At 43.5% G+C, this 122,155-nt stretch overlaps 3 protein-coding genes and 1 long non-coding RNA gene across 10 annotated transcripts in view; 3 read left to right on the plus strand and 1 right to left on the minus strand.

Moving 5' to 3' along the window:
• Positions 1–5,043, plus strand: part of LOC118218227 (exportin-5) — an 18,035-nt gene extending 12,992 nt beyond the window's left edge. For 2 of the 4 annotated variants that reach the window (XM_035400752.1, XM_035400754.1), the window contains 10 exons: positions 1–109; positions 396–493; positions 1,204–1,250; positions 1,526–1,629; positions 1,908–1,967; positions 2,287–2,390; positions 2,602–2,709; positions 2,918–3,055; positions 3,715–3,879; positions 4,261–5,043. The exon at positions 1–109 is cut by the window's left edge and continues 28 nt beyond it. In XM_035400752.1, coding sequence (XP_035256643.1) covers positions 1–109; positions 396–493; positions 1,204–1,250; positions 1,526–1,629; positions 1,908–1,967; positions 2,287–2,390; positions 2,602–2,709; positions 2,918–3,055; positions 3,715–3,879; positions 4,261–4,413 — 1,086 coding nt within the window. In that variant the 3' untranslated portion in view covers positions 4,414–5,043. The remainder of the gene's footprint in view (positions 110–395; positions 494–1,203; positions 1,251–1,525; positions 1,630–1,907; positions 1,968–2,286; positions 2,391–2,601; positions 2,710–2,917; positions 3,056–3,714; positions 3,880–4,260) is intronic. The other 2 variants (XM_035400753.1, XM_035400755.1) reach the window with 1 other exon arrangement.
• Positions 5,044–6,458: 1,415 nt separating this feature from the next.
• LOC118218229 lies at positions 6,459–8,925 on the plus strand. The gene is made up of 3 exons (XR_004763385.1): positions 6,459–6,958; positions 7,124–7,231; positions 7,859–8,925. It is a non-coding gene; the product is annotated as an uncharacterized LOC118218229 (long non-coding RNA).
• Positions 8,926–31,512: 22,587 nt separating this feature from the next.
• efemp1 (EGF containing fibulin extracellular matrix protein 1) lies at positions 31,513–62,342 on the plus strand. Of its 2 annotated transcripts, none has more exons than XM_035399924.1 (11): positions 31,513–33,501; positions 34,168–34,258; positions 36,007–36,052; positions 36,600–36,854; positions 52,853–52,975; positions 53,379–53,498; positions 55,238–55,357; positions 55,653–55,772; positions 58,249–58,372; positions 58,992–59,187; positions 59,523–62,342. In XM_035399924.1, exons 2-11 carry the CDS (start codon positions 34,178–34,180, stop codon positions 59,682–59,684), a joined length of 1,347 nt encoding a protein of 448 aa, XP_035255815.1. In that variant the 5' UTR covers positions 31,513–33,501; positions 34,168–34,177; the 3' UTR covers positions 59,685–62,342. The 2 variants fall into 2 exon arrangements, with proteins under 2 accessions (XP_035255815.1, XP_035255816.1); XM_035399925.1 differs by having other exon boundaries at positions 31,513–33,432.
• Positions 62,343–62,606: 264 nt separating this feature from the next.
• On the minus strand, positions 62,607–110,271 carry LOC118217841 (myoferlin-like). Of its 3 annotated transcripts, none has more exons than XM_035399922.1 (54): positions 110,077–110,271; positions 109,324–109,379; positions 108,884–108,975; positions 97,656–97,764; positions 97,214–97,313; positions 94,237–94,403; positions 92,678–92,806; positions 92,422–92,484; positions 92,035–92,085; positions 91,773–91,803; positions 90,882–90,997; positions 90,404–90,530; positions 89,782–89,885; positions 89,335–89,403; positions 89,107–89,150; positions 88,566–88,648; positions 88,357–88,395; positions 86,688–86,812; positions 85,987–86,100; positions 85,367–85,544; positions 85,087–85,211; positions 84,732–84,841; positions 83,892–84,084; positions 82,707–82,862; positions 82,073–82,204; positions 81,277–81,440; positions 79,100–79,214; positions 78,576–78,678; positions 78,323–78,462; positions 77,261–77,425; positions 76,899–76,986; positions 76,230–76,307; positions 75,812–75,993; positions 75,317–75,475; positions 75,104–75,205; positions 74,299–74,460; positions 73,759–73,924; positions 73,122–73,198; positions 72,938–72,949; positions 72,360–72,458; positions 71,925–72,053; positions 71,632–71,787; positions 71,278–71,369; positions 71,021–71,191; positions 70,595–70,743; positions 70,182–70,321; positions 68,614–68,702; positions 67,954–68,049; positions 67,248–67,389; positions 66,897–66,996; positions 66,463–66,656; positions 65,893–66,002; positions 64,979–65,126; positions 62,607–64,121 (listed from the first exon to the last, which is right to left on the minus strand). In XM_035399922.1, the coding sequence occupies exons 1-54, from the start codon at positions 110,162–110,164 to the stop codon at positions 64,083–64,085; spliced, it is 6,168 nt and encodes a 2,055-aa protein (XP_035255813.1). In that variant the 5' UTR covers positions 110,165–110,271; the 3' UTR covers positions 62,607–64,082. The 3 variants fall into 3 exon arrangements, with proteins under 3 accessions (XP_035255813.1, XP_035255812.1, XP_035255814.1); XM_035399921.1 differs by having other exon boundaries at positions 77,261–77,428; XM_035399923.1 differs by having other exon boundaries at positions 77,261–77,428; positions 109,324–109,376; positions 110,073–110,143.
• Positions 110,272–122,155: the final 11,884 nt, after the last annotated feature.

Here is a 122,155-nt window from a genome sequence, read left to right on the forward strand (position 1 = left end):
TCCCTACAGCAGGACTTTTACACCATTGAGGGCCTGGCAGAGAAGATCGTAAACTCCGCCCTGGTCAACCTGGACAACGTCCCCGACCACCGCCTGCGGCCCTTGCTCCATATCCTTCCCACCATGATGTCATTTCCTGTTTAGGAAAGTGCAGTTTGGTGGTGCTGCAGTAACGTTCAGTTGTGTATTGAGGCTAACATATGGCCTTGTGAATTCGTGGATTGGAGGATTTATAAGCATAAAATTCGGGGATGGAGCCTTGACTAAAGCACCATGGTTACTGGACACCCCTGTGTCCATTTGATTAACTGCGGTTCACTGAGCGTTCTGTTTGTGAGTCATCTTCCGGTGTTACAGCCGTAGTGGTGCGGTTTCCTTAACGTAGCCGCGCTCACGGGTCTTCATCAAGCAGCTGGTGGTGTCCTGCCCTCAGGAGTATTACGAGGGCCTGCTCTGTCCGCTGCTCGGACCGCTCTTCGCCTACATGCTCCAGGTGAGGCGTCCTGAAGCTACCACAAGCTTTGACTTAACACCCGGGCCAGCCAGGTTGAACGGCACTGTGGGATACTCCACCTGGCCGGGGAGGGGGTCATGGGTTTGAATCCAGGGCGGGATTTCTCTTTTCCTACCCTTAAGCGAAAAAAAGTGCTCTTGGGTTTGAGTAATGTGCATTGTGAGTCAAAACAGGATTATCATAGCGGGCTAGCCTCTGCTGTAAGATCACTGATTTACAAGAGCTAGTGAGGTCTTCAGATGTTGTGCATTAGAAATACTACAAGAGCAGTGGATATTGATACAGTGCAGATGGCTAATGTGCGTTTTATTATGAGCTTTATGTTAATCTGATGTCTTTCTGTTAATAGTAAAGATGTTGAGGGCGGAACCCTGAACGAGCACATCCACTGAATGAACTGATGCAGTAACACCATTATTAGGATTGGGATGGAAAACGAGAGTAAAGCTCCCTCTAATGGGATTGATTTTGGTGGCCCTTATGTGGGTTCAAGGTCGGCATAATTAGGCAGAATTTAGTGCTTTAAGGATGTTGCCTGTGACTCGGTGGCTTTTGAGTGCTGTTAGCGCCCGGTCTGTTGCTCATAGAACCCATGTGGACACGCTGTTAGCGGGCGTGTTAAATGAATGTAATGTGCATAACACTATAACTGTGATGTGCTGTAATGGTGCTTTCCCTCTCTTCTGCAGAGGCTGAGTCAGAGGTGGCAGTTCATTAACCAGAAAGGCATTCTGTGGTAAGGGCTCCTTCGCCGCTGTTCTCTCCTCTGCTTACCGGCTGCACGTGTGGAGATGTAGCAGTGGTGTGGGCTGTAGAGAGTGTGTGTGTGTGTGTGTGTGTGGAGATGTAGCAGTGGTGTGGGCTGTAGAGAGAGTGTGCGTGTGTGTGTGTGTGGAGATGTAGCAGTGGAGTGAGCTATTGTATGTGTGTAGCAGTGTGTTTGTGTGTGTGAGAGAGTACTGGCTCATTATAGTCTCTCTCTGTCTCTCTCTCTCTCTCGCTCTCTGCCAGCAGCTCAGATGATGACGAGGTCTGTGAGGAGAAGCAGGTGACCCAGGAGATGCTGGAGGAGCAGCTGGTGCGACTGGTGACCCGGGAGGTGATGGACCTCATCTGTACGTCCCGCCCACCAGCAAACCCCGCCCCCCCCACCACATTTACAAAACTACTCACCCCAGTGTCCACTGCCAAACCCCTCCACCACATTTACAGAACAACTCACCCCAGTGTCCAACAAGAAGCTTCCCTCACCACATTTACAAAACAACTCACCCCAGTGTCCACCGACAAACACCTCCACCATGGACTTTTTGGACAGTGGATTGAGTGGGGCCATGCGCTGTGTTAAAGTGAAGGAACATCAGTGCCAGATGTTTGCCCTCCTCTCTTGCAGCTGTGACCTGCATATTGAAAAAGGCTCCCGAACCTGCGGGAAATAAAGAAGACGTGGATGGTGAGCATTCCTTCTGTACGCCACAAACCCTGTCTCAAATGGGGGGGGGGGGGCACACAGTCAAAGTAACCCAACAGCAAACATATTGCACTACATAGCTTATACTCAAGCCCCTTACTGTTTCCATGGTGGTTCTAATTGTGGACTTTCCTGTGTGAGTCTGTTCTGAATGTGTGGTTTCCATAGTAGTTCTGAATGTGTCGTTTCCATGGTTGTTGTGATTGTGGACTTTCCTGTGGGAGTCTGTTCTGTGGTGGTTCTGAGTGTGTCGTTTCCATGGTGGTTCTGAATGTGACCCGTTCCACTGGTTCGCTTCCAGAGGAGGAGATGATGGCGACTGACTCATCGCAGGCCACCCAAGGGACGCCCACCTACCCCACCGACGAGCTGACCGAGCTGGGGAAGTGCCTACTGCAGCACGAGGTGTCAATCTGTCTGCCTGTTTGTGTCTGTCTGTCTGTCTGCCTGTTTGTCTGTCTGTGTCTATCATTTTCTCTGCTCCTTTGATGAACTGTTGCTCTTTTTTTCAGTCACTTTATATTTAAATAGAATAGTTCTTAAATGCTGATGCTTAGATAGTTCAAGGAAGATGATTGACGTGTGTGTGTGTGTGTGTGCATTTGATCCCCACAAGGACATCTACATGACTCTGCTGACCTTATCCTTCAACTCGCTGTCCTGGAGGGACACGGGAAATTGCCACCGCATGGCCTCCTTAGTGTGCTGGACTCTGCTCCGCCAGGTATATGTCCCTGGACTTCACGCTCCAAATCACTCTTTCACTCAGGCATACCTGCTTTCTGAAAGGCAGGTTTTAAACTTGAGATGGGTCACAGGATTTACAAGCATCAGCACAACTTCCACTACAACTGCTGTACACTTAAGACTTTCCTCTCCCGTATAACTGGAATTTTTGTTTTTAAATACGACCGCTGTGTGTCCGGGTGCAGGTCGTCGGGGGCAGCCTGCTGCCGGAGGCGGTGACGTGGCTGTACACCAGCGTGCTGAAGGGGCTGCAGATGCACGGGCAGCACGAGGGCTGCTGTGCCGCTCTGATGCAGCTGGCCTTCACCATCTACGAGACCCTGGTGAGGAGGAACCACCCCTGCGCCGCCACACGTACCCGGGGGGACGCTTTATCGCGTCGCACCTCTGCTAGTCTATAGCACTGGTTCTTAAACTTCTTTATATTGGGACCCAAGTTAGGAATACGCTTTAATATCGGGACCCAAATTAGGGTCCTAAATTTAGTACCATCACTCAGGGACCCATCAAATGCACATACTAGCATAGCCTAGTGGACTACAGACCTGTTCCGGGACCCACCTCATACACTCCTGCAACCCATTTTGGGTCCCAACCCATAGTTTAAGAAACACTGGACTATAGTAATATCTGTGGTTGCTGTATTCCGTTCCAAATTAGCAAGCCAGTGGACCAGCCTTCCCCCATTCCGGTATTTGTCAGCACTGAAACGTTACAGTTCAGTTCTTGCTTGCTGGCGAGTCAGCCTGTTCTGCCAGCAAGGCCATATGTATAACATTAGCGCAGTAGCTACCAACCTACAAGGAAGTCATTAGTGCTGTAATATGAAGCTAAACTGGAGCTGTCTTCCTATCCCTTGGGTGTTCTGCCCAACTGAACCTCACTAGCAAGCTCCACAGGATGTGGCGCTGCTCCACAGAACATGGTCGTTAATCACACCTGCCCCCCAACAAGTGCAAACTTTTGGCCCCCCCCGCCACAGAGGCCGCGGTACTCGGAGCTCCGGACCATCATGGGCCAGATCCCCAACATCCAGGTGGAGGCGCTGAACCAGTACGACCTGAAGCTGCTGAACCCGCCCCCTCAGAAGGTGGGGGAGAAGAAGAAGAAGGACCAGTTTAAGAGGCTCCTGGCCGGCATTGTAGGGGTGAGTGGCCCGTTGGCGCCCTCCAGAGGACAGGAGGCGCTGTTATAAACATGTTTCACCTTCTGGTTGGGTACTGAAATTATCAGAGAAAAAGATGAAACAGCCTGGTGAAACCTGCTTTATTCCGTTCAAGTTAAAAAAGAACAAAAAAACATGATTCATCCTATAAAATACCAGGAGCTGGATGAGCCTTTTTATTTTCTTTTTTTTTCCCAAAAAATTGAATTGGCCTGAGGCGCCCCCTAGGTACAGCAGAGTGTCACAGCACTTAACTCTGCCAGATTTGGAAGCCCAGTGTAAAGAAATGTGTGATTGTGTGGTTTTTAATCATGTGCGATTCTCTCCCGTGCCCCCCCCCCCCTCCCCTGCCCCCCCTGACAGAAACCCCTGGGGCAGCAGTTTAAGAAGGAAGTCCACATCCGGAACCTTCCCTCCCTCTTTAAGGTGAAGCCGGACGCGATGAGGGACGTTCTGGAAAGCAGCGAGGACACGGCGCTGACCTCCCTCTTCACGCCGTCGCAGGAGGGCATCTAACCGGGACGGCGGCCCATAGGGGGCGCAGTGACTCCACCCGGAAATCCCCGGCCCCTTGTCCCCTCAGCTCAGCCCCACCCCACCCGTTCCAGGGCATAAAAGGGCCTTTTTTATTTTTTAAAAGGTAGAATATTAATACGCAAGTCCGCCTTTAGATACGGTTTCCAAAAACTGTGTTATCCTTGAGATTCCTCGGGACGTACGGGCTGGGGGGCAGGGGGGCTGTCGTCACCCTCGGAACGTAGTCGGGGCGCAGACGACGACACGCGTAGACGAGCGGCAGACTTAAAAGCGTGTGTCTTTTTTTTAAACGACAAAAAAAAAAAAAAAACCTTGACGCTAATATGATACTTTATGCGTTACGGTCTGTGGTTGAACCTGAGAAAGTCCGCTCAGCCTTCAGGAGTCACGGTTCGGTTCTCCACCGAAACAACACCGGTCTACATTCCTCATTTCCTGTTTCCTGTTTTTTTCAGTGCACATTCATCTGTTGCCTTTGTTTTGTTTTTAAAACTGGTTAACTCAACACTAAGAATTTTTTGTGTACATGAAACAGAGTATTCCAGGTGACATTGTCTTTATATATTTTGCCGTTTTTAATAAATGGTAGACGTGAGCGTCTGGAAAGTGTGGAGCAGTGGATTTGTAGATGGATTTTTGCATCATATTCTTCTAGAACACAATTTGCATTTAAAGGTAGGATTTTCCTTCCTTTTACACTTCCCTATCAGAAGAATTGACAGTTCTGGGTGAGGGGGGGGAGGGGGGGGTACAGTCTGGCATCATGTAGCATACAGCAGGGGTGTTCAGTCTTATCCAAAAAGGGCCAGTGTGGGTGCAGGTTCCTACTTTAGCCCAGCACTATGACACTTGATTCAACTGATTAACTAATTGTGGTCTTCAATATAGACATCAATAAGTAGAATCAAGTGTATTCGTGTTGAGTTAAAATTAAAAACCTGCACTCACATTTACCCTTTTCGGATAAGACACACCTGATATACAGTCTCAAGGTGGAAATAGTACCTGAGTCCTGTCACAGACCCAAACCATATAGAAATGAAACTCTTCTCCTGGCTTCTCACCTTTAGTCCTTCAGTAAAAACACATAAATAAGTACAACCCAGAGTGGGCTCGCCTTTTATGAACCATTTGAGTGTTCTGCCTGTGCATAAACTTATGAATAAACGCGCCCAACCACATTAATTCAGTATAACGTTTATATAACGCTTCCTCCCTGCTATCTGGGTGGTTTCATAGGAAGTAAACCCAACTTTATTGACTGGCGAGAAGTTTAAGCAGTATTTTGTTTTAACACCCTTCATCGATTACATTTCTGCTCTGAAACTTGTACAATATAAAAATTTTTGAAGTGTGCACTGATGTATGTGCAGTAAAATGCCTGATCTTGTTCAAATTGTCATTTAGTCAGTCCTTTTCCCAAATATAAAACTTTTTTTCTACCATCATATTGGTATAAGGAGTATTTTTTCCAATTGAAGCCAAACTAAATTCCCCTTAACACTCTTAAGTACAATAGTGCAAATATGTAAACGTTTGTGAATTGAGAGGGAATGTAAGATTGATCATTTCTTCAAGAAAAAAGTTGATAACACCCCAAATACATAGCGAATCTCGCTTCAAGTGAGCGTTTGCAACAGAGGGCGTCAAAACGTACATTATATATTAAGTAGTAGGTGGCATTTAAACGACCAGGAATGCTGCTCAGACTTGAGGTTTCGTGTGCAAATAACAATCTTGGATCGCGTGTTGCACATCAGTAGGCGTATGGTAACGGATTTTGGTCACACTTCATTGCTAAAGGAATCACGGAAGATCGGTTCCGTAGTTGAATTTTATGATCTTTGACACGTGACCAGTTTCATTAAGTGCATTCTGATTCTGGGGCGCACACCTTAGTCTAATTGCAATCGCAATAACTCAGTTATACTTTTAAAACTAGGCCGACACACAGGTGAAAACGGGGCATCATCATCAGCATGTGACGGTGCTCTGACACGACACACCTTTCGTCTGAACAGCAGGCTGATAATTCGATCTTTGACCACGAGTAGTCTGGGTGTAAAATGGCCAAAACATGGTCCTGATCTGAATGACGCCCCGCATTAGATGAATAACACTGCGTATTTAGGAATGGATTCAATTTCCCAATTTCGTCACGTGCGTGACGATCAAATATTAGGCTACTTTTGTAAAAGTATTGATATTGTCCTGTCGCGAGAGACATTGATGAAGCAACTGACATCATACGAAAAGATTAGGCTATTTCATGGATGCATTTGCCCTAGACAGTCTTTCTTGAAAGATGGCGTCATCTTTATGGCCAGTAGTGTTGGCTGTGTTCTTTGGGGCCGCTCAACTCACCGTTTGTGTGCCAGTGATGACAGGGGCACCCGTCGATGTTCCCTCCAACCGGAGTGATGTGCTGAGAGCAGCTCGGTTCGCTGTGGTCGAATACAACAAAGAATTTTCCGATGAAGAGTACGCTTACAAAGCCACATCAATCGCCTCGTCCAAAATTCAGGTATGACCGAAGCCAAAAAGTGACCGAACAATTAAGCCTAGGGAGTCACTTCAAAATGTTTTTGTGTTTTTTGCCGAACAAGAATATCAATGCTGTAACCCTCTATATCCTGAAAATTCTTGGAATTATGTATATATTTTTAAACGCTTTGTTTTGTTTTTGCAGGTGGTTGCTGGGCTTAACTTTATCCTAGAAGTTAATCTGGGCCTCACTCAATGCAAGAAAGAACAGACATTCGATGTAGAAAACTGTCCTTTACAAACAAACGGAAAGGTGCAAGCTTTGCTAATTTAAAACAAATTATTTTATAAATGTTTCAATACCAACCTAAAGTAGTTAACTCGTGTTCTCAAATGCAGGTAAAATTGCGTACGAAAAATAGTAAAGGTGCTCTTATTACAATGTTGCCAAATGTATTTAAATATTAAATACGCGTGCCTATAACAGAACAACTATTTGCGCCGTACAGAAAACTGCAGTTTATAGGCCTAGTTTTTGGTCACTTGTAATGATCGAATAAGAAGGCGATTCGCTGTTTTTTAAAGTTTGATTGACAGTATTAACCGATACACTTTAGAAGGAAACAAACAAAACGAAATCAAACAAAATCCATCGTACTTTTATCTTATACATCCTCTCTGATCTTTGTTTCAGATCAGAGAGGAAATCAAAATCGGATCTTTATCCGATGTAGGCTACTCATTTGCAGAGTAGACGTATCCAGGGGGAGAGAATCCTAGATGTGTCTTTTGGTTTGGTTGCAGTTAAGCAGTTATTGCGGCCCTGATTCTTTCTTGTCTGTGAAGAGGGGCCTGAAAACTTAACTCTGTCACTGCTGCCGCCGTCTCTAGGGAGCTGCTCTTTAGCCGGTCGTTAAGGAGCTGCTGTTCTCTATTCTAGAAGCTGCATTGCCATTTTGTGGTGATGGACGTCCCGTGGGAGAACATTACGGAGTTGACACAGAGAAGATGCGCTGCCAACCTGCAAGCGAAGGTGCACCAAAAAGCACCGTCCACTTTAGTTTCTCTGACACATCGGATTTTCTCGAGTTTTGTCTCTAGGTGTTGTAATTTTTATAATTTAACACTAGCCTGGATACAAAGGCACAATGTCCTGTGAATCAACAAATATTTGGACCAAATAAAAATAAAAGGAGCAATACATTTAAGTAGCTACATGATGGCTTGGGTCAAAATCTTTGCCAAGGCTAAAGTAGGCTATGGATCTGTTATGGACTGTACTTTTTCGCGATTAATTGTTGCACGTTTGAGTGTAGAGGGTTTAACTTCTTGCAGTATCAAAATTTATATTGGCTGGGTAAATGTACTGTTGACAAGAGGTGGCATGTTAATTCGTAGTGCTCGGTTACTGTAAATGAGTTGCCAACGGGCTACAACAGAGATAGTCAAATCTGGCATTTAGGGCCTTTAGTAGGCTACTGCTGTTTTTTTTCATTCTTCCCCTCCAATCAGGGACTGATTTAGACCTGGGACACCAGGCAAGACGAATCTCTGGTAAAAGAAAAAGCGGCGGTACTACGGATTTAGGCGAACAGATTTGTGTAGGCTACCACGTGCTACGAAATTTCGCACTTCTCCGGGGCCCTGTTCTTAAGTGAACTTTGACTTTTCTGGCCACTAGATGGAGCTAAATATTGGCAACCGACGAGAGGACCGGAGAGCGTTCAGTTTCAAGCATGGACCGTACTTACAATATTGTCTTATGACCAGACCATACTAAAGTTTAACTGTCTGTTTTACTGTTTTAAAATGTGTGGTTGAATCCTGAGAGTATAGGTTAATTTTCACCATTCTTAGTTTATTTTGTCCAGTTAAAACAGAAGGTTTTAATTGGCTCATCTATGGGAATCCCTGCCACCTAGTGCACTGTATCCCACTTTTCCTTTCTCGTTCTCAGTCTTTCCCCACTCCCTCACTCTTCTTTTTCTGTCCACCTCTTCCTCTCATCCTTTTCTCACTCTCCCTCTTTCTCATTCCATCTCCCCATTCTCTCCCTCTCCTCCTCTCTTCCCCTATCCTTCTATCCCTGATGACACATTAAAAATCCCTTCTTTTGGAGGTGTTCTGAATTGACAAAGAAAATGGCTGCACAGATTTAACTTCAAAATGCTGGAGATTCTGTAAATTCCTATGACAGTTATGGGCCATGAAAACAGTAAACTGAATAAAGGTAAGGAATGAGATGAAGTTATGAATTGGTGTAAACTGTAAGGGCAGGCTGGCAGTCTTAACTCATTGAGGTGTGAAATCATAAATATGATTCTGTAACACTTTAAAATAAGGTCACATGAATTGGCATTAACTAATGTAGTTGTTACCATGAATTCATGGGTGATTGAAAACAAATGGGGTTCTAGAACACAGACTTAAAATAAAATAAAAAACAATGAAAAAAAAAAAAAAAACCATTCCAAAAACCTACTCTTCAAATGGTTAATGATGGTGGATCATTTTGAGATGCTGTAAAGGCCATCTCCAGACAGAGAGGGTAGATATATATGTCACTTAATCTCTCCAGTCACTAATTTCTTTAATCACTCATTGTGGAAATCAAACATAGGGTAACGAGGAGTTGGCCAGCAGTGTTCTCTTGGATGTTTAGGTGTTGTCTGATTTTGGGGTATCTGTAATGTGGGTGCACTAGTTTAGCTGACCACCCCCCTCCCTCGCTGGACTGGGTAGCAGATGGTGGGGCTTGGATCTCTGTCCTTTGTACTCTGATACCGTGACACGCACAAGCCAAGAGCACTGCTCGGCTGAACACCCGCCCCCATCCTCCATTTTGGGGTGGGGAGGTGGTGTCGGGTCTCGGGGATGGGGAGGGAGGGGGAGCCAGCAGGTGTCAAAGGCCACTGGTGGGTCATTTCTGACCCCCATCTCCAATTCGCTCTTTCCCCAAAAAAAAAAAAAAACGAAATGGATGCGTGCGCGCACACACATTTGAGCTGGTGCTACTGCATTTGCTGAAGTAGAATAATATGATATGACTGAACCCCTGTCTACTCCTGCCCCCCCCCCCCCCCCAATCTGCTCTCCTGCTTGCTCTGACCACCATAACAGGGGCATCCCTTTCTTGCTAAAGGTCCATCACCACAAGCCACACAAACACACACACACACACACACACACACACGTGCCACTGCAGCTGTCCTGACCTTTGCTCCCTATATCGCTCTTTCTTTCTCTATCGCTCTCCCTCCTGTGGTCCTGCGGGCAGAATGCCCTGCAGTTCGTCAGAAGGTGGGTGTTATGTTGATTAGGAGAGCTCAGCCAATGACACTGCCATCATTATTTATTTATTTTTTTTTGGAAGGGGTGGCCATTGGTTAACCGATGCCCTGTGCAGTCTCCACCAGGTTTTGGGAGTACCCGTCTTCCGCCTAGCCCAGAGGAAAGTACCGTGGATTCCATTTCCTCTTCCTGTTCAGCTTGATTTGTGTGTGTGTCTGTGTGCGCGCGTCCATGTGTGTGTCTGTGTGCACGTCCGTGCGTGTGTGTGTCTGTGTGCGCTTGCCTGCGTGCGTGCATGCATGCATGTGCGTCTGTGCGTGTGAGTGTGTGTCACTTCCCCTCCCACTGAAACCAAGAGTTTCCCTGGCAATGAGAGGGGAGAGAAGGGAAAAAATCAATACTTGCAATAGCGTGTAGCCAATGAAATAAGAGAATGATTTATGTAGGGGTGGATACAGTGTGAATCAGATGGGGCTGTTGCGGTGGTGTTGGTGCGTAGAGTGAGGGAACAAAACTGCAGCGATTATCCCCAATGGCCAGACTTACAACACCCCCCCCCCCCCCCCCCCCCGGTTTCATCCCAGCTGTGGCTATTATGAGATGGTAAGCGAACTGCACACGTGTACTCACATGCACACACTCACCCATATTCGCACGCTCTCACACGCACACACTCACCCACATTCGCACGCTCTCTCTCTCACACACACACTCACGACTCGAGGAGCCGAGCGGGTTGTGGACTGGGAGCCTGTATCAGCGCACGTCTGTCCGCTGCAGATTAACGAGAGCATGTTCATTAACCTGAACGTGCAGCGCGAGAGCGAGATTTGGGGCAGGGGGGTCCAAAAGAGAGGTGGAAAAGGTGGAGGGAGAGAGCGGGAGAGCAAGAATGAGAGAGGAGGAGGAGGAAAAGAGGGAGGGAGCTTGATCTATGCGCTGCGGTCACTCCACCCCCACCCCCCACCCCCCACCCCCCCATCCATGTGTCGACCAGTCAGAGAGACGAGGAGTGGCGAGGACCTCTCTCTCTCCCTCTCTCTCTCTCTCTCTCTCCCCCTCTCCCTCTCCCTCCCTCCCTCCCCTCCCTTTCCCTCCCTCTCTCTCCAGACGGACGGGGGGACAGCAGTGGCAGGATCTAGCCGGACGCCCCGTCTCTGTGACAGTGCTGCGGAGGACTAGCGGACTGCCACACCTCTCCCAGGTGACCGAGTCTCCCCCCCCCCCCCGTCCCTCGCTGCCGCCTCCCCCCTCCAGCCCGGGACGCTCCTCACCAGAGGTACAGCCCTGCTGCACGCACTCTCTTCTGGCCGAAAGGGAGACCCAGAGAGATCCGTTTCATCTACATTTACACGCACATGGACGCACACGTACACACACACATGCACGTGTACACGCACACATGCATGCGTACACACACACACACACGTGTACACAAGCCGAGTGGTCCATCTTGCCTTTCTCCGTACTAGCTTTCCTGCAACTCCCCACAACTTTGCAGAAACGGGGACGTGCGATGGTAGCCTTTAAATCGTGCTGGGCTTGTCCGTGTGTGCGCTCTGCTGCAGCTGTGGTTACATGTTTTTTGTTTTTCTTGTGCTGGTTTTATGAGATTCATTTCATTGTTCATTGATTATGGACTTCTTTCTGCTTTGTTTTCACTGTATGTGGGAATGAACAGGACTTTGGTGATGCCGAAGTTAGATGACAGGCTGTTGAAATGGGCTGATGCGAAAGTTGGAATTTTCCAAGGCAAGTCGCAATGTTATATTTCTAAATTATTCCACAACACACCCACGTGTTCCAACTGTGTTCAGTAGCAGTCCCGCTGTGCTTAAGCTGTCACTGGCCAAATAACAGACTAAAGGTTTCATCGGCTAATTCTGTGATGTTGGTCCTTTTTTTTTTTTTTGAAATTGTGCAGTGCTGCTTTTACTCCGTTAAAAACAGTGACGTATAATTGATCGAATACATTCTCTCCTCCTATCGTACTCCTGAGTCAGCCAGGGCTGTAGGCCAAGTCGTCAATTAATTTCCGCGCAACACGTTACAGGTTTATTTCATACGCGCGACGCGCTTTTGCGAGATATTTGTGAGAGCTGCTCGCGGCGTTAGCCGAGCCCCGGGCTCCGGCCGTTTAGCGTTTTATCGGATGTCCTCAGCCTTGATTGGAGATGGTGTTCCTGTGGTCTGATTAGGAATGGAAGCCCAGAGCGTGACGCCGGGCCTTGCGCACCACTCACAGTGGAAGGGAAGAGGCGACGCGGCCCAGCCGTCTGAAACAAACAGCAAGCAGGTGCTCTGCCTGGCTTCACACTGTGCTTCCTGTTCAGGGCAACAGATTAAAGCGGAGATTTAACGGTGAGGGGGGAATGATTTTCACTGGTTTGCATTTGCAAGTTTTATTTATTAATTTATTTTTCCATTAAGTGCTGCTGTGTCAAGAGTTTGCATCTGAGTTGTGTCTTAATTTAGGCCAGTCCAAAAGAAACTGTCAAAATCCCTTGCTGCTTGCATGGTACAAGTTATGCCCAAATTTGCACAAAGTCTATGTTCTTCTGCACCTTTTATGTGTTTCAAGGGCTTATAATGCATTTACATTTTGTTGAACAAAGGAATAGGCGTTTCTTGTGAATATAAAAGCGGATCTGATGTTTGCTTCAGACATCTGAAATTAGTGTGGACATGTGCTGTAGTGTGTGTCAGTATTGGGCAGGTGCTGTTATGCTATACTGTATATGTCAGTATTGGGCAGGTGGTGTAAAGTATGTCAGTATTTGGTCTGTGCTGTGATATGTAAGTACTGGGTGGATACTGGCAACGAACATGCAGAATGACAAAGCAAGATTGTGCTTCAGCTTGAACGCGGTTGATAAATTCAATGGCTTATTCTGGAACATTTTTTTTACGGTCATTTTCTTTTTACCACGAAATACATTTACTTTTTTCATAATTCACGCACGCTTTTACTGTATTTGAAAATAGTGATATTGACGTAATATAAATTAGATTGACATTGTTTAGTTGTTTTTCTTTTTTTTTAACACTAAGCCATTTTTTATTCTGTCACTTATAAGGCAAGCGCATGGCCTTAGTTTATTGGTGGTAGATGAGGTTTGCTCGTGGCTCATGCCCTACTATGAAAACAAAACCCTGCACATGTGACTCACATTTGCTCAGATGGAAGACCAAACGGCACTAAATCCTGGCTTTTAGGGTACGGTGCCTCCCCCCTCCTCCCCTCCTTCCCCCCCCCCTTTTTTTTGGGTATTGATTTAGTAATAGCATTATCCCTGGAGCGTGTGGCTGGCTTTGGGTTATTGTCCTGCGGAGTCGCGGTGGTCAGTTCCTCGGACTCCAGCGGTCATGTGACAGAAGGCCAGGGCTGCGGTCATCGCTCAATTTAATGCCGTTCGTACCCGGGGGTCACCGGGGGTCACCGGGAGCAGAGGCTAATTAGTTTAACCCAGCAAAGGGCAAGATCGCCCTGAACGCTATTGGAATAGGGTCTCCCCCCCCCTGCCCCAATCAATCACCCCGACCCCTGGTTATTCTTCAGCTCACAACGGGCACGTGCTGCGGCCTTTTTCAGATTCATATAATTAGCGGATCTTGTCACAGCTGCATATTATCTTTCCCTCTGTTAGCCCTGTGATCTGCAAGCTGTGTGGTTTTTTTGTGTGAAAAAGATGTGCAGGGCCTTTGATATTGTGTGATAATATTGTATGTGTGTATGTGTGTGCGTGTGTGTGTGTGAACCAAAAAAGTTTTTACAGTTCATTCAAATAGTTATTTTTGTATGAGGCTTAACAGATTGGCATTATCATTCCTGACAAAGTTGAAATCAATTTAAAAGAGACTGTAATAAACGTTTGATTCCCTCAGATTTAATAAAATATCAATTTTGAAAATAAATTCTGTTCAGCACATGTGCAAGTTTCAGCACATATGTGCAAGAAACTTTTCAATAATTTTTAAGCAAACAGTTGAAGCACAGCAATATTACTGCACTGGTTTACAGTTAGGCATTTATTAGATACTTGGAGCAATATTGATATTGATATTAATATTAATATATTAATATAGTATATTAAACAGCAGATGATGCTAACTTACCAGTCAAAGCTGCAGCATCAAATTTTAAATGCCTTAATTTGTCAAAATTAGTGGGCACATATTTTAACTTCTGCAAAGTGAGTATTTTCAGCTAGAAAGTCAGTTCCTTGAAAGTGTTAACTTAATAGATTCACCATGTACTCCCGTCAAAAACATCCGTACATTGCTATCAAAGTGCTTTGATATATGTTCTTGAAATGTTCATAAAAATCGTTGAAAATTCCATGACTTTATCCATATATCATCATGCAAAGACTCGAATGGTCAATAATCAACTAAGGATTGATGAACGCAGTTACATTTCTGTGCTGCAATCCCTGACATTTGCTGTGCATTTACAACTTTTTGTTTTCCAAGACCTGCACAATTAGCACGTATGCAATGTGTTTTCGTGAGATGTACGTTTGATATGTCATTGTATATATTCCTCACACTAAACATGCATTAGATGACATTAATCCCATTTATGTGCCAGTGGTGATATATCCCTATCAATCTCTCAGTGAAGTAAGGGTCTGAACATACAGAAGTGACCGGTGAAATCATCACTGCACTTTGTCTTCATATTACTGTAATGCAGCTTCTGCTCATATTAATACAAACCCACTGCTGTATTTATGCAACAGGAAACACTATTGCTAACCTTTTCATCTGATTGATGCATGCGTTTTACAGAACGTATTATGATTTGGACGCGTTACATTTTCATTCTGGTGTTGTCGCCTATAAATCTTTCCAGACCGGTGCATTCAGAGCGTTAAATTTTAAGGTTTACGGCCCTTTTCGTGTGCAAATCCCCAGGAAAGCTGAAATAAAAATTTAAATATTAAAATATTAAGTATTGAGAATATTAATATTAAGAAAAGTATGGTTTAATTTCATAGTATTTTTTCATAGTATTGCAATCTACACAGTTAATGTTGCAGCTATAAACCTTGGAATATGAGAACCTGCTTCTCATCTGTGTTCCAGCCTGAATGTCTGTAAAAATACAGGTCAGTCACAGAGACCATCTAGATAACAGCCTCTCTGCCACATCCTCTGCCACTCTCAGTTTTAAACGCATGATGAAATATGTTTGTGTTTTTTAGGAGAGGATCCTAACCTGTCTACAGGCCTTTGCTTTAGCTGTGCCTGCCTTCTTCTGCTAGACAGGTGTTTTGCTGCAGATTTTTGTTCTTTTCCCTTAATGAGGCTGTCTGACATTTTAGCTTGGACCAGCTTGTGAAATATTAATAAACACTGAAATTTTTATGAAATTTGGACAGACAATGAGATGCTCATTAATGAATCAGTGGTCATCCGAACATCTGTATTCTTTGACCCATCTGAATACAAGCTCTCTATGTAGCGATGGACTCAGCTCTCTATGTAGCGATGGACTCATTTGAAAGTTGATATAATTACTTTATAAAGTTTCTGCATAATTTTTGAAATAATAATAATAATAATAATAATAATAATATAACGATCATAATTTCAGAACTTTATCTTATTATTGTTAAGATGTAGTACGCGCTGGGGTTGTGTATCGCTCACGTGTGCTGTTGACTGATTTAGATACTCTTAAACACCTCAAGCTTGGCTGATGAAAGCAACCAAACGGGTGGGGAGACTTCATCAGGCCAGTTTGCCCCAAAACAGTGTAAGGTGAGGGTGAATGGGAACAGACTCCATGTGCAAATTGGGGGTGTGGGGGTTGAATTTTAAAAGCTGACTTCCTCCGAAATTCTTAAATTATTTCTGCAAAAAACATCCTGTGTTTTTAGACATGACCTCAAACATATTATTTTGCATTTGTATTATTGAATTCATGATATTAACTTTTAGGGTTCAGCAAGGGTTAGGGTTAGGAGACCGGTAAGTCTGAGAAAAACATGGGGGTCCCGGTTGGGCAGCGTCGCTCCCATCAGGACCAGTTCCGCGGCTTTTTCGTTTTGTGTCAGAGGTGCTGAGGCATCACTGTTGTAGCAGTGCATTATGGGAGTCTGTCTACTGAGTGAAATGAGGATAAATGACTGAAAAACTGCAATAAACTTCACTTCTAATGGCTGCCCTATAGTGAGCCTACTGTCCTATTGCCGTGTGACCTCTTTTCTGACAGATGATTGGCCGAAGGGAAGGCAATGTGTGAGCACAGTGTTACTGCAGGAAAAATAAAGATGCTCCGCAGTGTTACACAGTTTACACTCTGTAAATGCAAAACAAACTAAACTGAAAACACATATATAATTGGCTATGGATAATTGAGAATTGGACCTTATCTGACCTGTGTTCTGTAGTTGTTCCAAGAACCTTTGGTATAAACTTATTTTACCTCAAGTGTCTGCCAAATAAAGTGTAATGTAATTTCAGTGGTTGAAAAGAGGGTATGGCAGTGCCTGTTCTAACTGTTCTAAGCAATGTTATAATATTATAACTCTTATAATAGTACCTGTTAACTGTTCTAATTTTGCCTGTCTGTTCTGTTAGAACAATACCTGTTCTAACCATTCCATCGACCATATATTTATAGGTTTTTCAGTGCTTCTCGTATACCGATATTGTAGGTGTAAATGATGTTTTGGGAATGTTTGTAGGTGTAAATGATGTTTTGGGAATGTTTGTAGGTGTAAATGATGTTTTGGGGATGTTTGTAGGTGTAAATGATGTTTTGGGAATGTTTGTAGGTGTAAATGATGTTTTGGGAATGTTTGTAGGTGTAAATGATGTTTTGGGGATGTTTGTAGGTGTAAATGATGTTTTGGGAATGTTTGTAGGTGTAAATGATGTTTTGGGAATGTTTGTAGGTGTAAATGATGTTTTGGGGATGTTTGTAGGTGTAAATGATGTTTTGGGAATGTCTGTAGGTGTAAATGATGTTTTGGGAATGTCTGTAGGTGTAAATGATGTTTTGGGAATGTCTGTAGGTGTAAATGATGTTTTGGGGATGTTTGTAGGTGTAAATTATGTTTTGGGAATGTCTGTAGGTGTAAATTATGTTTCCGGAATGTTTTTCCTGTTGACCCTATAGCTCCTTATTTCCAGTGCGGTCTTGTGACCGAGGCTCTGTTTGCTTAGTGCAGTGTATAGTAGAGTCAGCAGCACTGCTGCTTACTGGCCGGATGGGGAGGGCTGGTATTGAGCTCCTGTGTGGCCGCAGGGCCTGGCTGGTTGCTAGCCAACTCAGACAAGTCCAGATAAAGGGAGAGGGAGAAAGAGAGAGTGAGAGACAGAGGGGGGGAGAGAGAGTGAGAGTGTATTTCATGTTGTTTGTATTCCTATTTCTGTGTGTACGCTTTGGCAATATGTACAAATGTATTTGATGCCAATAAAGCATTTTGAATTTGAATTCGAGAGAGGGAGAGAAAGAGAGAGGGAGAGACACTGTGACAGAGGGAGAGAGAGAGAGAGATGCATATGTTGCTCACTCAGCTTATTGGGAGACACAGGCCATCAGTCACAACATGGGCAAACACTGCAAAGGCTGCCCACCCCCGGGGCTGTCAGGTCCAGGCCATTGAAGGCCACGCCCATTTCACCTGCGACGGGGCTGTCCATTGCAGGCTGCACCCATGAGTCCCTGACCTCTGGGACCTGTGAAACGCCTGACAGCTGTGAGAGTCCCACGTTTACGCAGTTTAAACATTACTGCTGTTTTTACTTTGCGGAGTTGCATCGCATTACACTCTAAGATAGAGGGACTCTTTTTCCCCACAGTCAGAATAGTCCTCCGGCTCTTATTTCACTGATTAGTAGTGATCGCAATTATTTCTGCGCTGATGCAAGATCATCAGCTGTCTGTGGTGAAAAATAATGACATGAAAATAATTTGTAAGTACTTTTGAGTTACCGTAATCTCATTTTTCAGGCTCGTAATCTTGCTGCACTGTGAGTCTGCACTGGCTGATAAATCGTCAGTTACAAATCATTACCCAATGTAGGCAGGGTTTAAATTGGAGAGCCATTCCAGCAAACTGAACCACTTGCCTATTTATAGCAAGACTCTGGTTAAAACTTATTAGAACCAATCAGATTGCAGGGAACTATTGCCACAAACTTTAGCTTCCCATTCCAGAACTACCTAGTACATTAATTAAGGGGGCTACTGTAGCGAAAAATAACACTTTGTCTGAACATTAGCTTAACGCAGATTCTGTACATTACTCTGCACTCTGTGCATTCTGGACAGTGCTGAAAACTCATGGCGGAAGTCTCGTAAGTCAAGCACTGCAACCTTAATGTGAAGCTGCAGTCTGTGCGGTACGGACACAAATCGCCACACTGTGGGACTAAATGGCATGTGGGCTGTGGCTATTGGACCCTGAGGCATATTACGTCTTCCCCGTGGCTTTTTATTAATGAAACTGGCTGTTTAGATTGGCCAGAAAACATGAACGCAGGAAATGGACGAGGACAGGCAGCTCAGCAAAATGCCTGATTGCATTTTTTGCATGTTTCAATGAAGACGCTGTTGAGTATTTCTCATCAGATATGCCATAATAACAAAAGTCTGCGGTCTCAAGCTCCAGTGCTTTCATTTGCTGGTGAACGTAGGCTTTTGAGACAAGGTCCGTTGCGTCTTACCCAATCAATCATTAACTGGCATTAAGCACCCAAGTGCTGGAACACACAACCGTGAGATAATGCGGCCGTCCAGGATTTGGGTTTGAGGTGCCTGACATAGAGGATATTTGAGACCGAGAGAGAGAGAGAGAAAGTAAGAGAGAAGAAGCAAATGAGAGGGAGAGATGGTAAGTCTCATTGAGGGTGACACCTGTGCATGCTCAGGTGCGGTCCTGTCAGTGGAGTTCTCTGTATTCTGCACTGGCTAGGGGAAAATGGTGGGACGTGGATGAGAGAGCGATCCAGACCGAGCCTCTGCCATAACCCTAAACCAGGGCTGCCCAACCCTGTTCCTGGAGCTCTAGTGTCCTAACCGACGATCCTGTAGGTTTTCACTCCAACTCTAACTCTAAGTGCACATCACGCAACAGCTAGAGATCTTGTCGAGCTGCAAATTAGCACAGTTAGGTGTGCCAAGTTCGGGCTGAAATGAAAACCTAGAGGACGGTATATCTCCAGGAGCAGGGTTTGGGAGGCCCTGCCCTATGGCCTTGAGGCAGGGGGTCGAGGGCAGGCTGGTCCCCTGTGTGGGAAGGACACCAGCTGGCCAGAGCTTGATGATAAGGAGGCTTAAACAGGCCAGCATCCCACCCAGGGCCACTTTAAACTGCCAATAAACACACGCTAACATCCCCTCTGTTCGCACCATGTGACGATCAGAATAACCGCAATAAGAGAATAATGTGGATATTCTGTACATATGAATGATGGCGCTTATGATAAATTGACAATTATTGGGGCAGCTCTATGTGTGTGTGTGTGTGTATATATGCAAGTGTGTGCATGTATGCATGCAGTATATGCGATATGAGATTGGTCACATGGAAAGGAATAAGGAATTCACTCATTAAGTGGGTCACAGTATAGGGTCTTTGGAGGAAAAAAATTTGGCCGGAAGTATTCAGACCATAACAGTGTCATTGTCCTTGCGTGTGTTGCTATATCTGGCTAAACGTTCGGTGGGATTCATTTTGACCTCTGCTTGTTTTTGAGAGAACGGTCCTGGGTACTCTTTATGCAGTAAACTTTATATTCAGCACTACGCTCACCCATGTGCAAAGGGGAGGACCTTTTCAGTTGAGGTTTATGAAGTGCTAACAGAAGAAAAGTACTGATTTTAACTGAAACACAGACTAGCTATGCACTTATTGTACATCGCTTTGGATAATGTAATGTAATGCCCTGCGTGTTGGCAATGGGAATGCCACAAACAGCTTCTCACATTTATGTACAATATGGGGTTTGGATGGCCCCATGAGAACATTGTGGTAGAAGAGTGCATCGAGATTTAATATTAACGCAGACTCTATCTTTTGGTTTTTTACTGTGGAGTGTGGAGATGTTCAATCCCTCAGAAATATTATGTATAGACCATTTCTGTAACTTCTGTGAAGTAGTGAAAATACCAGCATATGTGGCCAGACTTAGCTGGATTTGCTCTTCTGAGCCTTTCCTGATTGTGACTGTATGACGTGCGTACCACGGAAGAGGTGATGTTAAAACGATGGCGGTAGCTTCACTGCTGTCTGCGACGGTGACTTCATTTCCCCGTTCCCCCAGAGCCCGGTGACCCAGAGGACACACGGACGGGTTTGGCCTGACTCACAGCGTCTCGCATCAGAGCAGTTCTGGTGTGGTAAATGATAAATGGACTGCATTTATCCAAAGCACTTTACAATTGATGCCTCTCATTCACCAGAGCAGTTAGGGTTTAGGTGTCTTGCTCAGGGACACTTCGACACGCCCAGGGCTGGGATCGAACCGGCAACCCTCCGACTGCCAGAAAAACGCTCTTACCTCCTGAGCTATGTCGCCCCTATGTGTGTGTGTGGGGTGTGTGGGGAAGAACGTCTTAAACAAACTGACCCCACTGGAGCTCCTGACCCTATAAACCAGGGTAGAAAAGGGTCAGTGTGGGTGCAGGCTCATGTTTTAAGCCCAGTACTAGGGCACCTTATTCTACTTAACAAGGTCATAATTGAAAATCATGGTTCATTAATTAGCGGATTCGTTAAATAGTAGAGTCCAGTACTGGGCCAAAACAACAATCTAGACCCGCATTGGCCCTTTTTGGATAAGATGGGACACCCCTGCAATGAATCCCGTACCCACTGCAGTATGTAACAAATTCTTATAATCCAGCCTGGTAGTCAGGCTCTTCTACAGTCACTGATCCTCGATCAGTATACATCAGTTATCGGGTGCAATTAGGATGTACATTAGGGTTAGGGATCATAAAATTGAAGTTGAATCAGTTGTTTCAGTGAATATATCCTAGCTAAAAGATGGAGCAGAAGGCTTTTCTCAAGTTGTTTGGCAGCGCTGTTATGTGTGGATGTTATTGAAGTGATTTTTAGGGCTGGCCCAGTAAATAATTTGATCACTGGTTTGGTAGAAGTTTGACTTCCTGCAGGAGGAAAAGCAACTGCGTTATGGCCTAGATTTAAGAGGTATTTAGCCTCAGAGTGGTTAGGCCTTAGGAAATGTGGTGTGTAGCACAAGAGTGTATACAAAGATACTGTTGTACATTTAAAATGGGGTCATTGTAAATAGCTTAAGTACTCATCAGGGAGTGTACAATATCGAAGAGTGAAAAGACAGGTGAATTCCTCTTGAGTTTCTGAATTTCAGTGGTAATCATTGTCTTAAAATTTGTTTAACTAGTTGATAAATTATTGTGAAATGTAAGATGCATATTTATTTTCTTAAACTGGGTGAGTATCAAATTTTTAAGGGAGCGAGATATTACAATTTTTCCATTTTCATATATAGCTAACAAGGAACGCTTCAATAATATAGGGGGTATTCTTTTAATAGACATCCTTATAATTGAATTTTTTTATTGTTCCAAAAAGTATTAATCCAAAAGATGATGATAATTTTAGTCATTAAAAAGATCATCAGGATATATGTCAATGACATTTTACAAATATTACAAATGCATCGAAATATTCAGATCTTTAATAAATATAAGATTTATTGAACATTATAAGGCAAAGTTTCAGATGAAATTGACATGAATGACCATGCAGTATTGAAATTGTTTTCAGACATAAAATAATACAATTCAATAGCTGACATAAAATAATACAATTCAATAGCGGTGTAAGACTTCATTCTATGCGACTCAACGAGCATCCGAGAAGTCGGAAAAACGTATGTAGGTCCTACTACTGGGAATGCTTATAATAGAATTTCAGGAACATTCAGGGAACCAAAAATAACTGTTTACAACGTAGGTTTGGATTTAAGTAAAATGCAAGAGGATTTTAAAATTGTATTTATTTTTATTTTATTTTTTGGGCGGGGGTATTGAGCGGAAGCGAGAACCACTTTAATAGTCATAGCATAACTCAATTATGGCAATAAAACTGCTGCAATGAGGTGATTTGTATCGATCGTCAGGACAGCACATACAGCAGACCCATCACAAAGGTCAGCGTTCCAACAGGATTCAAATTGCTTCCTCCATATTTGCATGTCGCATAAATACAGTTTTAAATGGGTCCAAATTGTTTCTGTGATGTATGCCAGCCTTTCGGCTCGTAATGATGCACCCACTCCGCCCCAATCGGCTCTGTCTGCCAGTGGACACGGAAGTCTCGAGAAATTATGTATCCAATAAAAGGGAGTGGATATAAATATTAGCAGGCGGAGATTGGAGTCTGCTGTTCCAGCGGCCGTTTCATTTTCCGTTTAAATAACGGACAGCGACGCTGCAGACTGATTACTAGTTTTTCCTTAAACTGCCTCCTAGCCTACTGCCCGATATCATTGAAAATCAAAACGCTAGTGAAAAACATGCTCGAATGCTTGTAACGAATAGTCCCCATAAGATTCATTGCAAACAATTTTAATCTCCCCGAATAAAACAGTTCCAGTTTAACTGAAACATTGTATATATTTGCATCTTAAAATAGCAGCAATATTTTATTTAAAATGATAGTGTTCTAGTGGGATGACTCCACACAAATACTAAGGCATTGGCTACTGATATCACACCGTTGTTAAACCTACATGTATTCAGCTTTAATATTTGATAAGACAAAAGACTATTTTAAAATTATGGTATTGGATGTGCAGAATTACCTATTATCTCGGTTTTAGAATATGCGCTATCTACCTTTCTGTTTTACCCACATCTGTCAACGTCCATGCCTTCAAGAATGATTAGCCTACCCATGGCCCGTTCTGTGCTACATAGCTATCTGTTCAATTCCTAAAAATGTGATGTAATAAACAAAAAGAAAGTATTTCGTATCTCCTTGTTCCTGGAGGTAAAGTCAAGGATCAATAAATCTAATATTCTGATGAAGTGAACTATAGAATTGGCTGTAAAATATGGAGGAATCGTCATTGCGTTTAATAGGCTGAACATTGGTGATAAACTACGTGCGTGCGCGAACGTGACGGGAAGCCCGCAGGTTTGGTCGTGTTCCGCACCGACCTTCTCCGCCCTCAGTCAGTTTTTACGGCCGAAGCTTGTACATTGAAGTGGTTTATATCTTTTATTTTTTATATAGGGTAGGCCTACATTTTATTTGCCTGCTTGCAACAAGGGGAAAGAAGAGGTGGCTGTTTGTTTGGTTCCAGGTTCCAGTCTTCATTCCACAACCCCCCACCCCCCCAAACACTCATTTTCCAGTTTGGGCTATTCAAAGCTGCGTTGCTGAAACGAATAATAACGTCAGTCCTGCTCACGAAGATTTCAATTGTTCGCAGGCAATCTGCGCCCCCCAGGGTCCCGGTGGACGGGCCCTCTGGGGCGTTTGGAGGATCTCCTGCAGGTCCTACCCACCCCCTCGCCCCTTTTCCTACGCTCAAACTGTCTAATTCCTCACCCATCAGGGCCTCTATCAAACAGTACAATAACCCTCTCTGGGACGCCTCCCTGGCCCAAACTTCTTCATAATTCGGATGACAGGGCTATTGTATGGGGAACTCTTTGAAAATGGCTTCCAGCTGACAAGTTACATCTTATTTTCGTGGGAGGGAAAGGAAAAAGAATACAACTGTACAGTTGCGTGTGGGGGGGTGGGGCTGGGGAGAAGGGAGAAGGGGGTCGCTGTTAGGGCAGGGGTGCGGGGTGCAACAGTGCGTACAAACTGTAGCACATTTGAAACGCCGCAGTGCAATTGTTCGCCTAACCTCTCATCTCTCTTCTCATTGTGGCCATGAACTAGACATTAACTGATTGTCTTGTTTTTTGGTCGTTCATTTAAATCACAGTGGTTGGATTAACATTTTTTTTTTTTTTACAAAATTTTTTCATTGAACACAGCAGCTGAACTTAGAAATGGTTATGGTAAATACTCAGCAATTAACCAACATGAGGCAGGGTACAGGGGCCAGATATGTTAATTTAAGTTGTTTGGTAAGACGTTTAACAATGAACGCAGTTGGGTGCGCTGCTGAGTCTAGCGACATCTGCAAGCGGCACCAACTAAACTGCCACATTCGTCGCCTGCCTGAAGTGATTAGGCAGCCTGACGGTGACCGTCTCAGCTCCTCGCGACAGCGGTATAAAACAAGTAAAATCAGCGGGAATGCGGCCGCGGGGTGGCTGCTCCGATGCCGCCCTGCTTCTCGCCTAGAATCAGGCTACTCGGAAAGATGACTTTCTGTGTGTGTTGACCCTAGCAACCAGGTAGTGTTGTTTTCATTGTATTTTAGTGTTATATATTTGTGCACGCAAGCAACAGTTAACAGAAGGCCTATTGTAGGCCAAAGCGAATAAGAGTTGTGTTGTGTAGGCTTGTAGGCTATTTACTGAAGCAGGGCTGTTGTAGAATTTGAAGGAGACCAATTACAGCTTTCCAATGTGCACTTAGGTAAATGATACGGCTTAAGCATTTGGTGTATAAGTCTGTTCATGGCATGATTTAAGAGTAGACTATAAAACTGTTTATTAGCAACGTTCATGTACAAGGGAATGAAGAGGCGTGTTCTTGCTTCTCGCTTGTGAAACATGGGACTGAAATGACTTGCATGCTTTAGTTAATTTTAATTAAGTGTGTTTTTTAGTTTACGGATGTAGGCTTTTCAGATCAAATCCTGAGTAGAAACTGGCGTTCAGACAGATGGCATTAGCTTTTTGAGCCGTACTGCGCTCAGCGGGACCCACAGGTTGGGAGGTTAGGGCTGTCAAAATGACTCAAGCTGCGGACTGTCGGACAGTTCCATGTGCTGAACTTAAAAATGTTCTTTGTCAGACCTGAACCAGCATTTCAGAATTGCTTTGCTATGGCCTGAACTCACTGGATCCCACGTGGAATCAAAACACTTTGCGAATTATACTTTAGTAAACAAAGTTGAAGTATTGGAGGTAGGCTATTCCATACTTCTGAATATGTGCCATAGGCTACAGTGTAAAATATAAACTGAAATAATTAGATGTTAAAAAATTAGCCTCTGGAATAAATGGAATATTTTAGCATTTCCCCCCTCGTTTTATGTTTTGTCCCGCAAGTTGTGCTGTACGTTGGCTGATTTGTTGATTTTGAAAATTTGCGGTCAAGCGGGCCAACACTTATGCCAGCACAAAAATATATTGTTTCAATATAGTCATGTCAATTTGATTTACGTACAGTGAAGAATTATTGCATGTTCGCCCTCAATATAATACAGTTGTATTGGAAACTTCGATATCGGTGTTGGCTATTTTAAAATGCTTGTTAAATTCCTAGTGCACATAAATTGTTTGCATGCTGTGTGAGCAGAATTGCGTAATATTAACAGGTGCAGTGTAGCAATATTTCTATTCACTTTCCATTTTAAAAGCAAATGGATGGTACATTGGATTAACTTGATATTCAGCGCAACGAATCCCGTATAATGAATGATACGTGACGATACCTATAGAGGGTAGGCCTACATAAAAATAAATCTTCCAGTGTCGTGGCAGAATTAACTATAACGGAGAAGCAGTCAATTTAATTTCCCGTACTGTTTTCTTAATCCAAGAGCGCATCAATTGTTTGCGATATGATACGGGAACAAAGAATTCGTCAGCGAAACATTTGGTTGGAAATCTTTTTTGTTTTAATAACAAAATAGATGATTTGTTAGTTTCAGAATCCCCACAGATAAATAATAAAAAACAGGGACAAACATAATGCATTTGCTTTGGAAATATCTGAGCAAAAGTAAGCTTGTTCAAAAGTGTCGGTTGATGGTATTTTTTATTGCGTTCTGTGTTATTTAGCCAGATTGTGAAAGAGGGCTCTTCTGTTTTTGCTCCAAAACTTGACTGAACCAGGAGAGGGAGCCAAGAGCTTGCAACATTGCAATCCCGTACCTTTTCAAATTGGAGGCAATCGCGTTATTACATACATAGACAGGCTAAGTATTGGGTTTGACCCCAAATAGAATTGATAAAATGTCGAAATGTTTCCGACGGAATCAACACGGTGCGTTAAAGCTTCTAAGCAATGCTTGTTTCTTACTTTCCTATCACGTTAATTCAGGAAAAAAATGTTAAATTTAATAATGCTTATAAAATGTTCCACTCAGGCTGTAAATTCTTATCTGAACTTATGAACCTGAAAGAAATTAGATGTACTTTATTGCTGTCCTGGCTATGTATCTGTTGTTGGGTCCTAAGATACACACTCAAAATACTTGTATGTTTTCCTGTAGACTTTCAGTCCAGTCTTGGGTTAGTTTGGCCTATCGATGAAAAGAGTTAAAATGGAACATCAAAAATTCAAATGTCATCTTTAATAATTTACAAATGCCAGTGAACACACAGGTTTGAGACTCATGGAGCAGAGCAGAGTTTCGAAGATCTATGCTCCCTGTGTGCAGCACAAAGCCCACGAGAGAGAGAGAGAGAGTGTGTGAGAGATATGGAGGGAGGGAAGGAGAAGAGGGAGAACGAGAGAGAAAAGAAAGAGGGTATGAGAGAGAGACGGAGATAGTGACAGTGAGAGAGGACCGATAGAGGGTGTGTGAGAGAAAGAGAGAGAGAGAGGGTGATAGAGGAAGACCGAGCTGGTGACAGAGAGAGAAGACAGAGGGTATGGGGGGGGGGGGGGGGGGGGGGGGGGGGGGGGGGGGGGGGGGGGGGGGGGGGGGAGGTCTAATGTACGACCGAGGGATTAAAATAAAAAATAAAAAAATAAAACCAATTTGAAAATTGTTTTCCCTTCATCACCCCCCTGCCCCCCAAACTTTCCTTTTACTGTCTTCCTCTCAATTTGTTTCAGGATTCGGAGGGGGTGAAAAGGCCAGGACCTCAGTGTGAAGGTGCAGCCCCTTCTCGCCCCCCTCCGGCCCCCCAGGGGCTCTAACTGACCCAGGAGAAAAGGCCCTGACAACAAGGCACGTGCTTGTGCACCATTTCCATGGCAACCATCGGACCTTGCCTGTAGGATATCGACTCCCTTGAGAATGGGGGGGGGGGGGGGGGGGGGGGGGGGGGGGGGGGGTTTCAAAACTTGGCCCAGCTGCTACCGGGAAATCCCTGTTACACAGCACCAGATCCTTACACCGCTTGTACAGCAGATGGCGCCACAGCCTCTCCCAGCTGTGCCAGAGATGGACCCGTCAGTCCCCCACCAGGTCAGCCAATCACGGGTGGATCACCGTGTGGAGTAACTCCTATCCCAGGACTTCTCTTCAATCAGGTCAACAAATGCTTTTGTTCACCGTGACCCGGACACCGAGGTCAAATCAGCGAGCCAGACCTTCGTGCAATTAAGATAAGTTAATCAAAGAGAACACGCTTGAGAAATAACTTAAAACACCTGTTTTTCAGTGACATTATCTGATGGAGAGATTGGCTATAAGAAAGACCAGCATACACAGGGCTTCCCCCAGGACTGTGTGTGACCATAATGCTACACCCACAACGCTAACAGGTAGAAGAAGTTAAAAAAACAATCACAAAGAGAAAAAACATTAAATAATTAAATAGGATACATGTAAACCAGCAGGCAGAGGATTCTGATTATCAGTGGCGTGTTAGCAGACATCCACAGGTTGTGACATGGATTGTGAGTGTTTTTCATAAACCCCCTACTGTGACAGTTAATCTACTGCCCTTTTCCTCAAGCCAACAACAAAATTCAGGGAAACTGGATGCTGCTCGTGTTGGCAGTGTGCACTGGTGTCTTGGTGTACGTTGTAAAGTGTCAATATGTGGTTAAGGAGCAAGACTAGCTGTGTGACACGTGGCCCCAGTGAATATTTTTGTGGTAAAAAGTTGGTGAAACGCCATCTCGGTGTTCAGGTGTGAAAACTCATGGTTACATTTGGTTAAAAAGTGAAAGTTTTCTAACCGCCTAGGATGTAGCCAGGTTACGTCTGAGCTTTATTGTGGCTAACCTAGTTCGTCTATGTCAAAGTGTCTCTCAGCCTGGATTTCCACTCCTCTAGATTGGGGCTTTTGCTTTTTACTGGGGGAGGCCAGGGACGGACTGGGTAATCTCTGCAGGCAACTGTGATGTGGAGCTTTATCTCACATTAACCAGCAGAGATTCTGCGGTCTGTCCGCGCTGTGCCTTCAAGCGAAGCTGCTGCCCGTTGAAACCGCTGCCTGGGAACTGCGTGGAGTTGCTATGGGAACAGCCGTGTGCAAGTGGGCTGGGGACTGGACGTCGGTCTGGAGAGTTGCAGTGGGACATTATTAGCCAGTTATTCGACACGAAGTTGCTTTGGTGTCCCTCTATCCACATTGTAATTAATGGCCAAGGTGACAAAAAAAAAACGTATACATAAGTCGTTTCAAGTCACCTGGTCAATATGAAATAACTGTTCAGGGCTGTAACAAATTTGGAAGTTAAACCAAGGAATGTGCTTTGCCTTCTTTTGCGTTGATAAGTAATACCATGCTCTGCTGAATTGATTCTTCGACTGTGGGTTCACTTTATTGAACATTTGAATGCACATAAGATGTGCCAGATTTAGCCGGGGCCTTTGCCCTACGGGGTATCTCTCACTCAGGGAAAAATTTCCAATTTGATGCTACTCATGATTATTTGGAAAGGGGCGTGATTAAGCAAAAAATGCTGTCGCAGTGGATTTTCTTCTCTGTATTGTAGCACCAGAAACTCCTGTAGTTCAGAGACTCCTGCATGCTAGCCTCCGTCCTTCTCAGCGATTGGAACAGGACATTTATAGCGATGGTTACATTTATCAAAAGGAGACATCAGACAGAATGCCCCTGAAAGGCTATTTCTGTTTTTTAAATTTTTTTAAATTTTATTTTAAAAATTTTTGTCCTTATTTGTGGTTATTCTTCAGTGTGCGAGTGTGTGAATTGCCCTATAGGTGCGGCAACAGGCAGCGGTATTCGGATGCAGCGTGCTACGGCCGACGCCGCGATGTTGCCCGTGGGCGCTACGGCAACGCGACGCGACGCGACGGTCGCTCGCGGCGTCATGGCGACGCGCGCTCTGCCCTGGAGTTCTCTGTGCGCGCCCACAGCCGCCATCTGGCCAAATCTCAGCAGGCAACTGTGAGTGTTTTTGCCCCTCTCACAGTTGCCATTGGGGTTGTGCTAAATGTGGGATTTTTCCTCTGGAGAACCTGGTTTCGTGGTCATTAAGATGTTTATTAACTGTAAAAATATGTGCGTAGTTAGTCTAATGATCGTGTATAATTAGTACAAATATCCGTATTATAGTAAAATATTTTATTTGGATGGACTGCCTGAGTTGTACAACCCTGTGCCATGAATAATTTTAAGAGTTATATTTAACGAACCAAAGAAAATAAATTATGTGATGTGACCTCAATTCATTTCAGGTTTTACCTTTTTTTTTTTTTTTTAATCCTGAAAGCTAGTTCTTGTACAGCCCACTAGAGGAGAATTTGGTGCTGTAATTGTGATTTACATTTTAACCAATCAACAGTGCATTTGGCCTGCCAATCAGGGTAGTGAAGTGGCTATCTATACAGAATAGACAGTGCCAGCTTTTGTGCTCACAAGTGAAATGCTTTACATCAAAAGGAAATCTTGCAATTTTTCATTTTGTACATTTGGAAACAGTAATTGCAGAACATAATCTTAAATTTCTTAACTTAAATGTAAGAGGGAAAAACATGACCAGACAGGGCCTTTTAAAGCTCTGTTTGTTGCAATAGTCCTATCAGCCTTGCCTTCTGTTGTATTCTTTCATTCCATTTCTCTGGACATTCGTTGTGTTGTTGTGGTAGTTGTTTTTTATTTTCTTGCCTGGTCTCTCTCATATAAAGTATTGTTTGGTACTCTGGTGACTTAGAGAGCACTTGGACTCTGAGCAAAGAGCTGTCTGATGTTGATGACATTGCATCAGGAACTGATTGGATGATATTGAGGCTTTCTGATGTTGATGACATTGCATCAGGAACTGATTGGATGATATTGAGGCTTTCTGATGTTGATGATTCTGCATCAGGAACTGATTGGATGATACTGAGGCTTTCTGGTGTTGATGATACTGCATCAGGAACTGATTTGATGATGTTGAGGCTTTCTGATGTTATGATTCTGCATCAGGAACTGATTGGATGATATTGAGGCTTTCTGGTGTTGATGATACTGCATCAGGAACTGATTGGATGACATTCAGGCGCCATCAGTACCGGTTGCATTGCCTTCAGCATCGAAAGAAACGACGGAAATTGTCATGAGAAATTCCTTTATAACATATGCCATTTTTTGCTTGTGCGTGGTTGTAAGAATATCATTTTTCCATTTTTAAATGTCAAAATAATTTTTATTGATTGTGTCAGCAAATATTAAGTTTTATGTTAATAGGCTGAAGGGACAATATTTTCAGAATATAATGCCCGGGGATACAAAAGTGGTATTACTGAGGGTTATGATCAACCTGAAAACAGATGAAAAAAATTAATTGGATTTGTGTCCTGGCATTGAAATGCACAAGACAGTAAATTCTCAGATGTCGTGCTAAATGATGTCTTCTTCTTTGTTACAACATGTTGAAGTTTTATTCTTGACATCTGAACAATTTTTTTTTTTTTACTTTCAAAAGAAAAAAGTAGTTGGTCTCTTGCTAGATTCTTCCATGCTTTTCACAGTATAGCTGGGGGCAAAGGAAACCTTATTAAATTACAGGGACATTGCATAGTCAGGAATGCCAAGTATAAATTCTTGCCTCCCCACCTCTTGAATCCCATATTCAAACAGCCGCTGGACGCTTGTACCATAGTTCCTGTCCGAGTTCAGCTTTAAGAAAAACATTTGGCCAAAATAAACTTACCAAAAAAAAATTAGCTAATTTGTTATTTAAATACGTTTAAAACGAACCATTTCTTTATAACGGAATTGCCTCATACATGGCATGCATAAATCGGTAATTAATATAAATCAGTTTTCGTGTAACTTCTGTGTAACCACAGATGTTTAGAATAAAACAACATACATCATTGCCGAGCACTGTAAAAAGTATACTACGTGTCTGTGAATTGGCTTGGTGTACAAGTGCTTTCTCTGTGTTCTCCAGACAGTCTCTGACATGCTCAGACTTTTCTGTGTGTGTTACAATCAGCGCGGAGCCTTCTAACCGGACGGTTTTAATAGGCTGACTTTGCCCACAGTGACTCCCCCCCCCCCCCCCCCCCCCGAAAAAAAAAGAAATAGGCGCAGTTTGTTTTTTGTTTTTTCTTGCTACCGCTATATAAAGTGGCATTCACACTACCCTAGGAGAAACGCAAATTCAGTAGTTTACGGAGGGCTGTCATCCATCACGCCTGACTTGCACGAGCAGAGGTATTTTTCATAGTTACCATAGCAAACAACAAACTGCAGACTGCAGAACAACGTGCTCTACTCAGAGGGCTCCACAGTCACCAAGCGAACATTTTAATATGTCTGACTAGTATTTGCTGTGGAGTTCTCATTTGTATATAAACCCTGCAATTGGGAGAATGGTGAATTACTGCACTGTCTCTGTGGCACCCTGAAATGAGCCCTTTCACGCATAGTGTTCCAGGGACGTTTAACGGGACTCGTAGGCTATATTCTGAACTCCCCTGATTAATCGGAAAATATTTTAAAATGATGTTTTAGTATTTGTAGACTGAAATAATTGGCGATTTGAATTTTTAGTAACACGACAGTGTTTCAATATTCTTTCGTGCGACCTTGCACAGACAAAACGCGGACATTGATTTGATTCCCTCATTATATTCAGTACTCTAGCGTTTGGCGCCATCTATTGCTTAGCTCTTGATGTTCTGCAATAGGCTTTTCGACGTATTTCAAGTGATAGTTTTCCTCGGCATTATCAGACAACGGAGTAGTTTTTCCTAACCTTCAACAAACATATGAAGAATGAGAACTAATTATTGTAATTCCCTTGGAGTTTGATCCTTATCAGACCCAGGTTATTTTAAATATTTGAAATGAAAGTTTTTGTGAAATATCTAACCGCCGAGACACCGGCGACGTTCCAACAGATTATTGGCAATTTTAAAGAAACACAGAACAGAACAAAACTCTTCTTTCATGTGCTTGCACATTTTGGTTAGTAACGTGTTTCCTAGAACATATTCGGTGTCTTGATGATAGACTATCTAATTGCGAGGCGTAATAGACCGACATTCGTTGCACATACGAAACAGTTGCGTAAAAACAAAACTGGCCTGCTATTCCCACTGAAATGAGAATTAAGTTTGAATGCCTATATTGATCTACAGGATGCAAAATAATGTAGCCTATATTTTATGACCGCTGCACCTCCAATTTACGAAGTATAGTCATGACGAATAGACCACTATTTTCTTTGTGATATGTTTTTTCTCAAATCGCCACATTTAGAAAAGGTCACGGCAATATATTGCTATAGGGTGTGTGCTTGCTTTTTCAAGTTTAGTAAGTTTAGCAACGTCTCTCGAGGCAAAGGCTGAGCTCGAAAGCTGCAAGAAACGCCTGACAAAATGTGGGTATTGATGGAATATAATCAGCCGTAAAACACGATTTTATTTAAAACAGAAAACAAATTTTCTCTTCATGTTATTATTTTCGAGTTGTTGTATTTATTTATTTTTATTATAGAATACAATGACAGTGTAGAACGAACATTTTTAATGCGCACGGGTAAGATGTAGGCTAACACTGGACGTTTGGAACATTTTATTCATCAATCAATCAATCAAAACTTTATTTCGGACTCAAGGTCCATATAAAAGGCCGAACATTACATAGATAAAATTACTCATTACTTATCGCCAAGGTTGTATTGCAGCCTGTAGAGGGAGCCACATCCTACCTAGATAGCACTACAATCTTAAAGTTGGAATCGGATGAAGGAGAAGTCCGTGATACAGTGGTGGTGTGCAACCTGCACGGAACGGAGCACCGCCCCTACATTCCACGCGCACCGCATGTTCACAGCGATTGTTGTTAATAATAAACCGTCCGATTAAGCCAGAGGTTACTCCTCCGTCAAGCGGGTAGAGAACGCCAGGTCCGACGCTGCAAGTGCGGAACAATCAAAGGGATTGATCTTAAGTGCCGAAGCCGTTTGTTAAGAGAGGGAGCATATTTTACAGGTATCGTTAATGTGCGCATGCATGTACAGTGCATTGGCATAAGGACGCGTTTATTCAAGGTTGCTTCAGGTGAGCGGCACTATTTTGTGTTTATAAAATAGCGCTGTATTACACTCAAGTTACTTGAAGAATTAAGTTTCCATATTGTAAGGAATGCACATGTGTTCTGTAATCTTATGTTAAATGTTTTAATCATTTTTTTTGAAAGGATGTGTGTGTTTTAAAATGAAAATGTGTGCAAATGTTATGAAAATACACCTGCAGATCTATCTGTGTGTGTGTGTGAGGGAGAGAGAGAATGAGAATATAGACAGCATTCTGCATTTGGTCATTATGGGCTCATTTTTGTCCCCCTGTTTTTGTTGCTGTTTTAAAATGAACTGTAAGCGTATAGACTCATCAAACAGTATGATGAAAAATGCTGGAATGTTCTTTACAGAGCCGTGTGGTGGGATGTACCAGTGCACTGATATGTTTTTAAGTAATTTTGTAAAAAATTACACCGGCGCTCGTGACCTATGCGGATAAGTGACGTGAAATTCTCAGCACTCCAAAGTATTTAAGTTTTAGCTGGCCTCTTGCCAATGAAAATAGTGTGTAAACGCGGGGATATGTTCGCGCTTGCTCAACAATTCAGCTACTGATGTAGCCTAATAAAGTGTTTTATAGTATGCAGGCTGCCTCGAAAGACTGCACAAAAGAGTTAATGAAGTTCTCACCCCTCCTCTGTTTTAGACTCTTCGCTATGTACAGGATCTGTTTGTGTTTATATGTGGCCATCAATTGTGTTGGTTCTCAAGAGGCAGAAGAACCTATCTCCTACACGGTGAGTGGCATTGTTCAATACTACATGGGACTATACAGGGTACATACTAAAGAACAAATAGCCAACATTAACTAAATGAGATTGCAAATAACATAAGTATTTAGAAATGCTTATGTTAGGTTTGCAAAGCTAACAGGTTCAGTTCCAGACAGTGGAATACAGTAAACAGAAATTATAAAGTGAAAACTCTATGATATATTAAGATATTTTTTTGGTGGGATATTTTCCATATTGGGGTGGCACGGTGGTGCAGTGGGTAACTCTTCACCTCACAGCAAGAAGGTCCTGGGTTCAAATCTCGACCTCAGCCTTTCCGTGTGGAGTTTGCATGTTCTTCTTGTGTCCATGTGGGTTTCCTCCAGGGACTCCGGTTTCCTACCACAGTCCAAAGACATGCTGGTTAGGTTAATTGGAGACTCTAAATTGCCCATTATTTTGAGTCTGTGAGTAAATGGTGTGTGTGGCCTGCAATAGATTGGCGACCTGTACAGGATGTATTCCTGCCTCTTGCCCCAATGCATACTGGGATAGGCTCCAACACCCCCTGCTACCCTGACCAGGAATAAGCGAGTACATATAATGGATGGGTTTTAGGTGTAATCAAGAAGAACGTGGAGTCTGTTGGATTAAGTGTATAGGGTTCTGGTGAACAGTAATATTTAGATAAATGTTGCCAGTGTTATGTTGTACCATTATTGATGTCGCAGTTTGTATTCTATACAGAGATCAGTGACTAATTGAAAGAACTGAAGCTTCCCTAGACTGGGAATGTCATGTCCCTCCTCGTTTCAGTTCACTGGCTGCTTGTTACAGCTCACATCAGGTTTGATGCCTTTGCGCTAGCCTACAGGGCAGTGAACGCAACAGCTCTACGACACCTCCAGCCAAACTCCAAACCCCCTGCATCCCGGCCAGGTCTCTTCCGTTTCACATCCTTGAGGCGGCTGGCTCTCCTGGTCGTGATGGTTGCCTGTACTGGCCCCACAGTAGCGGGACCGACTTCCCAAATCGGTCAGGGACAGCTGATTCATTGGCTATCTTGATGCCTATCCCAGCCCATCCCTGTGGCAATCCTCAGATATGATAATGTATGTTTTTGGTTGTTGTCGGCAACAAGGGCGTAGGTTTGGCCTCAACATTGGTAGGGACACGTGCAAATATCATACCTGGGTAGGTATGATATTTGCACATGACGGGAGCCTTCAGATAGCCCCCTCCCTTTCAGCCAATGAAATGCTAGTATGCGTAAATTGGTCGTTTAGGAGACAGCCTTTGGCAGATCGGAGTTATCTAATATGATTTGACTCCAAAGATAATGCGAACGAGTCGCTCAAATATTGGGAGGGACATTTCTGTCCTCCAAAATATTGGTAGGGACATGTCCCTACCGTCCATATGCAAACCTATGCCCTTGGTCGGCAAAAACAATGCTAATGGATTGCCTGCTGGACAAAGAATGCTAACTCCACAGAGTAAGGCCATTGATCTCAGTGTCAACAGACTTGGTGTGATTGTTCACATATTCATATTGGTTAAGACTGGGGGCATTAGACATAAATGAACTCCGATGCACCGTTTGCTACATTTTTTTCTGTTTACATAAGAATGGTCCAATTTGGTGTAATCAAAATTGAGCTTGGAATCTTTTGGATTATGAGTGTAGGGTGCTGGTGATGAGTGAGTCTAGGCAGGCATACCAATTTAAGCCTTAATGTAATTTACTGTTGTACACTTTTTGTATTCCACAGTGCACAGATGGCTACACATTTGATCCTGTCTTACAAATATGCAAAGGTAAAAAACAAAGAAGTTTTAAAACAGATTTTTAATTTAGATTTTTTGTGTTTAATGAGCAGAATACAGTTCAACCCATGTGTGTATTTTGTTCTTACACTGTGGGTACAAGAGATATGGGATATTGGGACCTTCTGCTTGATTGCTGCTTGTTCATAATGATGATGTTCAGATATGTTTCTGAATAAAAAGCACTTTTAGAGTGAATCCTTTTTAAATGTGGAGTGGAACGTGGGGAAAGGGAAGTCTGTAAATGTAACGTACTGTAACATGACATAACATAATGATGGGAACAGGCCATTCAGCCTCACAATGCTTGCAATTTTCCTAATTAAATTGTACCTAGTGCTCTGATTACCCACAGACTAGATAGTATCTAACGCTGTATCAAGCCTGGCCTTTTAAAAACCCTGGAGTTTCTGCCTCTATTACGTGACCTGGCAGGCGTTTAGTGCAAGGCTGAAGTGATAGATTGTACGAAGCACATCATTACCGGGAGCAATCGTTCCCTCCGCTGTCCCTCTGTTTTTTTCTTCCTGTTTTTTAGACGTTAACGAGTGCGCCATCATGCCGGACGCCTGCAAAGGGGGCATGAAGTGCATAAACCATTTTGGCGGGTACCTGTGCCTCCCCCAAAACGCCAAGATCTACATCAGCAACGGGGACGAGGACGCCCCTTCCCCCACGCCCGTGCCGACGCCGGCGCCGCGCCCCCCGCCCGTCCGCCGGGTGATACACAGCCAGGCCGTCTCCATCCGGTGCGCCGCGGGATTCACGCTGGACGAGCAGAACTACTGCAGGGGTAAGGCCTCCGGCTCTCGCCCTCGTGGGCTACGAGAGGGGAGAGTCTGCTTTGGTACCGCACTCTGGGGTTTTATAGGGAAGAGTAGGTAGTTTTTTTTTTTTGTTTTTTTTCCCCAAAATTCTAAAGTCGGTGCAATGTTTTCACTCCAACCCCTACAACAAAGGGCATCTCGTTGAACAGCTAGAGATCTCCTTGAGCTGCTGATCAGCAGAATCGGGTGTGCCGAGTTGGGGTTGAAGTGAAAACGAACAGATCTCCAGGAAGAGGGTCGGGCAGCCTTTCCTTAAAGGGCTGACCGTGTTTCCCACACCCACTCCAGCCTGCTGGAGCCAAAAGCCAAAGTGAGTTTGTGCCTCTAACCTCATGCCACGTTTGCGCTTCTTGGGGGCTCGCCCGTTGGATTTGGTCAAGGTGCACTGGACGGGAGATCTTTGGATTGTCTTTCTCCCCCGTGGCTTGTTGTTGGTTGATGCCTCGTTCAGCGAGAGTGTGTCAGTTGGGTTGAGTGTAATAGTTTATTGTGGGCTGGATGGGTGCACCAGAAGCATTTCTCAAAGCTCCTGTCCTCGGTAAAAAGTGCGACTGATGGGATAGGTGGCTTGGATGGAGGTACAGGTTTGTGTTTGGGTCAGATATGGGCTGTGGTGGCAGAGGACATCTTTTGCTCTAGTTAGACTTGAGGTCAAAGCTGTAACCCTTTAGTCAGAGCTGGGGTCAAGCCATAGGCGGCATATCCGGTCACCTAGGGTGCCAACCTTAGGGGGGGGGAAATGATAGTAGGTGGAACCCGCCTGGTCTACAATCACGTCAACCCCCCCATCCCCCGCTCCACTCCCCCACCATCTCGGGCCGCAGAAAGTCTCGAAGCCTTGCCCCCCTTTAGCTCGCCCGTCATAAAATTAATGTGCATTACTGACGCCTTTAAAGAAGTACTTTCACCAGTGTTCAGAACAAAATGACTTTCACATGCTTGAAATTTTTGGCTAATAACACATTCTCAGATTGGGATGAAAATGCTCCATTCTCTCAGCAGAAGAGTCACGGTTATGTACCAAATCTTCCCACAACACAACAACAACAATGACAACACGAATTTGAACGCAGCACAGAGTCCCTTGTGTCCAAAGCAAAACAAAGTTAAAATAAATTCCCCCAACGTACAAGCAAACATGTTTATTATAAGGTCACACAAAAACAAAAACCCAAAACTATAATGTACAAAGAATTGTAGGTGCTGGAAAAAACACGTCAGGCCAAAGCAGCGCCTACAGAAGACTACTAATCCTGCTATAAATAGTGCCCTTTCTCCTGATGAAAAGAAATGGTGAGTCTTCCACAGGTTTTCTAAACCTAAATCAACATTCCCTATCCAACACCACACAAAAAGAAATCAAACAAAGCCACAAATGTCATCAAAGTGCACGATCCAGCCACAAAATTGCTCCACAAAAGCTTCTCTTTGTCTTCAGCTGCAGCAGGCTTTTTGTAGGGCCACCAGTAGGTGAAGCCAATCTGGTGATCAGCAGCTCATTAAGGTGGAGCACGGGTAGAGAGAGAGAAGCACAGATCACATGCAGGGGGTTAGTTTAAGCTCCCGCCTGTAACAGTCTCTCCTCATGCCCAGAGGCTGTCTGTGAATACCCAGCCAGCCTCGTCATTATAGAATGGCAAATAAATCACTCCTCAGGTAGGTGAGTGAGGTGAACAGAGCAGGAGGTAAAGCCGTAGCTGCAGTGTGTGGTTGAACTTGCGTTGCTTTTTCATCACCAGGAAGACACACAGGCGTACACGTGTGCACACACACACACACACACACATGCACACACACACAGAAATACACACACACGTACCCACAGGCATGTACTTACACACAAACTCGCATGAGTGCATGCATGCACACACACACACACATCACAAAAGGAGAAGCTAAATATTAGACCGTTTGTGTCATTAGTGGTACATTTGGTGCATTGCTTGATATGGCACACGGTTTAGTTTTCCGTGTCCGTAAAATCTTAATTTATTTTGGTCTGAAACATGAAAGGAGGTACCTGAAATCATTCTGTTGTCGCAGCGGGACACTTCAATCGCGCCGTTTGTTTTGAACCGGGTGAGGCGTATGCCAACGGGCGCCAGTTAAAAGCGGCCACTTCGCGGATCTAACGCAAGGACCTGCAGCCACACGCTGTTTTGCACAAAAGCAAAGCTGACGATGTGCCAGCTTTGGAGCATGATTTACTCCTGCCATTTCCTCCCGTGCTTGTTTTGGATGCGTGACGTTGAGTTTTACCATCAGCGCACTTGTTTTCATAAATGGAGAGAAGCCCGGAACTGCCCCTTCCCTCGTTCCCCCCCCCCCCTCCCCCAAATAGGTTCAGTTGCACTTGGGGCTTTGTCAAATCCCACAAAACCGTATTCGGGAGAACAGATGTGGAGCTTATTAATGTGCTGGGAGGGGGGGGGAGGTGGGGGGGGGGGGGGGGGGGGAGATCAGTTTTACTGTTTTACCACATGGTTAGTGTACATCTGAGACTGTGGAGGGAGGAGGGGGAGGGATCACACACAGTTTAACGGTTCAACTAGATTCAAAGCGAAGGGGGTGAAAAAGCAGGTGTTTTAAGAAAGCCCCCCCCCCCACCCCGGCCCAACCGATCCCGCTTTGCCATCCAAAAATTTCACAAGAGCTGTCTGCTAGCCCAGTTAGTAGCAAACGACAAATCCAGAGCTGGAGATGGAGATGGCCGCTCGCATCCCCCCCCCCCCCCCTCCATCAGCCAAGTTACGTTCTCTCAAACCGCTTCCAGTGAAGATGTTTTGGCCTGCCTGCCGCTTCCTCTCAAAAACAGGAACGGTTACACGGCTTTGAAAGTTCCGGAGAGACGCTCCTTGTCGAGCGCTCCCTTTCCCCTGCGTAACTTCTGGATTTAAAAACGGGGTACGCTGTGCACTGTTTTCATAGATTTTTTTTAATGAGTTGATCTTTGAACCGTGCTACTGGATTAGCGTTTTTTTTTTTTTTAACCATTAAAAACCTGCGGAGGAATTTCATGGACGTTCCCGGCCGGCTGGTTGCCATGCGCACTGACATTTATGGAGCCTTTTTAAAAAAAATTAAATAAAATGGGAAAATGCCGTCAGTTTTTTTTAATGTACTTGTCCAATGATTAAAAGAATCCCAGAGGGAGATGTGCACTCTTAATTGCTTATGTGTACAAACTGATGCAGTCCTGATAACCTGGAGAGAGGCAGGGCTTGGCAGCCTCTATGCCTGTTCTCCATGACCTGGAGATGACCAGCGTTATTTCTACCAGTGCTGATGCTTGTCCTCCTGACCTGGAGATGACCAGTGTTGTTTTACCAGCGCTGGTGCCTGTCCTCCATGCCTGGAGATGACCAGCATTATTTCCAACAGCGCTGGTGCCCGTCCTCCTTGCGTGGAGATGACCAGCATTATTTCCACCAGCGCTGGTGCTTGTCCTCCTGACCTGGAGATGACCAGCATTATTTCATCTGCGCTGGTGCCTCTCCTCCATGCGTGGAGATAATCAGTGTTATTTTTTTACCAGCTCTGGTGCCCCTCCTCCTGACCTGAAGATGATGACCACTGTTATTTCCACCAGCTCCGGTTTGTTTAAGTCATTAGTAAGGAAAACACGGTGAGCAGTTCAATTTAATTACTTGCAGCTGTGGCGTTTTTTTTTTTTTTTTTTTTTTGGCTCTCCTTTCCAGTCCAGCAGCACAGCACTCTCTAGGGCTGGGGGTGTAGTTTTTTTTTTTTTTTTTTTTTTTTTTTTTTTTTTTTTTTTGAAACGGCATTTTATTATCCAAAGCTTGGGTTCAAAGGCTTGTTCTAAGGTTAACCCTTCCCCAGTGGACCCTTTCGGGGCTGACGTGATGCCGGTGGCTTCCACGTTGCTCTGGATGTGACCTCCCTCCGTACCAGTGACACATCCCTCCCAGCGCGCTTGTTGCGCTCTTTCCAGGAGGATGAAAGGCGGCCGGGCTATGACTCACATCCACAGGTGTCAGCGGTTTCCACTTGCTTTCCTCCTGCTCTGTTTCTTGTCGTTTGGGGTTTGTGTGCTTGCAGAAGGCACACTCCAGTCCTGGGTCTCTTGGGCAGGTTTTTTTTGCGCTAATGAAGACGTTGTTCTAGCATGCGCTGGCAGCTCAAAGGGAAATGCACGCGCGCTTAAAGAAAGTGACTGGTAATTACTTGGAATTGGGTGTTTAAACGAGACTAAAGTTTATTTGAAAGTTTATTTTAGTGATAAACGGAATACTCTACCGAAGTGTTTGTAGCTCACGCTAATATTGAGCACATGTCTGTAGAAGGGCTTTTGGCACAACAGAAAAATAGGAAAAGAAAATAAAGTTAGTTTCTATATAAATTTTTGTCTCTTTAAAAAGGTTTTAGTGCAAACGCTCTCTGTCCAGTAAAAGCCTTGCCCTGGCAGTCTTTCACTATTTGGGCTACTCAAAACCGCTAGCAGGCCGGCTTTGAACTTGTCCGTTTGTTGCACCAATAACGGAGCTGGTTCTGCTTTATGACCAAGACTGAGTTTCATGACCAACACTGACAATTAGTGAGAGATCAAGCCCTGTCCCCTAGAAAAAAAAGCATGATCACTCTTTGATTCAATATTGCTGTATACTATGAGCTTTAATGAGAATTAAATTTTAAAAAAAATCACTATCCAGATGGTACTTGGCTATGCAGGCTAGCATGCATACAGTTTCAACTAGTAGCCTACTTGTAGTCTGCCATTAAGATTGCTGTAGATCTGGCAGTATTTAGCAAATTGGCATTACATTGGTCTGTTAGTGGGCATTCAGATTGAGGCTGTCGAGATCACGATCAGCTGCAAAGAGTGCGTTTTCAATTACAGCACTGTATTTTTCCCCGGAGTTTTGCAGGAAAAGGCACATTCCAAACACTGAAGGTTATTGTCCGTTTGAAAAAGGACACCCGAAAGCAGAAAGCCCTTTTTGACAACGCATCTGACCCTCAGAACAAGTGGCTCAGCTTTTTGAATTGCACGCTCCTGAGAACGGTACGAAACAGGCAGTGTGTGTTTTCCAGTGTTTGCGTTTCCCTTTTTAATTTGTATTAATCCCAGGCCTGTTTCCCTTGGAGTAAATTTTCTGCTGTGGAGGTGCTTAATGGGCTGGATTTAGTGCTTAGTTTGCATAAGGCCCAGACATCGACTCTGTTAAGACTCCACGAATTCATTATTGCAGCAATCTTGCCGTATCAAATAGCGCTTACGCCTCATCCTTCCCCAGAAGGATGTCTGGACGGGCGGGATTGGGGGAGAGCTGGTGCATACTGGGAGCCTGAGGCTGGCTTAGCGTGTCACTAAGGTAATTCAGGTGAGAGCCAGGTGAATTTACGCTATTGTTTGTGGGACAGCAGGTGGGGGGGGGGGGCTCTGTGACACTTAGCCCAGTCTGCTGAGGTCGACGTGGTATCTCTTTCCATGACCTCTTGGCTCAAGGTCATCCGTCATCTGAATTTGCCTGCCGATGGCCTCTTTGAGCTTGCTGCACAACAAGTAATTAATCTTCCAATAACAATCAAGTCACATGGAAACTCAACATGCTAGTGCTGGAAACTGACTAAGACAAATAACTAAAAGCTGAGTGCAATCACTCTGTGTTTTATCTGTAATCTGTGCTATTGTGCTTGTTTCTCTCAGAGGTATAGATAGTAATGAAAAATATATGAAGGTATTTTCTATGTCTCATGAGCTCTCAGGAGACAGCTTCTTAAGGAAAAAAAAAAAATGTTAGCCTAATTCTGACACCAAACCTGAAACATGAGAATCAGGATACATTTACATTGCGCTGATTTAGATTCTGCCTGATTAACCGAATACCGACTAATCAACAATGGATTCAGTCTTCCATTTAAAAAAAACCTTCAATTTCAAAACATTTAATTATTTCCTCTTCGGCAGCTCTGCGCATATTATTGATGGCTGCAATGGTTCACAGATAACTATCCACATATTTAGTTGGGTTTTTTTTATTTTTTTGGTTTTCTGTGTTTGCCAAGCTCGCGCTCTTACGGGCAGTAGCAGGACATGACGAGACACGATAGTGTACACTTCCAGTCTCACGTATGATTCAACACATTCCCAGACGTACCGCCGACATTTCTGGCGCACGAGCGGTACGTAACTCGGGTTGCGTCGCGGTGTGGCTTACAACGAGCGATGTTTTAACAGGACATCGGTGATCGAAAGCAAAGGAGCCATCTGTCATGGTTGGGGGTATTTTTCCACTGCGTTGGATCTTTTGTAGGAATTCATTTTTCTTTTTCCTTGGATTCAATGCAATGCAATGGAGATTCTTGTTCCCTCAGATTTATTACTTTATGATAAAAAAACACTTGAACATGGAATGATAAGCATGAGCTCAATGTGAAACATGGGAGAAAGCTGCAGAAACGAACTCATCAAACGCTAGATAAAACGCACAGCCTGACAGGAAACTGCGGATCACGTGATGTTTACTCAAGGCTGAAAAATAAATCTGGTGGAAAAACAATAGACACAGTGTCTGTAAAGAAGAAGAAAAAAATGAACCTGTTTATTTTCCAGTCGCTTGCATGGGTATTAACATGGCATGGATAAGAAACAGTAGCTTACCAGCTGAGCAAATGAGCAGAAGATATCCTGCAAGAATAACATGCAGGTCTTTTTGCCATGGTAGCAGCTGACAGGAAATACCTTCAAATCTGATATGAATCTGTATTTATCCCCCTGAAAATGCCCAAACTGTACAGTACGTCTCAAAAAAATGAAAATGTTTTGTATTTAGAAACTGCTATTTCTAAACTTCTAAAGTTTTATTTCATATTCTTTGTGAGTAGAGAAATGTGATGTGATTTCAGTTTTGATAGAGTTTTGAAGGTGGTCAAAAGCAAATATTCATTATGTATTCTTTCGAATGAGTGCTTTACCCCAGTGGACTTCTGAACAGGAATAATTTAGGGTAAGGATATGGGAGCTCTTGAAATAAACAAAAGGTGCTGTAAAGCCATAAAAATGTGTTTGGCAAAGATGTTTTTAATGCTCAGGTAACTGATAGGTGTGCCTTTGTTTTCCTGTCTTTCTTCTGTCTGTGCTGGAATTGAGAGTGGTGATTGCATTTCTAAATACATTTTTTTTAGCTCTTATTCTGCCCAATTTGGAATGCCCTATCATATTTTTTTTGGCATTGGCCTTTCCTGCAACCCCCATGATCAACAGGTGGTGCTGGCACAGTCCGCATGTAAAACCAGATCGTAAAGCCCAGTGTAAGATGTGGCCATAAGGCTCTTGGACTATATAGGCTTTACTAGCTTGTGAAAGTGACAGTGTTGAGCAGACGTTTTACATCTTCCTTTAACCTCCTGTCCGGGGGGATCTTTGATGAGTCAGACCTGGCCTCTATCCCCTGCCCCTTGCACATGTGCTGAGCTCTGGAGTCGACGTTTGGACAGCGTTGGGTGTGTTACGGCCAACAGCAGCGGTGTTTTGGTTGGACAGGACGTCGCTGAGCGTACGCACCGAATGACCCTCGCCGGGGTGCCTTCTGTTTTATCCGAACGCTCGGTAAATTAACGGCGGACGTGTCGGGTTTCAGCAGGCCGTTTTAGCCTTTGGATTTTTGGGCTGTCGTAGGCCGTATCAAGCTCCCCCCCCCCCCCCCCCCCCCCCCCCGTCACTCCTCTCACAAGCTCTGGAGTTTTGAGCTGTTTAGTCGCCCTCCGCCGGTCTGTCTAAAGCGCTCTGTCCGGGTTACCTGCAGTATATCTGCTCAGTTTGGGGATTAAAGGAACACCCCTTTGATTTTTCAAAGGCTGTTTGTGAAGACTTGTCATAAGAGGGGCTGTTTGATCCCTGTTTACCCTGATTTATCCCTCCCAGTGCCGGACAGACAGGGTGTGGAGGAGGGCGTTTTTCCCGAAAACAGTCGCCCACCTGCCCCCGATATTTTGAGAGCCCTTATGGACTTGTTTCAGCTATTTTTCAGTCCAAAGCATTTTTATATGAGGACATCACAAGACTCCGAACTATAATACTTCTCCTTGTTCCCCGTCCCTGGCTCCTTTGATGTTTTTTCAAACAAAGAAAACCATGAGCGCCAGTTTGTCTCGTGTTTTGAATTGGAATTTGAGAATAGTTGCTAATTAAGGAATTCTGGTGCACTGTGGTGTGGACAAACCTCAACAAGTATATTTTGGATGGATTTGATTCAATTAGAACTGTATTTCTAAAAATAATCTGGTATTTAGCAAAAGTTCTCCATATAATTCAGCCACACAAACTTGTTTCCTTGAGACAAGCAGAAGTAGGATAAAGTATTTTTTTTCACTTGATTATCATCTCCAGTGACCGCCTTTACGCTATAGAACCCTGTTACTCAAATATTGCTGGATTTTCGCCCTCCCTTTACCTAGTAGTCAGGTGTGAAGACAGTCTGGCCAATCAGTAGCATTAATTGTTCAGTTAATTACCTGAGAAAAAAAGAAAACTAAGGATTTTGATTCGAGGGTGAGATTTGAGTATCCATGCTACTGTACAGCTAAGTGTGTGTTAGCATGCCTTTTGGGTCAGGAGCCTCTTTTGTGATGCAAATCCATGTTTCAAGTAACATATTGACTCATTTCCCCAGAGTAATGACAATAAGAAAAATTCACAAAAAATACAGAAATTCTGCAGCGAGTGGTCAATGTTGATGATGTTTTTGTTGTTGACTCAGCTAACCTATGTCCTGTTGCTCTCAGATGTCCTGATTTTTCCACTGACATTATGAAAACCACGTAAGGTTTAAGCTGCTGACCCAATGAATCATGGCCCATCTGAAAAATTACACATCCAACTTCAAAAAGCTGAAACATTTTATGCAAATGTAAGCAAAAAAAATTAAGTCTTGTGCAGCGAATTCCATCTGCATGGTTACAACTGAATCAGCACATCGTCCAACAGTAGGTTTATCCAAAAACGTCATCGCTTCATCTGATGAGTTTGTATGGAATATTCTAGAAAGCCTTGGTGTGTGTAACTCAAAAGCAGATGCAGAAAGGTTTATATGTGCTTTCATTACAAGGTGGCTTGGCTACGGCAATGTGCTGCCCAGTGGCGTCCCAAAGAAGTCCACTGAATAGGTGCAGTTGGTTCAAATGCAACTGCTGTAATATTGAGTAAGACTATAAAGAGAGCTCGCATTACTTCAACACTTACATCTCTGCGTTAGATTCCTGTGTTGTCTTTGAATTGATTGGATAGGCTCAGCACTGACATATGCTACACACATTCTTGGTTTGATTGGTAACTATGGTGTCCAGGTCATCAGTGTGGGTGGAGATGATCTGCGTTTGGTGTCTTTTCTGATGTACAGTAAACACAGAAAGAGATGCGTCTCCCAGCCATAGCAGACCAATCAATCTAAATCCCCTCTCAGTTGAACCGGCCCATTGGCTAACGTGTTGCGAGCATTCCTCTGCAAAATAGCTTTGGTGCATCACCCACACAGTAAAATATCCCATGTTAATGCAGCTCTAACAGAGTTTCATATGAGACCAACTGGAAAGTACTCTGTAAGAGTGGATTTAACCTGGATTCTTTTTTACTGTACAAGTGATTCAGTCCTGGTTTTTCCCAATTTTCATATTTTTCCATATTGGGTGGATGGGGACTGTGCATCTTTGTGACTTTGTGACTGTATCCTTGTAAAAACAACAACAACAACAACAAAAAGCCTTACAAATGTGACTGAGCTGAAAGGAGGCAGGAGTTTGCTGGTTTTTGCACAGGGGATTATGGAGACCGTGGCGGTCTGGCCGGTAGGCAGTGGGACACGGTCCAGCGCCGGGCTCATCTATCAGATAATCAGCTCTGCCCCGCCCGTCCCTGCCTGCCTAATCATGCCTGCCGATCTGTCACTGGCGGGCCTGGCTCGTTTTCGGCTCGCGTCTCGGGCCCCTGATTAGTGGCCGTTTGGCTGGGGAGCTGAATACCTGCGCCCCAGCGGAATGCCAAGGTTTTCTGAGATGGAGGGGACGGTGGTTTCTTGTTCAGGGAGGTTACAGGTGGTATCGTTTCTTTCTGAAGGGAGAGAGAGCTCGGATAGTTTCTGAGGGAGAGAGGTTCGGCAAGGTATCTTTCCGAAGGAGAGACTCGGTGTAGTTTATCTGTGAGGGAGAGAGAGCTGGAAATGTGTATTGCTGAGGGAGAGAGCTGGTACAGTAGGGGAGAGATCTGGTGAAGTTTCTTCAGTTTCTAAAATTCATGAAAACTTTAGCTGTATCTAATGGAGCTACACCTAAGCCAGTTACTGGTCACCAGTTGTCGTTAATGAAAGATGCATCTCTTCTCTGATTGGAGAAGCGATGCTGATGGCTGGCCCTAAAACTTGCTCCACGTGATTTTAAAAAGTTCAGTGAAAACTGCCTGGTTGATATTCAATCTAATTATGGTAATAGAAAAATGATGTTGTCAAAAGAGCATGTTTGAGGATGCTGTCCCAGTGATTTAAAGGGCCAGAGATCTAACATTTTGCCTGGAGCAAACTCTTACCTTACGACGTGACGAAAACGTGTCGCAGAGAACCCGTTGCGCCTTTTTTTTTTGCCCGTTTGCTATTAAGACATTTTTTTCCCCGACATTCTAATGGCTGCTCCTATCTTATTTGTGGGAAGCGGGGAATGAATTGGAAGCGAGGAGTCCGATAAGCTGACGGAAAAAATGCCCGTTTGATAAATACGGGGAGATTTTTTGGAGAAGCGTAGCGGCACCAGTTGTTTGTGGGACGCGGTGGAAAACAAGAGCGGAACAGGGCTGCATTCCTGGGCTTCTTGGCCGGCCTTCCCGCTCGCTTCGCTTGGGTTCCTTGGCACGAGCCTGCTGGGATTACTCTGTGTGAAATCAATTCTCCTTTGGCAGGCCCTTCTCAGATCTGGCACATGCATTTTTTTTCCTGTTGAGGTCACAACCGTTGAGATGCAGTTTCACAAAAAAAAAATACCTGGAATAATTTCCCGAGATAAGGTTAATTGAAATGTTTCTTTTCTCTCTAGCTCGTGGTTCTTTTCGGGACTTGCTCGCTGCACAAGAGCTAGAAATGGCTTTGGTGTCATTTACTCTGCGTCGCACGTCAAGAGCTGCAACATATTAGCGACCTTTGAAGTTTGCTTTTTGAAGTTGAACATTCAAAGATGCGGAACAGCTGAAAAATTGTTAATGAAAGATTCTGGTGTGGCTGAAGTACTGTACGGGCTGCTGGATAGCCCGTCATGTGAACGCACTGTTCCAGGACTGTGGGTGCGCCCTACTATTACTACAAGACATCCGCAGACTTACTTTCAAACTCATTTTTGAAGGACTTTCATTGCGAGCATGGAATAAGTACTGCATACCTCTGAAAGAAAGCACTCAAGCAAATCTTCTGTAGCCGTTATTCAGCTCACAAAGTAGCCAGTTAACTAGATAGCCTGGTCACCTAACTAATCTATTCCAGTCAGGCCAGATAGGTCAGTAACAAATTTCCCCATTCAAAAAAAAAAGCCCAAACATAACTCCATCTCCAATAAGCTTCACTGCCTGTGACTGGATTTTGTTGATCCCACCCCCCATCTGAAGAATATTGAGGAATATTGGACACATCCAATCAGATCAGAGTGCAAGGGCAGGATGTGTACATCTGTTCCACAGACATCCAGCCGAACAGTGTCAAGTCTATAACGGAGATTAACAGTCTTTTAAAATGGTGTTGCATATCGTTAACACGTTAGTTTGCGGAGTGCAATATTTACTATGCAGTAGATTCAGTATCGAGAACTGTTTGTGCTTCCGTTGTTTTTTGTATGGGGGAAACGCTGCAGAGCGAATGAAGCCTTTCCGCTTGTGTTCGTGCTTGGCAGACCTACAAATAGGAGTTGGGAAATTTTACGGATTGTTGACTTAAAAAGAGTTTTGCCTGTGCTTTTCAAGATTTACAGTTTCTAATAAATAGAACCAAATAGAATATCTGACAGATAATATGACTCAAGCTGCACTTTGGAGTCAGTCCCACTTTCCATCCCAGTGACTCTGTGAATACAAACCAAATCCACCTGTGATTTTGTAATTATAAGAATTTCGAGCATGTCAGTAAAAATCGGGTCACAAAAAACAACTGCCACATCGCTTGTTGTGGCCAAGCCCTAGTTTTAAGAAGGATCTCAGCTGTTCTTTTTGTGTTCTTAGAAGTTAAGTGTGTGTTTTTTTTTTTTTTTGTGAGGAATTGTGTGCACCCATTCACTTTGTGAACTCAACACCAGCTTCGTCTGTTTCTGTGTTTGTAAATGTTGTTTTCAGGTAAGCTGAAATGTATTCCCCCATCTGCGTTAAGTACTTTGAAATTATGATCTTTCTCTCTCTCTCTGTCCCTCCTCCTGTTTCTCTCTCTCTCTCTCCTCTCTCTCTCCTCTCTCTCTCTCCGTGGTAATGGGGTCTTCCTGCGCTTCACTCCTCTGTCCTCCCTGCACCTGGTACGGAGCCACTTTTAACACGCCCCAGCTGTTTCTGGGATTGGGGGGTGGGGCCTAGTCGGAGCGGGCCGCCGCTGCGGGGATCACATTAAGGCTCCGATGAAACCGCAGCGAGGGTCAGAGCTGCTGTGGCCCTTTCTCTTTGAGACCCGTCCAGCGCAGGCCTCAAGCTCCCCCCCCCTCCACCCCCAACCCCCCCTCCACAGGCTTTAAACTCCCCCCCCCCAAAGTAAGATATTGAGATCAAATGGGCAGGATAGCCAATAAATCCTTCCTGGAACGATGTAAAAGGCCTGTACACCTAAAAGTGAAAGCCTTAGAATGGCACATCCACCCGCCCCCCCCCCCCCCCCCCCAGCCTGCACAAGGGGGGGGGGGGTGGTTGTACAGCAAGGTCCTGTTTAATAACTCTTCAGGACCGTGAAGGAAACCAAAGGAAACCCTTCCCCCTGTTAAAAACACGCTGTCACTTCAGTAAACTGAATGTGTGTTCAGGAGTGCATTATTAATGCTTGCATCAAACTGCGGTATCCTGAAGCAAAGCTGCTTCCTTGCATGGATAGCCTCAGTGTATATCCAGCTCTGTGAATGTGAGCATGGATATGAACGTCTGTTAATGTGATGTTGTGCACTCTCTGAAAACGTGGTCCTGTGTAGCTTTTCCGCCAATGATAAAAACGCATTGGAGAGAGCTTCTGTGCAGTTAGCATCCTGGGCTGCCGATTATTAAGTCTTCACAACTACCAACGGCTTGTCTTTCTTCCCACGTCTTCGCCCTGTATTTCTTCCTTCCAAATTTTTTCAACTGATACTTTGTGCTCTCTACTAAATTATTTTCTGATGAGGTTATTTCATGGAAGTTGCCTCCAGAATATTTACAAAAAAAAGGGCAGAGTTTACTGTTAGACAAGTCAGATAAGTGTGTAAAGAAAGGCTTAAAGCTAAGAGCCGGAAAAGGACAGGGCTGATTCAGTACTTAAGATATGATTCTATCTGCCCTCGAATGTTTCAGAACAGAATATAGGGGCCCATCGAGAAGGGTCGAGGGAGGGGGGAATGGGAGGAGGGTAGGGGGTGGTCAGGCTAAACGAGCTACTATTTTTCACAGCGGATGTGATTTTGGGTCTCTTGGCACAGGTGCTTTCTGTTAAGGGTTCAGATTACCGAGAACGTGAGCGGAGCTCCCCCCTGGATTGGGTGGGGCTTCGGCTGGGTTTTCTTTGCCGCGTACCCGGGAGATTTCGCCTCAAATCGTCCGGGGCTGCGGCCCGTTTGTTGCAGTTGTGGAGGCGGGGAGGAGAGGGCTGCTCGCAGATCCAAGGGACGCTAATGCTAATGAGGCTCCGGAGGCCGCTTTGAGCGGAACAGTTGTCATATTCTCTGTGATGTATGGCATGAAGGGAGTATCCGCGAGAGATACGAGAGATCCCTTTATGCGGTTTTCTGTCAGCTGCATAATACATTGAAGGATTTCTTATGGGGTGTGAGTGTGTGTGTGTGTGTGTGTGAGTGAGAGAGAGGGAGATAGATAGGTGGTGAGATGCGAGTGGGAACACAAGGTGTGTGGAGGAAAGATGTTGTGCGCCCTCCCTCTTAAGAACGAGCCGTGATAGTGCTTGATAGTGCCAGTGTTATTGCACTCTTAGAACTGTATTCGAAAGGCTCCTCTGAAGTGAACCTTTTCAGCTGATGGAGGGACAGGACACTCAAAGAAAGAAGGTATGGAGAAAGTGCCTAAAAAGGTACAAAAGCTTATCACTGGGGTGGTACCCTATAGGTACATAAAATTGTACCCCCTAGGCAGCAACACATAATTAATTTGTACCTTTTTGCTTGTAAAAGGTACTCAATAATGTCCAAATATTCATGTACTTTACCGCCACTGTACCTTTATTTCTGAGTATGTACATGCTTCAAGACACTTGTAGAGAGCCTCCACTTCAACCTCATCCTTCATTCCCTAAGCTAAGCAGCTCTTCCATTTCGTGCGTAGCACTGCTGACCAACACCATTGAGCAGGGCTATGGCAAATTATATTTCACCCATGTGGCTTGCTGAATTATATGTAATAATAATAATATTATAAGTCTGTAGGTTTAACTCCAGTCCTGGAGGGCTGCAGTTCCTGCTGTTTTTTGGCATGTTTCAGCACCTAAGTGCTTAATTTAAGTCAATGAATGGTTATTGAGTCCACAGGAACACCTGCAGACACTGGGATCTTCCAGGACAGGAGTTAAACCTGTAGACATTGGGGACCCTCCAGGACTGGAGTTAAACCCGCAGGCACCGAGGCCCTCCAGAACTGCAGTTAAACCTGCAGACACTGCGGCCCTCTGGGACTGGAGTTTAACCTGCAGGCACAGTGCCCCTCCAGGACTGGAGTTTAACCTGCAGACACAGTGCCCCTCCAGGACTGGAGTTAAACCTGCAGACACTGCGGCCCTCTGGGACTGGAGTTTAACCTGCAGACACAGTGCCCCTCCAGGACTGGAGTTAAACCTGCAGACACTGCGGCCCTCTGGGACTGGAGTTTAACCTGCAGACACAGTGCCCCTCTGGGACTGGAGTTAAACCTGCAGGCACAGTGCCCCTCCAGGACTGGAGTTAGGGGCTCCTAGTTCACAGCCCTAAACACCGTGCTTTTCACCGGCCTGAGTGAATCAGCTCCAGCTCACTTCACAGGATTCCCCCGTTTGAGTCATCCATTCGCTGGAGATACGATCGACCATTTCCCGTCCTCCACACCCACCGCTAACTAGATAAGACCTTTCCCTCCACTTTTGATCAGCTGCCATCAGCCTTGGTCCAGTGTCCAAAAATGTTCACGGAGGGAAGAAAGCACAACACCCCGTCAGCTCACAGAAAAAGATTTACTGAGACCAGTTCATGTGAGGATCGATGGTTTAATTGCAGGGGAGGGAAGGGTGTTTTTGAGGTCCTTGCTGTCCAGTTTTGCCTTTCTCACGCTTTGAAGATACTCTTATCGAGAGTGATTGCGAGAATTTTCCCCATTTCATGTTTGCTGAATCTGCGAACAGTTCTGTGTTTCTGTTGCTGTGATGATTGAGTTAGTCACACTCCTACAACTGTGGGAGCTTCTAGTTTTTTTTATGCACACCTCTGCATTGATTGAGTTTGTTAAAATGTGTTTATCTTGTGGGTATATCACAAAGTGGGATTAAGGAGTTATGCAACTAACTTTTAGAAAAATTTTCAGTTGAAATTTAATTGGTCAAAGCCAGGTTTATTTCAAAATATTTCCCAAAGTTAACCAACTACTTTAACTAAGTAAGTACAAAGACACAGAAATTTTGTTCTGAATATTGGGGAAAATTGATGTTTTTTAAACGGTCAGTAATATGAAAGAATTCAGCCAGTGTCTAAAAGGTGTATGTATATAAAATTCTGATTTGACCCAGGTCTGGAACTTTTCCCATTTTAATTCAAATTTTTGGCTCTGTCCTCTCTCGCACAGATATAGACGAGTGCAACACAGGTAGACACACCTGCAGCTCAAATCAGGTGTGCTACAACACCAGAGGCTCCTACAACTGCCAGTGTCTGCCTGGCTACCAGAAGCATGGGGATCACTGTGTGGGTAAGTATTTCCCATGATGCATTGAGCTCAACCCACTCAAAAGTGTAGCACAAGGGAGCTGCTGTGTGGCTTATCCTGCTAAGGCACAGTTCTAGTGCGTGGGTAGGCTCCGTCGTGGTTTTGAATCTGGGCCGTGCCACTGCTGACTGTGCCGGTGTTGGTCAGCCCCACAGGGCAACGTGGCTCTATTGCTGGGCAGTGATGGAAAGCCAGGGGTGACTCTGTGAGCATGTTCTCATGTGTATGTGTGCCTCTGTGTATGTTTTCATGTGTACATTTGACTTCATGCATGTTTTCATGTGTAAGTTTGACTTTGTGTATATGTTTTCACGAGTAAGTTTGACTTTATGCATGTTTTCATGTGTATGTTTGACTTTGTGTGTTTCCTGCGGTAAACCCTCAGACAGGGACGAGTGCCTCCAGGCGCATTACTGCATGCACCGATGCATCAACACTCAGGGATCCTACTACTGCGAGTGCAACACTGGCCACAAGCTCGCCACCAACAATCACTCCTGCATAGGTAAGAGTCCTGGCCTCCCACTGGCCCACAGTAACAGCAGCCTCCATTGACTGGTGGAACTAAAACCATAAAATAAGTCAAACTTGAGCATTTTAGTCTCATGTTTTGACTTAAAATCTTATTTCTATTACTTTTTTTTGCTAAATACGACAAGAATGTTGCAAATGAGGTGAGTCAGTTTTATTAATTTCAAAATTTGCCAATGGGATGAGAATTTCGCATGTCAAGAAAAAAATATGTTAGAATAACCTATTAAAATAGTATTTTTATCTTAAATAAAATAAAAAATTTTTTTTTTTACTAAGATTTAGTCTCATTTCAAAGACTGAGACCCTTATTAAGACAAGCGGTTGAAAATATAAGGCAAACTTTAGCAAGAAACTGCTAGTTTCTGTCAGGTGCTCGTACATTTTACATCCCTGTTCCTCAAATCTTGGTCCTCAAGGGCCGAGAACTGCAGGTTTTCCACCTGGCCAGGTTCAGGAATGGGGAAACTTGACTGAAGACATTCTGGCCAACTGGTAGCACTAATTGTTTAATTGCTTACCTGGGAGGAAAGAAAACCAGGGCCGGATTTGGATTCAAGGGCCAGATTTCATTATTGCTGTTTTACACTAAAAGTTTCTGATTAGGCTTTCAGCACAGTGTGTGGAAAAGCTAAGGATAACTAGGCTTGGACCATGGGGTGTACCTGTTTATCAAAGAACAGTACTCTACGTAGCCTGTGGAAGTCCAAGTTTTTATCCTGAAAAAGGAAAAAGGATAAAATTCCATAAATGGAATTTTGCAGTTGTAGTTTAATTCTGTTTTTTTGAGCAACCCAGGGATTATATTTGTTCTTGAGTGGAATGTCATGTAACAGAAAGGTATGATGATGTTAGTGGAGATGTTGAGTATGTTATCCAGTTTGACAGAGTGAGACGTGTAGTTCGTAATGTCATCTCTTAGCTTACCTTACAGCATCCCTGTGAAGAGGGAGGGATATTAAGAAACCAGATTCCTCTGATTTTCGGAAGTGTGAACTCTGATGCTGCTAATCTTGACACCCAAAGCACACGGTTTTTTGTTCACCTTTCGCGCCTGTGTTTTCTGTGCTCTCATATCGCCGTTTCACATGAAAAATGTAGCATTCTGAACTTGCCTGCCCAGACTCGCTAATCAACCGAAATAGCGATAGAGCAAATGGCACTTCAAAGATAAAAAAAGATCTGAGAGAGAGAGAGAGAGAGAGAGAGAAAGAGAGAGAAGGACACGGGGATTACAGTAGCCTCCTAATCCTCCATACAGGGGCCCCTCTGCCATGTGTGGTCTTACTGCACAAACACCATGAACACTGTACGCTAGAGTCCTCACAGCCAGCACCAAATTACAAGCTTAACTGCCACGAGACATGGAAGAACAGACAGGATAATTGAAACACCTGACTCTCCCCCCCCACCCCCACCCCACCGTTTTCGGAGGACATCCTTTTCATCAGGCTGAAAAACAGCCTATGGTGATCCTACCACCCTCCCCCCGCCATTTCCTTTTAATTCCCAACTGTCAAAGTCCTGAATTAAAAAAAAAAAATAATAATTTTTTTAAGGATTTCTCAATGAATTAATTGCATTTCAATCCGTTTTCTGAACCGACTGCAGTGAAATAGAATTGTACCCAACTGCGCCCCCTACTGGTGGTTACATATCAGTTATATGTTGAAGGGATACATGGACCCTGAACTGCCTCCATTTGTTTTACAGATGTGAACGAGTGCGAGGGCTCAAACCCGTGCCAGCACCAGTGCCTTAATGTCATCGGCTCCTTCGTCTGCCAGTGCGACCAGGGCTACGATTTAGCGTCCGACTCCCGGTCCTGCCAGGGTGAGCGCGCCTCTCTGTTCCCCTCCGAAACCTGGTGTTTATGAAGGACACTGAAGGACTCAAAAGGATGATTTAGCAATTTTAGAGCCTTTTAGTAGTGTAGTTCCACAACTGAGGCCCATGAGAGGGGCTGAGGTGGGTCACAAGAAAAAAGTAAAAATCTTTTTTTGCATTGTATTTTATATTGTTTTCACTTCATATCCGAGCAGCTCAGGTTGTCGATGAAGAGCTGTTTCACAGATGTGCCTGTGAATGTTAAATGGTGAGGAATTTTGCTGGTGTTGATTGCTTGCAGATATCGATGAGTGCAGCTTCTCCAGCTACATGTGCCAGTTTCAGTGCGTGAACAACCCTGGTGGGTACTCCTGTTCCTGCCCTGATGGATACCAGCTCCAGGGATCAAGGTTATGTCAAGGTACGGGCACCCTCGCACTGAAATACCCCCCCCTCCCCCCCACAGACCTCCTCCCTAACCCCCTCCCTACCAACCTGGAGTAGCCTTCCAAAGAAGGGGAAGGGATTAATGCGTTTCCCTTTGCTGGTGATCTTAAGTGGGAGATATATTGTGGAATATGGGCACACTGTCATGGAAAGAATGCCTGGGTCAGAAAAGCAAACAAGGCAAACTTCCACCTCGGCACGTAACCGGCATTTCACATGCATTTGCGAGGAAAAGTTTTTTTTTTTTTTCTTCTTCTTCTTCTTGCGGTTGACTCTGACCTTTCATGGTCAGGCGCTGTTGTTTTTCGTTCTTTTTTCGGAGGGGTGGCGGCTCTCGGGCCATCCCGAAAAAAGCTTCCGTTGCCCTCCTCTCCTAAGCTTCTCGTGAGCTTCTTTTCTCTTTTGTGTCAGGAGGAGACTGAGGTCGCGAGGGGTTGGGGTGTAACTCAGCGGTCACCCTGCCCTTGTGGTTAGGGGAGGTAACGGGAGGCTACGCTGGTAATTTGCAAAGCAATGTGGACAATGATCTTCTACGCATGTTGGGCAGGGTGGATACTTCCTGTTTCCTGTGGAGCCCTGAGGTGTTGAGCGTCTGTGGCTCACCACAGTGCATGCCTGGGGTTCCCACAGTGTGTGTGTGAAGTCCCCACAGTGCGTGTCTGCAGTCACCACAGTGTGTGTCTGAAGTCTCCACGGTGTTCATCTGAAGTTCTCACAGTGTGTGTGAAGTCCCCGCAGTGCATGCCAGCAGTCACCACAGTGTGTGTGAAGTCCCTACAATGTGTTCCTGGGGTCCTCACAGTGTATGCCTGCAGTCAGTGATCTTTTGTGGCTGAGCTCAACACCTGGACACAGATTCTGTGGACTCTCCTGATGCTCAGCACCTGCGTTCCTTCCTTTCTTTCTGCTTCTTCACTGCAGAAGGTTCTGGTCGGTAGCAGGAATGATCTGCACTGCAGTACTGCACAGAGCATCCATTCCCACAGAACTGCTTTGTCATGGCCCTGGTGAATTTCAAGAAGGTGCATCAAGTTGGAATATTTCAGCTGTGGAGAGCTTTAATTCTGCCGTTGAGCTTTTAATTCTGCTGTGGAGTTCAGATGCTGGAGGACTCACATTCACAGCCCTGCTCACTTTTTACCAGCATCAACTTCCAGTAAACACCGAGGAAAAAAAAAAGGCAATGTTGGGATTTTTATGACAGAATAGGCACAATGAATTAGTGTATGCTGCTTGCTGTAATTTCTCGAGTGAGTTTGACATTGATTACCCTGACAGCTTGTTGTGTGGCGTGACGTCATTGTCGACTGGACTGGCGTGTAGTTCTGCGTTCTCGGAAGCTCTGTCAGCTTCGCCTTTTCTCCTCACTAATTGCTGTGACATTCGTTACGCTGCGGCCATCTGTTGAAATGAGGAAAGCTAATGAGCTGACACCGTTTCGTGATCCCCACAGACAGCTAATGCGGTTGGAGGAGCGTGTAAATGAACAGGAAAAGCATACTTGTGTTGTTTGCGTGTCGTCCAGCAGCTCATGACCAGCCAAGATTCTGTTTCCTTAAAGTTGAATTATAGCGCTCTCGTACCAGCGACCCATTTAAACCAGGTGGTGAGTTAACTGTAAGCTACTGCTTTAATTAATTTAGTGCTGAGTGACAATGGAAAAACCAGCACACCCTTGCCGCGCTCCTGTCCGAACGTTTGGGCCCTTGAGTAGAACATGCGTTGCTAACCAATGGGCAAATGCTTGTCGCCACCAGAAATGGCAAAAAAGCTATTAAACACACACACCACACACACACACACAAACTCAATATAGACACAAAGAACAAAATAAAAAGAGATCTGTAAGCTGAAGGTAATCATTTTTCAGATGCAGCTGAAGTCCAGTAATTACATAGAGTATCACATATGAATAGTGTTAAGCTGCAGATGTTTCTATTGGTAAAACAAATATAAAAATAGATTTGAAAAAATTAATAAGCAGGCAGCAAAATGAATCACGAATCATAAATATAAACCATCTGGCCTGTAGGCTGTAACTTTATCATGCAAGGAGATCCTGTCATTTTTCCAAAAAACGGTGTTCAATTTTGGCAAGTCTGCCCAGACTGGCTAAAATATATGTTGGCTGGCGGTAAAAATTGGCGGTTTCCGTGAGAACCGGCGCTGTTTACATGCAGTGTGCTGTGTTGTTACACCGCTGTCCGGTCTGTCAGACTGGGCTTTGCACAGTCGGAAATCGCCGCCCGCTGCGATGACCCCTGACCTTTGGTGTCGCGACGCCTTATAAGTGGGTCAATTTCTGTCTCACTTGTAAAAAGGTTTTAATCTCAATGTGACTTCCTAGTGCAGTAAATAGAACGGAATGTAATAGAATAACTTTATTTCTCCCACAGGGAGGTTCAGGAAAGTGAGGAGAATGAAGGGGTGATGATGTTTCTTGTTGACAGACATAAACGAGTGCGAAAGGGGCCACACCTGCCGGGACGATGAGAGGTGCCAGAACTACCACGGAGGGTTCCGCTGCTATCCCAGAAACCCCTGCGAGGAGCCCTACGTGAGGACTGCCGAAAAGTAAGCCGCTCCCCTGACAAACACTATCCCCAGTTCAGAGAGAGGTTCACACCAGTAAGAAATACAAATAAAATATGTATATTGTAACATGGGCAGTATTATTTACATAAAATGTATAGAGAAGTTATATTTACAATCTATATGAGACTGCAAGAATTGATGCCTTTTAATGCAATATGGAAAATAAATGGTAAATGCATGCAAAATGTATGCCAATTATATTGTATTATAGTGTATATACATTGTTATTTTGAGGGCTATGTATATTATATACACCAACAGGTGTAGGTTGACTAGTAGGGGGGCACTCTTCCTTGTGGACCCCCCCCCCCCTCCCAACCACCACCACAGTGATGGGGACATTGTGTTGTAGAAGGTGCCCCCACTCCGGATTAGATTTTAAATCAAGGTCCTGTCGCATTAGCCACCAAGCATTATGTGACACCTTTCTAAAGAGTTTGTTTTTAACCTCCTGGTGGTCTTCTCCAAATGTATCTCTATTTCTGAAATCATCCGCCTACTGACCATCCATCTGATTGGCTGTCCGTTGAATTCCATACCCACCCCACGTCCTTCATTGGAGCACTGAAAGAGGCTTGGTTGTTTTTGTTTCACCTAGCCGTTGCGTCTGTCCGTCGATGACGAGCACCTGCCAGGGCCTGCCCACCACGGTCGTGTACAAGTACATGAGCATCCTGTCGGAACACTCGGTGCCCGCCGACATCTTCCAGATCCAGGCCACCAACATATACCACAACACGCACAACTCCTTCCAGATAAAGGCCGGGAACGAGGACGGGGAGTTCTTCTTGAGGGTGAGCCCTGGGCACCTGCACCCCAGACCTGAGTCAAATTATATTACATTCCTATTGTTCCAGATTTTTAAAAATATATACTGTGCAGTTGTAAATTGTGTGACCTTGTGTGAACTGCTGGTTTTAGCATTAGCTTATAGCTAAAGGTGGGAGGGGCTGTGTAGCTGAGGCAGCATCATGGGGAAGCCAAAACTATGCAAGCGAATTCTCACCTGTCTTTTTACCTGTTGTTCCCCTTTCCACTCTCCCCATTTGCATGTCGTTCCTCTTTCCACTCTCCCCATTTGCATGTCGTTCCTCTTTCCATTTTTCCGTCGTTCCCCGTCCTCTTCCAGCGTTCCAGCAACCTGAGCGCCATGCTGGTGGTGACCAAGCCCCTGTCCGGTCCGCGGGAGCAGATCGTGGACTTGGAGATGACGACGCACAACAGCGTCATCAGCTACCGCTCCAGCTCCTTGCTACGGCTCACCATCATCGTGGGGCCGTACACATTTTAATGTCCCCCTCGCCCCCCTTCCCCCCCCCCCCACCCCCCTTGCTGGGACGCGTGCCACTGCTTCTTACGTACAGTACAAGACAGCCCAAACGCTACAGCAATAGCCACTTAATGCAGCATACGAGACATTATTGAACAGCTTGCTTCAGCTCAAGTGAAAGGTGTTGTACTATCTGAGGAGAAACACAACAGGACGGTAGGGGCGGCAGTGTAGAGTTAGCGGTTAACCAGGCTAGAGAACCGGTCTTGTAACCGAACTTCGCAGGTTCGATTCTCAACTAGGACATTGCTGTTGTACCCTTGAGCAAGGTACTTAACCTCCATTGCTTCAGTAATATATCCAACTGTGTAAATGGATGCTGTGTCAGAGATGCTAAAGATAAGAGCGTCTGCTAAATGCCAGCAATGTAAGGACCCTTCTCATACTGCACACTTCTTACACATGCCTTTTTTTAGTACTATTAACCTTTTTACAGAAGTAAATTAAGCACTGCTGCTGGCCTCCGTTTATCCAATCCCCCCCTGGCAGGGCCAATGTTCCAGTTGAATTGAAAAAAATCATTTGAATCATTGCCTGTGGCATTTTTTTTACACTGACTAATAAGGGGCTTTTGCCCAGGTCAGATAAAAACCTGGCTGGAAAAAATAAAAAATAAAACCAGGTGCAAATATAGGTGTCATTATTATTGGTGAGTGTTTTCCTGCTGCACCTCGATCCCTTTAAGTCCTTTCGCGGTCAAGGTGTCTGGCTCGCTCTGTCATAATTGGACCCTTGATGTTTCCACACCAGCACTTACACGCCATACCAGGTGGCCGAACGAGACGACACACCGCATTTAGCGGCAGATTCCGCCAAATCACAATAATAATTTGATAGCACACGCCTCTTGTTTGGAGAAAAATATAATTGATCCGTCTACAGACTATCGTTTTCAGACGGTTGCAGTCGTATACAGGGATTTTGATCTTAGGGCCAAAAGCACCCACTTAACGTCGATGGATGAGAGAGTGCCAGTTCGACAAAGGCTTCATACAATAAGCGGTTTATTAAAGCAGTTTATTAGGATGTACACATGGAGACGTGCAGAAACAGCTCCCTCTTTTGGACCTTGATACGGTCCAGGAAGGTCAGATAATTATTAGCTCTTCTGTACTGCATATATTTAAGGATCTAGAATTGATAATGTTTGGGTTTTGAAAAACAAAAGAAAAAAGCATTATGTACCCAAGCACGTCCAGAGAATGTTTTGGTTTTGAACTGCCACCTCCAATTGGAATCCCGCCTACATGATTCACCAGCAGTAGCAATTGTCCTATGGTTTATTATTAAAGCACATTCTCAGACGTTGGGCATTGGGTTGAGTTATTCCCCATTGGGGGATAGTGTGCCCCATGCCCTGAGAACACTTTCTACCATCAATAAAGATTGGACAAGATGGAACTGTCTGTGTTGAAGTCTGATGCAGCCTTTATTTAATTTGTATGAGGCCTGCTTTACTTTAGTAACAAACCCCTGGTGTTACAAAGTAATAGCACTTTTTCAAAGCAGTATTCAGGGAAATTCTGCATAAGTCATGTATTTTCAGATCTTGGACTACAGGCAGGGGGATAATTTAATAATTTAGTAATGGCTGCAGAAGCCAGACCCATATTGCCTTTATGTACTGGGCCTGGCAGTACTGTTTTTTCCTGTTTCTCTCTGAAACTAGTTGTAAATGGCAATATTTTCCCGTATTGAGGTTGGGCATGTCGAGTGGACCAGTTCCAGACCCTTCGACAAGTGCTAGCTTGCTGCGGTATGGCAAAGACTCTGGGTGCCAGGCTAGCTACTGCAGGTTTTTTCATTTTTGTCACGACTGTCAGAAAACTCTATGGTTATGGTCGAAAGAATCTTTACACACAGTGCCTCGAGGCATTAGCACACTGCATTACTATACCACTACGTTTGATTCCAGACTGTCAGTTTCTAATAGGGCTTCTGGAAACATTTGATAACAGGATGCCCGTGCCAGGAAAGTTATCTGATTGGTGGTAGCAGATCTGTACTGCTTGATTTGGTTGGCTGACATGGTGTGTTGTTTCACACAATGCTGCATGCAGAAGGGATTCTAGAGAGGTATTCATTTAGCAGAGTACATCCAGATAATATTTGGGTTTTGAATTGCCACCTCCTAACAAAATCCTGATTACACTAGATTGGACAGTATACCCCGTATCTTGATTTCCATTGAGGCTAGTATACCCCCTACCCTGGTTTCCAGAGAGGTTAGTATGCCCCTTCCTGAGTACCAAGGTGGCTAGTATAACCCTTACCCTGAATTTCAATATTGTGGTCTCATTCTGCGAATCGTTCTGAATCATTTCTCATTGGTAACACCTTGAATTCCTCTTTTGTGTTTTACACAGATCCTGATAAATAATGTGTGTATTGATGATACCATGGAATCATGCTGCTTTGCAGTTTATAGAATGCTACTATTTTGATATGAAATTTAAGTGCCTTAAAATCATCAACAGTTTACACTGTCCATCACCTATAAACCTTTGTACTTGTGTTCTATTTAAATCTGTATTTTCCCTGTCTTTGAATGCCCTTTATCTCTGATGTGCACAGAAATTTTGTAATGAAATAAAATTAAATAGTAGTTTTTCATGTGCATCACTCTGTTTGACACCATGTTTAAGCATCCATTCCAGGGTAGGACACTGACATTTTACCTGCCATACTTCAGACGTGATTTTATATGAAAACCTTTTTTTCAGAAAATACACTTGTGTTTCAAAATGATTTGACTGTTGCTTAATGTTTTTGCACTATTTTCACTTTTGTATGTGATTCATTTTGAGAGTACAGCTTCAGCAACTACCAACACTTTTATGGGTTAAATAAAGGAAGTTGCACAAAAAAGGCACAGTACATTAATTAACGCATAGTTGTATTAATGCATCTTTATTAAATTACACATCAGAAACATTAATAAAAATCCAGAGAACAATAGTACACAAACTTAAAACCATGTCGCTTGCCTTGAGCAAGCATGTGTATACACTGGCTGTAATGTAAAAGATTAACAGTTCAAATAACACTGGAAGGTGCTGGAATGATTTGGTTTCATAAAGGCAAAGACACTTTTAAGTGGCACAGATAGGGTCTAAATATTTCTTGCCGTGTAAGCCAGAATCCCACCCTGATGAACGCCTGATTAGCCTAAACAAATCGGCGCTTCCTTTCTGCATGGATTTGCCAAATAAATAATGCATTGGCTTTCTTTTCCACAGCTGACAAAATTGATTTCCTTTGTTTTCCAGAAATGATTTGATGTTTTTGTACTGGTTAACATCTGCATGGCTATAAGGGCTTTCTCTTGCCACTACAGAAACAGTGCAGAGGTTTCTGATTCTACCAAGCCCATCCTTACTGTTCTACAAACATACATATTGTGAAAATGGTTGGATGTAAACTTTGAATTATATAACTGTTATTGTATTAGCAAGTGAGTCAAAGGTTTAGATTTAATTATGAGGATCACCAAAGAAAACGGCTATGAAAATATACTAAGAGAACCTTTAATGTAGTCAAATACTTAATATGTTTATGTAGTAACAAGTTGCGTTCATTCCACTGAAAGTGTAGTACATTTGGAATAAACAGATATTGCATTACTGTGTTGGCTGTGCGTAGCAGGTTCTAATGTGTGCAACTGAGCCAGGAAGCTGCAGGCTTGAATCCCAAATGGGATACTGCTACTTGGGTAGCTTTGAGCAAGGTACTGGCACTGGCAGCTACTGAACTCCATCTGCTTCAGCAATCTAAAAAAAAAAATCCCAATGCCCAGTGAGTAAAAGCTGGAATCTGTATGTCTAAAGGGATGGAAAACTAGGTTGAGAGACATTTTTGACATTCATGGACTAGGCTAACTCCAATATAGCTCAGGTTTTGCCCAAATATAGCCTGGCTAAATGTAACTGGGGTTTCACCTGGATGCCTAGACTGTGTTTCACCAACTTTTCACTACAGAAATGTACAGGTTTGCTTCTATGACAAAAAGGTAAGTGGATCTTACTTTATTCGGCATTCGTAATCACGAGGTGTGGTCAATGAAATTCTTGAAAAATGTGCAAAATAAAACATTATTTGTTTTTAATTCAGATTCACAGACAGATACCATTGTGGTTATATATTGAATCTGAACCTAAATGCCCAGCTGTGTGAATGGATAAGATATAAAATATGTAAGCATGTGCATGCTAGCTTATGGGCTATCATGGTACTCACGGTAGCCCATAATTTGCAACAGCTGTGGGATGGCCAGTTATATGTATATATTAGAAGCATGAAGCAGCATGTTCCATCATCCATGTTTATAGACATGTGGATTCGACTGTTTTGATATGAGGCTCACTTGAATGGCTTCACAATTTTCATTGAGATGTAGTTCTGTAAAAGACAAAAAGAACAGTTTACCAAAATGTTTATCAAAGAGTTATCGCTAATATATACTGTATACATATGTTTGTTTCCCGAAATTAGAGAATGATGTGAGTGAAATTGTTCATATATGTTTCATATAAGTTCACCTGGCAACAGCATGTTTAAAAGTAGTTGACAATACAAGAATACAACTCTCATAACAAGTTAAGGTCAAAATGTATTCATTTTATGGAAGAAACAAGATTATGCTGCAAGAAAACCTGTATTACCACAATCCATATATTTTGTAAGAACTGCAGTTTTATGCTATTTTAAATTTAAGGGCTCCATCTGTATAATCTGTGTGATTTGGTTAATTTTACGTCCCAGTTGAATGAACACTGCCACCATGTGGCAAATGCCTATAGTCAGATCAGAATGGATTGGAATCCCCATTCCTTAAAACAGAGGTAACCAACCCTATTCCTACTGTCCTGTAGGTTTTCAGTCCAACCCTAACAAAGCACATTGCATTCAACAGCTGGAAATCTTGTTGAGCTGCTAATTAGTATAGTCTGGTGTGCCAAATTTGGGTTAAAATGGAAACCGACAGGATGGTAGATGTTCAGGAACAGGGTTGGTTACCACAGCCTTACAAAGATGTGAATCACTGTACATTTTACTATACCTACTGTATTTCATTAAAAGCTCTGTTTGGTGATATTAACAAGACAGCCTGTGATAGGGAATATATTTTCTGTACACATATTCACATTCTATTTGAATGCACTGCGCTTCTTTGAATATATATCGCTCGTACTAAAGAAAATCTGACAAGTGCTATTCTTACAAGCAGGTTTGACTCGATAATAATTTGCACTCACCGGTAATGAATACAGAAGGATTCCAAAGAACAGCAAAACTAGTAGCAGGATAATGATTCCAATGAATATCCATTTGAATCTGCGCCAAACGATGAATTTCATAGTCTTGCATGGATTTGTAAACCAGAAGAAGGAGGTATCAGGTCGGCTGTGGGAATAAATAAAAAAAACATAATGTGAAATGAATAAAGAAATAAAACCCTCCAGTTATTGATATGCAGTGTAAAATGTGGGAGAGGCCAAGGACTGGTAATCAGCTGACCTCCCTAATTGAACCCAATGATCAGCTGTGAGGCAGGATGTTTTAAAAGCCTCCAGTTCGCTGGCCAGGCGGCACAACGGCAACAGCAGAGCGACGTTAGTAGCAAACGCAAGACCTACAACTAGGTTTTTTTCTTTTTCTTTCTTTCTTCCTTCCTTTCTTCTTTCCCCGTCCCCCCTTTTCTTTTAGTTTTCTATATTTGGTTGTCTTTGCTTTTTCGATGGCGCTTATAATTTACTTGTTTTTTTCTTTTTGGCATTTATTAGTTTTGGGGCATGGTGGGTATTAGCATAGCTGAAATTGGCAAAGAAGCTTAGAAGCCGAAGAGCACGGTCACTGTAGGTAGGTCTGCTGATATTTAGGTGGTACTGCTGCATACCAACGTCTTCTACGTCTTCCCAGTTTTGTTTTGTGTGCGCGCGTGCATGTACACTTGTGTGTGTGTGTATATTACACTGGCATGTTGGATTATTATTACTATTTTTGTAATGCATCAAGTGTGACTTTGTGTGCATATAAGTGTGATTTGTGTGTGGCGTATATGTTAGCCTGGATATTGTGACTCAGGTTGTTGGCTGCGTGTGTTATAAAATTATGGTTTCATCCTGTTATGAATCCTCCCCAGTCCCAGATGAAATGGGTGCTCCCTTACTTGGGAGGATCCAATTTGGGGTTCATGTTGGGCTCGTCCCGGCCTTTCCCAGCAGGCTTCTCATCCACCTCCGATTCAGTCACTATTTCCAGGGTCATTTCCACCTTCCCCTGAAAATGAAAGATGCACGCATGCACGCACAAACACACACACACAGATACAGCAGAGAGTACTCAGACTTGCATTTGCCAATAGCCCTTATCCAGTGCAACTTCTGCAGATTATATGAATGTCTGATCTGTTCAAACTGCTGTGTTTCCCTGTTATTGCAAAGCATATTCAGTATCTCATAATTCCATGTAGAATGAGTGCATTACATGCCAGTACTTAAGTTCTTCCACTAGGGGGAGTAAGGAGCTATACTTCACCACAGGGGCCTTAAATTCAAAACCATTTCTTATCTGCACATTGACATTCTGCTACATAGCCTTTAATCACCTGCAACAGACATGTAGTTACACACGTTTGAGGATACATAACCAGACATTTAATTGAAGTTACTTTTTTACAGAGGACAGTCCACCCTGTGTATTTGTATGTTTGAAATGCTGTGAACGCTGTTGCACTTACACCCAACTCTTTCTTTCCGTCCTGCTCAATCACACAGGGCCACCAGCCTCTAACAGACTTCTGATCGAAGAGAGAGGTGGAAGGCAGAGTTTTGGATTGGCTGGAGCCTATCACCCCCGGCAACATTTTGAGGCTGCACTTCTCTGGTGTCTTGGAAGGAGGAATGAGATGGTGCAAATTCAGCTCGACGGTACCTGTAAGACAATCAGAACAACTGCAACCGTTACACAATTAGAACTACACCTGTAACACAGTCAGAATGCCTACATCTGTAACACAATCGGAACAACTGCCCATGTGACAGTCAATATCTGCACCTGTCAAGAGTCAAAGCCTGAATATGTTGTATAATTGTAGATTCAGGATTATCCCAACACATGACTCTAATTTTTAAATTTTTTTATTTATGTTCAGGAATGTTTTATTTTATTTACCCAGATAATCATCCAGGGAGAATTTGTCATTGTCCCAGATCTGGACTATTAGCCGTGGGGGTGTTCTGAATTCGGTCTTATCCAGGCTCCAGAAATGCTCCTGTCACAAAAAAATTCAAACTATATTTAAAAGTTTTTTTATGCAATAGAACATTGCAAAAGATGACACAGCAAAGCATTACACTTACCAAAGTTTATTCACCTTCTTAGAAAATCAACAAAAAGTTTGTGGTAGCATATAAAATGAAATGTGTCCGTTAATTTGAAAGCCTTTATGTCAGTTACTCTTGAAAGATTGTCATTGCGCAGTCTACACTGGGGATGCTTACAAACTGCCAGACATGGACTCACCTTTTTAGACACAAGGCAGAGCTGTTCTGCTGGCAGGTAGCTGAACGGAAAGATGAACCTCCAGTTGAAGTTCCCGTCCCCGTCCAGGGACCTGTAGTGGACGTCAGTCTTCTGCTTGTCCTCCTCCATCCCTGGCATCCACCTGCCCAGGTACACACCACAGGTGAGTCAGAATAACTGCCCTATGCCACACAGGTGAGTCAGAATAACTGCCCTGTACCACACAGGTGAGTCAGAATAACTGCCCTATACCACACAGGTGAGCAGGAATAACTGCTTTAAGGGGGATCTCCAAAATGCCAGGATCAAATATGGCAGCCACACTAAGTGATGTTCGGTTCCAATTTATGACAGGAAGGAGGGATTGTATTCCCTCACTCCTTTGTTTTTCCTTCCTCCCACCAAGAGTATGAAATGCAACAAGCAGGGAATCCCAAAATGCAATGCTCCATATGAAGAAGAGACGAGGGCCGTTTAGTTCCGTTCTGGTTTGCTACTCGTCTACCCTCCCTGGCAGAGAGCCTGTTGAGGTCACTCTTTGCACGTCACAAATTTTGTCGCGAAATCGGCCCACTCGAGGGAAGAGGGCAAGGGAAGGGAACATGTTAAAGCCGATCCCAGTGCAACCTGGGAATACCAGCGATGGCAGGGGGCCACCTCACTACGTTGACAGAGCAGATTTGAAACCGGGCCGTTGATTCGTTACCCTTTGACATAGATGTCGCTCATTTTTTCCCCCGTGATGCTGGTTTCGTCCAAAATGACGTCGGTGGTGTTCCAAACGACGACGCGCAGGAAATATCTGCAAAAGAAGGAAAAGGTTACCCGTAAACCATCTCTCCCTGGACAAAACACTGTTCAGGCCACCTATTGCAGGATGACAAAAATGACTCGCAAACCATCCATCACAGGACACCTCTGAGGATAACCTATGGTTGTTTTTATTTCAAACATCATTGCTCTTCATTAGACCGTTAAAAAAAAGGCGAACAGTCTCCCCTCCTTACGTGTTTAAAAAAAAGAGAACTTAATTCAGACGGGGGAAGCGTTTTAAACTCGGAGCTCCGTGGGAAGAGTTAAACTGGTCATACCAAACTGACACCAGGTCAATGGTCCTTTATTGTGGTTCCATAAGTGCTTGCTATGTCCGACCAAGCACTTTCCCTGGATAAATGATCTCACAAGGCCCTATCATTATATCACACAGCATTCGTTTAGCTGACTAATGCAGAGTGACTTGGAATGTATGGGAACAAAAGTACATTCAACTGGTTAATGTAAGCAGTAGTGGCAGACCAGGCTTACAACATTCCCGAAATCCTAGCGGCTATACTCCAACTACTCAGCCTTATGAGCTGGCCCTTACTTTTTGGCTTGACGAGGCGTAATGTCAAAGGGTGGTCCTGGGACACCAAGGCTTTTAGGGAAGACATCCACCCACATTTGGATCTTTCCCTGCACGTGAGAAAAGGCACAAGAAGACATAATGTTGAGAACAGGTAATCGGTCCATCTAGATTTGACATTGAGCTACAAATGAGAGGCTGTGCTTCACTGCATTACACACTCCCAGGGTCTCTGCCTGTAAATGGCCTGGAGAGGTGATCCACATGTGAACAAGGCTCTGTATATACTGACCTGGGACAGTGTGGATTAGAGTGGGACTGACCTGGGACAGTGTGCGTTAGAGTGGGACTGACCTGGGACAGTGTGGGTTAGAGTGGGATTAACCTGGGACAGTGTGGATTAGAGTGTGACTGACCTGGGACAGTATGGGTTAGAGTGGGACTGACCTGGGACAGTGTGGGTTAGAGTTAGGAGACTGACCTGGGACAGTGTGGGTTAGAGTTAGGAGACTGACCTGGGACAGTGTGGGTTAGAGTGGGACTGACCTGGGACAGTGTGGGTTAGAGTTCGGAGACTGACCTGGGACAGTGTGGGTTAGAGTGGGACTGACCTGGGACAGTGTGGGTTAGAGTTTGGAGACTGACCTGGGATAGTGTGGGTTAGAGTTAGGATACTGACCTGGGACAGTGTGGGTTAGAGTGGGACTGACCTGGGACAGTGTGGGTTAGAGTTAGGATACTGACCTGGGACAGTGTGGGTTAGAGTGGGACTGACCTGGGACAGTGTGGGTTAGAGTTAGGAGACTGACCTGGGACAGTGTGGGTTAGAGTGGGACTGACCTGGGACAGTGTGGATTAGAGTGGGACTGACCTGGGACAGTGTGGGTTAGAGTTAGGAGACTGACCTGGGACAGTGTGGGTTAGAGTTAGGAGACTGACCTGGGACAGTGTGGGTTAGAGTGGGACTGACCTGGGACAGTGTGGGTTAGAGTTTGGAGACTGACCTGGGACAGTGTGGGTTAGAGTTAGGAGACTGACCTGGGACAGTGTGGGTTAGAGTGGGACTGACCTGGGACAGTGTGGGTTAGAGTTTGGAGACTGACCTGGGACAGTGTGGGTTAGAGTTAGGAGACTGACCTGGGACAGTGTGGGTTAGAGTGGGACTGACCTGGGACAGTGTGGGTTAGAGTTAGGAGACTGACCTGGGACAGTGTGGGTTAGAGTGGGACTGACCTGGGACAGTGTGGGTTAGAGTGGGACTGACCTGGGACAGTGTGGGTTAGAGTTTGGAGACTGACCTGGGACAGTGTGGGTTAGAGTTAGGAGACTGACCTGGGACAGTGTGGGTTAGAGTGGGACTGACCTGGGACAGTGTGGGTTAGAGTTTGGAGACTGACCTGGGACAGTGTGGGTTAGAGTTAGGAGACTGACCTGGGACAGTGTGGGTTAGAGTGGGACTGACCTGGGACAGTGTGGGTTAGAGTTAGGAGACTGACCTGGGACAGTGTGGGTTAGAGTGGGACTGACCTGGGACAGTGTGGGTTAGAGTGGGACTGACCTGGGACAGTGTGGGTTAGAGTGGGACTGACCTGGGACAGTGTGGGCTGGAAGCTGCTGTAGAGAGTCCTGGTCTCCACGTGCTCGGGGACGAGGCCCTGTTTTCTGAGCACGTGCAGAGCGATTCTTTCAGCTGGGGGGCCCAGGTGCTGGTGCATGGTTTTGTTGGCTTCTGCTCAGCAATAAAAAAACATGCCATAGCTAAAAATTCCACTTAAAAACTGGGCACAGGTTTCACAAAAGAAGCTCAGTTATTCATATCCTGTAAACTGTAAAACTGTAAAATTCAGCTTCAGCTATTGACGGCAAATAGTTGTGTATTCATTTTTTTAATTTTTTGCCTGGTAAAGTCCAAAATCTCTAGCTAGCAGACAGAATGTTCATTTGACCTTTGACCTTTAGTTTCAGGCTTTAGCCGCCGGGGGACACTCTGGCTTTAGCTTACCGAAGTCCAGCAGGCTGTACTCCTGGCCTCCGAAGCTTAGGGTGTTTCCGTTGTCTGTGGTTTGAGGGGGACTGATGCCTCTCAGCTTGGCCAGGTTCTGCAGGATCTGGGACGGCTTCAGCTGATCTCGCCACTGGTTGATACCGGAGCTGTTTTTGAGAGGGACTGAGTCAGAATCTATTCCTCCACAGCAGGTGGACACTGACTTCCAGTACTACCGTGGAAAACAGGATGTGTTGTAATGATGAGTAAATGCTCTTCAGTGCAGAACTATTAAGTCTTTTCTACTCGTAAAAAAAAAACTTTAATTATATAACCAAGTTATAATAATGGCCAGAAGTGAAACGACAAGCATTGGAATTCACCCAGTATGAAGGCTTGGAAATGAACAAATCTCTAACATGTAAACTGACAGGAAACACTCACATGCAGTACGTCTCCGGTAGTCCACAGTATGAACCGAAACGAGAGAGGAATCGGTTTTCCAGGTCAATCACTGTCTCTCCGACTTTCTCATCGCGGCTCAGTAGATCGTAGTCGTAAATGGCGATTTTCAGATCTTTGTCTTGCGGAAGGAAGCAGGAGAGTTCAAACATCCTGCAGAGGTGGAAAAGTGAAAATGTCACACTTCTGCACAAAAAAAAAAAAATCTTACAAAATGTTGTTCTGCTTCTCAGGATTACCTTCCAAACACTGGATTGAGGGTGTTGGGTTTGTACTGATCCCGGTCCTCAATAGTTTTCTTTCCCAGAGAAATCTTAATGTAAGGATCACACTGCAAAGGGAAAAAGCATTGGTATACAAATGGTCTGGTGCCATAAACGTGCCCATTTCTGGCAGATGTCACTTACAGTGAGTGTGCTGTGTAACTGCACTGGTGTGCTTGTGCAGCGATACTGAAGTACAGTTGAGTGTACAGTCTCACTGATGTGCAGTGACTGTGCAGAGTTAGACAGTGAGTGAATGTGCGCTGTGTCAGTGTCACAGGCCTCCAGTGAACACACGGTGTTGCTGATCTCTCTTGTGATTCGGCTCACCATGCCGTTGTTGTCCTTGGGCTGCAGGTCGATGCCGCGGATGATGTAAATTCTGACGAGGCAATCCTGAGGCCCGCTGTCGGGGAGCTCCCGAAACTCCCGAGGGGGTTCAGCGATGCCCGGGTCGTCTGACAGGGGGTACACTCTGAATGAGCCCTGAACAAAAGCACATACACAAAGCCCATTATTACAGTAGCGAAGGGGTGTTCGGAATGTTTGCATTCATGAAACCTCCACCAGATGGCAGCAAAACTCCTAAAATGGGACCTGGTGACTGCAGGGGACCACCTCACCTTGAACTCTCCGACCACTGAAGGGTCGTCTTCGTCCTCCTCGTTCTTGCCTCTCTGCAGCTTGAAGGTTTTGCAGAAGTCATTCAGTCCTCTGAACTCTGGGACCTCCTCCAGTTCAGTGTTGTAGACCTGAACAGGCACGTGAGAGATATTCTGAAAGGTCTAACAAAAGCCTTCTAAAAAAAAAACGTAGGTGCATTTACATCAGGGGTGTCAAACTAGATACCCAAGGGGTCACAGTGTCTGGGGTTTTTTATGGTTTCTTTTCAGTCAGCTGCCAATTAAGGCATTGAGAACAAGGTGTGTGGATTCTTTAGCTAATCGATTACTTGAATAACCACTGGTGCTGAAAACACACCGAAAACGAGCCCCTCCCGGACTAGTGTTTGACATTGACACCTGTGATTTACACAAACACACCCTGATGTTCCTCACCTTTAAGGTGTCGTAGCCTTTCTGAAGGTACGGGCCACACTTGTCATGTTCTCCAATGGAGGAATAGAACTTACTCCACCAATCGACCGCTTCCTTCTCCTGCAATCACACAGTGGACTGGGTCAGAACCACCAATGTAAAGTCAACAAATAAAACAGGGGCTAGTACGTATTTATGTCCCATTCAAAAATGACTTATTTTGTACTTGTTTCAATGTGAAAACCTCTGTATTTAAAAAAAGTCAGATGCATATTAATAGGCAACTTTAACTGACAACTTTAAGTGCCAACTCTACCTCTCTGAAGGGTGACCAGAAGTCCCTTTTTTCCTGTAACAGCCCTGAATTAAAGCCCATTTTCATGTCCTGACATATTCTGAGAAAATCTTGATTTGTCCCGTATTTCAGTCCTACCATATTTTAATGGGTTTTAGGGCTGTAATCTCCATTCCTGTAGGTTCTCATCCCATAATATATGTACATGCTCACCCTACCACTCAGGTTGAGCTGCAGTTAAAGGGTGAAGGCTCAAAATGGGCAGTTATGACACAGAAGCACAAAGTTTCAAATCACATCTCACCTTTTCTTCTTGCTGTTGAGGAAGACGAGCGGCATCAAGATGAGGAAAAGGTAAAAAAAAAAAAAAATTTAAAAAAGAGAAGACCAGTGCAAATGTCAGTCTCATCAGGATTTAAAGGATGAAAACAACAGAAAGGTAACTTTGTAAACCTCAGAGTGCATGTTCGTAGGCTGAGGGGGTGTACCTGGGCTTCCAGGGCAAGCTTTCGGTCCTCAATGTTGATGATGGTGTGAGGTGGAGCAGCGGAGGTCATCAAAGCCACTAACAGAGATATCATCAACATTTATTACTTAAAATGAACATCACACTGATGTGATTAACATTATTAAAAATAATATTTATAATAGTAAAAATAATAATGATAACAGTAATTTGGCATCTCCTGACGCCTACCAGCCAGCTGCTGCTTTTCACACTGCAGCTGCAAGTTGCGCATGTGCATGGTATGGTAAGTGCAGAGCAGGGGTGGAGGAGACCCAATCATACACATGCGCACAGAGAAGGCCACGGACGCCTGGACTACCCAACAGCGCGTGATGTTATTTTTTTTCATTTATTTTTTTCTCATACTGCGACAAGAAAATGTGTATTTTTTTTTCGCTTACCAGATTACAGATGCAGTACTTTAGAATTTAACCTTACAAAACAGGGCTTGGTACCAGCAGCACAGGATTGCATATGATTAGAAATTTTTATTTCCAACGAGAACAAATAATAGTACCATAACTTCAATGAGTAGATGTGACTTGAAATGGGCAGTCCTTGTTATAAACAACAGATGAAGGCAGTCTGTATTGTAAACAAGGGAAGAAACTCTTTACCTTTGGCGCACCGGGCGACCTCAGCCCCGGTCCTGTAGGGGTCACAGCGAAACTCTTCCAGGGAGCTTATGGTGCACTGTCCCACGATGGGCTTCCTCCCAAACGGTCGGTGATCGATCACCTTCAGCACGATCGGAGGAGTGTACATCTCCTCTTTGGGAAGGAGCTGAAGCAAAGCAGAATCCGCCTTAATCTTTCACCCAAGCTCAACTTCACACCAAGTAAACCATACGGTATCTCACATGGCTGTAAATCTCAACTTTACCTCCCACTCGAGTCAACTTTAAGTTACACAATTTTACATCTCAAACTAACCTTACATCTCTTCCTTTTATCTACTTGTAAGTCACTCTGAATAAGAGCATCAGCTAAATGGCTAATGTTTAAATGTGAATCTCAATTTACTACCAGCCAGTATGTTAGGACTTGTCTAGTTAGCGCTTGTCTAGAACCCTAAAACATGTTTGACTATTTTTTAAAAATGGCCTCTCATTGGGGTCCTGCGCTGTGCTATCTTGCAGGTGGGTTTTGGGACAGTACCACTTTGAGGAAGAGGACCGATGCGGGGAAGTTTGGGCTCTTCTTGATGTTCCTGATGACGGCGGAGCGCACGATCTCGCCCCCGCACTCCACGATGAGGCTGGGGGAGGACACGGTGGCCAGCTGGTAGGGCTTCATGTTGCGCAGTCCCCAGGCCAGGATCTGGAAGGGCAGGCGTTGGAGCTGTTAGAGCCGCGGCTGACACGCTGAGACGATGAGGGTGATCACGATGATGATCTGGGTTAACTTCAGAGCTGGCTGCTGTCACAAACACCCCCCACCACTGTTAAGCAACCCTGTTTCTGGAGGTCTACCATCCTGTAGGTTTTAATTCCAGCCCTAATCTGCCACACGTGATTCTACTGATTAGCAGCTCAACGAGATCACTAGCTGTTGAATGAGGAGTGACAACCTCCAGGGTGGTAGATCTCTAGGAACAGGGCTGGTTACCACTGCTCTACGCAGTTGTTTAGGGCCACAACCATCCCTGGGCCACAGAATTCAAGTTTCAAGTTGTTTTTGTGAGATATTTTATTTGTACAGTAGCTACATGTCTGCTGTGATTAATTCCCAGGTCCATGATCACTCCCCAGACCCCCCTCCCCATGATCGCTTTATCCCCAAACATTCTTGTTTAGGGCTGCCAAGGGAATTCTGGGCCCCCTGAAAGAATATTGCTCTGGGCCCCAATTTATGTGGGCCCCCCTCAAGCTGTGGGTCCCTAGAATCTTCACTGCATTTTCACCCCGCTAGCAACGGCCTTGAGCCCCCCCCGGACTCCTCGCGGCGGCTCTGGCTGACTGACCTCGATGGCGGTGAGCTGCACCACGGGGCGGATCCCCTGCGGCACCATGTAGAGCCTCTCCGCTCGCCGCGGGGGCAGGAGGGGCAGGTTAGACTCATTCGCCTGAGGACAGAGGGGGCAAAAAACACAGAGACTGCTCAGTACCGCTCGGCGGTGACCTGCATCCATGGAAACGCCGCCGCCCGGCAAACTTAGCAAGCTCAGGTACGCTACCTTGTCCTTCAGGATCAGCTCGGCAGCCACCAGCATCTCCCCGGCAACCCGGCCCTTCTTGATTACGGGGTACCACAGGAGTCTGGGCGAAACGTCCATTCCAGGCTTCAGCTTCACCAGAGGGGGGCAGGAGCACCTGCCCAGAGCCTCGTCTTTGCCCTGTGGCGCAAGGTAACGTCATCACCACTGGGTCTAAATTCCCAGTGGGTCAGAAAACTGCTGTGTGCACTTAATTCAAGATATGATTTAGTCCAATTAATATACTAAGAATTAGCACCTTCCCAATAGCCTTAAGCACAAATAAACAAAAGAAAAACGTGGAGGAAAATTTATAATTTAGTAATATATTATAAATAATTTTGTGCTACTTAACTACAACTTGAAAAGCCAGCTGGGATAATGTTCAGCTGTAAAAATTGATCATTATGCAAAATGTAATCAGTGCACGACAGAGCCAAATAAAAAATAAAAAAAAGACAGAAGCCGAACACCTACCACTTGGTCACTGTCATAGAGCTCAAAAACCACACTGGACGGGTTGTGAGCTAAGGTCTGGGGGTCACCGTAGATTTCGATGTCGTCGAAGATGAGGGTCTGGTCCCAGGTTGGGTTTAGAGTGGACTTGATGATCTCGGTGGTTTTGCTCACGTGCAGAAAGGACACGTGTGCATAGGGATCTGAGTAAAACACACAACAGCATAGCCAATGTAGAATTATGACATTGTCCTGTAAAATGGGAAGTGACCGAAATCAGAATATGGCCACTTAGCTGCAGTCTAATATCTGTGATATCATGATGACGGGTTACATTACTTAGGTAAGGTAAGCAGAGCTCCAGATTATGACTCCAGTCAAGTAAACTGTACTGGCAACCAGAAAAATGTATTATAATGCCTATTTACCAGCTGCTCACCTGAAAAACTGTCTTTGTCCATGGCAGTGAGGTCTTTAGCTTGATAAACATAGACCCTGAGGTGGTACATAAAAGACCCTGCAAAAAAACAAAATGTGAGTGACTGAAAATGATAGGAAATGATGAACTGACCAGGAGAATTCCATTTCTAATAATGACCTCTGTGAAATCATTGTTGACAATCACTCCAGTCTAATGTCAAAGCTGGGCTTTGTTGTTGAGTTGTTTTGTGTGTGTGTGTGTGTGTGTGTGTGTGTGTGAGAGAGAGAGTGAGAGAGAGAGGTGAACGTGTGTGTATGGTGTAAGTGTTTGTATGATGTGTGTGCATGTGCATGTGTGTTTTGTGTGTGCGTGTGTGTGTGAGAGAGAGAGAGAGAGAGAGAGAAATATTGTATGTGTGCACACATGCACCAGTGTGTGAGAGATGTCAGTTTGAGTGTGTGCATGCGTGCGAGTGTGTGCATGTGTGCGTGCGAGTGTGTGTATGTGTGTGTGCGTATGTGCGTGCGTGAGCGTAATGTATGTGTGTCCAGAGGAAGGGGCCGCAGGCGTGGGGACCTCTGCATCTCCTTCCTGTGACGGGGCTGTGATTGCCTCTCTGAGGTCACATGTGCACCCGGAGACGCAATCACAGCTTTTAATCAGCTGGCTCTCGTTCAGGCCACTCACTGTCAAAACTGCAGGAAACAGTGGGCGTGTTGGCACCGAACAGCTTGGTCGGGTCTTTTTTGGAGCCCTTCTCCTCATCATCAATCCCCTGAATAATACACAATGGCGGGCCTTGAGTGCACTGTCCACATCTTCCATTGTGTCAACATTTTTCAGGAAACTACCGTGAGCGCAAATTCCAGCAAACACAATTAACTGCCCGCCTGTGCAGTAAAAGAGAACGCTGTTTTAAAGCTGGTATGTATAACACTGGGGTACAACAGAATGAAACATCTGTATTAATAACATCTGAGGTTTTACTGTACAGTGGAACCTCAGAGACATAATTATACAGGTCGTTTGGGGCTCCGCTAAGAGCTCACCAGCGCCCCTTCCAGGTTGAAGATGGCGGACGGGCCCAAGCGATCAGAGGGAGCCATCTTCCTCCTCCAGCGTCTGCGCCGAAACGTGTCAGACGAGCGCTCCTTCCGGTGGAACTTCCAGCCAATCAGAGAGGAGTACTCCCAGCCCTCCCCAGGCCCTCTTTTGGTCTGTTGGTCCACAGGGGCACAGAAGGCAGGACCATGGTGAGTACTTCCAATCTTCAGTTGCACAACTGCAGCAATACCACGCCCACAAGAAACTCAGCCACAGCATAGCCACGCCCACAGGAAGCTCAGTCCCAGCACAGACACGCCCACAAGAAGCTCAGCCACAGCATAGCCACGCCCACAGGAAGCTCAGTCCCAGCACAGACACGCCCACAAGAAGCACAGACACGCCCACAGGAAGCTCAGTCACAGCACAGCCACACCCACAGGAAGCTCACCGACAACACAGCCACACCCACAGGAAGCTCAGTCACAGCACAGCCACGCCCACAGGAAGCTCAGTCACAGCACAGCCACGCCCACAGGAAGCTCAGCCACAACACAGCCATGCACACAGGAAGCTCAGCCACAACACAGCCATGCACACAGGAAGCTCAGCCACAGCACAGCCACGTCCACATGAAGCTTGCCACAACACAGCCATGCCCATAGGAAGCTCAGCCACAGCACAGCCACGCCCACAGGAAGCTCAGCCACAGCATAGCCACGCCCACAGGAAGCTCAGCCATGGCACAGCCACGCCCACAGGAAGCTCAGTCACAGCTCAGCCACGCCCACAGGAAGCTCAGCCATGGCACAGCCACGCCCATAGGAAGCTCGGTCACAGCTCAGCCACGCCCACAGGAAGCTCAGCCATGGCACAGCCACGCCCATAGGAAGCTCGGTCACAGCACAGCCACGCCCACAGGAAGCTCAGCCATAGCACAGCCACGCCCACAGGAAGCTCAGCCACAACACAGCCACGCCCACAGGAAGCTCAGCCACAGCACAGCCACGCCCACAGGAAGCTCAGTCACAGCACAGCCACGCCCACAGGAAGCTTGCTCCTCTCACCTCTGAGGGGGTGGTGGGGTCCGCCACCTTCCGCCGCTGCCGAATCATCCTCCTTCGGCGGTGCACATGGTACATCTTCTCCACGGGACCCCAGGACTTGGGTTTGTCATTGGGAGGGACTGTTATCCCGTACTCCCAACCTGGAGTCACACACACACACAAACAGGCCAAACAAATATGTCACATATATCAAAATATGTAAATCATTGACACGTTTCTAAATGTGGGGTTTTAAGTGGTTTTTTTTTTTTACCTTTTTCGTCCACGGCTCGGTTGGTGTCGTAGCTCCACTCGTCCTCCCATTTCCAGCCAGAAGGGCACTCGATCTCGTCTGGGCTCTGTGCCTTGTCTCCATTCTGCAAAGCACCACCGGCCCTTACAATCCTGTCCATCGCTAATGACTGTTTTATACGCTGTGAGCCACACGGTGCTACAAGACAGCCATTGGCTATGACACCATAAAGGCCAAGCAGCACAGTTCACAATGAAGTTAAGAGTCAGATTTAACCCTTGTGTCGTCTTCATACTATGTATGCACCCAGTGTCCACAGGGTCAAAGATGACTCACCTTTGCTGCCCCCCCCCCCCAGTGATAAAGCCTCTTCATTGAATTTTAAACCTTAAATCAATATTTTTCATGTAGAAACAGCCGGACACTCATTTCACTGTGGTTAAACTCAGGAAAGGTAAATGTTTTCCCTCTGAGGACAACGCAAAGGTTAAGGGGAAATGTTGTGTCTTTGGTGGAGTGCGATAGGGCAGGTGCGGTTTCCTCACCACGTCTGTGTAGGGTTCTGCCGCCGGTTTCCACTCTCCTCCGGGGTAGCGCGTCTCGTTCTGGAACACCTCGTCCATGAACTCCGTGTGTCCCGCGTCAGCCTCCGTCAGCAACCTGGTTCACACGGGTAAGACATGCTCGGTGCCTGCAGAAGCCAAACTCAAGGGCCATCAGCCCACTCAACCGGGGATCACTGCTGGTCAGGGTGCCAGATTAACCCTTTTGAAGAGTAGGTTTTGTGGAATTTTTTATAAAAAATTTTCAACCGGTACTCCTATTTTAAAAAGTCAGTGTTCTAGAACTCCTTTTGTTTGTTTTCAATTACCATTTGTGATTGTTACATCGGGATTAGAATGATCGGTTAAGAGAATTCTAATCACATATTTATGATCTCATACCTTAAAGGGACCAGAAATGGATTAAGCATGGCAGCCGGGAAGCTGATCCTGTTCTAGTTCATGGATGGGCCACATGGTCCCGTATAGAAACTGGACTGTGGTTGGCCACCCGCAGGGATACACACAGTTGAATTTGGCATTGCCCCGGGATGGGAGGGTTTCATTTGGCTGGGCAAAAGGGACCCCTACTGGTCACTTGTGTGCTTGCAAGTTCATGTGTTAAGTTGCACACAAAGAGGCCTGATTTACTAAAAACCTCTTAGCATATGCAAAACTTTTTAGCATATGCAAAATAACGCAACCAATGATTGGTGCAAAACAAATCCCATGACCAATCATTGCTAAAAAGGTTTTTGCACATGCTAAAGGTCTTAGCGAATCAGGCCCAAAGCATCTTAAGTGTGGTAAAAGGCAGCAGCTGATATCATGCGCTTCAGAGGAGAGCACAATGCTCGTCTGTGCCCTCCTGATTCAGGAGCGTGGGCCATTGTAAGGAGCTGTGGCATTATTGGAGCGTTCCAAATTGGGATGAAAAGGGGGGAAAAAATTTTATAAAAATGGGCTGAACTAATGCAGTTCTCTCGGAGCTCACGAGTTGATGGATGACGGAGCAGGCCGAGCGCAATCCATAATTTTTTTTTTTACAGTTTTGTTTGTATACAGACCACAATATACAGTACTTATTGGTGAAAGATCTATGAGTTGAAACAGTAACCATAACAGTAGAGTAAAATATAACCTATTCTTTGCAACATAAGTGGGCAAGTTTTCATTCCGAAACAAGCGGCTAACTATTTTGACAGGTATGTGTGTGCCTCTAACGATCACGTGGTGCCAACAGCAACGTTGGCACGTAAACAGCCCCATTTTCTGAAGTCGCCTCACATTCTAGACGGACAGAGGAAAAAACAGTGACGAATGTGTGTGCAATTTTCATATTGTTTTTATGGCCTCCCTCCGCTCAGCTGTTAACTCCTGGGAAAATGGCGTCAATTGTAAGGACCGCAGTGTTCTCACACAGTTTAGAGCTTGTGTGCCAAGAGGAAGAAAGTTCCCCTCACCACCCCCCCCCAAAATCACTTGTCACGCACAAAATTTGGGAGTTTGACGTAGAGGGAAAAAGACCAGAAAGTCAAGCAACAGGATAAACACAAGGAGAGCATTAATGAACCTTTTCAACAATGTTCATGATTTCAGCAGTGGAGTGCAGGTTATACACAGGCCTACCAGCCCCTGACACACTGAAGGGAATTCCAGAAAAGTCTGTTTCCTCCGATTGTGTTCTGGGTGTGGGGATTTCTTAACAGTCCTTCAACTCATAATAAATCATTACTGCAGAGATTACCCCTAAACCCAGTTTAATGCTGACTTTTTGTAACTGCATGTGTTTCATGCTGACTCTTTGTTACAGTATGTAAATGGTAAATGGACTGCATTTATATAATGCTTTTATCCAAAACGCTTTACAATTGATGCCTCTCATTTGCCAGAGCAGTTAGGGGTTAGGTGTCTTGCTCAAGGACACTTCGACACGCCCAGGGTGGGGTTTGAACCGGCAATCCTCCGACTGCCAGTCAATCGGTCTTATCTCCTGAGCTATGTCGCCCCATGAGCTATGTGTTTTATGCTACTTGCTACTGTCTGGTGCTGTATGGGAGTGGGGGGGGCGTTGGATGATTACAAAAGTTAGAATAATTTAAGAAGGTTTTGTGAATGAGGTCCATTTTTCCTGTAACAGGTGTCCAAGCTCATCGTGGGGTATGACAAAACTCTCTCACCCCTTCTCCGGGTCCACAAACCAGTCGCCCTCCCAGTCCCAGTTGCGGGGGGGCAGGAAGTACTCCTGCTTCAGCTTCAGCTTCCCCGTCACGTCAGAGAACTTGTGCCGGCCCACCAGCCCCGTCGTGCCCCACTTCCCGAACACCTGGGCCTGGTTTTCATACTGGCCACAGAACGGAAGAGGTACCCACCATTACCAACGCGAAAACTCCATAATATCGCACCATTAGCGACATGAAAACTCTATAACATTGCACCATTACCAGCACAGCAAAAACAACACATTCTATCACAGACTGCACCATTAACAAAACAATGCATTCTATAATACCACACCACTACCAAAACAACACATTCTATAACACTGCACCAGTACCAAAACAACACATTCCATAACACTACACCATTACCAAGACAACACATTCTTTAACTGCACCATTACCAAAATGCAACACATTCTACAACACTGCACCATTACAAACACAACAGACCGCAACACTGCACGCTACAAAAACAACAAGCTCTAGTATGCTGCACCACTGCAAACAAAATACACTGCATAACACCGCACCACTGCAAACCCAAGACACTATTGCGCTGCAGTCCATCATTTAATGTAGCTCTTTTTAACACACAATACACAGAATACTAATTTCTACATAAATATCACCGCAGTACACACATACATGACCTTGCCTGGTAAAATCACTCGGTAGGGTTTTGTTTTATTTGGGGGACGGCATGTTGATATAATGATGTATAATCGTGACTGTATTATTTGGATATGATTCTCACCATCTCTGCGAACACGCTGAAGGTCCCCTCGGAAAAGCTGTTGAACTTCTTCTCGTGCGCGGACAGCCCGAGCCACATGTTCACCCGCAGCTGGACCGGAACCTTCAGACCTTTATTTTTGTCCATGGGGTACTTAAAAAATATTTAAAAAAGAAAAAGCAAGCTAAAACTCCACAGAGCGCACAGTGTAACAGCATAAAATAGGTTAATGTCGAATCTGCCTTTTGGCCTTAGACCTCATCGTCAAGTCCTTAGAGGTGAATCTTATGAACGGACAAGGACAACAGCTGCCCCAGACATCGGGGGGGGGGGCCCAAGGGTTCAGTTTTAGGAGTTTTTGGGGAAAATGATGACAGTGGTATGCACCTGTATGGACATTCTGTTTTCAGCCACAGCTGTGCAGTGTACACTAGGTACCTATATGAAAAATAGTCTGTTTGCAATTGCAGTTGTGCATTCCACTCTATCGTACCCGAATGAAAACAGTCTTTCCCATTGCAGTTGTGTAGTGCACATGGCATACCTATCTGAAAACCGTCTTTCCCATTGAAGCTGTGTAGTGTACACTATGTGCCTATGTCAAAACAGTTTGTTTCTCATTGCAGTTGTGGAGTCCGCAGGTAAGGTACCGTACCTGCATGAAGACGGTCTGGGTCTGGCCGCAGTGCTTTCCGATGGCCTGCTCACTGAGGGTGGAGTACAGGACCTGATTGGCTGGGATTCGCGCGTAGGCCACCCTCCTCTCCCCCCTCAGCATCCAGATGATCACGTCCGGCATGCTGTTTTGGGGCTGCAGGAAGAAACACGTCCGTAACAACTCAGGAACAAGGAACTGGTACACTCATGTGTTAACACTCAAAACAGATGTGTTAAAAAAAAAAACCACACACACAATGTGTCTATTTTTAAACACACATCCATATCTAGCTAAGGACAATGCGTTTTGTGTTACTTTCAACACAGTCTGTGTTAAAAGTCTCCCTTTGTAACACATAAATTGTACATTTGTCACACAAAAGTAGTAACATTGACATGTTGAAATTACATGAAAGTAGTAGCACAAATAGTGTGTTTGACTATCAGAGTATATTGAAAGAGCATATGAAAGCACATTTTAGCACTTATTACTGTAGAGTTTATTTGTGTACTGCAGTATATTTGACTATTTGAACCTATTGAGTCTACATATCAAAGAAAATGTGAGCGCTTGTGTATCAGGGCTTATTCAAGTAGTGGAGTACATTTGAGCCTCTACAATTCCAAGCAAATTGCAGTGCTTTTGTATCAGAGCTTAACTGAGTATTGGAGCGTATCTGGGCCATTAAGTGTTTTTGTATAAGATCTTATTTGAGTATTGGAGCGTATCTGGGCCCTTAAATAAAGTGTTTTTGTATAAGATCTTATTTGAGTATTGGAGCGTATCTGGGCCCTTAAATAAAGTGTTTTTGTATAAGATCTTATTTGAGTATTGGAACGTATCTGGGCCATTAAGTGTTTTTGTATAAGATCTTATTTGAGTATTGGAGCGTATCTGGGCCCTTAAATAAAGTGTTTTTGTATAAGATCTTATTTGAGTATTGGAGCGTATCTGGGCCCTTAAATAAAGTGTTTTTGTATAAGATCTTATTTGAGTATTGGAGCGTATCTGGGCCCTTAAATGAAGTGTTTTTGTATAAGATCTTATTTGAGTATTGGAGCGTATCTGGGCCCTTAAATGAAGTGTTTTTGTATAAGATCTTATTTGAGTATTGGAGCGTATCTGGGCCCTGGCATGTGAAAGCACATCTGAGCGCAGCTCGTTAAGCCGCGGTGGCCGGACCTCGTCGGCCAGCTGCTGCAGCTTGTCCAGCCAGTCCTCGATGTCCCCCAGCGTGGCCAGCACGTCGGTGGCCTCCTCCTTCATGTTCTCGGCCTCCTGCTGGATGGTCCCCAGGGTGCTGTCCCGCATCTTCTTCAGCTGCAGGTCCAGGGCCGTCAGGTTCGCCCTGCCCTCCAGCTCCGGCATTTTGAAGCTGGAAGGAGCACAGGGCGTGGCCTCTGATCAACAGAACCATGGCATCCACCTGATAGTGGTCCGTCCTTCACGAACATTACATTTACATTACATTTATTTGGCAGATGCTTTTATCCAAAGCGACGTACTGCGACGTAAGTAAACGTGGCTGAACAAACAGTTCTTTCTTTTCTTTCTTTTTTTAATTTTATTTATTTATGTATTTATTTTTTTGAAAGTTGTGAGGCATAGCATGTCCAGTTCCCACCCCAATTTGGAATGGCCAATCATCTGGGACCGCAGCCACGTTCATGCACAGATGTGTTAAAAACACATAACGTGTGTTTTTTTTTTTTTTTTTTACACAACTCCGATGTCTAGTTAACGACAACACATTTTGTGTTACTTTCAACACAGTCTGTGTTAAAAAGGCTCATTATTTTGCAAGTAGCTGCAAAATTGCACAAACTGGAATTAGAACTGAACAAAAAGCCAAGTGTGAGCCAAATGAACAAATCATTTCAAGTCTTCAGCCAAATTATCAGCCATCAATGGCTGTCATCAATCAACTTAATTTATTATCAACACGTCTTTCGTTAATCAGCTCGGTTACCAACTGTCACTGATCAAACTGCTCGTTTGAAGCTGCCACCGTCTGTGCTTTACCTGCTGAGGTCTTCAATCAAGTGGTTGATCAGTTTGAGCCAGATCTCGGCCAGGCGAGTTTCAGGGACTTTAGCCGAAACGGCCGTCTTCAGGGAGGTGATGTTGGACTCCTGAAACCAAAAACCAAACCTTAAAGCACGCACTGGAAGGAAAACACAGCTGTACGGATGAACGGTGCATTTTATACGATGTTGGAATGGATGAAAACGACATCTAAGGCTTTGTAAATACACGTAACTGTGTCTGGGACGCAAGTCATATAGTCATACTTCTACCTCTATTAGAATTGTAGTTTTGGTATATAAGAAACAAATTACATGGATAGCGCTATCAAGTAGATGCCACGTTCTCTTACCAATCGGTCAACGATGTACAGGATAATGTTGACAGACTCTAAACGGTGGCTTATGTCCTCCCAGAAAGATGTGATGATGACGACCGGTTTTGTGTTGGCCCAGGGCAAGTAATAGTAGTGATTTCCTATTAAAAAAGGGCATTAAATAGACGCTCCATGAGAGAAAATCAAACATGCATCATTTGAAACAGTACGAAACTGCGTCACAAATGATGTCAGTACACAAATGCAATTAACAGTCTCTTTGTTTCTTTGGCAGGCTAATTGCTCCCGCTCTCACCATCGAACACGGCACAGCTGTACTGGGTTGTTGAGGCCAGGGGCTTGCACGTGGAGTCCAGCTTGTTGCCATAGTTTCCGATGCTGACTTCGAACTGGATGGGTTCCCCGGGTTCCTGCAGCATGCACCCGCTGTGGAACACCGCGCAGAGAGAGAACTTCCTGCGCCGCTGGTACTTCTGCAAGAAGAGACGCCCAGAGCCCACCGGTGAGGCAAAGGAACATACTGCAATATATTTTACATACAGTATGTGCACCTTTTTAAAGATACAACAGTAAATATATTTCACAGCAGTGTATGTTTAAAATATATATATATTGCAGTATCTGAAAGTGGCAATAATTTCAATGTTTGCCCATACATTCTGAAGCGTTGCAAACATTGTGATATATTCTATTTCTCTATATTTTCAGTGTGTTGTATCTCCATGAGGCCAGACACGAGTTAGGCTACTGTGTAACCGCCGAGCTGCTTGTGAAAGGAAACAACCAACATTCCGGAAGGAATCTCAGAAAAAAGAATCCACTCTTCCGTCATCTCCCAGTGACCAGCAGGGTTCCACACGTCCTCCCAGCGTCTTCCCCTGAGATGCTACAATGCGCCACACCTGATGCCTTTACCTCAGCCACAAGGATGTCGTCGCTCGGTATGTCGTCAATCTTCTTTTCAGCTTTGGCGTCCAGCTGTGTGGTGAGTTCAACCAGAACTCTTCCCCTGTAGGCCACCCCTTCGCCCTGTCAAACAAAGACTCCTCATTTTTAAAAGCACACCTTAGCGGAATGTTAGATATTTAGCGGGATGTTAGAATGTTGAAAATGTGTGGATTCTAGTTTTTTTGTTCTCAATCACTAAGCAACTGCATTTCGGTGGTAACTTGAAAAATATGAACTGGTGGTGGTTCTGATGTGACAATGAAATCCCTGACTATGAGAAAAATATTGTTATAAATCTAGAACATATAGGTTTCTACTGGCAGAGATCATGTTTTTTCTAGATAAAAAGCTTCAGTATTGTAAGTCCTATATCACAGCATTGCACGGCATATTATAGCATTTATGTCAGGGCTAGGTTTGTAAAGATACTCAAAAAAGTATTTACACAGCAATGTATATAACAAAGAGCACTCTCGTGGTCTGTCAGTTATCAGAAGTTCACTGAGTACTCAAAGATGAAGTGTATTGCTTTATAAAACTTACGCCTGGTTCACAAAGACGTATGACGTCCTGGAATTGTTTGTCCGTACGATTCTTTCTCCCAGCAGAAAACTGAATTCGCTTGAATGGATTCTACCGCAAACACACATTATCGTATGCCAGCGTACCTTCCCAAAGTTGAGGTCCTCGTACGGGTCTGCGAGGCCAGTGAATTCTCTGGGGCTTCCATAGAGGTTTACGTAGCAGGGACCAAACGCTGGCAGGAACCCCACCTCCGAAATCCCAGAATTCCCTGCGAATCACAGCGGCAGGTCTTTATAGAGTGGGCTAGAAGTGGGTGAGAACTGTGAGTTTTTGGTTAGATCACATGCTGTCCAGGATCTGTCTGTTAGTACTGTTTTCTGGGCTTGGTTAACTGAAGCACACACAGCATAAGCACATATAAGCATGCATTGCAATCACACAAGGAAATGAAAAATATTACATAAAGGATGCAGAATACCTTAGGTCATAATAAACTGAAATAGCAGGTTCAAGTTAATACAACAGCTTCGCCTGTGAAGTTAGTCTGCATACTACTACCTTAACTATGGAACCAAGGATTCAGCAAATAACACAAGCAAACCATTCAGGTCCCATAATAATCTAGCATAGGACCTCCTCACAAATGTAAATGAAGGAGAATGCAAACTACATGGGCTTGTTATCATACATGACCATCAAAAACAAATGTCTCAGTGCCACGTTTGAAGGAAAAGAAACAGGCCAATGCCATTTTACTGGTCTCCACACGTAATATTTTTTAAAAATGTAAATGCTTTTTCCCGGAATTTTTTGAATGTCCAATTATATTTATGAAGGCCAATCATTGGGGGGGGGGGGGGGTGTTTGGGTCTCTAGAGAGCAGTGAGACATGGATCGTAGACCGCTGACCTTTAATAAACCTGGAACCCTGACTGATTCCACCAACAACTAGCCCCTCCAGGGCTACCAGCCACAGTTGGTTGGCAGTGGTGTGGTCTGGGATCAAACCCAAACCATGGGGCCCATCCAAGCATTAGAACGGTGTCTTAACAGGATGAGCCACCGAGCAACCCCGCACATACTTATTATCACCACCCTCAGTTTCCATAGCACCACCCTCAGTTTCCATAGCACAGCAGAGGGAAGGTTAGAGGTTAGCGTAAGCATAACAGCATAAAACCAGGGGTTATGTGATTAATTGTACTGTGTACACTAATTCACAACATATATGCTTAACCCACAGAGTGCCACTGCTTTACTGATGCCATTGTTCTCAAGAGAATAACTCCTTTGTGGCACAGTCTGCAGGTAGCCATTCCACAGTGAAAGTGGAACAAAAAACTATTCAACAGGGCCACAGCACTTTCCTCTTCTATCTAATCACTATCTGATATTAATATTTACCCATTTCAACTACATTTTGAGTTGTCCTTTCATTTGGTGAAATTCTTTCAATGGCATGTAATACTTTGCAATGATTAATTTGACAGACACACAGTGCGGACAACACAAGCGGTTATGCACACTATAAGCTATAAACCACAAAATTTACCCAGTGCTAAAATCAAGTTGTATTCCAGGTGACAAATAAGGTTTTTGTGGACCAAAACTGCAAGCTGAAAATTTATTTCCACATATATTGTGCTCGCTTTCTCTCCTTGCGACTGTTTTCACAAATAATTACGCAACTGAACTGGCATTATTTTTCAAGCAATTTGCATGAATGAAGCTTTTTTTTCACTTTACACCATGCATATAACTGGTTTTAGCGCTGGATTTCATGCAAAAGAACTGGTCAGCCACTATATGAACCTTCAGGTCCTGGTGCAGCCTCATTGCCCGAACATGAGTCTATTTCGAGAGAAAGAAACGATGCATGTCAATCAAGAACTGATCAAGAATCAATCATGCTCAAATGACAGTATTCACATTTATATGCATATTTTATTTTTTGCCTCCCATTTGTCATTACCATTTGCACACCGCTGATTACACACTGACTTTCCACGACAGGGCCTTACCGTCAATCTCGCCACCAGAGGACGCTATTTTAGTCAGGTTTAAGAAGGTGGTTCCTATGGCATCGTTCCTGGTGAGCCGATCCCTGCAGGAGAGATTAAGTGGACCTGCAGTTAGTACTGTTTATCCAACGCTGCAGGGCCATGTTGTGCTTACAGTTAGCACAGCTCTTCTCCCGCTCCGGAATCTTCCTCTTCAGACCCCTGCCCTCTCCCTGACCCCCCACTTCCAACACAGACCACAACTGAGTGCTATATCCTCCTAAGGCCTGCCAATGCATTTTTGTCTCCTGTAGGGAACATGCGTCTCTGTTCTTAATCTCAAGAACCATATACAGTATTCTACTTTGCTGAAACCCACACTAAAAGGGCCATTCCATAAAAATAAAAGGAATAGTATTTTAAAAAAAATATTTTCACATTTTTTTGTTTTTTTGTCATCCAAGACACTTGTATTAGGTAAAAAAAATGTAAATACTTTTTTTTCTGCCAGGATATTAGACTGGTTAACTTTAACATGCAGTCTGCTGAAAAATTCACTTACCAGTCGTAAACTGTCAACTTGATGCGTTCGCACATTGATGGAAACTGCATTAACAAAAATGAAAATAAGTCTTTCCCGGTTTTGAGAACATTACAATATGATTATACCTATGCTGGTTTCATGCGAATATGTAATAATACATATTCTGTCCTGATAGAATATTAATCCTTTAGACACTGACAGAAACATCTATTCTCACAGATATTCAGAGTGTTTTCTCCCTCTTACCTTGACCTGCAAGTTGATCAGCTGGTTCCATTCTGGGTTTGCATTTTTCTCTATTATTTTTGTACAGATCTAAACAATGAAACAACACAAACTTTTAGAAACCTAGCACAATACTGTTTACATAGCTTGAGATACACTATTCAGTCTATTTGAATTCATCGTTTGTAGTGGTCAGCGCTAGCTAACTAAAGAACTAGTGATTTGTTAGCAAAATTTCTGTTTGTTTGCTAACAAGTTTAGCAGCAGCTTTTTACCAAGCAAATTTACCTGTAGCTAGTTACAATACAGTACGATACAGTTAGCGCTCTATATGCTGTAAGTGTACATCCACATGATTTTGATGTGTCTATATTGGTGTGATAGCTTGAAAACATGGGCAGCTGTATCAAGGGGTTGCATCAGATGCATACACATACACACATGCAAACACACCAGGGAAAGAAATACCTTTTTGCCAGCAAATCCAACTTCTAGAAATGGATCCACTAAGTTTTTCTTGTCACCGTCTCCTCCAAATACATGCTTGATTGTCTGAGCAAAAGCATCATCCACTGAAATAAGACAAACACACGTCAGACTCTTACACATTTGAAAATATTTTTGACATCCTTTTATTATACCTCTTCAGCAGCCTAAGAATTATTTAAAATGTGTTATTCAAATTAGGAGGAATAATGAATAACTATTATATTTATCTAACCATTTTTGAGCTGTGAAGACAGTGTTCAGAGTCGGAGCAGTGTTCAGGGGTAGAGCAGTGTTCAGAGTGACAGCAGTGTTCAGGGGGAGAGCAGTGTTCAGAGTGACATCAGTGTTCAGGGGGAGAGCAGTGTTCAGAGTGACAGCAGTGTTCAGGGGGAGAGCAGTGTTCAGAGTGACAGCAGTGTTCAGGGGGAGAGCAGTGTTCAGAGTGACAGCAGTGTTCAGGGGGAGAGCAGTGTTCAGAGTGACAGCAGTGTTCAGGGGGAGAGCAGTGTTCAGAGTGACAGCAGTGTTCAGGGGGAGAGCGGTGTTCAGGGTGGGAACAGTGTTCAGAGTGAGAGCAGTGTTCAGGGTGTTTGGCTCGTACTCTGTGGCATGTCCTCAGCCCGGTACACCTTCAGTGTCAGAGTGACCCATCGCAGGCTGGTTCCAGCCGGTAGCAGCAGGTTGCTCTCGATGTCGTCCTGCTCGTCATCAGCTTCCTTCTTCTCCATCTGTACACGATGACATCACAGGAGTCACATGACCCAGACTTCAGAAGCTTCAGCATGAACACCTTCCACCAGCCTCAGAGCACTATGGATCACTCCGAAAAAGCTACGTAATGAAGACCTTGTAATTATCCTGTCAATAAATACGCAGCCGTTATATTGGCACATGTATTTACACATGCAGACTAAACTGTGGTTCTCTGACACATCAGTAGTTAGGAGAGTGGGTGGATGGGTGTGTAGCAGACAGTCTTTGTGGAAGTCTGTGTGAGGGTGTGGGTGTGCAGGTAGGGTGGGTATAGTCTGTTGTAACAGGGAGGATGGGTGTAGCAGCGTGGTTGAGGGAGGCTGTACCGGAGGCTCATCTCCCGCCCCCATGATCATCACGCTGACTTTGAGGTATCCCTTGGCTCCGGAGCTGGAGTCGTCGGCATTGCCCATGAGAAGCCACTTCCTCAGGATAGCATGAGCTTGTGCGCACACAATGGAAGGTCATGAGAAAAGGTACACACATAAGTACACCACAACCCATCCAAGCTCACCATTTACCTACTAGGGAGTATCCAGCACTGCTTCAAGCCTGAACTTGAATACCCTGTATGCATACCCTGGTATCCATGTGGAATTTATTTTAGCAAGTTTCCACATATGCCCCCTTGTCTGACAGAACACAACATGAAAAATCTTTTGCAGCTCACATAATATATTTAATCCCATATATGAATTCAAAAACCTCAATCAAATCCACCCTTAGTCTCCTTTTGCTCAACCTGAAGAGATTAAGTATCTTAAGATTTGTTTTCCTACCTTTATGTCTTATGTTTTGTAATGTTTGTAGTGCCTCTCTATTTCTTATCTCAACAGCCCTTAAAATATTCTGTCCATCTGATGTATTTGGGCATAAGCATATCTGTAACCGCTTCTCTGGTAAAGCTTTCAACAAAGTTATTGTTTTCAGGATCAGCAATATTCATATTTCAATGAACTTAACCTCTTTCGTAACTTTAATTTTTCTATAATATTGAATAATTATAGAACACTTATCACCTTTTTTATACGAGTTAGGAGAGTAGCCTTTAAGCTGCTTATTTCTTTTAAAATCCTGGCACAGATATTGTCTTCAACACACACATACACACAACAAAAATATGTATTTACAAAATTAAGGAATTAATAATTTATCAATACTAAAAAAAAAAAAAAGACTTCTTCAATGCAATGTGCTGAATTCAAACCCATATATACCTGGTTCATCATAGACATAGCCAACATCCAGCTGCAGAGAGAAAAATGAATTTTAAAAGTTTAAAATGACTATATATATATTATCAACTATACATACCTATACATACCTACACATACTATGTTACACCCTACAGCCCACACAGTACTATGTGAAAACCAGTGACTATTTTACACCCTACAGACCACGTTACAGGGAAGCCAGTGACGGTAGTTAGTGAAAGATATTAATGACCGAAGGGAGACTGGGGGGCAGGTAACATACCTTAAACTCTCCCATCAAGCTGTCCGCTCTCAGGGAAAAGGAGTCATACACCTGGAGCAGGGGAGAAGGTTACGGTCAGGTATAGCTTTACGGATCAAACCGGGACTCGGCTTATTTACAAATTCCTCATGAATTCAGAGTGGGCCAGAGCAAGAGGCTACGTTAGTGCAGGGATATGAATCATAGTCTTGGACAACAGATAAGGTTTGTGAGCTCATTGTCCGGCTCATATTAACAGAAACAGATTTAAAACTTATGTTTATTTATGTTACATATTCTAATACCTCTGCATTTGGAAACAGAAAGAGATTTAAAACTTATGTTTATTTATGTGGCACATTATAATGCCATTTGGAATTACTCAAGTGTTTGGAGTCATTAACTCACCCGAATGCTGATGTACTCGTCAAACAACTCTGAAGGTAACATATTGACGTTGTAAAAGAAAATCTGTAATAAAATAGAATACAAACATGCAACATAAAGCTAAGTGAGATACGGTGAAAGGCAGAAACATAGAGCAAATATCTTTAGTTATTCTTGAAAATTATTAATTATTGTTAAATTATTTTTTATCAAAATTATTACGGTAAAAAAAAATATTTTTGTGATGTTGACCAATAAGATAACTACAGGAAGTTACCTCATCAAAGAAAGGATTATTTCCTCTTTTGATCCTGGTTCTGTGCGTCTGTCCACAGAGATTCACCTTGACGACGGGCTTGATGTTGTTACCGGGCAACTGACGTGCTTCAATAACCCGAACACGGATCTGATGAACAAAGTTAGGAATCGGTGAAAAAAGAGATTAATATTCAGATGTGCATAGGTTATATTCCTCTGAAACATTGTTGAACACAAACGGTTACACACAACATTAATCATTCCTCTGTATTTATTGTCAGCTATTTAAACAGAATAATGCAATGCAATAAACTTCAAGCATAGCAGCTGAAAATTAAAAATAAGCTTCAGTACAGGATCCACTGCATCAATTTATTTACAATAATGATACTGTACACATCCATCACTCATCAATATCAACCAAATATCATACTACATATATGTATACACACACACACACACACACATATATATATGTATATATATGTACAGGTATATATACAGTATAAGCCACATCGCAGTGTCTGGATACATATATTGAGCTAATGAATGCCTTGTGCCTTCAATTCTATTCTGTAGTATGTTTCATTTTACAGTTTATTCCAGGCCAGGAGTGTCTCTCTACTTCCTTTTCCTGTTTTCCTGATTTTTTTCAGGAAATAATTAGTCCATTCTGTAGAATCATATCACGACATGTAAATCATTAACACATAGCGAAATCGTACCGATTACTAATATGTAGAAACAAAAAAGTGTACTAAAAAAATTATAAATAGTTTATTTCTCAAAATTATTGAAGTACACAGACAGTCAGATTAATATACCCATGTTTTTACTGCAGAGAGATTGCACTGTTTATGGACTAGATCAGCCATCTGCAACCATGATTCTACTTTAACCGAATAACAACAGAATCCCATGGCTTTCTACAACCAGGGTTGTAGACTTTCAAGGTAAATACTATGCATGGTCTAAATGGTGGGGGCTTCATTTGATGTTTAAAATGTGAAAATAAATATTACAATTCAATATTGAATAAATTGCAGATGTCATCCTCAAAAGGGTGCCTTTAGACCAATCCATCTTGTAGGCCTTTAATACACTGCACGACTACTAAAAATCAAATATTCTAGGGAGTGAATTTTTTATTAAAGCTATAAAATAAATGGCCATGTGGGTATAATAAAAATACATTTAAAAATGGGTTTTTAAATGTTTTTCATGAAAGCACAACAAAACTACAGTACCTACAGCACGGTTTTCTCTCTGAAACTATGAAGCAATCGAGCTGGTTTACCTAACGGCAGCCCCTGTGTCAGGGAACTGAATCCCAGGTGCTGGAGAGCTGCATGCTGTGCTGGTTTTCACTGTCACGCTGCACTTAATTACTCAATTAAAGCAGTTGATTCCACGGTTGACTCACTTCACCTGGTCACTTGGGTCTGAATTGGGAGCTGATTTTACGGTGACAACAAGACAGCAGAGCTCGTGGCCCTCTGGGTCCAGGATTGCAGATGCGTGGTCCATATGACCGCTGCTTCCATTATGATATATAGTCCTGACTGTGGTACTACGCACCTGGAAATCCTGGGGCTTGTTGGACAACAGCCGATAATTTTTCTTGTTCGCGCGTTTCAACCTTGGGACGGCCTTTCTCGGCTGACCAGGAGGGGGGGTCGTCCCCGGTGTCGCCCCCTGCCCTCCGTCCGCATCCTCCACATCCTCCTCCTCATTCGTTTCTCCCCCTGCAGTAACGGATCAGACACACCGTCTCCTTTTATGTGGACCAGACCGAACGAGAGACTGCTTTCTCCTTTCTATCCTTGTGACATTTGGCTACCGCATCACAAATCCCAGCTGAAATCTCATACACTACTTTGAGGTTCATACCTTTCAGCTGTTGCAGGGAAGTAAGATAAAAGCTCTTTCAATATTATTAATAATAGCCATTCTGTAAGCTAGGGTACAATATATTGGATTTCAGGAACAGATGGGTGTTGTGAACATAATACTAGATTATTTGTTTTATATACAGTCTATGGAGCCAGCAAAACCTAATCCGGCATTTTTAGGAATTTAGAAATCCTTCCAAGATGGACATTTTCCTGTCTCAAAAATAAATGTCTGGGGAAAAGTGAATGTGTGGTCAGCCTACGTAAACAGAACCACAATTATAATTTTGAATGAAAGATTGAAACAACAGAGGCAAATCGTAGCTGAATTTTGATACTTCTATACTCACAACACACTGCTGTACTGACTCATCACTCCTCAAATGAAGAAATGTCCCTTTATAAAACCAGCTGTTTAAAATCAAAACATTTAAGAATCTAATACCTGAGTTCAGGTGAAACATTTGTAAATTACGCATCATGTGTGCACAAGGTTCATTTAACTAAATTCTCGCTGTGTCTATAGGACAGTGAGAGTGATTTAGTAGGCTTGAAAATCAACATAGCTTTACTATTAATATCAAACAAGGAAATTATCTGAAGTTGAAAAAGTGTCAGCAAAAAGGGATTTATTTACTTGCCAAAAAGCTTCCTAAAATGTATTAGATTTGATACTTTTCAAAGTCAGGTGCTAATTTTTCTTAAAGAAATCTCTATACTAACCTCTGCCCCCTTCACCTTTTTCATAATAAATCGCTTCAAATGTTTCTTCATAAATCTTTTGTTTAAATTATAATATTTAAATAGTTTTAATCCATTAATGGGCTTGGAGCAGTGTTTAGGGTTAGAATTTCTGTTAGGGATTGGGTTGCAGTATGGCAATGTCATGCGGCGATTAGTAATATGCCTATTTTGAAATCGGCGTACTGTATACAGAAAAAACACCCACATTCTAAATGACTAAAAATCCTCCATGTTGTGTGTAACAAGGGAATACTAGTCACCTGCTAATTTTACAGAAACCACAACAGTACAGAAAAACACAAAAACAGCCTGTTGCTAGCAGGAAGAACAGGGGCTGTTATCTCTGCCTGATTCTGTATGTGCACATCTATTCTACATTACTCATTTGCATCAAATATTTCCATAAAAACACTTCCCTTCACGAAATAGAAGAACACCCCCCCCCCCCCCCCCCCCCCCCCCCCCCCCCCCGCCCACTCGAGGAGATTCTAGGCAAGGGCAAACCACACGGCAAAGGTATGGCTATCATTAATCAAACACTCAGGGCCAACAAGTTCAAAGCAGTTCTTTGTATCTACAGTGCATACACTTAAAGCAGTGGCAGTAATACACAGTAACACTGAAAAAGCAGTATTAACCCTTGTGTTCGGTTTGGGTCAAATTGACCCGTTCTGAACTTTTCGTAAGAGAAGTAATGATGCATTTGGTGCATGATCAGAACCTGTGACTAAACAATTGTACATTTGGTTCTTGCTTTTGTTTCAGTTTCTTGTTCAACTTTATTTGCTTTGGTTTATTTGAATACTATATGATAAAGATGAAAAATAATTGAGAACATCAGTTCAAACCAATAAAGATAAATAATCTACTGATGTTTACAGATATATATGATTTATGCCTCCCATGCCTTCATTATATAGTGGATTTTTAAAATATAATTTTTTTATCACATGACACTTTCATTGTTAAATGTGATCTGGAAATGGCAACCATTAATCACATGTATCATTTGGGATTGAGACAAAAATGATATACTTTGAGCATTTTTGTATAAAATCTATTTGAATATGTCTTTAAAATCCCAGTAATATCCCGGGTCATTTGACCCAGGCTAACAGTTTCACAGGCGCTAATAAGTAAACGGAACACAAGGGTTAAAGATGTTGTTCAACGTTTGGTGTGTAGGAATCATCACCCCCTGGTACACTATTTATTGCACTGATATCTACCCGAGCACAAATCAAATTTCTGCTAGTGTTCAACAAGAATGTCTACTGTTTACAATATGGCGTCTGCATTCCTACGCAACATTACATACTATTTCTGCATTACTGAATTTGATAAATACAGAGGACACTATTCATTACATTTTTGACCTCAACATAGATATTGTTTCACATCAGGTGTAGATTTAAGTGCACTAATTCAAGTGAGTTAAAACAGGTGGACAAAACTAATACTTTTTGCGCTCCATATATTTATATAGAATTCATTGTAATGCTTTGAGGCTTACAGTATTTATGTAAGTTCATAAATTACAGGACACAAAATGTTCTGAAATGTCTTTTCTAGCCTTGGAGGAGGCTTTGATTTCTTCAAGATGCCATGTGAATCTCATATCCCAGCCGTTACCCCACGAAATCATTGTCACCAAAGACAAACATTTACATTACAGACATTTAGCAGACGCTCTTATTTAGAGCGACTTACACAACATTTTACATTGTATCCATTTATACAGCTCAGTAAATACTGAAGCAATTCTGGTTAGGTATCTTGCTCAAGCGTACGACGGCAGTGTCCCACCCAGGAATCGAACCTATGACCTTTCGATTACAAGCCCAGTTCCTTACCCTCTGTGCTACACGGCCGCCCAAACACAGCGTGTTAGTGCCATTATGGCAGACGAGGGAGCTTACCAGTGTCTCCGGACGCCTGCACCCCATCTGCCTGCTCATACGGCGTCGGCGCGGCAGCACCGGCCGGTGGCTCGTATCCAATCACCATGTTGATGGTGGCCTGTACAGCGATTCAATCTGGTGAATGCACTGATCTGCCTAACAGTCGGTGTTATTCAATGTTACGCGATTAGACAGATGAAAGTTGAAAATATTAATTTCACCACCACCAAGTATTACAATGAGCTAAAAACGAACACAAACATGAACGTTACTTATACAAATGGACACACTTTCATATTGTGTTTCAGTGAGTTCAAAAAGAGTTACATTATTTTAAAGTAACTGCGTTAAAGTAACAGCTGTCTTCCACCTGTCAGAGATATTTATGCTGAGATTCAAAGTTAAGATTCATAAAATCTGGAATACAGTACTGATGGGTAAATAACACAGACTTTCTCACCCCAAATTCCTGATTTTTTTCATTCACGAGAGGCAAATTTTTTGATGGCAGGGATCTTTGCTGACCATTGGCTAAGTCTCTGAGGGAGATTTTTGCAGAGCCAATGAATCTACGAAACATCAAGTAAAAGAAAAATTAATGTTTAGGATGTCACACATTCAGAAATTCATTTTACATGAACTTAGTGTAAACCCGCAGTGTTGCCCAATAGTGGTCAAAGAAACAAAAAATAGAGGAAGCTACTCAAGGTTGTATAACAAAAGAGAACAGTGCAGTTGCTTTCGACACATTATTCTTATTTACAACACTACTTTTCCCAAAACAATGCCTATATGCTGTCTGTGAAATAAGTATTTTTACGCTCTTACGAACTATGTAGTGTTGTGTCGTGTCAATAAAGCTATGTAAATCTGATGAACGAGCCTTCATAGAAAGTCTTTTCAACTTATTAACTGATAGCAGGTGAGGGCTGTGTCTCACAGGGTGCTGAACTAAAAAGAATAAATTAAAAAATACAAATAAGAAAAAAAAAACCCTGCTTCTCAAACAGAAAACTGCAGGGAGAACATGACACCGGCACAGAATTCAGGCACAGAAACAAATTCTCTTTCGCCATTTATTTTTGGTCACCTAATAAAGAGGACTATGTGTCTCCATATGTAATATGTAAACTTTACATGCAATGATGCTTTCTTGCATGCTTTTTTTGGCCTGGGACCCTACTAGCTAATGGTTATGATTCCTCAGATGAGATAAACCACTTGTGAAAATGAAAGACTGAGTGCAGTGACCTTGCATTATCAGTTTCCTAATATTTAACCACATGGTAATAAAGGTAGTGTGGGCAGTGGTTCAGTCTGACTCACAGGTGCACAGGAAATGAGCCAGAGTGGCTATATATGCCTTTCAACACGTTCCACCCTGTTCTCTATTTCACTTCCTTCAAATATGCAGCACCATGGAAACCAAATCATCCATTGTACTCAATGACAAGCAAAAGGCCTCGTATTACAGTGTGGCTGATATTTCACACACATTAAACGCAGCCACGTTCAAAAACACATATATGCACACACACACACACACACACACACACTAAGTAAACAGCTGTAACATGGACACACACCAATATCTGACCTGTTACCTCTTGTCACGGAGGCACATAAAACAGACATTTACTTTTTTTTGCATGGATGACAAGCCTGTGAAAATATCTGATTCATCAGCACAGGAAAACATGCCGACTGTACCTCTTCACAACTGTTTCATTCAGATATACAGTAGCTGACTCTGTAATATTGATCAATGTCTAAATCTTCAAACACCACTGCACCTTTTTGCATTTGCTTTCATTCAAAGCATTGTTCCAATGTGGAATTCTTTAGCAGTATAATCTAAACTAATCTGTAAATGCAAACCATAATACTGTAAATATGTTTCCATGTTAATGGACATAATGCAAAACTCATAAATATATCTTCCATCAAAGTATTGATCATTATACCTCACGTGTGTATATAGTAACTAAATAATGTCTATAAAAATATGTCTATAAAAGGTCACCAGTGCCCTGGTACTGATGACAGATGGAGCAAGAGAGAATGAGAGGAAAAAGATGTGGAACTGTATTGCAGTACCTACAGTAAAATACTGTGCTTACAAACACATTTAGATGACAATAATTCAGTCATAAATGCACTTACACCACAATGCTGTCCTTAAAAATGTACTCTCACTACATTACTGAGCTTATAAAAGCACATTCGTTATAATACTATGTTTATAGTATTTGCACTGTAATTGTGTGCTTTAAAATGAAATGTCACAACCATACTGTGCTTACAAAAGCATTTGCATTACAACACGCTTGGAAAAAGGGTACAAAAGCTAACCACTGGGGTGGAACCCTAGAGTTACATAACATTGCACTAGGGATGTTAACAGTTAATCTATTAACTGTTAATCGTTAATGAGAAAGTTAATTTTATTGATATAAACAGTTAAATTTCAATAAACAATTTAAATGAATAACCTAACGCTGGCGGTTAGGTATTAGATTAGAGACGTTTCTCCGTCTTTAGACACAAATCTCCTCGACTGGTAGAAAGTGTTGTCAGAAAGACCAAAAAACTAAAGTGGTTAATTTGTTTATTACAACGTTGAGCATGAATAAGCAGCATTAATAACCAATATCTTCTGTCACCTTCACAGTGGCAGTTCAGCTCTCCGGTAATGAAATGTCAGCGGCCCCCCTTCTCCTGTGCAGATTTCTCAGTACGTGAATCCGTGTTGGTATCATAATTTTTTTTTTGCACTTATGGCCTTAATGCACAACAGGCAACTCCTATTTTAATGATTGTTTGAGCATGTCTTAATAAAACATCTATGATATACAGATCTCATGGTAGACCTATTGGCAATTGGATTTATGCTTATCGGCTTATCATTATTAATTGACTGATTGGTTCCAACAATCAATTAAAAGAACTGCAAGAAATTTGCCTCCCTAAATTGTATCTCTAGGCGGCAATACATAATTTACTGGTACCTTTTTTTTGCTTGTAAAAGGTACTTATTTGTACCCAGATAAAACAATATTGCTCTTTCAAGGTACATTTGGGAAATTGATTCCTTAAAGAACAAAAATGTACCTCTACTATAACTTTATTTCTCAGAGCAATGCATTTTTTAAAGCATTTTGTCAGCCATCATTTGACTTTATTGTATTAATTTACATAAATGAATGACAGCTTGTACTGGTGTAAGGCAGCTGTTGCCACTGTAGAGCAGGGAATGGCTGTTGTGCATTTGGCAGTTACCAACAATGGCATTCATTTGCCAACAAGCTCCATCATTCAAGACAATGGCACTTCTCACAGTTTGAACGGCATGAGCATTTCTGCCACTGATGGTGCCCTGTGTCACCATCTCCATAGAGACAAATATTTCTAAAATTTGACAAATCTCATTAGAATACAATGTGCACAATCAGCAAAAAAAAAAAAAAAAAACAGAATTTCTTTCTCCATTGGGTAAAGACATGCGCGCTGTTAGGCTGCTGAATGGGTTCCATCGCTGCTGCTTCTCTTTCTAATGCGGAGCAGACTCTTCCTACTTCCAAAACCCAAAGGAAATAAGCCCGCCTGGTTGCAATTAAACTCCCAGCCGCGAGGCTGGATTTTCCGAGGCGAACTGAGGTCGGTGTCCCGTCTGCGCATGCGGAAGCGCGTGTCTGAGCGCGCACGGAGCACAGCTACGCAGCAAAAACCGCTGTAACGAACGCGGAATTCTGCCAGGACCTCGGAGGGTCATGAAAAAACAAATCATAGCGGTAACTCCGCAATAACCCCCGTGCCTGTCAGCAGGATAAATGTGTCCGGTGAGAGTACGCGCGCTGGTGCTGATTCTCCCCCGCAGAAACGGTGTTTATCTTTGAGCCCGTGAGTCTCGCAGGCTCAGACAGGGGCTCTCTCAATAGCTACTCCACAAGTGTTTTCATCTCATTGTAAATGGTAAATGGACTGCATTTATATAGCGCATTTATCCAAAGCGCTTTACAATTGATGCCTCTCATTCGCCAGAGCAGTTAGGGGTTAGGGGTTAGGTGTCTTGCTCAAGGACACTTCGACATGCCCAGGGCGGGGTTTGAACCGGCAACCCTCCGACTGCCAGACAATTGGTCTTACCTCCTGAGCTATATCGCCCCTGTATATTGTATATTTTGTTTTGTGCTGTAATAACTTTGGCTTGTTTTCCTACATTGTAGGTCTCTATTACAGGTTATACGTTTAACAAAATAATCATTGTTATCATCATCCTTGTTATCATAGTCGAGATTTTATGAAATTCTCCTCCTTCATATACCACTAGGCGTTTTTTTTTGTTACATCACAAAGGAATACAAATTTGGCCAAATTCAAAATACATTTGAGGCAGGCTAAAAAAAAGAGAGAACATTTTTTAAAAACTGTCCAAACTTTACAAGCTTTTCAGAGTTTCTTGCTTTTGACCACAAGCCCCTGAATGCCCCATTCATTGTAAAGCTGGCTGGTTGTCAGAAACGTCTGTACCTAAAATATCCTTCATTGCACAGCACAATAACCATCCTGGCCAATAAAAAACATGCAGCTTGAAAACTGAGACGGAAACAAAATCCCTGAGAAAGTGAACGGCCCCTTTAACCAAAAGTCCTGAGCTCAGTCTAATAGGATGTTGTTCCAGAGCTCTGTCTTTAATTGGAGGCTGGAACATGAGCTGTATTTGGATTCAGACTGAAATTATGGGCCTCCTACCCAGCCACAGCCAGCTGGCCAATTTTGTGTGAGAAATGCCCTGACAGTCCAACAATTCCATAGGCAGCCATCGACTATCAAATCCCTAAGGGGTTATGCATTTTCCAAAAAAATTTAAATTTTCCACACGTTGAAGTTGAGCCATGTTGAAGTCATACTGATTCTGGGCCTCAGTGTTCTAGACATAATTTCATATTTTCAAACATAAATGTGTCATAGATTTAAAAAAAAACTCCCTGTTACGTTTGTACTCCAGTGTAAAACCGTTGCATGCATATAACCTGTGCATAAGGCAGAACTGTTCAGCTAACGTGGCATCATGTGATGTGATTCTTCTAAATGCATATGTTATTCAGTAGTAATGGATAAAACAGCTGTCCCAAAGATCACTTAAACAGTCATCTGTCTGCCACGTCAGAGCAATAGCACCGGTATCCTGTCCTAATTGTACCTTCGCCAACACAATGAATCTCCCTCAGTCATCACCCCTCCCCATCTTCTTCTCCAGTGTTTGTCCTTTGCCTTTACGGTAAATACTAGCTTGCTGCCAGCAACTATTTAGCAGTTGCTAAATAGTAGTTATTGCTTAGGACAGTAAACATACAATGCTTGGTGTTTATACAGTATGACATGCAGTAGCAAATAACTATTGTGACAAAGTGCAGCATGATCACAGACCAAAGAACATCCAGGCCCGTAATGAAACAGACTTGAGCATCTCTTATATACTGTATAGTATGACAACACCATGTCAAAATATGTAGCTAAAGGGAAAGCAAAAACAAACATGTAGACAGATGGCCATTTGTGTGCCAGAAGTAAGAGCCATTTGCATACTGGTGCTCACGTTTCCGAATGCTCTATTTTCACACAGTGCTTACTTACAGTAGGTAGTTAGTTATAGTAGCTGTTAAATGCTGTAGTTTCGTAGGACCTTCGAAAAACGCAGACAAAAGAGGAAGACGGGGCATTAGGGGGGGTAACTGCATGTCAGAGAGGAAAAGGGTTCAGTGAGCGCAGTTTAGCCAAAGACAGTGCTGCATTATTTGGGGTGGGGGGGGGGGGGGGGTTAGGATGATTCCATGTAATTGTACATGGATGAGGGTGGCCTGAGGTGGAGGGGCCCAGTCTGAGATTCCCCTCCCACAACAAATCCCTGGCACCGCCCCTGGTTGCAGAGACCAGCTTTAATCCTCCCACAACAAAGGAGAACACTGAGACCAGCTTTAACTCAAAAATGCAAGGCTGTGCTCGCAGTGCCCATAACAGTTTGAAACAGAGAAGCACTTCCTCCTCCACTGCCAAAAAGATGGAAAATAATTATCCTTTTTTAGGGGTTCAAGCAGCGAAGCTGGTGGAACCCTATTGTATCTGTTAGGATTATTATTCTTATTTTTCTCCGCTAAAAGTGTCTGAAGCTCAGGAACCATAAGTCCTAGAGCAACCGGATTTGGTAGGTGGGTTTCTATGGCCCCTCACTACTCAGACACTACAAATCACCTATGTCGGCCAGATGTTGGCGCTATAACATGCTTAAAAGGCCATAACTCCCACACCATAAGTCAGATGAACACAAAACTTCATCGACTATGCAGATGAATGTGCTCTACAACTTTGCTATTGGGACCACCAATGTCTGCCATATTGTTTGCCCGCCATTTTGATTTTTTATTTGCGGCGCGGAAGCTTTCTCCGCTAAATGTGTCCAACCAAATTTGGTAGGTGAGTTCCTATGGCCCCTCACTGCTCAGGCACTACAAATCATCTATGTCGGCCAGATGGTCTGCCAGATGGTGGCGCTATAACAAATGGTCATGCTTAAAAGGGCATAACTCCCACACCATAAGAATATTTTTATGAATGCCCAGATAGATAATATTGTCCATTATGAAGTTCAGACCCTCCCTTCACTGATAAAAACTAGACCCGACAGTGTCGGATTACTTAGTAGTGATTGTACATATATGGAATATTAATGTGATATATTGGGTGTTTGTGTTGCCTTTTAGCTCGCACTGTCCCCAAATTCCATCAATGATAAAATCGGGACTCCAACGGCACCGAAAACCGATAGATTTCACTGAACATTCGACTGTTTACATTTATGGGGTTCTGAACCAGTGACATCATAATAACTCTTACTGGTTGATTTTATGCGGTCATTTATGGCAGTTGGTTCTCTCAGAATTCTGACTGATAGCCAGGTCAGTATTTTCACTGGACGCTTGATATATCCCGCTTTATAACTTCAAAGTCCCAAGTCATTTGTGAATGGTTTAAATGGATTTTGAAAGTAGACACTACAGTCATGGTAACGGAAATGTGTGTGCTGTGAAGGTTAGGTAGCAAACAACAAGGCTGAATCCTTCTGAGGCAATTTACATAGCAACTATACGTTCAGATCGCCTAGTTTCGCTCACTGTGGCCAAGCAGAATCGATAACGTTAAATATAGGGTGACCATATTTTGGTTTTCAAAAAAGAGGACACTGGGGGCAGGATGGTGGCATAGGGCAGACGGACACCCGCAGTGAGTGGAAGGTTGCGGCTTGGGGGGGGGCGGGGTTTGATGTAATTGGTGGCACCGTGGCAATGTGTATGGGGTGGGGGTGGGGTGGGGGGGGGGTTGGATAGTTGACAAATGCGTCCACAACCATGCAACTGTGTTATTGAACTTTAATACATAAACAGCTAGTCTTTAACAAGACAAATAACAAATGCCTTCATAGCCATTATGGCCAGATAATCTTATTCCTTTCCATTCAACTTTTGGCCCTCAACAATAAAATAAAAACAAACAAATAAAAAAATAGTTTAGCTTTTAACACCTTCTACATAACTCTTTCTTTTCATGGCCATAAATTAAAATAAAATTTTTAAAAAATCAGTTGCCATAAAAAATCCACTATTTCACTAGACACTTTTCAGTCCTCCTGATGTGCTCTGGTATGCTGAAGATCGAATCTTTCCCACGCCACCATTTTTCCAATCAAAATGCTGAATAAATAGAGGGAATATTTTCACAGCACCGTGATTGCTCCATGGGCGTAAATTACGGGGTGGGGGTGGGGGGGAGATATGTTGGGTGAAGGTATATGATCATGAGGACAAAACCATTTTAAAATCGCTCCATAGGGGGCGCAATAGTGCCAATGCTTGGACCCCTGCCAATGCCGCTTGCGGCTTTAATTTTTCATTGTACTGCTTTGCCCGGTTTTGCCAAACCAGCCCGACAAGCGTAACATTCCAAGTCTCCTAGGAAAGGAATGGAGGAACAGAGCTCTGTTCAACAAGATCAGCGCATTGTGTCTCAGCTTGCCACAATCCTGACTGATTTATTTGTTTATTGTTTACATCAGGGCTGCCCAACCCAGTTCCTGGAGATCTGCCCTCCTGCAGGTTTTCATTTCTACCCTAATGTGGCACACCCGATTCTACGAATTAGCAACTCAATGAGATCTCTGTCTGTTGAATGAGGTGTGCTCTGTTAGGGTTGGAGTGAAAACAGTAGATCTCTAGGAACAGGGTTGGACAAGGTTGGTTTACATTACCATTATCAAGCATTTCTAATAGTATTCTTACTACTTTATATCAGTATTAATTTTGTAGTAGAAAGGAAACGTAGTAACAGGTTAATCTGTTTGCCAAACCACACGCATTGCACTGTCAGTATTGTTATCGATTATAATCAAGACTTTTTGTTTTCCCCTTTTTTTCTTTGTGAATGTTAGTGTCCTCAGCCCTAACATGTCATTAGGCAGGTACACTATGGATAACCCACTATGCACCTGCATGTCAGCTGTGCTACTGCTTGTTACCTATAACCTATAATCAGTGCTGTAGGATCAGCCCTGCTGTAATCAGAGTGCTGTAGGATCAGCCCTGCTGTAATCAGAGTGCTGTAGGATCAGCACTGCTGTAATCAGAGTGCTGCAGGATCAGCCAGCGCTGCTGTAGGATCAGTGCTGCTGTAATCAGGGTGCTGTAGGATTAGCCCTGCTGTAATCAGAGTGCTGTAGGATCAGCCCTGCTGTAATCAGAGTGCTGTAGGATCAGCCAGCCGTGCTGTAATCAGAGTGCTGTAGGATCAGCCAGCCCTGCTGTAATCAGAGTGCTGTAGGATCAGCCAGCCCTGCTGTAGGATCAGTGCTGCTGTAATCAGTGCTGTAGGATCAGCCAGCCCTGCTGTAATCAGTGCTGTAGGATCAGCACTGCTGTAATCAGTGCTGTAGGATCAGCCAGCCCTGCTGTAATCAGTGCTGTAGGATCAGTGCTGCTGTAATCACAGTGCTGTAGGATCAGCCCTGCTGTAATCAGAGTGCTGTAGAATCAGCCCTGCTGTAATCACAGTGCTGTAGGATCAGCCCTGCTGTAATCAGAGTGCTGTAGGATCAGCCAGCCGTGCTGTAATCAGGGTGCTGTAGGATCAGCCCTGCTGTAATCACAGTGCTGTAGGATCAGCCCTGCTGTAATCAGAGTGCTGTAGGATCCGCCAGCCCTGCTGTAATCAGAGTGCTGTAGGGTCAGCCCTGCTGTGCCAAGGGTATGCGGCAGGAAAATGAGTCACGTTCATGCACTTCTGACTGCACTGTGTTTCCTCAGGGGGCCACAATAATGGCAAGGCACGCTTCCTCCTAGAGCACGCTCCATAAACATAGTCCTGGACCTTCATACAGCACGCAAATAGGCGGGGGTGTGACCAGGGAACCGGGTTTATAACCAGAGGGTTACCAGCTGTATAAATGGTTAATGCATAAATATCTGTTACTGTGATTTACAGGACAACAGTCTGATAGCATCTTCAGCTTGTGAGCTATAGTGAACCAGAAGGTATGAAGCCCTAGTCACAAATTTTATAACACCTTAGGGGCTAGGGCCGCAGTTCTTGGAGGTGATCCAATGTTTTTCTAACACTTAAAGGCAGGAAATACCTCTGTCCTGTACAGATGAGCCCACTAACCTGCATAAAGCAGTATCTTAGTATGGTCATCTCACACGTACACACACTCACACACACTCACACACACTATACGGCTTTGTGTGAGGAAATCCCTACAAGTCTGCACAAGAACCCACTCCATTCCACACCTCAGCTTTACTTTTCTGTCTGTTGCTAGGTTATGATCTGTCCTGCAATCCTGGAAAAAATCTTTTGAGCAGGAGTCACTTTCCCTCCCATCCCCCCACCCCCCCCACAGACAGGCCGGCAGGATCTCAAACGTGACTCAGAGGAGGCCGTCTCATATTGTACCGAGCCTGGGCCGGAGCGCTCCCAAAAATCTGAGATTCTGAAAAAACCGAACTACCGTCACAACTGCGCATACGACTGCACATATTGACCACGCATGCAGGGGTAACTCTCTAAATTCCGTACGTTCATAGGATTCAACGTTGCTTTGAGAAGATAATAGTTCTCATGCAGGGTTTCTTTTTCCATGCATAAACACAAACATCTGAGATGTGTATGACCTACCAGGCAATTATTTTCATAGCTTAATCTGTTGAGTGCAAGCACATTTTGTCAAGCAACTTCAACTTTAGTTGAAAGCTTGTTAACAGAGGGGTCTGGAACTCTGGGCCTGTCATGGATTACACCAGACAGACACCATGTGTTCCTATTTTTACTCATACTAAAGGATACAAAGCAAATGCTGACGTGTGCTAAAGGTTTGTTTTTTTTTGTGTGTACAAAACTAGTAACACAGTAGTTGTCTTGGACTATCTGCACTACAGCTAAACTATAAAATGCCCAGTGTTAATTAAACTCTCACAATGTTACCCCATATCAAAACCAGTTCTGTCACAGAATCTCCAGTGAGGGCATCTTTCATTAGTCAGCTGACGTACTTTGCATGCTTCATGAAAGGCAACAGACTACCAGTTCTGAGAAATTATTCTTGTAAATTATTATTACATTTATGTCACATCAACAGTTGCCAAGCCTTTCTAGGAGAGAAATGAGCACCTATTCATAAGGGTGTCTCAGGCCAGGTGCGGTGAACTGGGATCAGTTTAGCCTCTTGGCTCATCACAGATACAGCAGGAGAAACCTGATCCTGGATCACACTCCTACTGCAAGTCACTTGAGAGTGCCTGGTTCGCCAAGCTTCCCTTGCAAAGCCCAGCAAGTCTGAACACTGCGCTGCGGGGTGTGGCTTGCTTGAGGGCGCATTACCTCACACGCTAATACTGCTTTCAGCCCCGACACGCACAGGTCATACAAGTCAGCGCACTGTGCTGCCAATTTAGCAGTTATCAAGTGTGTCATCACTTGTGCTAGATGCAATACAGACAAGGTAGCGGGTTCAGGTTCACAGTGACCACATCCTGTGTTTTAACTCTAACGAGTGATAATATTGCTCAATTGAGGAGGGTCCCCTCATGTAGCTAAGGTTCACCTCTGTCTCTCAGATCTGCTGAAATACCCCCCCAGCCACACTTTAATTTTCAGTAATAATGAATACCTGTCACCATCTGACAAGTCTAAACACTATTCTCATCAGAAATAACAGGATCAGCATGAAAGTTAAATCCCTTCCAACCTTTTCTAAGTACCGTGAGCTGTTATCAGAACTGATGCACAGAGATTAATCGAAGAAATATACATTTTCATGCACTGTGTGTAATTTTGGCTTGAAATTCATTATTATTTGGGAAAAGTACCATTAATTAATAGAAAACACCCAGAAAATGTTTGACGTACAAACCACAAGCCCTTTTAAAGCTGCTCATAAACACTTGATAAAATCTGACCAAACATTTCACTCGATTTAATTTTCGCAAAAACAAAAAAAAAGGTAGTGAAAGTGAAATAAAACTAAAAGTCTGTAAATAGCTTGATCTTGATAGAAACATTAATACGGCAGCACGGTAAACAGGAACACATGCAAAACACTGCACCCTCCCTGAGGAGCTTGCCAGGTTATCATGTACATACTTGTCCTTCCCAATGGTTTCATAGTCTTTCACAATCACATCAATAAAGGAGGAGGCATCCAAAAGAGAGCCTTTTAAATCAAACTCCAGAACCTGCAACAAAAAAGAAAAGGAGTTCAGTCACACACAGCCATGCACCACTAGCACACTCACAATGGAAGCGCTTACAAAAAAAAACATCACTCCGAATGTTTGGCATATTTTAGCTCTGCCACAAGATGGATAACTGAACGAATTCCCTCATGAACAAGGGACATGGATGGAAGTGTTGAGTCACCAGGCTTTGTCTGAACAAACAATAAAAGAAAAAAGTCTAATGTTTATGTACTTCCTGCTGCTAAATTTTGTACATATTCCATAATAGCCTCCCTGACCTTCAGAAGAAAACATTTTAATACAAGAGGAATTTGTCCTCGCAAACACTGATATGACTTTACTTACTTCATTCCAAACGGGATTCAGCTCATTGTCAATTGCTTTGGTTTTCTTTTTTTCACCTGTAAGGACATGTATTGTTACGGTACAGGAGTAGTAGACTTCTTGGTATTAATACAGATGTGCTCGACAGTCATTCTAGTCTACATTCACTGTAACAATTTTACAATCCACAATTGTTTTTTGTATAAACAAAAAGCAAGCTCGACGACTACATGGCTTCTGACACAAGCAGTCGGAGAATCATGTTTCATTTCCTTAAAAGGAAATGCATTTTACAGAAAATGCTTCTGCCCCACATCATAGATTAATTAAATTAGCTAAAGATTATTATAATGTTCAGCAGAAGCTTTGGTTACTACTGACTATGTTCGGTGTAATTCGCTATCCATGTCCACTGCTTGTATAAACTTTAAAGATGCTCTTGTAGTTTAGGTCGCAGTAAATCACTTCTGTGACTGTTCAGTTGGAATGGAAGGACAGGCGCACAGCAGATGCGCAATATAAACAAAGCTCCACTGGATTTATACGATTCAGCTTTTCAACTTTATTTAACTTTACTCGTTATACAGTGTTCCATCATACATTTTACATTTATCAGACATACAAACGCACGTAAAATCACTGAGGCGAGCACGCGCACACACTAAAAAAAGGCGATGCTGTTCATAATCAGTTTTTTTGCGCACGCGAACACATCACCGTGACAAAAGGACCATAAGAATTAAACCCGCTTAGTTGAAATCCCCGAGGACTCACCTCTAAAAACAATCCCAACAATAGGATCCGGATTTCCAATTTTCTTTTTCGGAATATTTTTAGCGGACTCTACCACGACTCGCAACATGATGGCGAAAAACTTTGTATATCAACTGTAATCCAGGCAGACGAAAGAATCGTGGCATGCATGCTCTGGCACCTCGATCTCTACAGGCAGATGTGACTGCAAAAAGGAGGAAATGCCCGTTGTGTTTCATCTAGGAAAAGGAGAAGAGGGTGTGATTAGGATTGGTATTACAGCACCGATGATGTGCAGCGAGCGAATGTCGAAGAAAACAAACTTTTAAAACATTATTTTCGAAATGGAGCTCATTTTTACTTTGAAACAATGCGCGTTAAATACTCTTTGTTCATATACCCGATATAGTCAGGCTAAGACAGTTTATTGTTGTTACCAGCATTTGCTTATTTTTCTATTTAGGCTATGTCTTCCTGTACCTTATGTTAATTGCCTGTCTGATGATTTAATGCCGAAAGTAGGGTACAACAGCATGGATGTACCAACGATCTCAGTAGTAGACAAGAATTCAAACAAATGCACTTGAATGAATAAATGGGTAAAAGCTAATTTTCTGAACAGATTGTCAAATAAATGGCACGCCAAATTACAAACTCATATTACATAGAAGAGAATAGTGTTTAAAAGTCGCATGTGAATACTTCATTATTTTACAGTCTTCAGGTAGCTAATCCAGAACTACAGAAATTGACTTGGCCCTGATGCTGGTGTTGGGACTTCGGGGTGGTAGTCGCACTGAAAGCGATGGTATGGTATGGTATGCACTGCATTTGTATAGCGCTTTTATCCAAAGATACGGAGATAATGAGATGGAAGTTACAGTCAGATTTACATGGTAATATTCAAAAAAGGTGGTCGCAACGCTGCTCCGGTCCAGGAGGGCCGCTACGCCCAGTTTTTGTTCTGTTCTGTTTAGTTTTGTGTTTTTTGAGAGAGAGTTTCAGTCTATAAGTGGGGAAAGGCGGTGTAGCACTCTAATACTGGAGTTGGAGATCTCAGCTTTACAGAGACACTCTAAGCTTTGATCCATTTTTAAAAATTACTAAAGTATAATCATATAGGAACAAACAGCATCCTTTTAGCATAAATGGCAGTCATATTAAATTCACAAGAATGCCCTGTGCTGCTGCAGTCTACTGTCATTTACACACCGCTTCATATCAAATGCTTGTGAAACAGAGCAGTGACAGTAACACAAGATTCTTTCTAGACAGTGGAACACATCAGTGCACTTGGCTGTAGAATGTAAATAAACCACCCCACTTTCTTCCACATGGGCCCCAGGTGGTTCCCAGACCCGGTCCTGGGAGCCCCCCTCTGTATCCTGGTTTTCGTTCTAACCACAAATTGCAATCCCATAATTTTATTTTAAGATTCTAATTTTTCTTTATTGGGTGCTTTTTCTGTTTATAGGGATTATTTACCATATGGAGATATATTATGTCTGAAATAGCTTTGCTTTCACAAAGGATAGAATTCCCATGTCGATATTGTGCTATGCTGTGCTTAATAGGCTATATTACAAACAATAACATAAAAAGAGGTAACCTTATTTGATCACATGAAAGACAGAGGTAAATCGATAAGCATCTAATTCAGCGGTTGTGTTAATTAATATTTTTTTCCCTTAAACTTATTAACACAATGTAGGTTTGATTCATTACCATTTGCTTCGTCTTTGAAGTCTACATTATCTTGCAGATGGTTAGTTTTAGTGGCCAGGTGTCCGCACTACAAATGCTTCTGCAGATTCCTGAGAATATGCAACACAACAACCAAATTGTAGGTAACATAGCCTAAAGGACGAACTTTGTGATGTTGCTAAATAATGTTTTTTTTTAATGGTAAAATGCTGATTTTTATCCTTCTCTCTAAAGGTCATTTTATTTAAAATATGGACCTTGACACAGGTCTGGAGTGAACATTGTGCAGTCATAATGCACACTTCCCCCCTGTCCACCTTGGGAGTTTCAGAGCCTCCATACTGTTCCAGTATGTTCATCGTTCTCTGGGCTAGCCAATCGGATTGCAGCGCTGGTTTAGTTTGCATAGAAGTAAAGCAGCTCTTCCACTATGTAAATAAAGACATGTCAAAAGTGAACTCAAAATCACCATCCTTCACAATTCGTATTCATGAATACAACATCTATGTTACTAAAAATGTGTAATATGTTTGCTTTTGTTTTCTCATCAGACATGACACTCATGTTAATGATGGTGTGGCGAACTGACTCATTTTCAACATTTTAAGTTACCATGGATAACAATGTACTGTACTGTATTCAGTGATTATGATGCACAAAGTTATGGTTATGATGTATTTAAATTTATGATTCTGATAAGTAATGCTACATGATCTCTGGTCATGACGTAATAGTCATTGTTTCATCTCATACAAGGAAAGATAAATTAGGAGATGGGATATAAAATATAATAACGTAACATGAAAAGCATGCAGGTCCTCTCCTGCAAGCATGAAGACAATTTTTCGGTTGTTCCTGCTTGCTTTTCTTTGCATACAATGTGCTGTCTTTGCATTCAGGCAGAAAGAGTGGAGACATCCACAAGAAAATTATTCAGGAAACGTACCGAGTATGTGCATTAATACAATGCTAGCCTGAGGAACGAAGGAAGAATTTAACCTTTGTGTTTTTTTTGTAAACAATTGTCTCTGTGAGCATGGATACTTTTTGTTGCTGGGAAACCTCTTAGAACTTCCGAGGCTTCTGAGCTCCTTTTCCTGGAAGGCTGTCCACAATAATAACCAGGATGATGAACTATTTCAATAATTAATAATTGTTAACAGTCTTAAGTGCCAAACCACTATGCTCCCAATCTCTAGAGACCCTTATAATGCAGTCATCTTAAATGCAATCTTGAAGCATGAAACACTTTTTGACAGGGCCACCAAATGGCAGGGGCGGGGGGGGGGGCAACCTTGTCCCAGACCTTGGAGGAGGTGGGGGGCCCAATGCTCTGTGAACTTGTGGTAAATATTATTGTCCTGGGCCTGGAAATAATATAACACAATTTTGCCCCCAAGCCTGTGAACTTCATCCAGCAACTACGAGTTGGTAATCAAATCTTTTCTCATGCCAGCCTTTGTACAAGAATGGGAAAGCTTTGTTGCAAATGAATTTCATGTGTAAAGCAGGATGGAACTATAGTACCTTTTTAATATGAAATGGACAAATATGTCAAAGAGTATTAATGCAAACACAACAATATTTTCTGGCAATGCAAGCAGCGGTACTCATTTGGGCTGCTCAGTCATGTGACCTGCAGTCAAACGTATGCTAATGTCCCTTTCTAAATCATTGTGTGGAGCAAAAGTAATTTATGCAGTTGGAAGAAGGTTACGGTTTGCGCAAGCAGGCTACTTTATAAATCAGTGCTGAAAACAATAGTTAAAAAGCGAGATTGCGCTAGTTTGGTGAGAGTGCAGACCACAGCAGGTAAGCTTCGAATTTTGAAACTACCTGCGTGTGGAAATTGAAGAGCTCAGAGGAGATAGCTCTGCACCAAACCTGTCTTTAACTTGACAGGAGTGAAATAAGGACCAGGCAGGGACAGGGCGTGGTTTACAGAGCCGATAAAGCCTTTCAAGGCCCCCCGGCTGCAGTGAAGGTCAGACGGGCCACTTACCACAGCTGTGAGCTACTGCCATCTACAGGTCTTAGTCGGTAGTGAGAGATGAGGTGTATTCATTACATTACATCACATTACATTTATTTGGCAGACGCTTTTATACAAAGCGACGTACAACAAGTGCATACCGAAGGTCATTGGAACAACTACCTAACAAAATTCTAGCTTGTACTTCCCCCTAGTTCACTGTGTGAACTGGACTTGTTCTTGGCTATGAATAACTGTACAAAATGAGTAGTGTAGCTTATTACTGTGTTTCGTAATTGTTCTAATGACCTCGATATGCATTTTTGTACATAATTTTGGATAAAAGTGTCTGCCAAATAAATGTAATGTAAAATTCTGTATAAATTACAGAAATTTCATCTATGGATGCAAATTCACACTGACCAGTGGTTATATACCTCCTTTTGCTGCTTCAAGCCCAGTACCCACCATCCCAACATTGAGAAAGCAACTCTGAAGGGTAACAATCATGCCACACTGCTCAGAGTAGATTAGCTGAACACACTATTCAGGTAATTGGTGCAACCATTAACCAAGTAAAAGAATGGAAACCAGGTAGACACAGGTCAGTCAGTACAAATGTAATGTTTCTTCCTCCACTATACCAAGCTGACATGCCACTACTGGTGTAAAGTGTGCTATTGCTAAACCGATGCCTAACTGCTTTGCTCGTGTAGTGTAATAGCTATGATTCAACCAGACAGCTTAAATGACTGAAGACAAAAAGGCATTGTTCTGTCGGGACTAAGAATCTAGAGACATCCAGAGAATTAGGGACAAAGTGACGCACCGTATGTCAACAGCACCAAGGGATGCTGGGAGAAGAGTGAGAACACCACTGTTGTGTGTTGTGCTGTTTGAAACCCATGAAAACAGTCCACCTTGATTTTGTTTGGTTGGACATGCAGTTGTTTTTAGTACCTGCCCATCAGGGATTTTCTGAAATCGACAGGTAAAACCCTTTGCTTCGCAATAATCACCATCATGGTCTCATTTTCACAGCGTGTGGTGTAGACGCACACCAAAGTTCACAACACTGAAACAAGTATTTGATTGTTTAGAAGCCCTCAGCCCTGTTACCACATCCACTCAGAGAATTCTTCGTGTCAGAGCTTGCCTCACGCAGCAGCAGCGTTATCCACCCAACTCAATCACTAAGCCGAGAACACCTTTTAGCCAGATCTCACAGGAATGATAGAAACAGTTCGATAACAGATTCTGTGTTGTTTTTCATTGAATGAGAGAGGAGGAGAGAGCAAGAGAAATCCCAGACATATTCAGTCAAATCAACAAGCAATGACTGTATTCCAGATGGCGCAAAAAAAAAAAAAAATCAAAGTCCAGACCAACATGAACAGAAGCATTTAACGGAAGCATGGATTTGCTCCACTGATCTGATTTTGTTCTGGATCAGCGACAGTACTTCCTTTCTCTCAACTTTACAGTTGGAAGTGGGGCTTTCAGTGCCATCTGCTGGTCAATATGTACTCCGCATGTAGGGGGTGGTAAAGCCATACAATCCCAGATTTCAACTGATCCATGGGGGGTAGTGGAGTGTGTCCCCAGTTCCCAGACCTCCAGAAGGCTCTGAAAATCTGCCGAAGGGCAAAGGCCTGCACTGCTGGCGTCCATCTTGACAAGGGCCTGACATAACTGCAGGGCCCTTTGTGTTGAAAGGGAGATGATGCATTCAATTTGATTTAACTGTCCTCAATTTTGTGCCAACAGCTTTGGAAAGAATACTGTAGTCTACGCCCCATGACAGAGCTGGTCTCCAGATATGAAATGAGGTATGACATCTGATCTGTAGTCAGCCATTTTTCTATACTCTCAACATAAAGCTCTGTAATTGATATATGGTGTGGTTCAACATAGTTATTTTCTACAGCATACATTCCTGTGAAATTGAAACTTGCACCTAAATTATATGTATTACATTAACTGAAGTGTTATAAAGGAGTTTTCACATATGTCACGGCCCCTGTCGTAAGTTTTACGTTAACATTAGTCTCTGCTGTGTGTGTGTCTCCTTCTTCCGGATCTTCATCAAATTGGCTGTTTTTGTCTCTCAGTTTGAAAAAGCCACTATTTGCCATTAGATCTGTTTACAGGAATACTATCTTTCCACCAGGTGGCAGTGTATACTCAGCTTTTCCTGTGGTTCTTTGGTCAGAATACTTCCCAAGAGGCCCCCTGTTCTTTCTGTTCTTGATTTTCACCAGACTGGACATTCAGTCAGATGAACCCTCTTTTGGCACCCCTAGGGACAAGTTTCTCAGCTGAGAAATGAGCCAACCTTTATACGTCTCCCCAGGGCTGGTTCTAGGCATAGGTTATGTAGGTGGTTGCTTAGGGCACCATCCGTCCGCAACTTCACCTAGGGCAGCAGAAAGACCAGAGCTGTGCCTGTATACTCCTCCATGTTGTCTTCTCTCTGCCGCACAATAGCCAGAGTGTAAACCTGTCATGTGCATCACAAATGTGAGGACAGTTTCCGTCGTGATGGAAATGGGAGGGTTTATAGATCCCATAAAAAGTGGCGCTACCAGATTCTGTCAAGCATTTGAGTGAACAAATAAAAAAGAAAACATGGTTGATTATTTAAATCACTGATAGCTGTTGATGGCTGCAGCCATTTTGAGGCTTATGAAGCCATTGTTAGGCTTTAGCATGCGGCTCACCATTTGCCCCTGTAATGCCAATCTATGCTAATAATTCCCTCTGTAACCAGCAATATTCCTTTTTCAGCTGCAGTTGAGAGACATGGCCACAGGTAAATCCCCTGGTTCCAGAAAGCCAGAGGAAAGTCCTTGAACACACAGTTAATTCAATTAAAAGTCTGTCGTAGTCTGCTGTCCGAACAAGGCACTGCTCCATCTGGGCAGAACAGCAAAGACACATAATGTCTGACTACACATCAAATCTCTACTACATGTGAACAACTCACATTGATGCTTATCACTATAGCAAACCAATCATGTTCCCCTGTGCATTTAGAAAAACACCCTTTAAGTAGATGTTATTTATTACTTATTAGCAGTATTGTGTTCATTTCTGTAATGCATGGTTTTTAAATTTGGTTTTACAGATTGAACTACAGATTTGCTAAAAAATGTCTATTTATTCATATTACTTGTATGCAATAAGTGTGCATTTTGCACTAATCTGCACTTATTTATTATAGGAGTAGCAAATGTGTGTAATATCAGGCAATAATCCTTGCAGGATTATGATTGTCAGTGCTATCATCTATGAAAAATATCTTCAGGTATGAAATGAAGTGTATTAAATAGTAAGGTAGTGCTAAATGGCAATAAGTTGTTTTCAATAAATTGTGTGTGAGGGTTTTGAAGAAAATGGACACTCCGTTTTGTATGCTCCAAAGGCGTTTCTAATTATTACCCGGGGACTCCCTTCCTTGTCACGAACATCGTTCGCAGAAAGCGCCGTCTGGTGAAACACCTTCGTTAGTGTGTGAGGGAGCCGCTTAAGAGCAGAGGTTTCTCACAAATCGCTTTTGGAGACGACCCTCCGGAACTGCGCTGCACCTCAGATGAGATTGCAGGGGCCAAATCCTCATTATGCCGCACTATTTAAGGCCCGGGGATTACCATAGCTGGGTTGGTGGGCGGGTCAAGGAGGTCTTTCTTCGGAAGAGGCTTTGAAACAAATTGCGAGTCCCTTGGATTTGTGTCTGGAGTCTCGGCGCTAGCGAAGGCGTGCCCTGCGGGTCGACCATAACCACCTCCACCTCTGAGGAACCTCCAAGGAAGGGTCTGATCTGACAATAATGCTATAATCTCAGAGTCTTTCCAGGAACCCAGAATTGCAGTACAATACACAGTATATGTGCGAATGGTACATTCTCAATACAGAAGCCATTGTGTTTTCTGAATTCTGGGAAAATGTATAGCTTCACAGTTACATTACATTACATTACATTACAGGCATTTGGCAGACGCTCTTATCCAGAGTGACGTACAACAAAGTGTATAACCATAACCAGGAACAAGTGTGTCGAAAACCCTAGAGAGAAGTACCGTTCCAAGTGCAGGGAACAACCGCATAGTTCAACTTGGACCCTGTAGGTTAAACTGATTAACACTAACACAAAGTTCCATTCTCTTTTGTTTGCTCTGATTTGTTTAAATTCCACGGTGCCCTCTAGTAGGTTCCTTTCTATACCTGGATCACCTCAAGTATCTAAAATAGGATTTACTCCAGAAGGTCTCTAAAGCTTTCCCCTGCAGTAAAATCCTTCCTGTTCCTACATCAAGGTCATGGGCCACTGAGGCTGCTGCATATTTAGATTTGGTCTCCCTAACCTGTCCGCATTTTCACAAGCCTTAGGTGAGTCCTCTCGCCACTAAAAACCCCACCGGCCCTTGGGTTTGATGGTTAAACATGGTCAAGCACAGACTTAAACATGTGGTTAAGTGTCCTGGAAAATAATTTAAAGACTTTTATTGCTTGTGTCAAAGCCATTTACTGTTCTTTTTCAACTTGTATATTGCATTTCTCAATTCACTTTGATATTGTGCAGGACAGCAAATTATTGTTTAACCTATAGCACTTCTGAATTATACAACCAGTTAAAAACCAAAGGCTAAAGTTAGTGATAAAATGAAGATGGTGGAAAAATAAAAAATGTCATTATTTCACAAATAGCCTAAATGTTAGTGGTCTAACATTAGTTTTGCATATACCTGCTTGGGACTTTTACAGACAGAACTGTATGATATATCAGAAACACTTCTCGCTCATTGACAAACCAACTGTGAAATTCATGAGCCTGTTATTTTGAAATTGACCCCAAAATCTCCAGAAAGGTTTGTCCAAATCAGAATGATTTTAGAGATGGTCTTTTGATTAGGACCATCGAAGCCGCTTTACATTACATTACATTTTATTTGGCATTCGCTTTTTTTCAAAACGACTTACAATAAGTGTGTACTGGTACAAGGTCATTGCAACAACTGCAGAACACAGGTCCGATGAGGTACAATTCTCATTAAGTGTCAGTTATCCATAGCCATGAACATCAAGTCTAGTTCATGCAGTAAGCTTAGGGTAAGTCAGTAGAGTTATGGCAAGTTAAACCTGAACTCAGGCTTGATAGTACAAGTCCAATACAAAAGTGCTAGATGAAGATGCAAGTGTTACATCAATATCAAAGATCACTTGATGTACCTCACACACAGAATTTCTCAGCTTGACATGCAAAAATGCACATTTATTTTGCTGCTGCGTTGGGCATGCGCATTCGCAAGGCACCATTTTGTTTTTCAAGTCAGTAGTATAATGAGTATGCATTTTATTGCTGCTAGATAACGAACAGAGATGCGTGATGTAGTGAGGTAGAAACACAACAGATTTCTCTGCATTGATATTCCAGAGGTCCCAGGCCTGTCAATCATGTATATTTTAATGCTGCAAAATATAATCTCTCATCCTGTGAAAATGTACGTTTGCTAAGTAGCATTGTTATTTTTTAAAATTATTCTTCATAAGCACCTGTTGTGGTCAATTGTTCTGAAATGCTTTTAGAAACTCCTTTGTTTGGGCATGTCGGAGGCAGACAAAATGTTAATACAAAATGTGCAGAGTGTGGTGGAGAGATCACCTCTGTGTTGCGCGCAGAGAGCTCACTGCCAAGTTTTGACCTCTGAAGAGATCGGTCCATTCCAAATCCTAGCCAGGCTGGTTGGCTGTTTTGACTAGCGTGGATTACTGGATTATGAATGTATGTAACCTAGAAGCTTTTTATGGCCTGCAGCAAACAGGCTGTTCTTTTGAAGGGGCGGGACTTAGTGGCAGTCATGGATAACCGCCCTTGCCTTCCCCAAAGCTTCAGACTGGAGGAGCTCAAGCAGCACGCTCTTCTTCTCTATCCCATAGGCCTGCGATATATACTTAGCCTCCCAGTATACGCTTGTGCGTATGAATGGTGACAACCACGGTTCTTATGAAAGAGAGAACTGATGTGTTATGGGGTCGTTTGGCTGAGACTGGAAATCGGGCTGTTGAGACCATTTTTACGGTTGTGTGGATTGTTGCCATGCAGATGACTGTTATGCACGACATGCTCTCATGGGATGGATGGGATGGCCTTCCTTGGGAGGTGTCAGGGAAGTGGTGTTACGGTTGGGAGGTGGGGTGCTTCAGGTTCCCTTAAGCCCCACTCTTTGAGTCCCTGTGGTTCTAGTTCACATTTGGACAATGGTTGGCTGAGGCTCCAGGATCATTACAAAGTTCTGCTACCCAATCTACAACCGTAACTCCATTATGACAGTGAGAACATTCTCAACCACCATAACTCCATTATGACAGTGAGAATGTCCTCAACCATCATAACTTCAGTATGACTGTGAGAACGTTCTCATCCACCGTGACTTAATTATGAGTGAGAAGTAGAAATGCTGAAAAGCAGGGTGGGCCATTTAACCCATCAGTGATTCCCTTGGTTTCCCTTCAGTTTAGAAATGGACAGTGGATTAGCGGGGCTTTGGCAATGCTTGACTGATGCCCTGCATTCCTGCAGTATTAACTCCTTAACTCCTACACAAACCTGGTTACTGATCATTATTAGTTTAATGTTCAAAGATAATTTTGAACAGGTAAAAATGCATTAATAAGTAACAACTATGAAAATAATGAATGATGATTCAAACTACTAAAGACCTGAATGGAAACACTTAATGGAAACTTTACAGGAAATGTGGGGGGGGGGCAGGGGGCGGGGGGGGGGGGGGGGGGGGGGGGGGGGGGGGGTGGCTAGGGACTTTGTCAGAAGGTTCTCCACAGGCATACTTGAGAATGAAAATTGGGTTCTGTATGGTACAATGGTCTGTATGTGAAATATGCAGATTGTATTTATACTGTGTGTTTCAGATACATCAGTTATTATATTTAATAATATATTAGGTTGGAAACAGTGTTTCTTTTCTAGTTATAGTTAATTTGATTATTAAACATTTGACAATATTACTCACATAATATTACTTGCTTTGTGTGTGAGAGAGAAAGATGGGAGATGGGCAAATTGCGGGAGACAGATATGAAATGTGCTCTATAATAAAAATAATACTAATAATAATAATATGAGGTAAGCATCCATAAGATATAATGGCTGATCCCCTTATAGTGCTTAAGAAAGACCCCATTTTCAAATATGAAAGCATTAAAATATCTATTTGTAAATGCATCAGTGGTATCAGAGGGTGAGAGTAGGAACAGAGCATTTCTCAAAGGTCATAATGTTATTTCCCCAGGGCGTCTAAAATCATAATGAGTATTAACAACTGAAATCTGCGCCCCCGTCAAATGCTTTTCCTGGAAATTTTAAATACTGTGAAAGTGCACGATGGACCAGCGGGCGTACGCTGTGTCCTTGGAGCTTGTTAAAAACAGGAGACGGACCGTGTCAGAAATTAGAAGAGCTTTGATCTGCAGTTGACGATGCATAGCAGTCTCTGCACCTTCCGGTGTCATTGGTCCAGCAGTAATAGATCTCATAGCCAGTGCACGCAGCAGTCTGCTGTCAGACCTGTTTTAATGGCCTGCCTTCCAAGTCAAAACCCTTCCATTAAAAAAAAAAAAAAAGTGCATTCCCTAAGGTCCACGTTCTTTCAAAAGGAAATTACATTTCATTCAATGTACTTACTTTAATGTTGCAGACACGTTCAGATACGTCCAATGTATTTAACATAGGAATCGTATTGATGGTGAAAATAAACTGTGATTATAAAGTCATAGACTTATTATTATATATAGACACATTATTATTATATAGACACAGTAAACCCAGCCATACGCTACTCTGAGGTACATTTTTTGTGTTATTTTGGTCCTTGATATCTGAAGTGGGTAGTGGGAGGTAGAGTTTGTCCTCATTAGGCACTTAACTTAAGCGCTGAATTCAGGTAATGACAGACTGAAACTCAGCCAGTTTAGCTTCCTCGGTTCTGAGAACTTATCATGGTGTTATCATGGTGAGCTGCCATTTTAATACTCAGGTTGGGATTAGGGATTTCTGGCTTGTCCTGGTCCAACATCGAGGCAGCTAGGAAAAAATCAACACAAAAAGTACTCTTCTTATAGTTGGTGAGTAGAATAAAGAGGTATGCAAGATGAGCTGTTTAATACTTATATATGAACAGGCCTGTACAAGGCAAGCATTTTATCCGCATGGAGTGCAGAGCTCTGACGTAACATTCACAGCCGCTGTGCAGCTAGCGTCAGGCCACACGTCAAATCATAATCTTTTCTGGAGTTCATATGGTGGCTAATATGACCCTTTAGCCGAGAGTGAGACTACAACGAGGGGAAGGGGGGGGGATACTTTTCCAGTGTGTGTCCACTGATGTCCGTGTGAGAAATTATTCT

Source organism: Anguilla anguilla, chromosome 18 (assembly GCF_013347855.1).
Source record: "Anguilla anguilla isolate fAngAng1 chromosome 18, fAngAng1.pri, whole genome shotgun sequence".
NCBI classification, from domain to species: Eukaryota; Metazoa; Chordata; class Actinopteri; order Anguilliformes; family Anguillidae; genus Anguilla; species Anguilla anguilla.

Excerpts from the sequence above, each read along its gene's own strand:
- efemp1 (XM_035399924.1), top strand. The coding sequence starts at position 34,178 with ATGTACAGGATCTGTTTGTGTTTATATGTGGCCATCAATTGTGTTGGT. Across the intron at positions 52,976-53,378 it reads GCATGGGGATCACTGTGTGG|ACAGGGACGAGTGCCTCCAG; the intron begins GTAAGTATTTCC and ends GTAAACCCTCAG. Across the intron at positions 55,773-58,248 it reads GGGATCAAGGTTATGTCAAG|ACATAAACGAGTGCGAAAGG; the intron begins GTACGGGCACCC and ends TCTTGTTGACAG.
- LOC118217841 (XM_035399921.1), bottom strand. The coding sequence starts at position 110,164 with ATGTTGCGAGTCGTGGTAGAGTCCGCTAAAAATATTCCGAAAAAGAAA. Across the intron at positions 92,807-94,236 it reads ACAAGCCCCAGGATTTCCAG|ATCCGTGTTCGGGTTATTGA; the intron begins GTGCGTAGTACC and ends TTTGTTCATCAG. Across the intron at positions 90,998-91,772 it reads CTATGTCTATGATGAACCAG|CTCATGCTATCCTGAGGAAG; the intron begins GTATATATGGGT and ends TGTGCGCACAAG.